This window comes from Anas acuta, chromosome 3, assembly GCF_963932015.1.
Source record: "Anas acuta chromosome 3, bAnaAcu1.1, whole genome shotgun sequence".
NCBI lineage: Eukaryota > Metazoa > Chordata > Aves > Anseriformes > Anatidae > Anas > Anas acuta.
In genome coordinates this window covers 7,375,860-7,485,733 of record NC_088981.1, presented here as the reverse complement: position 1 = coordinate 7,485,733, position 109,874 = coordinate 7,375,860, and the positions used below count along the sequence as shown (strand labels likewise).

General features: G+C 45.4%; 5 protein-coding genes across 25 annotated transcripts; 3 read left to right on the top strand and 2 right to left on the bottom strand.

Moving 5' to 3' along the window:
- The first annotated feature begins 2,757 nt into the window (after window positions 1-2,757).
- HNRNPLL (heterogeneous nuclear ribonucleoprotein L like) lies at window positions 2,758-29,354 on the top strand. Its single transcript, XM_068675517.1, has 13 exons — window positions 2,758-3,100; window positions 10,434-10,552; window positions 11,758-11,995; window positions 16,727-16,812; window positions 19,007-19,103; window positions 19,192-19,264; window positions 23,218-23,289; window positions 24,687-24,904; window positions 25,070-25,191; window positions 25,611-25,812; window positions 26,706-26,763; window positions 26,881-26,979; window positions 28,638-29,354. The coding sequence occupies exons 1-13, from the start codon at window positions 2,894-2,896 to the stop codon at window positions 28,691-28,693; spliced, it is 1,647 nt and encodes a 548-aa protein (XP_068531618.1). The 5' UTR covers window positions 2,758-2,893; the 3' UTR covers window positions 28,694-29,354.
- Window positions 29,355-41,894: 12,540 nt separating this feature from the next.
- Window positions 41,895-85,541, top strand: ATL2 (atlastin GTPase 2). Of its 14 annotated transcripts, none has more exons than XM_068675497.1 (15): window positions 41,895-41,954; window positions 44,334-44,430; window positions 62,393-62,673; window positions 67,378-67,512; window positions 68,930-69,034; window positions 70,148-70,198; window positions 72,351-72,407; window positions 73,409-73,501; window positions 73,767-73,905; window positions 74,709-74,836; window positions 77,159-77,215; window positions 78,471-78,542; window positions 81,148-81,579; window positions 82,930-82,944; window positions 83,043-85,541. In XM_068675497.1, exons 1-15 carry the CDS (start codon window positions 41,910-41,912, stop codon window positions 83,148-83,150), a joined length of 1,815 nt encoding a protein of 604 aa, XP_068531598.1. In that variant the 5' UTR covers window positions 41,895-41,909; the 3' UTR covers window positions 83,151-85,541. The 14 variants fall into 14 exon arrangements, with proteins under 14 accessions (XP_068531598.1, XP_068531594.1, XP_068531597.1 ...); XM_068675493.1 differs by having other exon boundaries at window positions 44,334-44,544; XM_068675496.1 differs by lacking the exon at window positions 41,895-41,954 and adding an exon at window positions 43,396-43,629 and having other exon boundaries at window positions 44,405-44,544.
- A 1,682-nt stretch (window positions 85,542-87,223) lies between these two features.
- Window positions 87,224-94,609, bottom strand: EIF4A3 (eukaryotic translation initiation factor 4A3). The gene is made up of 12 exons (XM_068675518.1): window positions 94,373-94,609; window positions 94,067-94,139; window positions 93,187-93,253; window positions 92,108-92,170; window positions 91,550-91,682; window positions 90,444-90,524; window positions 89,923-90,064; window positions 89,082-89,220; window positions 88,429-88,544; window positions 87,868-87,975; window positions 87,657-87,784; window positions 87,224-87,433 (listed from the first exon to the last, which is right to left on the bottom strand). The coding sequence occupies exons 1-12, from the start codon at window positions 94,542-94,544 to the stop codon at window positions 87,417-87,419; spliced, it is 1,239 nt and encodes a 412-aa protein (XP_068531619.1). The 5' UTR covers window positions 94,545-94,609; the 3' UTR covers window positions 87,224-87,416.
- A 49-nt stretch (window positions 94,610-94,658) lies between these two features.
- Window positions 94,659-107,868, top strand: NINL (ninein like). Of its 8 annotated transcripts, none has more exons than XM_068675510.1 (19): window positions 94,659-94,784; window positions 94,957-95,103; window positions 95,795-95,954; window positions 96,201-96,337; window positions 96,415-96,552; window positions 96,835-96,973; window positions 97,197-97,307; window positions 97,944-98,033; window positions 99,626-99,725; window positions 100,218-100,285; window positions 100,769-100,905; window positions 101,721-101,825; window positions 102,197-102,266; window positions 102,771-103,022; window positions 103,363-103,575; window positions 104,421-104,537; window positions 104,633-104,873; window positions 105,204-105,415; window positions 107,266-107,868. In XM_068675510.1, exons 4-17 carry the CDS (start codon window positions 96,270-96,272, stop codon window positions 104,819-104,821), a joined length of 1,797 nt encoding a protein of 598 aa, XP_068531611.1. In that variant the 5' UTR covers window positions 94,659-94,784; window positions 94,957-95,103; window positions 95,795-95,954; window positions 96,201-96,269; the 3' UTR covers window positions 104,822-104,873; window positions 105,204-105,415; window positions 107,266-107,868. The 8 variants fall into 8 exon arrangements, with proteins under 8 accessions (XP_068531611.1, XP_068531610.1, XP_068531612.1 ...); XM_068675509.1 differs by having other exon boundaries at window positions 95,795-96,021; XM_068675511.1 differs by having other exon boundaries at window positions 94,957-95,127; window positions 95,795-96,021.
- Window positions 105,520-109,646, bottom strand: GINS1 (GINS complex subunit 1). Its single transcript, XM_068675524.1, has 7 exons — window positions 109,507-109,646; window positions 109,351-109,415; window positions 109,177-109,272; window positions 108,781-108,871; window positions 108,145-108,261; window positions 107,245-107,319; window positions 105,520-107,083 (listed from the first exon to the last, which is right to left on the bottom strand). The coding sequence occupies exons 1-7, from the start codon at window positions 109,579-109,581 to the stop codon at window positions 107,015-107,017; spliced, it is 588 nt and encodes a 195-aa protein (XP_068531625.1). The 5' UTR covers window positions 109,582-109,646; the 3' UTR covers window positions 105,520-107,014.
- Between the last annotated feature and the right edge of the window lie 228 nt (window positions 109,647-109,874).

Below are 109,874 nucleotides of genomic sequence, written 5' to 3'. Positions count from 1 at the left end.
CAGAGAAAGTTGTACTGGTAATGACATATGTTTCCAAATTATGTTCATAATTAGGTGGTTTAAATTTCTACAAGGTTTGAGGATTTTTCTTCATGTCATTGTTTTGGCCTATATGTAATTATTCGGTTGTACTTGACTGCATGGCGGCAAGTAAATAATGCTAATTGCTTTTCTTATTGGAGGGTGGTGGACTGAAACCGGGACTTCTGTTGATCAGCTCTGGGTAATAAAAATTGTATGGAAAGAACTATTTCAGGCAATTTTGGCAGCTTTCATCTCCTCTCTCTTCCATAGAAAAGCAGCAGGTCTGACAAGCAACATAACAGCAAAATCTGACTGCTGAGTCAGATGCTCGGTTTCAAACTTACATAACGGGGATGTATTTCCATATTCCCTCCTGCTTTTTGTGTGCATGAAGCACAAACAGAGGGAAGGACTGGTCCAAGTCTGCTCACAGTAGCTTAGTGCAGAAGCCACAGCGTTGCAACTGAAATAGGAAAAATATCTTGACATCTCCACTGTGGAATGATTAAATACCACATTATGTCAGTGAAGCAGTCTGCTACCGACCATGTGCTGCACAGAAGCATGCTGAAACTTTTCTCTGAACGCTCAGTAAATACAAATTTGTTCAAACAGTAAGTCACTTCTTGATTTTCAGAAAGTAATTACGAATACACGGGGGGAAAGAAAATTTAATTAGTAGAGAAAATTATCGCAGCCTTTCAATGCCATTTTCTGACCGTACCTCTGGTACATTCTGTGATTTCTCAGGCTGTTATTTTTTGCAATGATACGGTGCAAATGTCTGCTAAAATCCCACAGTTCTAGCACATAAAGCTAATTTACCAGAAACTTCATATGGCAAGTAGGCACTTATGTCCAAAGCAGAAATATCGGTAGGGTAACATATGTTGTGTATTTAGAAATAAGTCAAGTGCCAAGAAAAGTAAGTTTCATGTCTTCACAGACACTGTGTTCCTCGTTGACTGCTTGAACCTGGAACAGACATACATACAGCTTCATATGTGGCCTGGATGCTCTCAAACTTGTAACAGGTATTTGATAAAAATTAAAAATAAGCACGAGAAATACCGAAAGAAAAGCAGGAGTTAAGAAACAAAGACCGAAGAGAAAAACCAAGAAGATGAGAGGCGCTGCGAGGGAGGCTAAATCAAATGTATGTGTCTGCAGATGGCATGGTGAAATGAGCTACCTGAGAGATGCAGATTCAAGTCAGGTCAGGCAGAAAGAGAAACCGAGCCTGGGCCTCCCACTTCTTGGAGGAATGCCTTCACCAGGGGGTTTCAGACGAACAGAAAATGTGTAAACAGCAAACCGTTTGCTTTCTTTTGTAGCCTGCAAGCACCGTTTCAGACTGAACAACGTTTTGATACAAGCGTTTTTATTTTTTATATCATTTTTTTCCCCTTACTTAAACAAGAAGAAAAGAATAACGTTTATTTTGGCCGCCTTCTGAATCACTTCCTTTGCTCTCACTTGGCTGCTGAGCTGCAAAACCCATTCCTTGCACAGCCCTGCGCCCGCTCTCCATTGACCTACTTTCAGCCACATCCACCTGGGCCTGGCAGCGTGATCTGCTTCAGCCAGAAAGCACCGCGAGGCCCTTCTGCCATCGAGAGCCTTCCTCCAGGAGGAGGATGGGGACCATGACAGAGATGGGGACCGCGACAGACAGCCATGGGCTGCGAGGCACCGTCAGCAGCACCTCCCTGAAGAAGGGAGCCATCTCCTGCTGGCATCGCCTGGCTGAGGTGTGCTGTGCCACCAGCACACGTCGGCTCTGTCACAAGGCGTAGCGCCAGTGATGGAGCCCTGGGGGTCACAGCAAGGGTGCAGGCAGCTCTCCATGCCCACAGCCCACATCGGTGAGGCGTTGTTCTTCACCTGGAGGGAAGGCGTGGGGAGCTGGCGGTCGGCCTCTTCTCACAGTGATAGGACCAGAGGGGATGGCCTCAAGATGCACCAGTGGTTTAGGTTGGAAATGAGGAGACATTTCTGCTCAGAAATAGCCAGGCACTGGGACGGGTTGAAACAGGGAGGTGGTGGGGTCACCGTCCCTGGGGGTGTTGAAGGCGAGGTTGGATGTGGTGCTTGGGGACATGGTTTGTGGGTGGTGGTGGTGCTTGGACCGGGTGATCTTGAAGGTTTTTTGTGACTGATTGTGTGAACACGGGGCCACGCCACCCCACCGGGGCAGCCCCACGAGCTCCCTTTCCTCAGGAGGAGGCTGGGTGCCGGGCACGGAGCCCCCTGCAGCAGCCCCAGCTCCCCTCAATGTCTCCTCATGACCTTGCCGCTCGCCTCCGTGCCGTGGCTGGGGCCAGAGCCACGCGGGCTCTCCTGCCCTTCAGCCAGGGCAGCGGACGGCTCTCGCAGCGTGCCCTTCACCGCTGGGAGCCGCCGGGAAGGAGACAAAGGCGGCTCCGGCTCCGCGCGAGGGGCCGGGCGCTGAGGAGCCGTTGGGGCCGCCCGTTGGGGCCGCCTCGCGCTCCCCCCGCCCACCCCCGCTGCCGAGCCCTCAGACATCAAAGCGCGCAGCGGGCGGGAGGGGGGGAGGGCGGGACCTCGGACCTCGCGGCGGGCTGACGGGCGTGACCATCCACCAATCGCAGCGGCGGTGAGTGGAGACGGGCGTGTCTCTTAGCCAATAACAGCATCGCCCTCTCTCCCGCCCCGGCTCTCAGCCAATCGCCGCGCAGGTAGCCGGCGGGGGGGCGTGACCCGCTGGCGGGGCGGGGAGGGGGTGTGCGGGGGGACGGAGCGCGGAGCATCTCTCGCGGGCGCCGCCGCCGCCGCCGTGAGGCGCCGCTCCCGGCCCCGCTCCTCACGCTCGCCGCCGCCCGGCCCTCGTCGTTCCGTGCCCCCCGCCATGTCGTCCCCGTCGTCCGGGGAGCGGTACGAGGAGGAGGAGGAGGAGGACGGCGCCTACGAGAGCCAGGCCAAGCGGCTGAAGCCCAGCGCCGCCTCCGCCGCCGCCGCCGCTGAGGAAGGGGAGATCGAGTACAGCGGAGCCGAGGAGGGAGAGAGCCGGCGGGACAAGGCCCCCCCGCCGCGGGGAGGCGGCTTCTCGGGCGGGGTGAGGAGATTGGTGGGGGGCGAGGGTCCCTCTGAGGGGAGAGGGGTCCCTCTGAGGTGAGGGGGGCTCCCTGTGAGGTGGGGGGCTCCTTGTGAGGGGCTGAGGGGCTTATTTTTGGGGCTGGGAGGCTGCTGACCCCCCCTCCCCAAAATATACACCCTCCTTTCCATAATAACCCCCCTCCCCTTCCAAGCAACCCCTCCCCAAATCCCTCTCCCCCCTCGTTTCCCCTCAGGGGGCTCCCTGCTGGATGCCCGCCGCCTTTTCCCCCCTATTAAATCTGTGGGGTTATAACGGGGAGACGCTCCGCTTCCCCCCCCCCCCCCCTCCATGAGGCGCAGCCCGAGGGAAAGGAAGGGCCCTGAGCTCGCTGGGAGTCCGCCAGCCCGGCGCGATTTGGGCTCTTTTTTTTTTTTTTTTTTTTTCTCCTTTTTTTTTTTTTTTTTTTTTTTGTAACAGTCCGAGGCTTGCCTCCGTGCCGTGGGCAGCTTGTTGTTGTTGTTGCCTTTTGGGATATTGCCATCGCAAGTTTTGTGCTCGCCCTGTTGCTGGGTGTAACTATAGAAACGGACGGCGGGGGAAGAAAGCGAGGCAGAGGGTTTGCTTCCAGCCTTCTGTTTTACCTTATTGTCTGGCAGCACACGGCAGCGAGCCTGATCGTAAGTGGCTGTCGCCTTTCTAAATCTGCTCGTTCCTCTGCTTTCTCCCCACCCCCAGCCACGAACACGGTAGATCACGGTACTTTTTTTGCTGCATTCTTCGTGAATTTTTACCTAAGTATCAGGATGGTCCCTGATCCACCCGTTTGAGCTAACAGCACTTTTGTGTCTACCCTGTGGTTTCTTACTTCGCTAATTGTCCAGATGCTGCTAAGCATTTCTTCTTCTTGATGGCACTTTCTAAAGCAAAATCAAGGAAGCATTGGCTTAGTGGCAGACCTGGCAATTTAGAGTACTTCTGCCTCCTGATTTGATAAAATGAACTTGCTCAACACCAGGGTAAATCAATGAAAGCCTCTTTGCTGTTGATCATCTCTCTGCAGGGTTAGTAGAAGAGTTCCCTGGTACGCTGCAGCAAAGTTGCACCATTTGAGAGAATAATCTAAAGTCTATGATTTCTTGTCACAGAGAATCAGCCCTGTTGCAGTGAAGCAATGTGCCCTGTCACAGAGGCTGCTAGGCTGCTTCGAAGTTAAATCTTAGTATGAAAAAAACTATGCTTGCTTAAATTATCTTGAAGTTTTGTCGTTTAGGAGAGCTGGACATCACAGGATGTTTCAAGTAGGATCAAGGTACTGCTGTTGCGTTTCTTCTTTTCTTCAGTATTTTACAAAACCAGCTAGTTCTTTCAGCTCTTCTTTCCATCAGCTCTTCTTTCCTTCATTTTGGGGTCTTGCTTTGATTGTCTTCATCTTGATCTTAGTGTCTCGGTTTATCCCAGTTAACGCACAGGACACACAGCCATGCCCCTTTAGGTTACATGAGTACAGGTTAAGTCTAACGTTACATTTTGGATTTAAAGAACAGCAAGTGCTGAGTTTCATGAGCAAAGAAACAGAAGCAAGCATGTAGGAAGTCTAGAACATGAGGACTTCCAGGCAGCGTGTTGAGTCAGTTGTAGTGTGCCTGAAGGAAGTGTGTATTGCTGATTCTTGTTCTCCTAATGCTCTGTAATGGTTTGCTGGCAAAGCCGTATTGACAGCAGCAGTATTGGAGAGGCACCGGTTGTCTTGATGACAGAGATCGAACTAGGTTCTTAGGAGCAAGCTGTAACATCAAGAGGGTACGTGAAAAATGAACATCTGAGTGCTTTTATTAGTAGTTTTGTCTCGGGCTCATGAGAGGAAAAACGTCAGTATCTACTCATACTTAATTTGTGTGAATTTTAGCTTTTTCACTGATTAAAAAAAAATGCAGGAAATTGATATATCTTTTTCCTAAGGCATATCATCTTCCTTTCTGACCCAGAGAAACATCCTTAGCACGTGAAAATTATTTCTGGTTCAGGGCGAAGACGTAAGATGGCGGTACGTTGAGAAGGGGAAGAAGTGCAGGTATGCTGAGTTGCTCAGAAGAGCAGAAAAAGAGTAAGCGAAGGTGAGGCAGGAAGAACTGTAGGGAGTGGGGAACTAGGAGGGAGGAAGGGGAAAATGGATGACTGGTAGAAAGAACGGTTAGAAGTCTGCCTCAGTGTGTATCTCCTAGAATACAGGCTGTTTCGTGGTAGAACCTTTCTCACGTTCCCTTTGTCAGGTTACGTTTATTGTCATGGCATTTCCTTGTTCCTCTGTGATTGTTTCATCAGGTTGAGTAAGCCCTTCATGCCTCTAAGTTCTGTATTTTTGCAAATGGGTGCCCTGGAGAGCTGCTTTTGAAAGTGCTTAGAGAGCCTTTCAGCTCCATCCGCTCTCCGTCCCTGCAATGTCTTTTCTTGATTAACGTTGCATTTATATAACCTCATTTTTCTCTAGTATCCACGTGCCTCACTGTCTCCGACAGAACTATTCTTAAACACTACTGCGAAGTAAAGAGGATTTAGTATCCTTGTTCTTGCATTTGGGGAAGTGTGGTATCTGAACATGCAAGAACAGGTTACTGCAAGGTTAGATAGGGATGTGAACTTGCAACGTTTCAGCTGCTCTGCTGAAACTTCCGATGTGCAATGCTCTCTCTCGCCTTGCAGTAATGGAAACCAACTCACCTCAAAAGTAGATTGCTTCATGCATGTCACAGGCAGTTGCAATAACGGTAGCTAGATGGCAACAAGTTCAGATCCTGGCCTGTTTTGTGGTAATTCGCTCGTGCATCTGTATATCTTAAATGAAATACATCCTAGAAATCTGTTATGGATCTATTTAAGTATAAATCATCCTCTTTCCTTTGTCCTCTATCAAAAAAGTGACTATTGCCTTCAGGCTAGTTGCTCTTCGTCTTCCAGCACTTCAGGTATTTATGACTGGTAATCATTGCCTGCTGATGCTCGACTTTTATTTTATTTTTGGGAAAGACGTATTTGGATTGTGCTGAACAGAGAGGAAAATAATGATTCAGAATTTGCAAAAAGGGGTCAGAGTGCAGGTATTGTGCTCTGTTGTGGTTGCAATCACTGAAAGGATGCCATGGTAGGGAGTGCTAGGAAGAGCTATGTTTTAAACAAGAGAAATTAAATATCCCCAAACTCCACATGTAAAACAAATCTGGGATTGCCAGGTAGCCTTCTAGTATATGGATTGTGACTAGACTTAACTGCTTTGTCTCCCCTGCTTTTCCCCCTCTCCCCACCAACCAACGAATAATCTAAAAGCAACCATCCAAACAAGCAAACAAAACCACCAGGATATACAAAACTTTTATGTTCTTCTCCTTCAACGAACCTAAACTTTGGTTTGCTTGGTTCTTCTGAGACACTGCCTTACTTCACCCTGTACTGGGAATACCCTTGTCACTGCAAAGCTACAGGAATTCCAGGTGGCGTGGGGAGAGGTTTCTCATGTACCTCTGCAGGGAAGAGACAGAAGTGCTGAAGTCGGGGAGGTGTGCTCAGCAGGGATGCTACGACGATGCGAACGGCTTTAAGTAATGCCATCCTCAGGTAGTACAGCTGGTGGTGGAAGAGTGTGCAGGAAATAGTGCCTGTCTGCTCATGGCAGCCTTTTCTTCCTCTGTCAGGCAAGCAAGACCCCATACAACAGAAACCCTGTATGATTTTCTTCTTTTTTTTTTTCCTTTTCCGAACAGCAAATAGTTTGTTAGCAAGAAACCACTGATATATTTTTAAAATGTTGCCTAAAAATATGTAGGTGAGTAAAGAAAGGAAGTTAAAATGCTACTGTTCTTCTTCGGAGCTGTTTCCGTTGCGGTCATATGCATGTGAAGTAACCAAGCACATGAGTGTGATGAAGTTATGGCAGCACTTTCCTTCGTGCCTCATCTCTGGAAGCTCGGTTTCAGTGTTACGCATTTTTAAGCTGATGGCCTCTTTCTTGAGGTACCTTTTCTGGTCGTCTTACTGGTCTTGAGCACTTAGAAAGGGAGTCTGTTGCCATTCTCTGTTTAATAACTGCGTTGTCTGCCCAGCTAATGATTCTTCAAGAATTGTTATTGAGCTTTCAAAAGATCCCTTAGGCAACGTATATTTGGTGAGTGCAGCAGTAACGTTAGCTAATCTGTTCTCCTGGCTTTGGTGCAGGGCAGGCGTCACGTTGGAGTTCAGCACGGGGTTTCTGTGCCATCGTGGGAGATGGAGTTGCTGAAAGCCCCCTTTGTAAGCAGACAGATACCAGTGTTGGTTAATCTGTAGGTGAGCAGATGCTTTGATGTAACCTTTGTGTGCTACAGTTGGCACAGAGATACAGTTTTCAAGATACGGTGGCTGTGAGATCATGGTCAAAATCCTGTGTTTTTCATCTATGGGAAGAAAGGTGGCCATCAGCTGGGTGATTTGTATACGTTCTGACCTTGGCTGTGAAGACACTTCACGCTGACAAACATATTTGCTTTTTCATGTGGTCTCGTGGTTTGATTTCTCCTTTTAGAGGAAATCAGGGAGTGTTCTAGATTTGCTCGATACTGCAGCTTGGTAGCTACAAAACTCGTTTGACAATAACACGTATGTCTGCCCTTCGTGAATACTTTTTTGTGCTCAAACATATGCCCGTGGCACGTGTTGGTGTCGTTCAGCAATGTGCTCTGTGAGCACTAGTTTGTGGCTTCCTGGCTTAGGAATGACTTGTGCTCAGTTCTCGTGCTGCTGCTTATTGCTTCTGGTTAGAAGCTATCTTGAGTAAAGCTGAGGCCTTCTGCTTTGGCCAATTGCACCTTTACTGGTTTTATCTGTGTTTCTGAAACGAGACAGTGATATTTATAGAGAAATGGTATGTAGACAAGCTCTTAATTTCATGGCAAATTACTGAGATTTCACTGTTGTTTTTTTACTTCATGCTTCTCATGCTTCTCTGTGTTACTACAATAGCAGCAGTGTTATGACTTATTCTTGCTAAATATCCTACTAAAGCATGCACTGTGTATGACGTTAGGGGAGAAAACACTTGGATTTCAAAGCCAGATTTCTGTCTTAACTATAAAAGGAAGCAGAATTTGTATTTGCTGATGGTTCTGAGATCGGTTCCAGCTGAAGCAGGGTGGGTACCTGTACACGTGCGTGTAACTCAGGTGGAATGGATTCAGAGATACAGGTATGAAAGTATTTCTACTAATATTAGGAAGCTTTTTATCTTGAGTAGGCAAATCTAAATGGCTACTAATAAATACAAATACAGAAGAAAATGCGTGACAAAGAAACATGAACTAGAGCAGAAGATGAGCTGGGAAGGATGGAGACAACTTTCCATCATTTGAAAAGCATGATTTTATGGGGGTGCTAATTAAGTAAGGTAGCTGCTTTAGTCAGTCTTTGTTTTGGTGCGAAAACCAGTGCTTATAGTTACCAACTGATAGATGGAGAAATATTTTCAGGTGAGGTTTCTTGAAGACATTAAAAGAAGAAGCAAAGGGGGGCAAAAAGTGCAGTGTCAACCAGGATCTTGATACGGTAATAACTATGCAGGGCAATGAATAATTAATTTAATAACTTCTAAATAAAGCAAAGCTGCCTGCTAGCTTAACATCTTAGAGTACTAGACTTTGCAGGAAAAACGAGTAATTAGTGTTTTCTCTTGAAGGTTTCCGTAGGTGCTTCTTTCAGCTTAGAAAAGCGTGTGTGGGTAAAGAAGAGAGAAGCTGAAAATAAAAATAACTGTTTTTTCTGCAAGAATCTCAGTACCTGCAGTTCAAAGTGTTACGTTTTTATGACTAACTTGAACGCTGTCGCTGGTAATAGACCTCAGCTGGTTAATTTGGGATATGTGGTATCTTAGGTAAATATCAGCAGTCGTGTTTTCCCACAGTTGTCACAGCTCTTATTTAAAGATATGTGTTGCTACTTGAAATGCTTTCGTAGCGCAGATGACTAGAATGTGAATTAAGCTTAAAAATCGTGCACCGGGTTGTTCTGACAAAGTCCCAAATCCTGGCTTACAGCTCACAAATTCTTGATTGAAAGAAAAGAATACATGATTGCTTTGGGAGAGCTGTGTGTGGAACACAGGAGTTAAGTGCACGGGACTCAGTTTGTAGTTACCTGGGGCGTGTTGTTGCCTTGACTCTCAAGTACAAAAAGATAGGGAAGAGAGGAATGTCTGTAGCAGTAGTGGCAATCATTGTGGTTACCTAATTACCGGAGCTGAAAACTCCTTTGGGCTGCAGATGGGAATCTCTCTAGTTCCCGAAGATGCTATAATTCCTCCTGAAAATAGTGAAAAATCAGCAAGACTTGCTTCTTAGGTCAAACGCATCGATGCTGTTGCTAAATTTCGGTACAAGAACTTGACACTGCCTTCACCTGTGTTAAATCCGAGTGTTGCTAAGTACTGTGTAATTCATGCAGTCTTTATTATGTCTAATCCTTTTTTTATTGGCTAACATGATTTCGTTCTTTTTCCCCCCCTTGGCTTAGAACAAATAAGGTGCGTTTCAGCCCTCGTTCAGGCTTCCCGTGGAAAGATGAGCTGATGGCAGGCCAAATTTGGTCACACAGAACTGAATGTGAAGCCGTTTCAGCACTAGCTCTGAGAAACGTTTGTAGCAGGGGTTCTGTGTGCTGATGTGCAACGGCTGCAAGTATTGATGATAATCAGACTTGCAGTGAAAAGAAGGAAAGTGCCCGTATGTGTCAAAGTTGAGAGCCTTTTAAAAGCACGTATGAAGAGCATTCAGAATTGGAAAGGAGTTCTGGTTCAAATCCTATTTCAGGTATAGGACTGAGCTGTCATTTTCTTGCGTTGTGGGGTACAGCTCTGCATATAGTAGGAAAATAATCAATTTTGATTCAGTTTCCTGCTGGCCCTTATTTGTTCTTGCTTTATTGTTTTTCCCTCTCAGGAAGCAAGACTCGTCTCAAACAAACATTGGCATAAACAAACAGGAAGTGTGTCAGAAATATTTTCTGTTGTGCGTTCCCAAATATCTTTTTCTGTTTTGAAGAAACGGAGTGAAAGACCTTCAATTCAATCGAGTTTTAGTATATTTGTTTCCTATTAGAAAAATCTTGCCTGTTAATTAAATCTGCAAAGAACTTTAGTTGCTGAAGCCCACTCAAAATAAACTTCGCAGTCCGTTTGGAAAGAGGAGTAGAATTGTTTAAAGTATGCTTGGAGTGCACATTTAGATGCCTACTTCTGGACCCGGCGTTATGTCTGCCAAACAGTTTTAGTTAATGATAGCAGCATTCCTCATTCTGTATTGAATTTTAAATGTCGCTGTTCTGTTGTTGCTAGGATGCAGGGGGAAGTCATCACAAAGTCTCTGTTTCTCCTGTCGTCCATGTCCGAGGGCTGTGTGAATCCGTTGTGGAAGCAGATCTTGTGGAAGCTCTCGAAAAGTTTGGAACCATATGGTAGGTCGAACAGTGTCAAGTCATGTCCCTGGACGGGTTGAAAGAATGACTTAAAAATCACTTAGACCTCTTTAAATACCTTCCGATGGCCTCCTTGAATCCAGAACTTAGTTGGTAGGAAAACGTAACAATTTTTTAGCTGCGTAAAGATTCTCTTTTTCCACACAAAAGTCTGGTTAGGCATACAATGCATGTTCTAACATCTGCTGTCAGACCTCAGGAGCACAGCTAATCCTAGCCTGACGTATGAGCTGTAACAGAACTGCAGAATAGCAGGAGAGTGGCTGTCTTGACATAAATGGATATACCAGGGATAAGGATGTGCCACAAAGCAGATGAGGTGTTTTTTTTCCACTGGCTTTGTATGGGAGGTGTGCTTATGATAGTCCCTTCAGTGTTCAAAGGTTACGTACCCTAAACATTCTTCATCCGTGTACAAAACAGTAAAGGTGAATTGGTAGAGACAGCTTATCCTGAGTGCTTCATTTTGGAAGCATGCATTTCTTTTCGATTCAATGCTTGTAATGAAGTTATATAACGTTTTGTAAATAGTACAGTGGTATTTTTGCTGCCTAAATATTTAAATGACTGAATTACACTTCTATCAATATCTTAAAATAAATTAATAAAATGAGCACGAGCTTTTTAAGGAATACAGATAGGTGTGCTTTAGGCTGAGAAGTTTACTTTTCAAAAAACTAAACCTGTGGAGGTCTGTTGGGTTTGTCAGTATATTAATTTGGTTAACTGTTTGGTTCTGTTTATTTCTTCTAAGGTAGTTTTGTGTCAGAAAAAGTGTATTTTTAATTTCATAGTAACAAAATGTTTAGTTTCATGTACCAGGTTTGAATGCTTTTTGTAATTTGCATTTGCTTTGATCCTTTATGTTATAAATGTCTTTAACAAAATTTTAAGAAGACAATGTAGTTCTAGTAAATGATTACTTAATCATCGTATCGGTTGAACATTCATTTGTATTTAATGTTTTCAGGAAAACCACTGCTCGTTACTTATTTTTCTAACAGATGCATTTCTTAGTTTTATGTGAGTGCTATAGAACTGTGTGACCTGGTTCACGAAAGGGAGACCTCGCTTCCTTTTATGTCCTAGTTTAGACTTCTTCAGAAAAACAAAATTACCTATGACACTTACTGGATTTCAGAGTAAGCGTATGAGAGAATTTACCATAATGTTTCTCTTACCAGCTACGTCATGATGATGCCATTCAAGCGCCAGGCTCTGGTGGAGTTTGAAAACATAGAAAGTGCCAAGAAGTGCGTAACGTTTGCAGCAGATGAACCCGTATACATTGCTGGACAGCAGGCCTTTTTCAACTATTCGACAAGTAAGAGGATTACTCGGCCAGGGAACACGGATGACCCATCTGGTGGAAATAAAGTTCTCCTGTTGTCCATTCAGAATCCTCTCTACCCAATTACAGTGGTACGTTGTTATTAGTATTATTTTAATAGTAAAAGGCTGTTGAGGAACAACCTGTTACATTATTTCCACTATGTCCTATTTGTTAAAATTCTACACTGTCAAGCAGCTGAGTCAGGAATTACAGTCACCTACCAAATGTTTACATCATCTTCATATAAGTAACATGCAGATTCTGGGGGAAAAAAGTGTTGTGTTTTTTTTTGTTTTTTTTTTTGAGATGGTTCAGTCCTGTTGTACAGATATTTTGCAATACATTTAAAGACTCCAGTGGTCAAGATTTTGAAATGTTTAAGTTGCTTCATACTTCAGAAGTATTTCCAAATGTGTTGCCATAACATCAGGAACGTTGTTTAGCTTTTAGGCCCTGAGGCGGGTATGTTTAAACAGCGAGTTGTTTTTCCAGTAAGGAAGGTTATTCTACTGCAGCTATTCATTCTTAGGTATTTTTTTGTGGAAAATTGAAACCTTCATCTGTTGATGATCAACTACAGTTTGGTGGAATCTTCCTCACTTTTTTGGAGGGTTGATACGTTTTACTTCTCAGTTACTGTAGTCGTGGTATATATATATACAGTTGCATCCTAATTTATTGTCATCTGTTTATGGCAGAATTAGTTGAGTTTTAGTGATACCGAAACTTTTTGCTAGTATTTAATGACACGTATTTTCTTATGCACTGAATATTTGCTTATATTTTTCATAGCAATTTACAACCTCTGTTGAATTGCATGGGAATACTTCAGGGGAAAAAAAAAGTCTGCTTAAAGCAGACTTGTTACGCGGTGATATATGTCTGATACAGGCATAAGTTACTTGTTCTTACAGAAATGTATAGATATAGGATAGTAGAGATCAATCCAAGTGTTGTGTGGAGCCATGTAACTTAACGTAAATGTTAAATTCTTCTTTATGTGCCATTAGCAGATTGAAACTTAACATTCCTGGAATTAATATAATTACAAACAAAATCAGTTCCATATCATGCTTTTTGCTTTGTTTTGTTGTGAACGTAGATAAGTTTTTGGCCTTTGATTCATTAGCACGTGGTGAATTTTCTTTTTTGCATCAGTTTTATTTGTAGAAGAGCGTGACAAGGTATGAGTTGCATTTTCATGAGGGTCTAAAAATACACCTGCTTTGAGCTGTGTGAACAAATCCATTGAGTAAACTGAATTACTCTTTGCACATGACTGTAAAACAGATCTTGGAAACTGTTTCATTCATGTATTTTAAACTTGGTTTGTAAAAGCAGCTGAACTCAAAGTAGATGCTTGACTAAACTGTGGAAGCAGAAACATCAGACTTGGCTAGGGGAGTTTCATGGAAATTCTGAGCATGAAGCCTCTAGCCCAGCAGCTCCTTACAAAGAAAAACAAACAAAAAAAAGGCCACTTTATTTTTCTTCCTGACTGTCCAGAGTATACCAATGAGCACTAAAAGCAGACAGATTTCCAAAATTAATTGCAAGCACCAGAGCTCATCAAAGACAGTGCAGACTAGTTGAATCATAGCCACTGGGAAGAGCAATTTTGGAGAATCGCAGAGTGGTTTGCGTTGGAAGGCACCTTAAAGACTGTCCAGTTCCACCCTGCCATGGGCAAGGACACCTCCCACCAGCCCAGGTTGTCCAAAGACCCGTCCGACCTGGCCTTGAACACCTCCAGGGATGGGGCATCCACAGCTTCTCTGGGCAACCTGTGCCTGTGCCTCACCACCCTCAGAGTAAAGAATTTCTTCCTAATGTCTAATCTACGCTTACCCTTTTTTAGTTCAAAATGATTCGCCCTTGTCCTATCACTGCACTCCCTGGCAGGGTCCCTCCCCAGCTTCCTTGTAGACCCCGTTAAGGTACTGGAAGGCTGTTATAAGGTCTCCCTGGAGCGTTCTCTTCTGCAGGCTGAGCAACCCCAGCTCCCTCAGCCTGTCTGCACAGGAGGGGTGCTCCAGCCCAGTTGGAGGTAGGTGCTCCAGTTACTTCAGGATGCCACAGGCCAAGTGGCAAAGTCTGCATTATTGGAGAGGAAAGGGGAAATAAAAAGCCAAACACCCCCCTTTTTCTTCTAAATTATTCTCTCCTAAGTTTGAACTCTTCTACAGATTACTGTATATGATTCTATGATACAGTTAGAAGATACAGATGAAATATTGTGGCCAGTTTTAAGTGGCAAGTCTAAATAATGACAACAAACTGCTCAATAGTTCCTAAGAGCTTCTCTTTCAAAACAACATACGTTGTTTGCAGAGAAATTAGTCTGCTCAAGGGCATCTTGTGGAAGAAGCTAAATTGTTCTCCAATTTTGCTGCTGTTTATTCCAGCCACTATAATTATGACTTGCTTCTTTTCTAGCAGATTTATTTTATTACTTTTATTTTTAGAGGCGTGTGGCAGGGAAGGAAAGAAAGGCAGGTTAACTGTATTTAACCCCTAATTGCTTCTCACCCCTTGTTGGGTGGAGGGGAGGGTGTGTTTTGAGAATGTTTGTGCCCAAGAGGTGCCATATAGAGGCCTTTGAAGTTCTGTTTCCTAATTTACTTCCACGTGGGCAGACCTTTGTCAAGGATTTGTGTTTAAGAACAGGCAAACTTGTCTGTTCAAACAGACCTCAAAGTGACCTATGCCTCTGCACTCTTCACGAGTGTGTTCAGCTCTACCTCTGTTCTTGCCTCAGGTTTAGAGGGTGAGTAAGAACTTCTGTACCTGCATGAGGAAAATGTGGTATGCCTTCGTAGTTGGAACATTTTAAATTTAACTATCGACTTCTTTTTGAGATTAAGTTGCTCTAAGATTAAGATACTGTAGTGCGTAGGTAATGTGGGCGTTAAATCTTTATTTGAAACATGATACCACACTTCTCTATTTTGTGAATTACTTGGTTGATTTGATAATCTGAAGTATCTGAATTAACAGATTAAAAAAAAAACCACGTGTCTATGTGCCTGTTGGTTAACCACACAAATGGTGTTTTGAGTAGAGCTTAAATTTTGAAAGAACTTCTTTTTTTAATTAACTTTGAAGGAATCTTTTGAAAGGTGAATTGTGAAAGAAAGGCATATGCCCTAAAATTAGTATCTTTTAGAGCTGGAAAGTCTTTGGGACTCTTTTCTTCCAAACAAGAAGAGATGGAGTGCAGCTGTTTGTGCTATTGAGTGTGCCTACAAAATAAAAAATAGTTTTACTTTTATGGGTTAGAGCTTTTAGAATCCCTTCTAAAAATGTCTGTCAATTGTCTTAAAAACCTAAGGTTGACAAACTCCTTTACTTGCTTCATTGAGCTGTGTAAAACAGTCAGTATAGTGTTTGGTGTAAGGCCGCTGAGGATGGGCAATTTTTTTTTTTTTTCATGTGGCAGTACACCCACATATTAAGGCTTATGGTACTTTATATGAGCCAGGAGTTACGCCACTGCAACTGTAGCCAGTAATATGACATCCTTTTTTCTGTTGATTTTTCTGTGTCTTATTTTAAGAAGTTCAGCACACTCCCCTGCCCTTTGCTTCCCAAGTGCTATCTTATTCTGCAGAAGCTAATAAATGTTACACCTACTCCCTTCTCTCTCTTGTTCCCCAAATAAACCTGGGGATGTACACTACATTCTTGGAATGAATGTGATTTGGATATATAGGAAGGAAGGGAAAAAATGGATCCTAGTAGAGTGTTTCACTGAGATGTCAGTGCCTTCACCTGCTAGGGTTAACTACAAAACTGGCTATCTAGTCAACCTTCAGTGCCCTCAAGTCTTTAAACGTGATCTAACAGGTCTGTTGTTTCAAGAAACCGTGGTTCCAAGGTTCTTAGCTTCTCAAGGCCTGTTCTTCAGACTTCTGAGTGTGGGTGTATAATCACGATTAAAAAGATGCATTTTTCTTGGCCAAATTCATGCCTGAGTCTAGTTTCTGGTACCATTATGTCTGAATTGTGTGTAATGGACAGTTTCAGGTACCGTGCATCAGATCAAGTCAGGCTTATGAGGTGTTAGGAATAAGGTAAGTTTCTGTCCTTAGTGTTTGGTTCCCCTGCTGCACTGACAATGGACTCGAATTTTATTGGTTCCTTTTAATATAGAGAAGCACTTGTGAACGCATTGCTCTAACAGTGAGCTTGTATGAATCCGGTGCTCTCTCCCAGAACTTTTCTCTGCCTGAAGTGGAGAAGCACAGCAACTACTTAATGTCTTTTAATTTAGGTGAATAGGGTTGAAATTCTCATTTTGATAAGCTTCCTAAGGTTGTACTGTGAACTTCCCTAGGTTACTTTTCTGAAGATGAACAAGAACAATTAAAACCAACAGTAACAAAACCAAAATCTCAGCTGTGAGGGTTTTGAGAAATGAACTGTGCTGTAACTACAATGCCACCGTATCTCTGTTTGCTTTGGTGAAACTACTACAGTGAGGCTACAGCGCGTGATTCAAAGGCAGCACCAGCTTGGAACGTGGATGCAGTTATTGCATTTTAGCACTCTTAATTTAAGATACTTGTTGTTAAACTAATATTTGTATGAGTACTTCTTGTGTAAGTTTTTTCCTGTTTTTGAGTTTTTGCTGCCTGTGTAACACCATCCTATAAAAATGCTAATTGTAGAACTATAAATTGTGTAGGGAAAATTGTAAATGAAAAGTTAAAAGCCTTTTCTTTGCTTTTTGTCACTTACATGCTAAAACAAGAAAATGTTCTGTAAACATAAATTGTTTGAAATTTAGCTCTAACTGAAAGTTTTTTCTTCTTTCTTAGGATGTCTTGTATACTGTGTGCAACCCTGTTGGGAAAGTTCAGCGCATTGTGATATTCAAGAGGAATGGAATACAAGCTATGGTTGAATATCCTTTTTGGAGTGTGACTTTTTTTTTTTTCTTGTAGGTTCTCTACTGCATATGGGGCTTTAACATGAGAATCACAGAAAAATACAATGTAATTTTGAGACAAATACTTAATTTGTACCCAAGACATTTTAATTTCTGATGTGTATAAGACAAAGCGTCACTTACACATGTAATCATCATAGGAAAATGATGTGTCAACAGTGGTCTTGCTAACCATGTTTATAGGTGACCTTAAGGTAATAACTGTTCACATGAAATATGCCATGGATGTAACAACTTTAGGCAGAAAAGTTTCATGTCTTCTAGCTGTATGGATTCTCAACAAATGGGTTCTTCAAACTTCTGAAATAGTTCTAATACAGACTGCTGGTCTTACTGTTTTGACTTCAATGAAGCACGAGACCAGCTTAGGCCTTCTTAACCAGTTTATCGTGTGTTGAGAAAATTCCCTGCTCTGTTTTCTTACTGTTTACTGTATTTGTGGAATTAAGTTGTACATCGGATGAATGCTCAGACTTGTTAATGTGTTATTGTGGTTTGCAGAGTACAAAGTCTGATATGATTAAGCCTTAGTTTATAAAACTCTAAGACTTATTCCTAGAGATTGATCGCCGTCCATTTCTGTAGCTGCTATTTGGAGAAAATTGTACAGGAATCTCAGGTATTGTTCTGTGATTTCAGGTGCTACCCGTGTGGCAGGCTTCATTGGTGCTCATTTTAGTGCTTCAGTAGTGATCATTTCTGTAACATGTCACTGATTTAACTAGTGGCTGCGCTGATGATTTGTCAGGCAAAAAGAATTGCCCTGAATTTCAAAGAAGCAAATGAATTGCTGTTTATCTGTGTAGAAGGCTTAAACCGTGCATCTTAACAGAATCTTTGACTTCCTATGGTAGTGTGGTAAGTTTGTGGCAAGCAGCGTTGTTTGGGTTAGGTGGCTTCTTGTATTGTTGGGGGATTATTCTGTGAAAGATTAGGGAAGTTGTGGGGAGGATAGTGCACATGTTCTGAAAGTACCATATTTCTGCTCTTTAAATAAAATTCTGCAACATACCTTTTAAAACAAAACAAAAACCAAATAAATAAAACAGCAATTAAAAAAAAAAAAAAGAAAACCAACCTTGCAAATATAAGCAAAGTATAGGTATCCGTATAGATAAACAATTGAGGGGACAAGGCTTCAAGACAAGACTTGCCTGAAAGGTTCCAAAATTTACTCAAATTTCAATGATAATTGCAGTACTCTTCACTTCTGCAGATGTGGTCCTACAGTTCTAGTCAGCACACAACAACTTCGTAGAGGCTTGAGAAGCTTAACTTTTCTCACTCAAACCTTTGGCAAACTTGAGCTAGTTAAAATAAATAAATTCCAATGCGAGCTTAGGTCAGAGTGGAAGAAGTTGGGCTGTATGAATTTGGTAAAACAAAAGAGATGTGGCATTGAAACAGAATACTTGTGAGATTTTAAGTAACTACATCAAGTGATGGCACAAAATGGTCTGCTGCAGGGTTCAGGACTTCTGGTGCAGTGTGTTGCTGAATATGTATGAGATCATGGATTTCCACGAGGCAAGGCTCACGTGCAAATTTCTGATAGTAACAGAACTAATCTTGGGGTATGCAGAGGATATGAAATAACCTGCTTGTTGGAGCCTTGAGCAGTGGATTTAAAGCAATCTGCTTATTGTGTTGTTGATTGCAAGATGTCTGCTGGTTCATTCAGAGCATCCCTTTTGGTTCTGTGATTGTTTTCTTTGGCGAACAAGCTAAAAAGGGTGTACTCAATTCTTTTCACTGTAAAGGAACTGCTGACTTCATTAGACTCCCTACCCACATGTCTCTAGCTGCTGCTAGCTGTGAGAAGGGATGCATTGTCTTAAGTCACGCCTTCTCACCCACAAATTCCCATCTCTTTCCCAGTGATGCAATTTGATTTTTCCCTTTTGGTTGTGGTTCAAATAGTCTCTTGCTGGTAGCGTCTATCTCCTCTGACTAAACTTACTAAATCCACCAGAGTATCCTTTTCAAAATAACATAAACTCAGAGCATCAACAAAATGTACATTTGTAAAGAGTTTAGAGTTCTTGTATGGTCATAGTGAACTACCTGCAGGCAACAGAAGTAAATCTATTTCAGAAGAAAGGGATGTGGATGAGACACCTTGGGAAAAAATCCTTAACATGATGTGCATGTTTGAATCAGTGTTTTGTGCCCAGAAGGCAAAGGCAGCACTCAATGGAGCAGATATCTATGCAGGATGCTGTACACTAAAAATTGAATATGCAAGGGTAATGCTTGGACCTTCTCTCTTACTTTTGGTAGCGAAATATTTATACTCCAGACTTAACCTTTTTCACTTTTACTTTATTTGAACAGCCAACTCGACTTAATGTCATTAGAAACGACAACGATAGTTGGGACTACACTAAACCGTATCTGGGCCGACGAGGTAGGTTTCCATACGTTATCGCGGTAGATGTATGGCTATACTAATGACAACCCTTTATACGTGGTCAGGCTGTATCGCAATAGTCATTTCAAAGCGAGCCAGTGCTGCTGAAGGCTGTGTTCACAAGCCAACCTGTAACCCAGGAAATTAACCCTGAGCCCTAGTGCCCCCTACTGCCGTGTGCTTGAGCCACTTAGTTCAACAAGGAGCCCACACCTGCAAGCACCTTCGCAGTTCTCAAGGACTTGCATTTCTCCAAGCAGCTCTCTCTCTTTGGAGGAGAGGAAACCTGGTACAGACTATTCCTTACAAACTACAAACTTGCACACTGCTTCTCCTGCGAAAGGACTCTTTTTTTTTTTCCCCTATGTTGGACGAGGCATTAAGAAGGATAGAGGACTTCAGCAGGCTGACTCTACACTTCATCATGCACCACATCGGCATCAGCAAAACCAAACCAAAACAAAAAATCAAACCCTCTGAAAAACCTCAGACTTGCAATTCACCTTGTCTGCATACTGCATGCACCACCACCACAAGTTTTAAAAGGAGGACACTTTTCAGTACTTCAGATTTGCATGGGATGAATAACATGATAGACTGTACCCACTTTGTTCAAGCTTGTATGTATGATGGTCTTATTGCCCTTAAAATTAAAACTGAAAAATTGAGAACCTCCAAAATTAAGAACCTCTCTTGTTGATATCATTGACATTGTAATCTTTTTATTACTTGCTGTATATGAGAGTTGCATTCAGTCTTAAGAGTGTAAATATTGTCTAGTAGCAGGGAAATTCAGTCCTGACCCGTAGATAGTTGGAACTGAGCAGTGCAATATCAGATAGGTCCCCTCAGTTATATTTAAGTATTAAAACAGGGAGATTCATAATTGATACAGGCATACTGTCTCTTGAGTACTCAGCTGTAAAAACTACCAAAGCTTGACTCATGTCAGTGGGAATTATGACTATATATGTAAAGACAAACTGCTGTGTAGCCTGACTCCTGTAAAGCATTTATTTAAAAATAATCTGTAAATATTGAGTGCAGTGTTGAGTAACTTATGTACAATAATGTGTGCAATGTGAAGTTAGAAAAGTGAAGACAATGTGTCCAAGATAGAGTATCTACTTATCAAAGGCTATATGAGAGCCTGGGCTTTAGCTGTCTCAAGTGACATGCGCTTTCAAAGTAATTCTGCTGAGACGCTGGGCTTGTAAAACTGTTGTACAACTCAAAACATAGGGCTTGAATTTTCAGAATGAAGTTCTTGTAAAAAGTTAACAAGGGAGCTACAGTATTGGTTGCAGCTTGTATATTAGGACTATTTGTACGAGGGTGCAATTTTTTTCTCAAATTCCTAAGTTCAAAAAGCAACTTTGAAGAAACTCGAGGGCAAGAAAAAATCATGAGGGATTGGATATGAAAATCTGAAGGATTAATATGACCCTCGTATCTTCTGATCATGGCGGTGTTTGGAGGGTGACCTGTAATATGGTGCATGTAATTGCGTTATGTAATTGGCCTGCAGATATGGCTGTATGAACTAAGTGTTCCCCAAGGAAAAAACAAAGAAAGAAACAAAACAAAAAAAAACAACACAACTGTGGAAGATGAAAAACTTGAGAGGTATAGCTTGCTCTTTCTCAAGAACTCCTACTCTACTCTTTTGTTTTCCTTTTTTTGTTACTCTGAATGCCATTCTCTGTTTGGTGTATATCACTACTGCACATATGTGAAAAATGATTATATTTGTATTACGTAGCATGATTTTTCATTTAGTGCGGCCCACATCCATTTGTCTGGAAAATGAGAATGTAAACTGTTGAATGAACACACTGAAAAGAGAGCAGGTGTCTAGAGCAATTACGTCCGTGAAGTAATCCAGGACTTGTTTTGAGAGAGTTCTGGTATGTGTGCTTCAACTTGCTCTTGCAGCAGCGTTGTTTAGGTTTTGAACTTAATCTGACCCAAGCTGTAGTGGTCTGACTTCACCAAACAAGATTTTAGTCCAGAGGAATTCCATTCTGAGGACAGGCATGCTAATACATCCTTTCAGAATTTCATTTTGTTCCCCCTGTGCCTTTCCCCTGTCCCTCATGCCCCCCATATTGTGTTCCCCTCCACCCCCCCAAAAAAAAAAACACCAAAAAAAGAAAAAGACACAGAGGAAATGTGTTTTCTTAATGATTTTTTTTTTTCTCTTTTCTCTATGGTAACAAATTACTTACTTCCCCTGAGTATTGCTGTGCTTAAAAAAGCTTCTTAACAAGTGCCTGGGGCTCTGAGCCCATATTGCATTAGACTGAACCAAAAAAAATCCACCTGTCCTTTAGTATTTTGTTGGCTTTTAGCCAGGGAGTTCGAACTGTAATTTGGAACATTTCTTTTGGTGGTAATAACAGGGTACTCAGCAACTCAGGGACCTGATTTAAAAAACAAAATAAAAATAAAAATTGTAAATCCTGAATGAAAAGAATCTTTATTTTTAACACAGATCAGTTCTTATGTTCTGTTGCCTGTTTGCACAAATATTTCTACTGGCGCAATTAAGTTAGTTCAAGGAAGGAACAAGCCTGGGGAAAGGAGAGGGTAGTGGACTGCTCCACCACCAGGAGGAAATATTTGTCAAACTATGAACTCCTGGAATTCTTCCTTTAGAAACTACGGTCCTTCACTTATTACTGTGTACACTTTCAAAGGATTTAGCTTCCACAGACTGGAATGATAAATTTGATCTTCTGAAAGATGTTTACTACATACAGTTTAAATGCTAAAAATATTTAATATGACTGCCCAATTCTTTTCCAGAGCTGAGAGCGACAGAGCTATGACTAGAAAAAGGAATGGAAAAACATAACTTGACCAAAATAATCTTTGCTCTGTATGGGCAAAGGCACTCAGCACTGTTCTCTATTCAATCTTTATTGCCAAAGTAAATGTCTGATTTGGAACCTGTTCTCAAAATCCTGAGCAGAAAGGGCACATTTTCATCTCCCACTGTTGTGTTGTCTATCATGAATATTTTTTGTTCTTCAGGGGAAGTAGCTCCAGCTGCATTGGGCTGGGATTGTCATTTTCAGCAGTGACCCTTAAATTTCCTGGGAACTATCCTAAGCTGAAAAATATCTTGCCCCATGCTTTCCACAAAGAAGTCTGGAAATATATTTTTCTGTGCCATGGAGCATGTATCTGGTTAGAAAATACAGCTTTGACTGCAATGCACTGCTTTCCTCCAGTAATGTAGACCCCTTGCTTAACTTTATGACATAGAGAACTGGGTTTTCTTAAAGGATTGACCGTTGGTTAAGCGCATTATTCAGTAATGTTTCTCTTCAGTTGACCTGTGATGTGCTGCTGATAATGCAATAATGTACAATCCTTTCAGCACGCCCATAAGTCAGTAGGTGTTCTGTAAATATAAATGTACACGTATGTAATGCTCTCTGTTTACTGATTATGAAACCATGTAATACAGGTTGTTGTTGGCTTATGCTGAAACTTCTTGAAAGAAGCCCACTTTGAAAATGTGTTGCTGTTGAAGCTAATATTATGATTCAGGTACTGTCTTTCAAAAGTACTGCATTTCAAATTTGTTTTAAGAGACACATAGGTAAATCCTGCTGTATGGTGTTATCTATACTAATGTGTGATGTCTGTTTAGGAAAACTATTGGGTATTTCCTTAGTCTTTAAATGTCTGCATCTCCTCATTGGCTACTGCCCCCAATCAGCTTAAGTGGAATTTGTTATGCAAATGACAGTCTTTTAATTTTGGTGTCCCAGGGCTATACCTTGTGGTTTTAGATGTATAATGAATGAGAAATTGCTTAAAATTAACAAGGACTCAAATTACATTTTTGCTTCTTAACTAGAAGCTTTGTGTCTTAACTGGAGACATCATGTGCATACTTGTCCATAGTAAACTGTTTCCTTTCCCTTCCCGTATGTTAGACAGAGGGAAGGGCCGCCAGAGGCAAGCTATTTTGGGAGAGCACCCATCGTCATTTAGACATGATGGTTATGGTAAGTAACACAGCATGACAGGTGGTTTTGATTTCTGTACATGTTATGTGGAATTCCAAATATTCAATCAGTGCATAACTGTGGACCTCTACAGCGTGAGTAGTTCCCTATTGTTCTGTGCATGTGGTGCTGTCAGTCCATGGTCTAAAAATGCTAGTGATGGACTCAAATCTGTAGAGTCTTCATTGCCATAACTCTTCCTTCTATGGAGAGCGTCCGGCTCTACAAATACGTTCATTTGAAGAATGTTTTCTCTCAGTTGCCATCACTCTAGCAATGATTTGAAAATAACATCATCACTGGGAAAGCTGTTTTTTTTCTAGAAAATGGCAGCATAGCTCCATCAATGGTTTCATGCAACCAAAAGCTCTCTGATATCTTTGTGTGCAAAGAAGTGACTTGTTCTGAAAAGGTATAGCCATGTGACTACTTCGGAATGATATTTTGGAGTTAGTTCTTTAAAGTGATGCAGTTATTACCAGTGCTATCTGAAGTGAAGATCTGCCATTATTTTCATGGTTTGGATCAAGACCTAAGGGCTGAGAAACTAATGTCTGGGTTTAGATATGATTATTCCAATTAATTACTGTCTTAACTGTCAGGTACAACGTAATTTGTCTTGCATCTTTCTTTTCAAATGTATTATTTCACCACATACATTGACCTTCTATCTACTGTTTCCAAAGGCTCCTCAAATCACCAGCATTTGAGTTGGGCCTTGTGTTCAGTGGTCTTATTTTTTCATTCTTCTGATGCGCACTTCCACCTTAAGTAACGTGGCTTTCTACTCCTGTACTGCTTTCTCCTTATTACTGCTTTTTGCTAATGGGGAAAAAAAGGCAAAAGTCCCTTCTATACTCAGCTTATGTGAATTTCATAATATTTATTGTCTCAGAAGAACAGGGATCCCCTACTCTGTCTAATACTGATGTTTCCTGTAAACAAGAAAAATATTGCATGCTAGCAACATCTCTTCATTTAAAAAGAAGAAAAGTGGTACCTGTCACTTTACCAGTAGTGGAAAATAAATCGTCTTTGTTTTGTATTAGTACTAATAATGAAAACTGATAATCTTGAAGGAATATATCCCGTAATTCAAGTTATCATTAAAATAATTACTGAAATAGCATTTTTTTTCCATTTGTGTATAAAAACAATACCATGAAATGGCTCCTCCCTTGTTATCTGGTGATATAAGAATAGACATAGAATATTAAGGGAGATAGAAGAGGTCTCTTTTTTATTTTAGATTGGAAAAAACATAAATGGAAACCATGATAAACCTTTTTTTCACCCTGCTCATTTTAATTATGCATAATGTATGTGGGATTTAATGCATGATTAAGTAGTGAGACTTGTTTCAAACCATCTGATAACGTGATGTTTCATCTTCTTAGGGTCACATGGTCCCTTGCTGCCATTGCCAAGCCGCTACCGAATGGGATCTCGAGACACTCCAGAACTCGTTGCTTATCCATTGCCCCAGGCATCCTCCTCATACATGCATGGTGGAAATCCTTCTGGGTCAGTTGTCATGGTTAGTGGATTGCATCAGCTAAAGATGAACTGTTCAAGGGTCTTCAACCTCTTCTGCTTGTACGGAAACATTGAGAAGGTAAGGCATAATTTGGTAGAAGCTTTGAAGCTACTGCAGTGGATTTAGTTATTTTGGAGAAAGCCTGGCTGGGACAGTTTAAAAATATTCCCTGACAGTGTGTGAAATTCTTAATTGGGGCTGTTCATTGCAATGTCACTTTTTTTTTCTCCTTATTTATTTTAGGTGAAATTTATGAAGACTATTCCAGGCACAGCACTGGTTGAAATGGGTGATGAGTATGCTGTAGAAAGAGCTGTCACACATCTCAACAACGTCAAGTTATTTGGAAAGAGACTTAATGTCTGGTAAATATGTTTTATAAGATTAATGGTCTGAGAGTGGGCAGACGTATTGAGGTTGCAAAGACAGGGTATCCTGTTGTTCTTTTATCATTGTTAGAGTTATGATTTCCAATTTACAACTATTATTTTACTCCAGTATATTGTTGTGAATTTGACAGCTGTCAATTTCAGTGCAAACTCATACCTAATGACATGTATAGGTGCTAATGGAGTGATTGTTAATAAGCTGTATTGGCTAATGTGTCTTATCCACCCTTTCTACAGTTATTAAGGAAGGTATCAAATCCAACTTGTCTTGTTCTTCTATTTCAAATTGTTGTAAAGAAATGTCAGGTCTGTTCTGGCTAGATCAATAATTTGTGTGCAAAGTATGCAAGTCTTGATTGTTTAAAAATCTTTTACTCTATATCCTTAAATCCCAGTGTTTCCAAGCAGCATTCAGTAGTTCCAAGCCAGATATTTGAACTGGAGGATGGCACGAGTAGTTACAAAGATTTTGCAATGAGTAAGAATAATCGTTTCACCAGTGCTGGCCAAGCATCTAAAAACATCATCCAACCACCCTCTTGTGTGCTGCATTATTATAATGTTCCCCTGTGCGTAACTGAAGAAACATTTGTGAAGGTAGGCAGTTGCAATGACTGTGACAAATAGTGCTTGGGGGCCTTATCCTAGCTTTATGGTGTGCTACTTTTAAAATGAAATAACTGGGATAGTTTGGAGATGGCAACTGGGAGATAATTAGTTCTTAAAATAGCTTTGTAGCCTCTCTCTATAGAAGCCACTACATTTTTACTATTCTGGCCTTATTCTCTTTTTAAAGTGAAAAACGAGATCTTGGAAATAATTTTTTTGTGGAGGTTGAGAAAAAGACTTGTTAAAGAAAGCCAAACATAGTGAAAATTAAGACTGCAGTCCATAAAGGTTTACTGACTCCCTGAGATGATTATTCTGATGACTACTAGGATGTTTTAGAATGGAGAAGAGCTTGCATAAGGAACAGTTTGCACAGTTGCATCCTAAACAAACACTAGATGCTTTAAATATATTATACTGGGCCTCTGAAATGGAGTCAGTGGTAATTCTTTTTCAGTTTAGTGATTATTTTTTTTTTTGGTGCCTCAGGCTTCATCTTGAAATTTAAATCTGGTTCACAAGTGATATGCTTGTATGTACAACTTCTGAGCTACCGTATTGAAGTGGAAATGCCAAAAACAACTTGTTTTTTAAATGTGTATTTGAGGTGATAGTGACACCTATATTCTAAAAACTCTGCCTATAAAATGTTTGGGAAAACATGGATACAGAAGCCTTGCTTTGCAGGCTATAGAATGGTATTCTAAAGAGTTATTAATCTAAACAAGATTCTTATGGAAGATGAATATTTAAGGTCTTGGAAGCTCTCAAAAAGAGACAGTATTTTCCTTTCTGTGTATCTTCCAGGAACTTAGATTTTTGCTAATGTATTTATGTGCATTTTTGCTGGGGTTTTACATCTTACTTTGTTTTTGTGACAGCTATGTGAGGATCATGAAGTTCTCAGCTTTATTAAATACAAAGTGTTTGATCCAAAACGTAAGTAAACTTGGACCCATTCGAGGGGTTATTTAAGTTCCAGTTCTGATGAGATCATGCACTGTAAGGAAAAGGTTATTGATCCCCCCTCCTCTCTTTTGTTTCTTATTTTGACAGCCTCTGCCAAAACACTCTCTGGTCTGTTGGAATGGGAATGTAAGACAGATGCAGTTGAAGCTCTCACTGTACTTAATCACTACCAGATAAGAGTCCCAAGTAAGTCAGTTTTACTGATCTTACTGCTATCACTTTTTTTCTTTCATGTTGTTATTGTCTTTGTACAAAGTAAAGCTTTAGCAGCTCAGTCTGCAGCTAGAAATGGCATTATGTTCATTACATGCTTAGTGTGTGTGTGAACGTATGTGTGTGTATATTTATATCACAATATACAAATATACAAATGTATCTGGTACAGTGTATCTAGTCCTTTGTAGTTTAGGTTCTGTCTAAATGACACTATTTTTCCTAGCTTTTGAGTCAACCTATAGAACTCCAAACATGTTCTGCAACTTTGAAGTTCCAGAAAGTTGTAGGGGGGTGGGAAAAAAAAAAGCAATTTGTGACACAAAAAGGAAGGCAGAAAAACTATTGCTTAAAACCCCCTGTTGTCAAAATCAAACCCAACATACACTGTCTTACCAAAGCTCTTTTGTATCCTTCTCAACAAGTGCAGAGAAAGTTGCAATACCTTTGGGTAGAAAATTATTGGAAGTTGCACAGCTTGCTGCTGTGAGTTCAGTGCTCCTGTAGTGGGTTCTCTTTCAAATCGGAGACTTGGAGGCCAAACTAAATAAGAAGGAGGCCAAACTAGTAAGAATGGAGAGGGAGTTGATCTGCTAATTAAATGCACAGTGGGACAGATCTGCATTGGACAATTAAGACAGTTTATAGAAGTAAATGGAATTATTCCAGGTGTTCACCAACATAACTTTGAATCCAGCTTGGTGCCTAACATTATTTTAAGCTACCTTCTCCAAACTGTTAAGAATTTGTCTCTGCCTGGCAAGTTTCACTAGCTTAAATCTTTCCTATCTCCCACACCTTTGTGCACCTTCTCAATAATGGACTGAAATTATTTCAGGGGCAGGAGTTTTCGTTAAGATACTCTTGATAACATACTGTTCACAACTCCACATTTATCTCTCAGTTTGGGGTCAAGTTAGACAACAGAAGAATTTACTCTTTCAACATTTAAAAAAAAAAAAAGCAAACCCTGATGTGTAATCACATACAGCTATTGCTGGAAAAAGCAGTATTTTAAAATTAGGACAGTTTGTTAAGGCTTGCTGTAATAAGGTTGGCTGATGCATCTTCCTTGACCTGAGAGTACCAACAGTGTGCTGGCTGTGGGACTTGGCAGCCTTTCCAAGTAAAGGGAGATTATCTTATGCTTGGCTTTCTGGGAAGTCCTGGGTGTCCTAATGTTCTTTTTTTTCCCATCAGACATGCATAAATACTGTCCAGTGTCACTCTATCTCTGATAGAAATTCTAAATCCTGACTTTGTGAAACATTTATTCAATTTGCCTTTGAAACTGTCTGTTGAACACTACGCTTGTAAACAGCTCAGATGGGAAGGCAGACAGCAATAATGGTGAAGTCTTTCTTGTGTATAGTACAATATTTGGAATTCTGTCTGCATTCCCTGTGATCAGACCCATCACTTTGCTTTTATGTCTAAAAAATGCTGGTAAACTATAAAGAACACCTGCTTAGAGGTCATCTGGTGTCTGCTGGCTGTTGAGGGTTTGGGGGGGAGCATTACATCCACAGAAGTGGTAAACTTGTCAGATTATGCAAGGTGATTTCCTTGATCAGCAGGAGAGCCATGCACAGGGCACTTTACTGAGCATGTTCCATGTTGTTTCCTGACAGATGGCTCTAACCCTTATACCTTGAAGCTTTGCTTCTCTACTTCATCGCATTTATAGAGAAGAGGACTGCATGTTAAGAGCTACATTCACCTTGATTTGCAAGTTTGAAACTACACTTCGTTCACAAAGCTCTAAAGTGGTTGCTCTAATGTTGCCTTGTTTCAACTTAATTCTAATATCTTTTATCTTGTTTTATAATAAATGGATGTTCCTTCATAAAATACTAAACAGATTTTTTTTTCTTTTTGCCTCTAAGAAATACATGTTGTAAGCTTACTACAAAGTCTGTCTTTCGTTAGTGTAGTATCTTCAGATCTCTAAGGAAGCACCAGTAGCGTAAACAAGGCAGCGTACCATTCAGACCTTAAAATGTCCATTGTTTTTTTCCAAAATTGAAATATATTTGCGTTTCCGAGGATGTTAAAGATTAGCAAGTATTTTTCCATTTGTAGTCTTAATTGGCAAATAGAACTGTTACATTGGAATTTTAAATGTAGAACTTGTTTTTCGGTATGTTAAGTGGTGAAGTATGTTGCAATTCTAAAAAGCTTGTATTTATAAAGCGCTTTAATCAGGTTAATGTTGCACATACTGAATTTTTAGTAGTGTAGACTTACTTGATTTATAGTTCAGACAAAGCTAACATAGGAAATTATTAATTGTACATGTGTATGGTGTGAATTCATACTTATTTATAGTGGTTCTGTTTTTTTTTTTTTTTTTTTAAAAAGAACTATTTTCAGTTTGCATTAGCATGATGGCATCTATAGCTAGTCCCACCATAGGGGCCTTTTTAAAATTAAAATTGCAAGCTTGTATCAGTGTGTTCATCCTCATTTTCCATAACTTAAATTTAAACCTTGGTGTTTAACATATCCTTTTTGAATTCTTTTAAGTAGTTATTATGACTTATTAAATGGTAAAAGTTGGATATATGAGAACAGAAGATTATTCACAATAGAGATCAAGGTGGTGGAAAAAGTTAAAACAAAAAGCAAGCCCCACCATACCTGGATTGTTGACTTCATTTACACTGGATTCCTCTATCAATGTTTACTTTTGTCTGATTTACCTTACACTTTTGTTATGCTGATGGAAGGATTCATAGGGTGAATAGACTTGACTAGCCTCTCATTTAAACCGAGGTTGTCTCTGTGGGGTTCAGAGAATATAACCCTAATCATGAGATGTGAAACTAGTGAGATGAGAAATCTTCCACTTTGGGGAAAATGAGTTATTTGTGTCCCAGGAATTCGGCGCCTCAGTTCTCTCTTCTAGAACTGAAGTTGCACCTTGTTTGGGCCCAACCCCCAGAAACAGGAATCCAAGCAGGAAGTCTGGGAGCTCTTGTCCCAGGCCTGGTGCTTGTTCCCCTTTCTGATTTTGCAGCAAAGTGTTTAGTGCCTCTTTTAGTTCCGCTCTTAGTGATCCAAATAATTTCATCAGGTGTTTTCTTTTATCACACAAGTCCTTCATTTTGTCTTTATGGATTTTATCCGTATCCATCCTTTATGCAAAATTATATTAACGCAGTATGCTTGTCCTTGAGAAAGTATGTTGCAGTATGTTTACAGACTGTGGGCATTGCACATGTTTTTAAATACAGAGTAGATTTTCCCTGTTTTTAATTTCAAGGCAAATACATGTAATGACACCAGGGGAAATGTCAGCTGTTCTTCAGGTTTTCCCATCAACTATGATTCATTTTCATCCTGTCTGCCTCCATTTTATTCATGTTCCAGGTAATGAGTATTTCAGGAGTTCAAAGCAGGCTTCTAGTACATCTGAACTGGGAACTGAAGGACTGCTGCTCTTTGGCAACTCTTTCTGCATAAGGTTTGGAATAATACCAGCCGCTAGTCTGGAAGATGACAAACAGACTTGCAGTGTAGTGGCACTGCTAGTGCTCTTTCAGCCTTCGTGCTTTTCTCCCAGAAACTGCTTCCAGAGAACTCTAGCCTGGAAGGCAATGTGCCATAGCCAGCTACTTGCCAGTAGTGCTGGGTACTAGTGTTCTGTGCTGCCAAGTGATTTAATTGTGAAACGTCTCTCCCAGTCATTCGTTTCTCTTCCATCACCTTGAATGTTCTGTGGAAACCAGTTCCTCCTGTCATAACTTGCATTGCTATTTGTATCAATGTTGTTTGAGAAGTCAAGTGGTTTGCAGTTAAGCATTAAAACTAGTGTGTTATCTGTTGGTCCGGTTTGGGATGTAGGATGTGACCCTAAGAGCATTCAGGTTTAAAAAAGAAAAAGAAAAAAAAAAAAAGCACTTTAATGTTTCTGTATCCTCGGCGGATCACAGCATTCAGTGCCTAAGATGCTCAGGTGAACAGCATCTTTCCTGTGGCTGCTCAGATCAGTCTGAAAACACTGAAAACAGAATAGCTTTTGGTGTATCTGAGAGGACGTGACCCCAACTGGAAGTCCCTGTTTTGCAAAATGAGTAGCCTGCGCCATGTGGGGAAGAAAAGAGTAGAGACTGAGAAGTTGTTTAACCTTCTTCCTACATAAAATAATCATCTTCTTCATGTAAAAGTTGAGAACGTGAAAATTCCTTGTTGGTCTCTGGCTGTAAAAAGAAAATAATGTCATTTCCTGGGCCCACAAGGATAGATAGCTGTCCTCAGGGAGGAATGAGGTTGGTCTCCTCCTTCCAAAATCGAGGTCTGTGTTCACCTGTAATCTTGCTCTTTAGAATAGAGCCAAAGCAGTGGGGCAGGTAAAGAGTTGCTCCGAGGGGAGTGACGTTTGTGTGTAATTTGGCAGCCTACCACTTACTGTATTTGTCAGATTAAAATTAAACTCCTGAGGTCTCTCAATGCAGTTTTTTCTGTCCCTTTTGCATAAGCCATATATGCAAAATAGTGAGCACTGCTATGCATATTTCTTGCTTGCAAGCAGCTTGCGTTCACACTGTAATATATTCACGTCTGTTCCACTGTTTAAAAAAAAAAAAAAGGTTATTTTTTCTAATTGCTCACCTTTCATTGGAAGTAAATGACACGTTGAGGTGGAGATCTGTTCATCTTCTCTCCTGGTACTCTAATCTTTCTTTGTACTCATTTCCCCTTACATGCAAGAATTGGGAAGAGTTGCTTTTTGACTTTCTATACCACCACAGCAAGATGGAGTGTATCACTAGGGTGATATAAGAAAAGATTTAAAAGGAACCATTCAGGAAATGTTCGGGTGTTTTACTTCATGAAAGGAATGATACGACTTAATGTGATGTTGCTAATTCTGTCTTTTAGTAGGGGATGTTTGGGGTAAGCTGGCTTGTAACTGGCTGAAACCCTCTATTGTAATTAAATGCAACTTGCTCCTTTTCCTGCTGTGTGTTTCCTTGTGAACAGAGCTTGAATTTGTTTGAATATTATGATGTCTTAGCAGGAGACATTCAGTCTCTTCCTTTAAATAATACATTGGAGTCTGAGAACACAAACACACTTGCTCATTTCTTTTTCCACTTCTGGGTTGTGTTTAAATATCTTTTGGATTTTCTTAAGTCTTCTTTGAAAATACCTTGTATTCTTACATCGGTAGCTACTCGGGTATTTTTGGACACTTCAGCTTTTTATGTCTACCCAATCTGTTGGTTTATTCCCTTTTGGCAATTACAGAGGTGGTATTAAAAATAATCTTGTTTGCATTGGCATGGCCTTGTCTAGAAATAGTGTGCAAGAAGGCATGAGAAAATAAAACCTGGTTATGGGCTCCACTTTCTGTGAAGAGTTCTTGATGCAGAAAATGTAATTCTTCTGATTATTGACCTTAAACTAGATGCAGCTATGCTGAAGCTGAGAGCCTTCCACCTTCACAGATCTGGAATCTCAAAGGTAACTTAGGAGTGTCCTGCTGTAAGATTTGCCTTGCAGTAATTACATGTTGCAGCTGTCGTGTTTGATGCTCTGACCAAACCCTGGCGTGTTATCACAGAGGAGCTGATACTGCCCTCTGTATATCTGGCTAAATATAATAATCTGTCAGCCCTAAAAACAACACAAATCCTGATTTAGATCCCCTGTGAGTAACATCCCCAAAGAAAGGAAAAATTAAAGTCACCACTGCAGCCTGGTGCTCCCCAGAGTGCTTCAGGTGTGTTGGTTCGCTGCCACTGCTGTTCTATATTGTAGGTTGCATTGCTCCAAGACTGAGAAAGGCCTCAGTGAATAAAAGCATGCTAGAAGTAAATCGTCTCACCAGGTTGGTTGTGAAATTCAAGAGTGTGTGGACGAATCCAGTCTAAGCAAGAGACAAGAGCTGCTGTGAGACCCCTGGAAAAGAGGCACAAAAGAATAAGGGGTGAGCACAGTTCACTGGACCTGCGTTTGTCTCCTGGTTCGGGTGCTGGCAAGGATGAGAGGTGGATGTTAAACTGCAGCCAGATGAAGCAGCTGCACGTGTTTAAAGGCCGTTCTGTCTTAGAAGTGAGGTTATTTGCACTTCTTTCATTTATTCTAGCTTATGCCATTTTTTCCTCTCAATTGTTAAGACCACATGTTTTAAACTAATCTACCCTCATCCCAGCCCACCTCTGATTCCATAAGTTGTCTGGGAGTCAACTGGACTGTGAAAAATGCTAATATTCACAAAGGAAGACTGAGCTGAGAAATTCTTGGTGTCATTCTTCACCTGTAAACCAGGGGATTTGCTTTTTTTTTTCTTTTTGTCTCACCTGTTTCACCCTAGACGCACCAGGTAGCCAGTAAAACAATACTGTGCTCTCAGTTGCACCGTGAAAACTGGCACTTGTGGAGAGGGGTGATCAGATGTGTTCACGTGGCAAGGCGTTATTTCTGGCGTGCCGTGCAGGTTCTTTGCTAAAGCTGGCAGGGGACAAAGTCTGCGATGAAGGTAAGCTGAAGCAAATAGCTGTTCAGGAGTGGGGGTGATGAGGGCCCCAAGTCCGGCAGCTGATTTGTAAAAGGTAAAGAGCTCCCGTTCCTAGACAGTTGTATAAGCAAGTGAATGGAACAGAAATATTCTGTGCTTTTAAGTCTCCTAATGCATAATGCTCTTTCCCCGTTAAAAATAAAAGGGTTCTTTCTCCACGGACTGTGATTCCCACAGGATGTGGAGGAACCTAGCACAGCCGGATTAGTAGTGCTTTGGCTGTGTTCCTCTAAGGGAAATAACTTCAGTCCCTTTTCTTGTGTTCAGAAAGCCTGGGTGTCTGTCCTATGCCAAGCCTTCCTGGGCTGGCCTTTCACTGCCAGCTCCCTGGGCTAGAGCCACGCATTAATTTAGATAGGTTCTCTGCTCTTCCTTTTGAACGTTGCAGCTGCTGATGTGAGGTCTTAATTTCTGGCATGATTTATTTAACTTTTTCCTTCTCTGGTGTTTGTAGAGCAGCTGCAGCCTGAATGGGCCTTCACGCATGGGAATGAGTACTGCAGAAACGCGACAGGGAGCCAGCAGCTACGTGGTACATTAAAAAGCAAGATAATTAACCCTCTTTTCCAAAGCATCCAGGAATATCAATTGGTCCTGGCAGGGGCCATATAGCAGAATTCATCAGACCATAGCACTACAGTGGGTTTGTAGCGTGGGGGATGGCTGAGGTTAGCAGTTGCTGCAGAGTACAAGATGTAATTATTTAATTTCATGTAAGCCATTACCTGTTTATTTTCTCCTGCCACCGTTTCCTCTCTCCATTAGTGAGCTCATCCTTCTTTACCCTAGTAAGAAAAGTAGGTTGCAAATATTTGTGCTCCATACAAATTGAAGTCCATAGCAATCAATTAAGCCCCTAAAAGCTATTAGTTTGGGTGCTTGCCTACTAAAACTCCTCTCTGTGGGACTCATTTTCTCTCCCGTAGGCTTTTAAAACAGCAGGCTTTGGATGTTTTAGGAAGCCCAATTCGTGTTAGTTGATGATTTCCCTGTAATCTAAGTGTAGACTTCTGGCCTTTTTAAATTTACAGTGCTGATGCAGGGATTTGAATGTAATATAGATTATGCTTCTATTTTCTCTTCTGTTAACCACAGCACTGAAACTGCTAAATCAGATTAAATCAGTGAGCTCCAGATAAGCACCCTCACCAGAGGCTTCAGGAGGCTGAGAAACAGCCCTGTCAGACACTGGCCTGGGTAATCTGTCTTGAAGTTACTGTGTAGCTGCTGGCTGAACCACAGGCACCTGAAACTCTTCACTAGTTTAAGGGAGGAATCCCACTCACTGAGCTTTCACTTCTTACTTACCTATTCTTTTGGGAGGGGCTTTTAAAATTAGAAATAAATTATTGAGCTCTGAAGATATAGCTCAAACCAGAATATTTTAGTTATACTTAAGTATGTTCATCTTGCCCAATAATTCTCTGCAGGTTTCTCATCTTCTTTTTGCTAAAGTTGTCTGCCTTTTTAAAGATCTTTGTTGTGCCTCTAAAGCTTCCTTTTGTGTGTGTGTGTTTTATTTTTTTTTTTTCCTTAATATGAAGCAGTACGAACTAATGACAGGATTTAGGTTAGGACTGTGCTATTGATTTATTTCAAAGCATTTCAGAATAACATCCTCTCTAGTCTTGCTTTCAACAGCTACAGCTTTTATCTAACAATAATGAAAACCTACCCTAACACCCAAAAGGATGAGCTTCCCTCCATGAAGACAAATGAGGTGATACTTCCCCGTGTCTTTTGGGATATGGACCCCAAGTTCACAGTTAGGTGCGACCCCATGGCTTTTCTAGCATAGGCCATGACAAACTATTTATGCTCGAGCCTTGCATTCACCTGCCCCAGCTGTCTGTATCCTTGATGACCATGCCATTAAAAATAAAGAGAGCTCTTCCTTTTTATCTCCCAAAGCTTTCAAGCAGAGACTGTTCATCTGTCTTTGCTTTCTGCATATTCTGAAGCTTCTTAGGAAATAGAGCAGGCACGTTGGGGGATGCAGGGACAGTAAAAGCTAACCTTACTCTTTTAGACTGGCAGAGAGCGAGCAGTGGCACTGGTCCCGGGACCGCCAGCACAACCTCCATTTCTCACTGCTGAAAACAGCCTGAGCTTTCCAGGAACTCTCCCTTGCGGACCTTTCTAGTGAGCATCCCGGTAAGGATAAACCTTTCACACTGAGCGTTTTGCAAGCACTTAGGCTGCTCCTCTTATTCTCCTTGTCAGGTGTTAACGTTTCCCACCTCCCCAGTGGTAGTGTGGCTGCCTGTAGCCCTGCATCAGCTGGATTCCTATTAAACACCATGAAAATCGGTGTTTCCAACAGCGTCAGCCTCTTCCATGCCTGCCTTGAGTCATGTGCAAGGGCTGGGCTGAGGCCTGCCAGCTGCATGGTTAGCTCATGAGCCAAAAAGGGCGCAGCAGAGCCATAACAACAAACGGCCCAGAGCTCCCAGTTTCACCAGTAGCGCAGGAACTTGTCCACGCCTGTCCTCGCAGCTCTGCGAGGAGTTTTTTAGCCAAACGCCCCCACTAACCCTGAGCCAGCCTCATAGCTAGGGCTGTGCAATGCCGACACCGGGTTTGCTAGTGAAGGAGCAGCTCGCCCCTTCAGCTTGCAGGACCTTCACGTGCTGGTCCTCACCGGCACAGCCGAGCTGCTTGCCCTCCTGGCACTACAATTATCTCGGGTCAGGGAGGCCCAGGGCACCTCAGGGAATGCTACTGGACTGGTCGTTCTGGTGTGGGGAGCAGGTGCAGCCTGAACCTGTCCCTGCATGGGCTGTGTGGGTGAGGACTTGCTGATTTCTGCCAGGAACCTGGTAAAAGTGAGTACGGGAGGGCAGTGAAGGACAGGGGGCTGTTGCCACAGTGACATTTTGTGGCTACTTCTCTACGGGCCTCCCATTATGGATTTGTGCCTCTTATCCCTCTCCTGGCTGCTTTCAGGACCTCTAGTTCTACCTACAAATAAATTATACCAAATTTATTAAAGAAGATGCAAAAATGGCTTTCAATGTATAGCCCTGGATTCCCTGTGTGCTAGGCACAGCCCACCTCATACCATCTACATGACTGGAAGTTGCTTCTTAATTACACGTGTGTATGGCATCTTCTCAGCCTCCTTTGCCTGAGGAATTGCAAATAAATTGCCTCTTTCGGGTCTGGCAACCTTTGTGCCAATCTTGACACAAGATTCAAACTTAACAACTCGATCGGATGCCGTTCTGCAGCGTGTGACCAGGAGGAGTAGGAAGGAAAGCTCCTGGTTTTGTGTCTCTGGGTCTCCAGGCCAGGCTTTGGGGTCCCTGGTGCCCTGCAGAGGGCCCTGCCCTGCTGGCTGGGGACAGCAGGTGGCAGCAAGGAATTCGGGTCCCTTTGCCCACAGCTGAAGTGCTGGGAGAGGTGGGCACAGGGTCTGCAGCCAAAGGCTGGTGGCTGGGCTGGGGATGGTAACACCTCACATGAGCCCTGTCTTGGGTAGCTTTTACGCTGCCTTTGCTTTGTGCTCGTAGGCTGCTGGAGGTCGCAGGATGCTCTCCTGCAGTCCCTGTGCTGTATCACTGCAGGGATGTACGAAGCCAGGCGTGTGCAGGAGCTCCCAGCTGCCCGAACACTCTGTTATTTGCCAGGACAGCCCCTCCGGCTCGTGCGGGGCAGTTTGCCGAGACATCTGTGAGCGAAGAGAGACTGCAGGAGTGTGCCAAGGGCAGCAAGCCCACGCCTTGCCCATCACGGCTACGCTTTGGAGAGGGTGGTGTGTGTACGGTTGTTCCTGCAGAAACCCATCCTCGCCCTGGGAATCCTCTCTGGGTTATCCAGAAACCCCCGCATTGGAGAACTCGACGTCTGAATCTCTGCTGCAGCCTTGCCAGCTCCGGGGCGTGAGGGAAGGCGTCTCTGCAACCCCTCTCCTAAAAAGCAGCGTTGCAAAAGAGCTCCCCTAGATAACCCAGAAACCTGGATTTGATTCCACTTGTGTAAGCAACTTAATCTACCAGGCGAGGGAGGAGGTTTCGTCCCTTTTCCTTGGGGGAGCTGCTACGCTTCCAGACGTGTGCAAATGCCCTTGATGCTTCAGGGAAAGTGGCCAAACGTCAGCCTGCCTTAGGAAGAATAAATGGGTTCACTTCCATGGGGGGGACAGAATGGAAAAAGACCCAGTGACCAGCTGCAGTGGCGTGGGGCCTCAGAAAAGAATTTGTTAAATAAACGCAAAGAGGTTTAGCGAGGGGACATCAGGCTGCACCCTCACGACGGGCTGTAGCCGGAGAGGCTGGCGAGGGAGGAATGTGAATGCTGCTGGAGGCTGCCTTGGGTCACAGCAGGAGCCCGGCCAAGGCTCGGTCTCAGCAGCTGTTTGCTGCCGAGCTCTGGCCCCTTCCCTGGCTTCCTTTGTGCTGCCTTCGCTCCTGGCACGGCCCAGGGCCAGCTGCAACGTTGGAACCAGGTAGCGCGTGGCCAAATGAAAACAACTGGGCGTGACACAACCCCCGTTGGTTATTTGGGGAAGGTGTCTGCCTTCTTTTTGCTTTCTGTCCTCGTTAAAGGTAACAGAAACTGGCCTCAGAGAGGGTTTCAGGAGGTGAGTGGTGTTGGTCACGCAGCAACTCGGTAACGCGGTGAAAACCTCAGCGCCTTGGTCTGGCTGAGCCATCGCCCTCCCTGCCTTCAGCCTGGGCTCTCCCCTGCTCTCCTTTCCTTCTGCATTTGCGTTATTTGCTGCTGTATTTTGTTCTCCTTTCGCCTGTGCAGAACAGGGCACGTGTTCCCGAAGAGGCAGCCCCGGTCCAGAGGTCTTTCACGGCGCTTAACCTTGGCCATGGATTTTGTAACTCCTGGGGGAGGGCAGCTCAGTTTGGCATCTCTAGCACCATCCTCCAAGCTCTGCGTTAAGTCTTGCACAAGCTGCCCTGGTGCTTTGGAGCTGCCTGGCCAGGGATAGGAGCGAGCAGAAAGGGGAAAGGGAAGCTGCCAGCAGTTCCCCGTGGCCTGTAAATGAAACAAACCAGCTCTGCACGATCAAACCCCTCCGAGCAAGGCGCTGCTGCTTCCTCCAACCGAGATTGAACCCAAGGGGCCAGGGCAGTTCGGCTTTGAAACAGCCAGAAAGTTTTCTGGGTTAAAGAACCACCACAATTCTCTGAAAGCACGCATGGTTTGTGCTGCCTACCTCTGAGGCATCTCCTGGAGCTGACAGGCACAGCCCTGGGGCTCGGATCCCTGCTCCTCAGCCAGCATCGTGCCTTTTAGGCCCCTCGATTAATGCTTGGGCTTAATTACATTGCAGCAGCTGGCTCCCTTGCCCAGCTGTGGAAAGAGTCAGGGATTTTAAGTAACAGATTTTGCCTTCTGAACCTTTTTTTTTTCTTTTCTGGGGCTGCATTTTTTTTTAGCAGTGCTGGTGGGAAGGGGCCCGTTGACATCTCTCATCCAGCCCACCCTTAGAGCAGGGCTGGGGCAGAGCAGTGGGGGCTTTGGGCAGCTGGGGCTTAAAATGTCAAGGATGGAGACCCCTCCTCTCCGGGCACATGTCCCAGGGCTGTGCCATCCTTCTGGGGAAGTTTTCCTCATGCCATACCTGAACCAGCCAGGCTGTAATTTATGTTATACTGCCTTGACCTCTCGGGAAGACTGGCCCCATCCTGTACCTGCCTCCCAAAGAACCACGGGCTCTTGCTAAATCCTCCCGAGCCCCTCTCCTTCCACTAACAGCCAGGCATCTTCACTGCTCCTGGCTGAGATGGGTCTAAAGCAGCAATCTCCACCCCTAGGCCTGTGGTGGGGTGTTAAGTTCCCTCCTCTCCTCCTTTCCTTGCATCTGGGGTGTGCCAGGCAGCCCGGAGCCAGCTGGTCCCCCCCGATCATCTGCGGGATGGTGTCAGATGCCCGAGGCTGCTCCCCCCCAAAGGCCTGAAAGATTAGCCTGGAAGTTTTCCGGGTGGGAGATGTCCCAGGGCTGAGGTCAGGGACAGAAATGTAACGTGTGTTATACAATCCCCTGTTAAATAATCAGCCGGGGCCGCTGTGCCTGCCGGGTGGCTGCAGCTGGCGGTGGAGCTGCCTGGAAAACAGGCTGTGCTTTGCAGGGCTGCCGTACCCCGGGCAAGAAGCAGGAAAAGCAATTCCATGCTTTGGGACATCCCATGCTTTGTCCCGTCCTCGCTGCTGCCCTGGGGTTCCCCGTTGCCAGCTGCTTTTGGCACAGCAGGCTCACAAGGGCACGAGCTATCTGCAAACCCAGCGTTGTGCCATTTGCAGCAGGGAGCTGCTCTCTGCATCTCTCAAAGCTCTGGTGAAGCAAAAACCGGGGCTGGGCCACCCTCACACTCTCAAGTCGCCGATTTTGGGCACTGCTGCCCACCTGGGGCCGGATAACAGCCCCGTGCAAATGATTTCAAAGATGCTGCAGAACAAAGCAGCTGAAAAAAAAGCACGTGGAGGACAGCAGGAGCGCTGTAGGAAGGGCGAGGGGTGATCCGTGTTGCAAACAAAGCTGGGGAGAGGCCACACCGTGCTGTGAGCCTTGCTGCCTTGGGGTTGCCTTCCTGGAGCACACATTTACAGCTGGTTAGCCTATTTTTGCTGGGTATTTTCTTCCTAATAAGGAGGTTTGGCAGGTGGCCGTGCTCCCCTGAGGGTGAGGGAGAGCAGCTCAACAAACTGGCACAGGGCAGGGGGAGCTCTTCTTGTTTCCAGCTCAGAGGGTAGAGGGGAAATGGAGAGAGCAGCGGGTGATGGGATGGCACGAAGGGAGCTCGAGTTATCCCTCAGTTGCGTTGTGCCCCCAAATCCTGCTCTGACAGGCACAGAGCAGTGTCGGGGTGGTGTAGGAGCGATGCTCACAAAGCAGAGGGGAGTCAGGGGATGGGTGGGGAGAACCAGGTAAGAGTAAAAAGCTTCATTTCTGTATTTCTCTTTCTCCCAAGCTAACGTTACTTATCTGCTCAAAATAGATTAAAATCCCCTGACTGTTACTTCCAAATCTTCCTATGTTTTTTTCCTGTGATAAGCCATCGGAGCCTTCTTTTGTCAAACTACCTCGATGTGCCAAAAGCCGCTGTCACACTGGCCTTTTGTGGCTGACCTGGTGCACAGGGTGAGAACAGCTCCTGAGTGCATTTTACTTCTGGAAAAGTTGTCTTTCTGGAGGACCCAGACACACTCTCAATGAGCAGTTCTTGGCAAAAAACTTGCACTCTGCTCTTCTGCGAGGACACACACACTTTGGTGGCGTTGGAGCAAGCTGGGGAGCAGGACTGGGGCCGGCAGGTACCAGCCCCTGTGACCGTGCCTTGCCCATGCACTGCCCTCCCCACTCTTTCCCGTGTTGTGGAGGAGTTTTGGGGCAGGACAACCTCTGCGTCAGACTGGCATAAAGCCAAAGGCAACAGGACCTTGCTCTCACCCCATCCTCTGGGTACTGCTAAAGCTCGACCGCCTGTTTCACTGCAATTACCCATGGCCATGGTGCAGGCCCCCTGCTCAGGTGCATTGAAAGGGGCTTGGAGAAAGACCAAACACCATTTTCTAGAGCGTAATCTAGTTTTTACTGAGAATAGATTCAATCTAATTAAATTCACACCTTAATCCAGGCGGATTTAAGCAGCACATTCTGCTTTGTGTCCTAGGCTTGGCCTAGGTTGGCCTGAATCTGGAAATGCAGGTGGCAGAGCTGGGCTGGTGCTTCATGTCTAGGCTCAGCCCCGGGCTTGGATTTGATGCCAGAGGTTGAATCCAGGCAGCTTCAGTGCTGTGTTAAGTATTGTGCCCCCAAACCAAGCCTGGCTCAGAGCAGAACATATGAGCCCGCCCTTTCTCTCCCAACCCCATGGTGCTGGTGGAAGAAGCTCTGATCCCCAGAGACCCAGGAGCCACTACAGGGTCTCACACCAGCTCCTGCTGATGACTCTTTGAGCTTGGGTTTTGCTACCTGTGTCCTTGGTGAGGCAGCCCACGATAGCCCAAATCTTCTCCCATTCAGGGGAGAAGCAAAGTGGGGCAGGTTGGCAGTGGCTGAGCTGCACCTCAGCTTTTTTTTGGGCCGTGGGAACTCACAGCAGAACCCCTCTTTTAAGCAAACCTCATCTCTCCCGCAGCTAGTCTGGACCTGCACTGGAAGAAACCATCTGAAACCCTGGGAATGAACCACCAGCCTCCTTGTGGGACCTGTAAATCTCGCCCAGCAGAGCCCCAGTCACGTAGCTGTGAAGGATGCAAATAAACTCCGCTGGGTAATGAGCACCCTTTGTACACCAGGGCAATCACATTCAGCCCTGCAAACAACCGGGAGCCAGGTCTGCCTGCGCAGGGCTCAATGCAAAACACCCTCCCCGGGTGTAGAGCTGCACCGCTTTACTCAAATCAGTACAAGCCAGTGATGCCTGGCCCTGGGGAGGAGTTAGCTTGCGATGCTAAAGCTCAGGTAGGCTCCAAGGGCAGCACGCCAAGCAGTCAGTCTCACTCCACTACATTAAATAATAAAATGTCTACTCAGCATTTTTCCCAAACGAGACCCTAAATTGATGCTGATGCTCCTGTGATGGAGCTTTCATCCCAAATCGGCGCTGGTAACGTGACCTTTTTATGCTGAAAAATCACCAGCAATGTGGACTGAAGCAGGGTATCACCCATCGTGTGGGCACCACTGAGCTCTCCTCTTCGTGAGCCAAGAGCCTCGCTGTTTGTAGCAGCAGAGCACAACAGTTCCGTGCCCTGGGGGGAGGCCCTACTGGTTCAGTGATTATTTCTGTGTGACGGGCATTGCAGTGACAGCTGGAGCCATCCCTCTTTTTCTAGGACAAGAGGTTTGGGAGCTAGAGTCCAGGCACACGGATAAGTCTTTTCTCTCTGGTGGCTTTGCTGGGCTGAGGAGCCATTCGGAAAGGCCACCAAAGGGACCTGAACCCCTAGGTACATAGAAAGGTCCAGGATAAGTGAAAAAAAAATTAAACTTTTGTGGAAAAACATTTCATCATGCTGCCATTTGCCACGTGTGTACACACTCCCCACCCCCAGGCTGGTGTCGCTGACCTGCACAGAGGCAGGTCACGAAGCTGCAGGCAGACGCAGCCTCTGGGCAAGGCCAGGGGCAGCGTGCTGCCTGTAGACTGAGACATCTCCTTTGGCCGTGGGCAGCCTGGGGGGTTGCAGGTTTGTTAGTGCTCTGTTAGCAGTGCTGCACCTTCTGTAAGAGTCAGCACGGAGCCCAGGCTTTGGAGGTGGCCACATCTCATTACGCTGTTGCATAACAGCAAGATGGAGGTTGCCCCGTGTTTATACAGAGCCAAATGATAGGCGTTAGTTTGAGTAAATGTTTGCACATGAAAGCTTCAGCTGGTTAGAGCTCCTCGTTTCCAGCAGCAGAAGTAAACCACTTAGTTATTCAATCCTCTGAAAACTTCAATCACCCTGATAAGGGAAGACAATCACCCTGATAAGGCAGGGCAGAGGAGAAGACTTCCTCCCCATTTGCACCTGCAGGATTGCCACCACCCCAGAGAAGGGAGCAGAGCCTCCCGAAGCACCACCACGGTGCAGAGCATTGCTCTGGAGCCTGCCCACTGCCCTGCCCCTGGCTGCGCCACAGCCCCTTGATTTAAACCCCTTAATCCTGGGGAGATTGTGCAACGACTCTTTTGGGCTGAGAACGGATTACGCCCCGCTTCAAAGGTGTTTGGCGCTGGGGCTGCAATCCCAGTTTTGTGTTGTGGGGGGGCAGTTACTGGCCCAGCCCCTCGTGCGAAAGCACCTGCAGGCAATTCCTGCAGCTGGTGCCTAGCAACACGCTCTGAGCTGCTCCGACAACAGCTAAAATTCAACGGTATTTCATCCTTCCTCCCCAGAGGAGCAGCTCTTGAGTCATCACCGGGGGAGATGGGACGTGTCTCCCACTCAGCTTGCTATAAATGAGTGGTATGCGAGGGGCTGCTCTGTGGCTCTTGAGCACATGTGCTGCTGCTGCCAGCTGAAACGGCCTCTCCTTTAGGCATGCAGGACAGCTGCAGGTCCAGGAGGTTTGGTAAATTGTTTTTTTCCTCCTCTTCCCAACTCTCGTTTGGCTCCCAACAGCCTCTCTGCTCCCTCAGAGCTCTCTGCAGGTAAGCTGCTTTGCCCAGGTAGGGTGGTGCCCCATATTTCTGTGCTCATGCTGGGCTGAAGGTATCCAACCTGGCATGGATATGAGCTCAGCTCCACGTTAGCTTTGCCTGGGCAAACCTTAAGTCATGTGCTTGCTCCACACCACAGCAAACACGCACGTAGCTGCAAGCTCAGGGCTGTGCTGAGCGCTCTGTGGTGATGTGACGAGTTTGGCATCACCTGTGTGATGTACACATCTGAGAGAGGCACTTGTGGGGAGCAGAGAGCATCAGTGAGGGAAAAAAGCGAGGAAACCAAGCTTGTTTGTGGGGCTGGGGTCCTCACAGAGGTGGTGAGGCAAATGCCAGCCAGCCCGGGCAGGACCCAGCATATGGGCAGGGAACAAGGTTTGCTATAGAGTCTTCTGTAGCCTGGGTGACTCTCAGTGGGAAAAGCAAGATGAGAGGCCTTGTGGGGTTTGTCCTAGCTCTAAGGGGCATGCGTTTGGCTCTGTGAGCAAGCCTGAGAGCCGGGTGGATTTCTCAATGGGAGGCTGTTAGGAAATCTCAGGCTTGGCTGAGTGACGTGGCTGCCTCGGCGGTGTCTGGTCGGGTAGCAGCTCCCCCCTGGCTGCTCCCAGAGCCAGCAGCAGGGATGTCTTCTTGCTGAGGATAGGGGGGCTTGCCAGAAGAACCACCTTTATCTCACTGCTGCCTGTTCTCAGCTTTGCCTGCAGCCCTGCACAGCACGGAGGGAAGAGCGAGACCGGCCCTGTTGTTTGTTTGGACTCCACAGCCCTGAACAGATGAGGAGAGACGCTGGTAAGTGCAGTACCTCTGCTAGAAGCCTCTCCAGCTCATCCCAGGACCCGCTGCCCTTTAGGATGGGAGACTGCTCCATTCCCCAGCCCCAGCGTGGCATTCAGGGTGACTCAGGTGGGTGTTGGGCTCGCTGATTTGTTGTCCTGAAGGTCACCTTAAGCAAACCCAGTGGCATCACAAAGGTTAGAGACAGGGATAGAGAAGTGGTTTATGCAGAAAAGTGTGAAAAATCTGAGTCTGATCCAGTATTTATTTTTTTTAGTGTCAAGTCAATGCTTGGCTTAAGCAGTCCTAACACCAATTCTTTGCTAGCCTGCCTCTGAAGAAAGTGGCAAGCAGCTGGGAGGGTAGTGGAGATGGGGACCTTCACAGCCAGGAGTTAACGTTTTGGGGACAAAATCCTTAGCTCACGGAACATCTTTCTTCATGGGAACAGGACAGGATGAAGTTGGAGCCTTCTGACCTCTAAGTTCTTGACTTCTGTTCTCACGTTACAGCAGCAGCAAATCCTACTGCATGGGGTAGAAATCTATCCATCTGTACACGCAGTATTTCAAACACTTCTCTGCGTAAACTGTTCCAGACTTGATCAGAAATAAGGTTGTTTACTAACAACTGAACTGGGAAATGTCTTTAGATTTATTTATTTATTTTCACCAGCTCTTTAGTTTTCATACCGAGCTGCTGAATCTTTACTCCATCATAGCTACCAGGGTTTCTGGCTTTCAGTGTGTTTTACTTCAAGGTATTTCCGTTGCCTGATCTTCTATACATGCCTGAAATATTCCTGAAACCTTCCTTTCCTAAATGTCACAAATAAAGTAGAGTGTGTTCTTGGTCCTTTCTGATGTCAAGGAAAGTTTTGCTGTTGACTTGGGATGAGGCTAGAAGGACGGGCAGTGACGCACTCACTTTCCATAGCACGCTGCCACAAATAAGCAGGGATATTAAACTACAGGAGGCCTATGGCAAGGTTTTTCTCTGCCCTTCTCTACGAAGGGGTGGCATTCTGCTGCTGTTTATGCTGACTTAAGTCTAGCTTAGTGAAATTCTTCTTGATGGTATTGTAGATTTTAACTATTAAAAGTGGAATAACTGAATGTGTGATGTTAGTTCGGCCGCTGTATTGTCCTGCAGTTATCTGCTCTGGTTGTGCTGGCTCTTTTGGATGTTAAGGTCCCTCAGGCAGGGACTGTCACCGAGCGGGATGGATCCCAATGTGATGAAGGCCCAAGGTGCTACCAAAAGAAGGATTTGGAGGTGGCTTAGAAATAACTGTGAGGCCACAACAGAGAGCGTGTTGGCTTTTGATCTGACTTCTCCTTCCACCTCCAGTTAGGCCAGACTAATTAAAACTTGTGGTTGCTGTCACTCAGGAGCTGTGTCTTGGGGATAAGGCAGCGTAACTCAGGACCTCCACAGAGAGGGAGCGGGTATGTGGCTGTGGAGAGCCAGCTTTCTGCAAAGCTGCTCCCACCTCACGTTGACCAGGTGAAGAAGCCATGGTGTGGTGGTCGCTCAGACTGAGCAGGAATAATGTTTAGGTCTTTAATAACAGGCCTAACACACTTCTGTAGGGTTTCATTAATCTATAGGTACCCTAAGGGAGGCTGTAGGGAGGTGGGGTTGGTCTGTCCTCCCGCATGCCTGGTGACCAAGAGGATGAGGGGAAGTGTGCTGAAGTTGTGCCAGGGGAGGTTTAGGTTGGAGATTAGGAAGAAATCCTTTACTGAAAGGGTTGTGAGGCATTGGGGTGGGTGGAAGTGGTGGAGTCACCATTTTTGGAGGTCTTTAAAAGACGTTTAGATGTAGAGCTCAGTGATATGGGTTAGTGGAGGACTGGTTAGCGTTAGGTCAGAGGTTGGACTGGGTGATCGTGGAGGTCTCTTCCAACCTAGGTGACAACTGTGCCTCTGTGAGGGCTGCTGGGGCACAGCCTGTGGGGGGGGGGCACACACTTAATGGCCGCCCCTTGCCAGCAGCGGGCGGCGCTAGGACCCGGCGCGCGCCGCTCCTTGAAGCGCTCGCGCGCGCGCCGCCGGCGGCCGCGCGAGGCCTGGGCGGCGGAGCTCTGACGTCACGGCGAGTTAATTTTAAACCCGCACAAGATGGCGGCCAGGGACGCGGCGCGGCGCAGGGGTCCGGCCCGCCAACGGCCCGAGCCCGCAGGTAACGGCCCCGCTAACGGCCCCGCCGCGGCCCTGAGGCGCCCGGTAACGGCTGCGGGGCCGCCCGCACGGCTCCCGGCGGCGAGGCGAGGCGCGGGGCCGCGTCCCGGTGGGGTGTGTGTGTGTGTGTGTGGGGGGGGGGAGGCCCCGGGTTTTCTCCTTTTTCCCCCCGTTTCTCCTCAAAATGGCGGGAGGGGGGCTACGGGGGCTTTGGGGGGTTCTGTGGCGCTGGGGGAGCCGCTTTGCCCCTCGGTGCGGGGAAGGAGGAGGCTGGCACGGGGCCTCCTGGGCCGGGGGGGGCGGCTCTGCGGTTGGAGTTTGCACAGGGCCTCTGCGCGAGTTCGTTTGCCTCAGGGTGTCTTAACCAGCGCTGCTCAAACGCCTCATCTCTACAGCTATATATGTGCCTTTGTACGGGTTCGTTTCTCCAGGATATCCCACCAGGATAGCTCAAAAGCTTCGTCTGTACAGCTATACCCACCGTAATTCCGTTTTATGGAGGACCCAGGGCTTGCGGAGGGACTGCCAGGCTAAACCAGGCTACCAGACTAAATCCGAATTGCAGCAGGTTTTAGCACCGAACTGTTCTCACATCTCTATACAACTCTCGCTTAATTTATTGGAGTGGCTGAACTGAGCATGGTTAAAACAAAAGCCAGCAGGTGCCATGTGGTGTTGTTGGTTTGAGTGGCTTCATCTGCCAGCCAGCGAGGAACGGGGAAGTCTTAACAGTGCTGTGAACTGGCAGGTGCAGGGCAGCCACTCTGCTGACTTTCTTATAGGGAGGAAAAGGCAAAAACTACTGAGCGTGTGGAAATGGCTGGGTATGTTTGGCAGTGATGCAATTTTAATGACTTAAAACAGTCCAGGGACTGAAATCGAGGATATAATTGGTTGAGTATTGGTTTCTTTTTACTCCCTCCCCTGCTAGCGCTGCTGAATTTTCTTTGGTGGTTCTCTGCTCTCAGCAGTATGTGGCTTAATAATCTTAGATAAAGTGTTTAGACCATTGCTTAACTTTCTTGGGGTCAGAGTAAGCACCAGCACACCTGTAATAAATGGCCTTTAGGGTAGCTATGTCATCACTAGTGATGGAAACAAGAGTATGTCACTATTGAGTTGCTTAGGTATTTTAGGCATGGAGCAGCTTAATTGACAGGGTCTGCCTGTACAGCTGTGGGTGATCTGTGCTTGCCTGCAGAAGAGCTTTCTGTATAATGGAATAAAGGAGTGTGGTAGACTGGAATAGTTGGAAGAAAAGGAATGTAACAGGAGAGGCTTAGAACTTCTCTTGTACCATTACCAAGTGTTGCTTAACAGCTGTTCTGTTCCAGCTTACAGTAAAGTCACTAATGATGTTATAATCCCTCCTTAAATAATAGCCACAGCTCTCTGGTGTTTCAACTAGAAATCTTTTGAAAGCAGGGAGAGGGGTTGCAGAAGGCTGGATTCTTCCCTTCTCATGTTGTTCCCTTGCTAGCAACTTAAAGACACTTCTGAAATAGTTCATGTAAAACTGTTCTGTGCTGGAACTACCCTGAAAGCATTCCTTTAAATATGGTGCCCTCTCCTTGTTCAGGAGGCCAGGCTGCTCCTGTTTGGGTCAGGTGGGCTGGAGTGCGTGAGCCAGATCTCATAGGGGGGCTGATACATCTCAGGTACCATGTGGTGACTGTGGTCCCTGTGTTCCAGTTCAATATCCATGATTAATGTTTCGTTACTGACTAGACTAATGAAGTGCTACTGACTGGAGCAAGATACGGTGCTACCTGAGTGTCTGTGCTCTCCCCGTGTCCTAGTAAGAACAGGAGCACTGCCTCCAGCTGCCTAGACCATGGATAAATGCAGGTGTGTTGGAGAGAAGGAGGGATGGGGATTTTTCTCCGCAGTAGCAAAGCGCTTAGCTCCTGATGGCGGTGTCACAACCTCTCCAGCTCTGAGGGTTGCCCAACTGTGAGAACAGATGTAACAAGCAGACTGAAGTGCAGGTAAATGACTCTGTGCTTTTGCTTTGGTAGTGAACCATGTCTTGGTGTGCTAATCTCTTAGCACAAGTTGGATCACAGATTTTATTCTGTACTGTAACTTGTTTCAACTTTGTGCCTGTCATTAGTAGAATGTTGTACATCTCAGCACAGCCTGTAAAAAGTTTTAACAGCTCCAAGGACATTCATGAGGAAAGCTGCCAAGTTTCACTAAAATCTGTCTTTCAGTAAAGTTTGAAGTTGTTTTTTGTAACTGCACTGTAGTTACAAAACAAACCCTGTCTGGGGGATGTATTTTGAGGTTCTGATATGGCCGTCTTCTAATGGGAAGCTTTAATCTTTAAAGTTTGACTTGTTTCCTTGGTCTTGCTGTGTGCTGCGCCCACAATGGGATCTTCAACTTGCCAGTTTGAGTGCTGTTTTCCACCTTTTCGTTCACATCTCAAACTTTCTACACTAACTGTTAGTGTTTCAAGGTTTTGTCTTTAATCTCAACTATGGAAAGTGAACATGACACAAATATTTTATAGGTATCTGCGTAGGTTTGCTATGTTTGTCATTCATGAGCCACTAGAAACTTTCAGAAGTAATTACAGGCATTGGTTCTGAAGACTTTATTCTTACTGGAAAATGTGTGGGACTATTTCTCAAAACACTTCTAGCAACCTGAACTTTAATGTTGAGCTGTCCAGGAGGAAAGATGAAAGCAGCTTTGCTTATTTGCTGAAGGCTGTTCTTGACATTAAGAATATTAATTTATCCTAGAGCTGACTTTGACGTTGTAGTGCTGTAAAGTTGATTTACATCTGAGTATATTTGCAGGGTGGGGGTTTGTTAAGAACACCAGAACAAACATATGTTTCGTGAGCAAGTTTGAAATACATGCGAAAACTTGGCTAAGATTGATGTCTGCTACTTTGATTAGCTGCAAAGATGATCGATATGAAATGAGTACTGTCTATTTGAGTAAGGGCAGTAATCAAGTCATTACTAGCAACAAATTAATATGTAATAGGAACTGATTTTCTCAGGGTACTGATGGCTAACTTGCTTGGCTTCTAACTTCTGTTTATATCAGAAAGATATTAATATATTTTGTGTAGTGTTCATTTCCAGGAAAGCAAGATTTTTTTAGTATAGTAAAGACATGTTTTGAAACACATTCACTATAAAAAATCTGAGGAACTCAGAAGGTGTTTAAACTTTGGAAGTCTTTTCTCTGTCCACTTAGCAAACTCGAAATGAAATCTAGGGAATTTGAAGATCTGTCTGTCTTCTTCCCACTGGTAGTTCTTGGTTGACTGAATTTTATCTCCCAAGACTGGAAAGTTACGCCCATTATCACGCCCATTATCTCCTGTAGCTGTACAAACAAGTTGCTGTGAGGTGACCTAAAGCAGAAAGTAATGCTGAGCAAGTAACTACCTGCCGGTGTCGGACCGGAGTTCTCGCTCTGCAGCAAAGCAAGGAGCTCACCCTCTCTTTTCCTTTTGGGAGGGAGCATACGCATGCCATTAGAGCACCATGGACGGTAAGTTCACTTAATGAATTGCCTCCATGGCAGGTTATTCGTGTGCTTGCATATCCTGAAGCTATCCAATTGCTTTGCCCGGAGTCAGCTACTGCAAACCCTTGCTACTACGTGGGGTTGTTACTCCTTTAGGTAACAAGGCTGGTTTGTTCCACGTTCTGGTGTGCGAATAGTAGGTCTTAGTGCTTAGTATGATCTCTGAAGCTAAATAGGTCTTTTCTCCCTTTCCCATTAAGTAAACAGAGGAAAAAATAGCTATGCTAATTTTATAGTGGTTACTAGCTGGCTCCTCTTAATGGCTGGAAGAACTTAAAGTGGAATGGTTGACACCAAAGATGGCATTACTGAGCCGTGCAGCATCCAGGGTGGTCTGACAAAAACTTCCCGAGTGGATGCAGGTAACTGAGTTACAGGATGGCTTGGTGGATGCATGAGCAGGGCTAAGAGGCTGAAATAATGACGCGTTATTTTCTTAGCAAATTTAATGCAAAAGAGAAGTTCATTTGAAAACAAAATGCAGAAATGATTCTCGAAAGGCTGCTCTTGAAAAGTCTTTTGCCCTGCTTTTCTCTGTCCTACAGGAATGGGTAAGAAGTGTCAAGGCTGTAAGAGTGCACAGGGTGCCTTTTGAGAAAGGACTCAGCTTACAGCTTGGTCACTGGGCCTCTGATTTACAGCTTGGGTGCTGTAGGAAGAATTTTCTGAGATGTCTTGTTCATGTTGTTCACATCTAATTTTTTCTTCTAGCTTTACTTTCAGTATAGAGAATGAACTAATTGGTTGTATTTTTGGGCTCACATGACAGTGACTTTTGCATGGCAAGGTGTTTTTTTTTGTGCTACTTAAGCCTTGGCAGGTTTCTCTTAGAAGACTGAAATAGAAGCTAAAACCTGGAAGGTGGCAGAGTTGGAGACTTGAACTAATAAAATGTTGTACAGATTACAGGCACAGGGTTTAGAATATAATTATCAGTAAATTGATACTGGAAAGCAGAATGTGGTTTGGTCTTATGCAAGTTGTTGCTTGATTGAGATGAGAATCAGGTTCCAGTCTGTAGGTAGTGTCAGAGCACAATACAGGCATGTTGGCTTTGTAAGCTTTTGTGGCTATCAGTAAAATATTTGAAGTGTCTCTTGTGCAATAAATTGTGTAATGATTCTAGGACAAGGCTTTTTTCTCCTTGGTTTGAAAATTGTATAGAAGCCTGTTGGAGAGTATATTAACTGCTTGTACTGACGTGTTAGGACTAATCCTCGTACATTGTGTGTGCTTGGAAAAGTTGTTCTCACCTCTTATCTTCTCGAACAGGATGGTACTGCTGAGTGGAAGAGTAAGTGTGGTTATTTTAACTATCTCTGTAAGCCCGATCCTGCGATAGCACTCTTGCAAACTTGTATGCTTTGTCCTATTTCCCTCCCTTTCTGCATTTTCAGCCACTGAGGTAGGTGTAAGGGTCTTCTGGTTTTGGCTTGTGGCTGTTTGTTTATCTTGATCTCTGTGCTGTGATCTATGTGGAGAACCTTAAATAATGGGGAGAAATGAAAGCATGTGTAAATCCTCTGCCTAATATGGCAGTCATTACTGTAGTGATTTCAGGAGAGGAGCATTCACTTGAACTGCTGGGCATGGAGGCAGCAGCTCGGCTTCCTTTACTTCTGTTGCACAAACATAGAATAGCAGGGAAAATACCGGTGTAGAAAGCAATGTTAAAGGTTCTCGATACAAGAAAAATAATTTCAGAAGTCATGTTGCTCTTAATCAGAGGGTTTTCTTGAATGCTTTGCAGTTCTAAACTAATACTAAGGGGTTGTTCTTGGTAATGACAGCAGTGTGACTCCAAACAAGGGCTGAAAGCTGCCCTTGAGGCGTTATCACATATCTTCCAAGCAACAAAGTCTTAAGCTTGTCATGGGGATAAGGGCGGGAATGCAGCACAAAATACTTAAAAGGAAATGTTTCTAAATGCTACCGTGTCAGGCTTCTTAGTACGGAAATTGTTTAGAAAAGTGCAGTAAGCAGTGCTTTCGGGTGTTGGGGCACGGAACTGGGGTATTTTCTACATCTAATAGTACTGTAGAAATAAGTGGCTATTGGAAATCTATCATACGTCCTGCTCTGAGATTTAGAAAGGGAAAGAATCTTCCCAAATAAAATAATGGTGATAGGAGCATTAAAAGAAGCAACTTCTGGGGAAAAAAAAAGCTAAATAGCAATAGAAGAATAAATATTGTTCATTGTGAACACTTGGATAGCAGATGTAAATAACTCCTGGTGGAACCTTCAGGTGCTACTGAGAGTCCCGCTTATTTGGAAGACCCTTAAAATGCAGTCTACTACATTTAAAGAGGTTGGAAGTTGGCTTGTGCTACACTGAGACTAAGAATAACATTGGGTGTAAGTACTTTGAGTTGCAGACATATCACCATTGCATTAATCAAATATCAAACCGAGCCGTTTGGTCTAAACCCTTGTTGACTTCTCATTTCTGTAGTGCCCTAAAACTGACCAGATTAAGCTTTGGGGAGCTTTACAAAGCAGCACACCGCTATCTTTGTTTGGGTTCATCTTGTAAACTTGGCCTTATCCCCAGGGTTTATCCTCAATACACTGGGAAGAAAGACTTCTGGCACCCACAGACTGAGATCGCTGCATGGGGTCTACAAAGACAAATCCGTTGGCTGCAGGAGGATTAAACATAGTCTTCAGACAGTTGCCTATTTTCTTCCTGTACCCAAGTGTGAGGTGGCAATTAAAGCACTTGTAGATCAAGCATATGATGTGCTGTCCTGCAGAAAAGTAGTTAGATTGGCACTGAGAGCTTGAAGTAAATACCGGTAGTAACCTGTTTCCCTTCCCTCTGCTCCTTAAATCTGGGATTATTCCCTCTTTTCCTCAGTGCTATGCTTTCCACAAGGCTTGGCTGTTAGCATACAGGTACTAATGGCATTTGCTGTTCCAGGAAAGTGCTTGTTTAAAAAAAAAAAAAAAAAAGGTGAAGACTCTTATTAATGCTGTTTGAGGCTGCTGTATTAACAAGGGCCATGAATGATGTTAAAGAAGATTAGGTAAGTGTTGAGCCCTTTGGACTGATGCAAAGGTGCTTGTAGCGTGGAACCGAGCTACTGAAGTGGGAGAGTTTTACAGCGCCCATGTGACAAATTAACTGCTGTGATTTTTGAAACCAAGACTCAGCAGAGATCTCTGAATAGGTACAGTATTTTCAGTAGGAGTGTCCAAGGGAACTCTCCTCTAGCACAGGAGGGCCTGCGCTAAGCTCAAGGTCTTCCCACCAGTTACACACTCCTGACAAAACTAAAGCTGGTGTTAACCCGCGTTTGCAGAGGAAGGAGACCTTGTTAAGTGAAGGTTAACAAGTGTGCTGGCTAACCCTACCTAAATCTGAGCTCTTTCACATCTAGACAAATCCTTGGCAACGCACCGTCCGATCCAGTTACAGCCCAGTTGTCTCCCCATCTTCGCAGAGTTATCACATATCGCTCGGTCAGTCCCCACATGAACGCACTTCTTAGCTGTACTTGTGTGTTCGGGGGCTCTGGAGAAGTTTTCCAGCTTGCCTGGCTGGTAGTTAACAAAGCCAAACGTTTCTTTTGGCACCGGTGCTGAGTCAAGCATCTTGTGCCTCCCCCTCGTTTGTGCTGGTGCAGCTGTTTCAGAGGCTGCGGGGTGCACACCACATCACCTCGTGTGTGTGTTTGTTCAAGATAAGTTTGTGCCTGGACCAAGGACGGTGGTGCCAACGCAGAGGGCAGCAGTCCTGTGCCGTTCAGCAGTACAGATGAATTTACCCTATGCCCTGGGGTCAGATAATGCAGTTGCGTGGCTCCACTTTGGCTGTCTTCACCTCTGGTGCTTGTTGGACTCTTACAGAGCTGATAGGGCTCGTAGAAAATGATTTGTATTGGATTGCTTTTTCTGCTGGGGTGTTGTGGTTTTTTTTTTTTTTTTAATTGGCTTGCCTCTCAGCAGCGCTGGATGCGTTGCAAAATTAGCAGGGAAGGCAGCGTGGTACTGCGTGGGGATGGAAATGGGAAGGAGTGGGAGAGCCCTTGTGTGAGGGGGAGCTTAAACCTCGGCTGTGCTGCTGGAGCAGCCTTGGAGAGGCAGCAGGGGAGGGAGGAGGCAGCTCCTGGCACTGTCCCGTTGGCAGAAAAGATGCACTTTGAGCTGGTGTCTTTGCAAGGGACTTCTTCTGCCTGGCAGAGATGTGGAAATGGTAGAGAGCGGGTGCGGGGTTGTGAACGGTGTGGGCTCGGTTAGGTGTTGTGTGGGTCAGTTGCAGGTTAGTGGTTAGCAGCAGGGACTGCGGGGAAAACTGCTCGTGGTGTAACCCTGTGAAAACAATTTCTTCCTTCAGCCCCCATGAAAGCACCGCACGCAAGGTGTGACTTTGTTTTTGTTTCAATTATCCCCGAGATGTGATTTGTGTGGTCGGCTTCGCCTCTTCCTGTTTTGCTTCTCGGTGTTCTGGGCGCTGTTTTTGTTTGTATGTGCTGTGTGTCCCTCTGCTGTGCATGTGAAAGGGAAGCATGACCGAGGAAAACCCCGTGTGTGTTAGTGCCACTGCCAGGCTAACCATTTTCCTCAGGAGAGAGAGGAGGGAGGGATCAAAATCATCCATGAAGATGTCTGCAGGTAGTTACTGTGTCAGCTCTGCTGGTTACACGATCTAGAGAAGGCAGTTCCTTAATGGAAACACAATCTCTCCCTGCACTGCTCTTACCTCTGAAATTAAATCTGGAAAACTAATAAAATCATGGAGTACAGCGCTGGAAAAGCTGGATGGAGGCTGTCTAAGCTGCAGGTATTTCAGGGGAGGCAGGAAACTGGATGCAGGCTGAAGGCTAGGCTAGAAGATCACTTTGCTTGGAGGCTTCAGATGAGAGCATGGCCTGATCCAAAAAAAGCCTCCTGACTTGCTCTTTTCCTTAAACCTGTTGATGTTCCTGACTGACAGCTTGTTTATCCTGGAAGTGAATACGGAAACTTGCCCTCCAGCATGTCTCCCTGTGTAGCAAAACTCAGCACTTGCTTGAGCCTGTGGCCACAGAACAGATGCAGCAGGGTGTCTAAAGCTATTCTGGCTACTAATCTAGAGATCAAACGTGGGATAATTGCAGTTGGCATCTCCCACCTTGTTCCTGTCTCCCTGTTCTCCTCACCCAGCCGTGGTTTGGGATAGCTGGTCATTCTCTTGGTTGCTGACGTGTGGGAAGTGCATACAAAGTATGTAAGCTGCAGTTATGCACTAAAACAATTAGAAAATACCAGCTGGATTTTCTTGGGTGAGCAACGACCTTAAGGGTGAGGAGAAGGCCTTGTAGTACTTCCATCTACCTTCGTCTTCATATTTTAAAGCAGCGTTCTTTGAGGGGGCTGGAAAAGTACTGGTAAACCTTATTGTGGGTAGAGATCCTGGGAGGCTCTTCAGTGAGTATGCTAATAATAGCTGTGGTTTTTCAGCAGGGTGGAAGGATGAGGAGCGTGCTTTGTCACTATCCCTACCCTCCAAGTTCTCCCTTGTAGCTATGGAGAAACATCCTTCTAAGTTCATGATGTGCTTTCGGGAAAGCAGTCCTTTTATATAAAAAATTCTTTTTGCTGCTGGCTTTCCGGGACTGGGTCACAGTTTGTGCTGCTCCTCCTGCCTTAGCATCTGCTCCTCGGTGTGCTCTTGCTTGTGTGCATTCACTGCAAATAGCCGAATTTGAAGGTTAACTTTCTTGCAGCACCTCTTCGTTGAAGGGGAGAGAAAAGCTGGAGGGAGGCTTCATTTTAATGGAGAATGCAAAATGCCAGCGTAGTGTTTTGCATGGCTGTGGGAGAGCTCTCTGCTCCTGCATGCAGACCCTTCAACAGAGAAAGCAATTTCAAGCACTTCGGGAGTAGACAGACCTATTGTCTGATCAGTTATGATGCTTCGTAGGTATCTAGGTCATCAGAATATCTTTTTTTTTTTTTTCCTTTTTCCTGGCAGAACTGTAGCTTCAGGTTTTTTGCTTCTGCTAGTAGTTTATGTAACAGTTCCAGATCTGTCCCTTAACATCCCGTTGCCCTGAAGGAGCAGAGAGAGTTAAATGTGCCTTTCTCCCCCCTTCTCCTTTGCCACTCTTGTTTGGATATCCAATAAGTCTTTGGAACTTAGCTCATCAGTCCTATTTATAGCTGAAGTATTCAAAACATTTAATTATTTCTGGCCTTAAAATGAGCTACTTGGCAGTATTTGCTAGGCAGCAATGGGGAAGCAGCGATGCATTAAGATCTGCAGCAGCCCCGTAACTTTCATATGGGTCTTGCTGGGAGTTAATTGCATGGAGTTGGACTGCTGGAGAAAGGAGAGGACAATTTTGTGGCTTAAACCTATTTTTTTTTTTTTTTTTTACATCGGATGTGCCAGATTTTTTACCTTGTCCAAATAAGGCTTGAAGGTTAACCTATTTTTTTTTTCTCTGCTCTGGAATTGAATTCACACATGCCTACACTCCCCTTGGTTCACTACATCGAAATGAGAAACATTTAAATAATTTGTCTTTCTGCCTAATGAAGATTTCCTAGGTGAGGCTCCGAGAGAAAGCATCACATTTAGATGCGGTGCAGTGACTTCTTCATGATAACTTATTTTAAGCTTTTACTTGAAGCTGTGAACTCCCTCGGGGTGTGGAGGTACAGCAGGATTTCAAGCCAGATAGGTGAGAGTTGGTGCAGTCTGCCTCAGCTTGCTTCCCCATTCAAGTGTGGGGGGACCTGGACTGAGCTGTGGGTGGAGTGGGGTGTGTTTGGGGGGATTTGGGTCACTTTGTAAGGATGTAGATGTGTTATTTCTGTAGAGCATTGAGAAAAAGAGTTGAGGGATGCCGAGTGCTGATGTAGCAAGTTGTGACAACTTCTGATTTCAAATGGACATCTAGCAAAGTGCAGCTTTCCGTATAAGCAGGGTTATTAAGACTACGAGCTTGAAGACTTGGACTTTCCCATGTCTCTTTTAACTCCTGGTGACAGAGCAAATGGAAGGAACACTGGTGAGCCATCTACCCTAAATGAAAGTGACTTCTTTAGCTGCCTGTTTATAATGCGAGTCTTCAATCCCATTTGCTTTTTAGTGGCTTCAATTTACTTTGGTGTTGTGCTGCATCTGTGTGCAGTTATCTGGGTCAACCCCAGTGTCCAGAGAAGCAATTACTAGCTGGCATTTGGGGCTTGTTGATTGGAAACACACACTGTATCTTAAAACAGAGTTTAGCAATTAGTATGTGGCTTTCCTCTTATGAAGGAACATGAACGAGGTGTTTAACCAGCTCAGGCTGCATTTGGGTTGAAACTTGAAGGTAGCTCTGTTGGTATTTGGTTTCAATGAATGTGGTTAGGGGGAGAAACTTGCATTTAAAGCAGGTTCTGTCTCTTTTATCTCGTAGCACGCAAGTTGAGCTGACTGCTCTCACTCCCGTGTTCTTACACTGCAGGGCAAATAGGTCATCAGCTGCTTCTGTGCCCTTTGGGGAAAGCAGGCATTAGCTTCTGTTCATTTTACCTCTTACTTTAAGAAGCGGGTTATTCAGTTGGGTTTGTTCAGATAAAATATTCCCTGTACCTCCACAGGCAGTTACTGTTCCCAAAACCTGGCTTCGTGTTTGAACAAATGCCGCTTGTTCTGGACACTTAGCCGGGGAGTGTCGGCAGCACGCCTTCTGTAGCAGTTGCTGATGGAGTGCAGAGCTCTCGGGGAAGCTGGCCAGTGGTTTCTTCCTGAGGCTGGATTTGTTTCCGCTCACGTCTGTCTGCTTCTGTGCCTTGCTGTATGGTTTTGCTTCTCCTGTGTCTCCTAGCCTGCTTCCCTGGCTCAGGAAGCGATTACACACCGTTGAAATTGTGCAGCAGCTCTACTGCTACTACTGAAGGATTCAGGCTGGAAGAGGCTGAAAAGGAGAAAGGAGTGATGAGCAAACAGCTACAGGGTGAGGACTGAACGGGTGGCAGAGTTTGGGGTGAGTCCAGCCAACAGTCCTCCTGCATTAGCTTTGGCCGGAGCAGGGTAAGTGAGTGCAGTCCAAAGTGCATTCGTTCAATAGTGCACGAGTCTCAAAGGGCAGCTGTGCAGCTTGTGAAAACAAAGCCATGGCTTTCTGGGTCTGCCACGCTGCTCTCCAAGCTCCAACGCCGTGTGTTGTGACAGATGAGAGCTGTTCTGTGCGTACAGAAAGCCTGAGGGCTGGTCTTCAGTGCACATGGGCATTCCCACCAGCATCAGGACCAGCTCTGTGCTGTACCCCTGGAACAACCAAGTCCTCGTGAGTGGATGTGCTGGGGCTGTAACCCCAGTCCTGGAATAGAACTGGGAGACTTCCCACTTTGGGAAAGTCCAAAACAAAAAAGGCCAACAGCGAAGCAAACCAAAATCCCACCCAAGGCAACAGAATCGTGCTGCTCTGGTTGCCTCTTGAGCTTTCCTGGATGTGTTGTCATGGAGACCTGTGGAGGGAGGCTGCCACGAGCTGTGCAAATCCAGATTACCGTCCAGTTGGCTGGAAACACTCTGGTGTAGGGTGATCCTGCTGGAAAGCCACTTCTGTCCTCATTTTTCTTACACTTAATTTACTGGGACTGGGTTGTTAGAATGACCTAGAGTGGCATGTGGCCCTTAGGTGGGGCTTTAGGAAAAATCCACCTGAATTCTGTATTTGTAGTAGTGTACTATGACTGCTGGGGCAGGTGAGGAAGGAGGAGAAACAACAACAAAAAAAATCCACCCCTACTAACAGTCAGGTATAGGTCAATAAGAATGTTCTGAATTTCATCAGCTCCTTGACAGTGCTGTGAGCTTTTTTTTTTTTTTTATATGATCTACATCCAGGCTTGCTGTAATGCTTCTGCAGCTTCTGGAAAAAAAAAAAAAAGGTGAAGTAGGACTGCTTGTCCTGATCATTGTTTGAGACTGCTCTGGAAGTAGTTCTTGGAAATGGAATGTGATCCCTCTGCCCAGGACACTGAAGCCTTCTAGAAAGCCTTCCAGCATATTCCAGTGCTCTGACACAGCAACTAGCCAGAGTAACAGGGTAAGCTGCCAGAAGGTGTATGAAGAGCCAAAAAGGCTATGATGCCTGCCTTGGAGCCAGTGACAGGTTAGCATACAATGACAGCATTGCTGGGACAAGCATTAGTGCTCATTCCACAGTTAACATGCTTAACCTCGTGTGATATCTGTCCAGGTAATACCTAACCTATCCAAAATCTCTTGAAGGGAAGGCTGTTCTGTGCCACTCGAGGACGAAGTTAGGAAACCAGCTCTTCTGGATGGATCGAGTTTCCTTTACAGCTGTCAACGCTGTGGTTCTCCAACCTCAAAGTGCTTGATTCATGTCTACGATAGCGTTTTCTGCAGGCAGGTTGGGAGCTGTCAGATAATTTTATTTTGGACTAGCCAGCCTAGTACAACACAAATCCACCAACCAAAGACAACAAAAAAGACCCCAAACCAACCTTCTCTCCCCACAACTAGATGTATTGGATTTTACTTTCAAACTTTTCCTGGTGAGTGAAATATAAAGGGAATTGAACGGGACTGGAGATGAATCTTATATCCCCTCTGAGTTATATAAGCTGCAGGGGTGCAGAAGACTATTAACAAGATGTGGACTTTCGATGGATGTATCGTGTGCAGGCTCCGGATAGTACTATCAGCTTGTGATAGGGAGAATCTGCTTGTTTGGAAATAGCTAATGATAAATGATCACACTGCTTGTTTGTCTGGGAAGTATCTTGACGTGAGGAGGCTTCTGTGTTGGCAAAAGGACGTTGCTAAAGTTCCTGCTTTGAGGTCTGCTGAGGATCTGATGATTTCCAGGTAGGAAAAGGTGGTTAATGTCTGGCTGCAATTCGGAGAAGTTGCAGATGTTGCTTTGGATTATTTTGCAGTCTACCTTAGCTTACAAACTTGATGCCTTAGCGCTATCAGTGCAATACAGGTTTAAATAAAAGAATATAAGGCTGTTTTAAGTAACCAAGTTGAACTTGTCTGGGGAATACTTAGAAGCGGAGGTGTGTGTACCCTGCTACAATTCAAAAGTCTTATCTTGGAGCTATTTAATGTTTTTATTAATAGAATTATTCCCTTTGTTTCCAAGCTGTGATGCCAAAGGCTTTCTTTACTGTCAAAATCTTTGTGCCTCGCTGGGGCCTCCTATGTTTTCTGGCTTACAAAGAATGCTTTCTATGTGGGGCAAATCCTGCTTTGTAAACTTTTTTTCAAAAGAGGGCTTATTTAATTTCTGAGAATAGAAAAGTGTTAGCTGAAGGTGAGATCTTTTTTTTTCTTCTGAAATGGCAACCCGTACTATATCAATGTAGTTTGTGTAGCTTGATGTCCTGCTGACAGCTGCTCTTAAAGTTATTCCTTCCGTTTGTCAGACATGCTGGTGTAATTTTTTTTTTGGCCTGCTTTGTCAACCAGACTGAGTGAGGGTGATGCTAGGAGCCGTTTTACACACCCACTTGGATAATGCTAGAGTGTGGTTCTAGCTCCTTAGGGCTTACACCCCAGTTTACATGCTGTTCAAACCACTAGCTTTATTTATTCAAACCAATACATACAGATCTTTAAAAAAGATTCAGTGCTTCTGGCCTTTGAAGCAGCACCAACACGATGATTGGAAGTGTCCCGTCTGATTTGCAAGAAAGTGAAATGCTGTCAGAATTGTCTAAAGAGACAGCTTCTGGAAAAACTCCAGGGTCACCGTGTTACTAATCTTTCAAGTCCCTGATAATGACTCAAATGTCTCATTACATCCACAAAACAGGGTGTGTTTGAGTACTGTTCCTAAGTCTTGCTGGGGATGGGATCTGGGATGCAAGATCTGGCAGGAATGGCTTGGTGCAGGTCTTGTGGGTGCTGGCAGGGTCTCTACCATGGATGAATCCAACCGTGGTGGGCTCCGTGGTGCCTTGTGGCACGCTACTCCTGAGCTGCTCTTGCAGAAAGCATGGGGCTGTGTAACACACCTGTGTACATCGTGTGACTGGAAATGGCTTTTTCATTCTCTTGGCAGAAGTGATGCTTGGAAATGTAGGCATGGCGAGCAGTCCAACGGACTGAAACTCAGCGATGTTCCCAGATGAGTAACTGTTAGGATGATGCCTCAGTCAGGTTTGTGCACGTGGACTTCTCACAGAGCATGGCAAGCTGTAAATCTGAGTTTTGAGGCAATTCTGTACACACAAAAACCCTTCCAGAAGCTCAAAAGGAAAACTGGAATCAGGCCAGTAGGGGAGTTCCTTTTTTTCTCTGGGACAAACTTTGTTATTGTGGTACTTGGACAGGAGCGGAGTTCAGGTTACACTTGTGTGGTTGTGCTTTTTAAAGGCCTCTCACCCGGTAACTCCTGACTTCTGGAAGTCAGAAAGATTAAAGTACTGTTACTACTGTGATATATGTTTGTAGGGCCCTGTTGGTTTTAGTTTATCATTCATCAATAATGAAATCTGACCTGAGTTGTTCTTGCAGCTACTGAAAGAATGGATCCTGAAGGGTTGACCTGAAAGACTGAAAACTAAAAAACGAGCTCCTAATATTCTCAACTCTTTGTTGGAACAGTTGGTACTTACTCTTACTGAATCATGCTTAATAATGTGTCATAGGAAAAGTATGAAGCCAGAAACTGCTTCAGTGCTTGTTTTTTAATCCCCAAGATGTTAGGCCTTACATGTGCAAACAAGCTTTTTTCCTCTTGCAAGCAGTAAACAGGCATTCCAAAGTCTGTGTTGATTTGAGAATTGAAACAGGTGTAATGAGTTGGAATTAGGAATTTAGTCTTCTGCTGATGTGGTGCTGGGGTAACCTACTGGATCAGTGGTCTTGTTTATATGTGTTGGCTACCAAAACTGACAGAAAACATTTTTTTTCACAATTATAGATGACCACCTTCCTCTACAGTGTTCCAAAGAGGACAAAAAGCTTGCTTCAATTTTTTTTTTCCAGATGAGAGAAAAGGCCTGTAGGTTTTTAACGCAAGTTTACTTAAGAAGCCTTAAGTGGGTTTTGATGCTGTAAAACCAGTTTCCTTTCATGATTTGTTAAAACTTGGGGAATACTGAAATCTGAAATGTAGGTAACATGTGAGGTGTGAAAATGGACAGGGAATGTCTGTTGATCTTGTCTGCACACATGTTCCCAACAACATCATCAAGCCCAGCTTGAGTTTTGACTTCACAAAAACGTCTGGTGTCCTAATCTCTGACTTACTAATGTGCTGTAACCCGTCAATTTGCAGGTAAGCATTATGAGGAGGAGGAAGAGGAGGATGCCCTACCCGACTCAGATGCCCTGCCAGACTCGGATGACGAGGTGGATTTGGAGAAGCCGCGCCCCATCCAGATTGTTCTTGCTCATGAAGATGACCATAACTTTGAATTAGATGAAGAAGCGTTGGAAAAAATCTTGCTTCAGGAGCACATCAAAGATCTTAACATAGTAGTTGTGTCTGTAGCAGGAGCTTTCCGCAAAGGAAAATCTTTTCTGCTGGACTTCATGCTTAGATACATGTATAACAGGGTGAGTAATTTGGACTTCTCCTGGCAGGAAAAAAATAGTTTGTTTTAGTTGTTCACCTTTTGTATTTGTTTACCTGAGCACAAATAGCAGGTCATTTTTTTTCCCTTACAGCAGCTGCCTTCCTCTCCCTCTCTCTAAGTATACTGCTACTATGTGAAGAAGCGTACTTACGTGACAATTGTACAACAGACATTTACTGCAGCCATTAAGTGAATTATTGGTGTCCTGATACAAGTGGATTTGAGAAGAACTTGAATAAGGAGAGCATTCAAGGAAGGCCTTCTAGTTGTGTAAGGCCTTATCCAGGTGGTGGCTTGGAAGGATCTTGCTTTGACTTGGCCTCCTGCAGTCAAGCTGTAGTGTTAGCTGATCGATTGCTGCAAAAAGAATTTTGTCAGGTATCTCCTGGAGGACTAATTCTGTTTTCTGAGATACTGAAATACGGCAAAAGGGAGGAGAAAGTCTCCTGTTGCCTGCTTGGAATGTGTCTCTGAACATAGTCCAAGAATTTCTTAGATCCTTTTAAGTCATGGGTTAATGAATGCCTAATCTGAAGCTTAATTCCTTCTTACTTTGTAGTTTTTTGGTTGCTGTTGTTTAGTCTCTACTATACTTTGAATTATTGGCTGTTATGGAGAAGGTGGCATAGGGCTTCCTGTGAACATACACATCTTCCTGTCGTGGGTTGTGCTGTGTTTCTTTTAATCTGCACAGTGACTATTAACAGTTCAGTGTTTTACTGCTTTTTGAAGCTTTTAAGGAACAGAATGGATTCCTTTTTGGTCATGGGTGTTTGGAGTTGGAATTCATGGTAGCAGAAACTAACCATGATTGCATCTGTTTTGCTTTTGTGCTGGCTGGCTTGAGGAGAAATGAAGATGAACCCTGCAGTTACAGGAAATACGGGAATATTGTAAAGAAGCCGCTGGTAGTTGGCAGATGAAGACTTCCTTTCTTTCACTCCAAGTAATGCTTGCTCTTCAGTTCTCACTGATCTGCCAAGAACTCTGTAAGAAAGCCACTGAGGATGTTGGTAGGAGGAATACAGAGTAGCAAGCTGGTGCTCCCAACTTCTTGAGACTAGGGAGAAATAAACATTGATATGGCTGTTCAGTGGGTCACCTTTTGTGTGTATGTAAATCCGCTCCAGTGTCCTGTTTATATTAGAGCAAAACCAACAAAACCAAACGAAACTTCCAAGAAGTATAGCAATTTGAGCTAAACGGGTGCTAGGTAGAGCAGTGCTAGTTCTTGCCAAAAATAGGCTTGGTCTTTAAGCAAACACTGGAACTTACGGATTGCAAAACAAGTTCAGAGAGCAAAACAGATCGGGACACTTTCAGCCTTGTTTAATAACGTGCCTCTGTTCACTGCACTGTACAGTCACATTTCTCAGTTTTCTCTAGGTGTCCTTCGAAATACCATTTGTTTCACTGTCTGAAGAAGACAAGCTCCACTATCTAGTGCAACAACATCACTTGCCTAAAAGGCTCTGCTTCTTACTCTCCGTTTGCTGCTTCTGGCCAGGCGTTTGTGTTCTCAAGCTGCAATGCTTGCAGGCCCTTAGTTGAGCTGGTCCTACTCGCTGATGCCTTAGAGACACTGTACTTAGGATTGTTTTCCTGCCAGCTCAGTGACGTAAATTGGCTTAGGGAAAGTGTGACAAGCATCAGAGCCACTGCAAACTGAGTGATAGGAGTTGAGGATGAGAGAAGACGAGTGCAACGCCTCTTCTCTGGAGCCCTGCTGAATTTTATCAAGTCAAACGGTGTCCTCTATGTTTATGCAAGTGGTTTGAGTACAGGAGGGGAGGCCTTGGAATAGTTTTATATATTTTTAAGTCTGATCTTTTGTCTTCAGGTTTAATTCAAGTATGTATTTACCGTGCACTAAATGTTGGCTCTTGGACAAAATACCAGTGCATTTATGTGCATTTCATACACTGATCAAGCAATTCCAGGCTGTCCTGTCCTCTTGATATTAGTCTGTGATGAAGAACTTGCCCAGATATGTCAATCCTATTTCCTCGTTTTACCCAAAAAGCTAGGGGTCATGTGAAAAGTTACTGTTTGTGTGCCAGTTGAAGTCAAAGGTAGGATTTTGAAATGGCTGAAGCTGGTCAGTATCCTCAGGGAGAAGGGTGGCATCTCATTTCAACCACTGATACTTAGTGTTAAGGTTCATTATTTGAAACCAGACAGAATAATTTGCCACAAAATAGCAGCAGTTGTGTGTTCAGCAAAGCTGCTGCAAGGATCCTGTGATCTCTGTTGCACTGTGAACCTTATTAAGAGCTAGGTGCAGAGACACTAGTAAATTTAGATTTGAAAGCTTTTTCTTACAGGGGTGCGACCTTTCTAGATGTACTGCATATTAATGGCACTATGCAAATAAAGCTGCATTGGTCACTTCCTTAGTATGGAATATTTAAAAGGGCTATGATATAGAATTGTAGTGCAACTTAAAACTTGATTTCTTTTAGGAACAAAGCCTTCTGTTTCACTTCTCCCATCTCTTGAATGTCTTTCAAGTCAACTTAATGGATGGAGTTTAAAACACTGAGTTGCCTGGAAAAAAGGATGTAACAAGCTAGGAATACTTCAGTAACAAGCTAGGAATACTTCAGTGTGATGCAAAGCTCAGTCAGAGACAGGCTTAACTGCATAATCCACAGAATGAAGCAGCTTGAGCTGAACTTGTGCTTATTAAGACACCCAAGATTCCTGTGACATGCATCACATGTGGAAATAAATGTGATAATTTGCAGTGATTATTGAGGTACCTCATTTAATTAGTTTTGTTCTTAGCTTCTTCAAGTAAGGGTAATACATTTCTGGACCAAATTTGGGAAACTGTATTCTTCCTCTTGTATAAATTAAGAGTGGATCATATTGTTGAGTAACTTAACAGTTTCTTCTGAAGAAGTGAGAAACAAGAGTCTGCTACCATATACCTGCGAGATCTGATTCAGCATTGCAGAACTGGATCTTGGAGTGTTCTGAAGCCCAAAGCAGTCTTGGAGCTTCAATTTCTGCAGTGGTCAGTGGATGAGTAAACATCTCTTTGGGTAATTTAAAAACCAAAACCAACAACAAACACAGCCCAAAAAAAAAAGCTTCAAGGGAACGCTTTTCAGGTTGTGTTTATTTTCACTGGTGAAGGTGTTATGTGCATGGAACAGAAAAACTACTTGTAAGGAGCTGTGCCTCTCTTCACTTGGATGCCTGTACCCGTATTTTGTATCTGCTCATCTTATTTTTCACCTTTGCCATGTTCCATCCAAGTAGCAAAGCTGAATGGTGTGCTCTTCGTTTGGGAGAATGCTGATGCAGAACTGCTTAATTGACTTCTATCAGCATAGGCTTGCTCTGCAGCAAATAATGCTGCTGGGTGTGAAGGGTGTACGCAGTTACCACTCCTTCCCTCCCTCCATTTTTGAAATAAGCAGTTTCACTTATTCACAGTAAGTATTTCTATTCTGTGCAGCCTCTGTGTGCCACATGCTGCTCTCCGAGATGTGAAGAGGTCTGTCCTGAGCTCTTCTGAAAACTTCCAGTGTTGAGTTAGCAAGTTATATATTACAGCGTAGTGCATGGAGAAGTCTCTCCTTTGACCTTTAAAAGCACACTTTCCTGGCTGGTAATCTTCCCTGGGTGGTCAGGGGCAAATTCTTTAAGAGTGCTTCTGTTCTGTCAGCGTGCTGTGCTCTAGCCTGTAAAATAAAGGCTTTTCCCTAACCCCCCTCTTTACTTCAACTTTTGTCTGTCTACTGCTTTTCCAGGATTTCAGTGTTTGTGTGTATACAGACGCATCACAGTGAAAGTGCCCCGGAGTGCCCGCTCATGCTTCTTACTTCCACAGCACATAAACTGCATTTCTGGGTTATATCTGTTCATATAATGTCTGGGATCTTCTTTGTGAGCCACTGCTCCATGTATTGCCTGTCCTTGAGGACTGTTAGCTGCAGACTGTACTTGGCTCTGACAGCTTTTTCCAAAGTGGGTGACTTGCCCATAAACTTGTAATGTGTAGGGTGTGTTGACTGATATGTACCAAACTCTCAACTTGATCTTCTTCCTTGAATCCTAATCACTGAGAAAAAGTATTTTGTTTGTGACTGAAGTAGAGATTATGGATTGTCTGGTCCTTGCCTATTCTTTTCGGCTTCTGCAGGCTGGCAGTGTGAGTCTTGTGCTCGTCTCTGCTAGTGTGGGGGTTTAGATGCTAGGTTCAGCGGTTGACCTAGTTGTGAGAGGGAAGGGATTAAGTCAAGATTAGTTTTTTGTTCCTTTTGGAGTTTTAACTACTAAACCATCCAAGTTATTAATAAATAAACTTTGTGTAAATAAATGAACTTAATAATAGACTTCTTCACAGTGAGGGTGATGGAGCACTGGAACAGGCTGCCCAGGGAGGTTGTGGAGTCTCCTTCTCTGGAGATATTCTTGAGACCTGAATGCTGTTCACGTGTGCTCTTCAGAGGCTGAAGAGTTGTGTAACTGCTGAAATAGGGTAGACTCCGACGCAAAACTTCCCTGTGGAGCATCCACAACATACAGCAGAGTAGCACTGGGCTTTTAATACTTTATGTAGTGTTGTCAGTCAGCTTGGAGGAAAATGAGGGTGCGCCATGGAAGTCTGCAAAAACACAGCACAGCAAATCTCCTCCTTGGTATTTAATAAGTTTTTCTTCTTGTTTTGTAGACTTCTCCTTGCTGGATAGGTGGAAACACTGAGCCTTTAACTGGGTTTACATGGAGAGGTGGATGTGAACGGGAAACCACTGGCATTCAGATCTGGAGCGAAGTGTTTGTAATTGATAAGCCCAACGGAACAAAGGTAAGCGCTTGATTTAAATAGGCGTATGTGGTGATTTTTTGCCTCTGGGTGGATAGCTTTAATGCCATGGTTTTAATGCAATCAGTTCAAAGATGCTTTCCTGTGTGTGTTCAGTAGCTGTGTAATCTGTTTGGAAACCTTCTATCAGCTATCAGTGCAGGTGTGAGTCTTCCTGCTGGTTTAAAAGATTCAGTCTCCAACAATAGTCCTGTTCTGAGATTACTTTATTTTGGCAAAGTCTACTTTGTCAAGGCTTATGGGTGGGTTTTCCTGTGGATGTTTTAGAACTGCGTTGGCTATAAATACCATGTATAGACAAATGTTGTGATAAGAACAGTTCTAACAAACACTGTTGGTTTTGGGATTGAGTATGTGCTCTAGCTTGTAATTTTGTTCTAGTGAAATGCAGCACATGGCTGTGAGTATTATAAACAGTTTTGGTGTCTTTAGGCTGGTCCTTCTGTGTAGTTTAACAGGTAGCCCACAAAAAGAAAAGCATGTCTAACAGCAGGGTAAATGGTACAAACTCTATGCTTATCAAAACTGTTGAGCATTTTAACTCTAAATCAACCTAACTGCGTAGTTTTGATTTTGGGTGTCTATTTTCATGCTGTAACAACTTCTAATGTTGTCAGTAAACACTTGCTCTGTAATACCAGTGCTGTATTCTCAGCTATTTGTGTTCTCCTGAACTGTAAGCTCTTGCTTATTTAACTTTCATAGCCTCTGCATTGCTGAGACGAAAAGGAAGTATCTGGTGGTTAATATGGGACGCTGATCTTAACCAGCTAGTGGTTTAGAGGCCTGTAGAAGGTTTTGTCAAACTTTATACCTAACCAAACAGTTCTCTGGCTAAAAAACAGCAGTTGTGAGGATCTGTTTATGCTTTTGAGAAAATAAAATCACTCATTTGTTCTTGCTTATCAGTCAGCCCTAACTGAAAGAGAAGGGGATTGTAGTAGATTCCAAAGATGGCAATTGGACAGATAAAGTCTTACCATTAAGACCACTTCATTTCTGTGTCATTCTAGCAGATGGTCAGTGTCGTTACTTTTTTGGAAATAATTAAGACACATTTTAAAACAATCCAGTATAGCTTATTAGAGCTGAGACTGAAGTTCCTCCAGTGAGGAAGAGCTACCTTCTACTCTGCTCTGTGCCTTGTTGGATGCTATTTCTGTGGGAGAGGGTAACTAATGTAGCAAGGCCAAGGACATAAGGCTGATGATACGGCTTTGTATTGCTGCTTACTAATCTGTAGGTGTGTATAAATGTGTGTGCAGGGAGCTGGCTAAGGTTTAATAAATAGGTATGGAAGCAGAGAGATGCTCTACTTGAAACAGAATTTAACCCAATGACCTGGAGTTTGAAAGTGTAACAACTTGGTTAACTGTTGCTGCTCTTCAAAACTCTCTAGGTTGCTGTACTACTCATGGATACCCAAGGTGCCTTTGATAGCCAATCCACTATCAAAGACTGTGCAACGGTTTTTGCTCTGAGCACCATGACGAGTTCTGTCCAGGTGAGAATACCTGTGCTGGCCAATAATGACAGCTGTAGGAACCCTCTTGCTCAAGTATGCAAAGAGTCTCTCTCTAGCCATGCTTAGAAAGTTCGCCTGCGTATTTTCCTCCAGCTACTGCTGAAGATTTCATATTTAATGTCCCAGTTTTCAGTGTTATGTAGGTAAGTTTCTCTGGAATCAAGGTCATTCAAGGCCAAGCTGGGTTAAATTGCTGATTGAACTGGGGAATTACAAACAAAAGTGGCAAAGTAGCAACTGCTTCTATGCAAATGTAGTACAGAACCTTTAAGATGTTAGATGACAAAACTCAGGGTGAAACTACACTGATCTGTTAAATGTACCTCTGCTGCTACTGTTAAAACTCCTGACAATTCTCTTGTGCTACACCCAGTACTCCTTTTAGGCTTGTGTCTTAATGTGCAAGAAGTAAGCAGGTTTTTAAGGGATGTCAAGTGACCTTGTTCAGACATACTCCTATTAACTTTGTTTTAGTATGTAGAACACTGCCTATGCCTTGTCCCTGTCCCTCTGCGCCTGTTGTTCCTGTGATTAGGACAGGTTATGGATTATTGATACATCTTTGAGTTTACTGCTGTTCAGTATTGGTTGAACTTACTGAAGCAGTTGTGAGCACCCTGGAGAAAGCCCAACTTCTCCAGGAAGATTTGGAAGCAAAAAACTGGTGAACTACCTGCTCAGCTGTTCCCATGTCAGAGGTGATGCTGCTAGATCACTGAGTCCTGGAGCACTTAGATTTGAGGATGACAGATGGGTATGCCCTTCTCAGTCCTCCTCTCACACCCATATGATGATTTGAAGCACTCGGCATTACCACTAGATCTCTTTACAGCTTGATTCCTTGGAATGATGATCTGGGAAAGATTAGGGTGGCCAGCAGTGATTTTTGTCCCTACCACTTGGTATAGGGAGTGACTTTCTTGAGATGCCTTCTTTGATACTGTTCTAGAGGCTGGCTTTCAGGTAGTTTAATATTTTTGGAGGTGGTAAAAAAAAAAAAAAAAAAAAAAAAAATACTCAAGATGCCTAACAGAGGCTGCATGAAGATAATGGTTTCAAATTGCATTTTAATTCCTTTACTGTCTCTTACAGGTATACAACTTGTCCCAGAATATTCAGGAAGATGACCTTCAACACTTGCAGGTAAGAATATGCTGAATTTATATTAAGCTGTTTCTGAATTAACAGTCTGGAAATTGTTCTTGATTTTACTACTAATGTAACTGTGATTTGAGAGCAGCTTCCTACTTAATATAAAACATGAAAGCTGACCTGATACTAAAACTAGTTCGGCCTATTAAAACGTTATTTGCATCAACACCTGTGATGCTGTGATGCTTCCTCTTTGCCAGTGTAGATGTAAAATAGCATAAGCTCCTAATTTGGTGAAATCTTAACTTCCTAAAGTCTGGCCTGTACATTAGAAAGTCTGGTCTCTATGTAAGAAATCCCAAAATTCCTGAAAGGATTAGAATGGGAAATGATTTATGAAAGCGCATAAGATGCTTCCCATGTTTCTTCTTTTTCCCTAACATAAGAAAATAGTGTTTCATAACCAGCTTCCGTAGAAATTTGGGAGCTTGTGTCATAGCAGGAAGATTATCTTCCACTCAGAAACCTTCTCTAGTTTTTCACCTGAAAAACTTCTACAGTCTCATTTTTGCCTAGAAACAAGAGCAGGTAAGAGTTCTCCTCTCACTACTATGGAGTTTTCATCCTCTAATTGAACATTGTGAGCAAAGGCCACTGAATTCTGGCTTCATATGAATGGTGTAAGAGCCTTATCTCCTTAAGTTAAAATCTGTAGCTTCAAAGGCTAGCTTGTGTGTTAACAAATATCTGCCTGTGCTCAGGCCATGACCTCGTCACAGCTTAAAACTGTTTTACATGTCCTCTGATTGAAAGGACTTCTGTCTTGTTCAGAGCTGCTGAAGACTGGCTGCCAATACTGGAAGTAGAAATACACTAACTCGACATAATCTTGTGATGCTGTTCTCAGTTAACAGCATTGTATCGCTGGACCAAAACCAAACAAAGCCTACAGGGAAAACAAACACCATTTAAAAAAAAAAGGTTTAGTAAATTATTTGAAAGCTAGACTTTCCTGATGACCCTGATCCTTTGGCAATCTCAGTGCAGTCTGAATGTAGTGTTCCCTTTCTTCTATAGTAGATGGGATTTGAGGGAAGAAAGGGAGGAGAAGGGCAATAAATAAAAGTAAATGCTTGTGTTCCCTGCCCACTGAAGGTGGAGACAAGGAATCATGGTCTGAGGGAAGGAGATATTATTCTGAAATACTCTTACTCTTTGGCTGCATATTTTATTTTTTTATGTAGCAGGGAATGGAGTGGGGGTGGTAAGTTAAGATCTCAGGAACAAGCCACTCATGTGGATGCTTGACCTCTTCAGAGCTTCTTTATGCTCAGGGTGACAAGGGCTTGGAAGTTCACTTGTGTCAAATTAGTCCTGTAAATTTTCAGATGCTCTTGTAACTGACACAGGGGAAACTGTCCTTTCAGCCACAGACTTCTTTTTCTGAGGTGTCCAAGGGATTAGCTTTAATGCAAAGGAACAGTTGCCTTGTTCTAGAGGGCTTTCTTCATCTCACTCTCCAAAGTTTATAAAGGGGCTTGTGAGGTGCCCTCACCTGACAGCGTTAAACCTGGCTGAAACAGCCAGCATGTGATTTTTTGTTCTCATGGGTTTGCTGGCCCACTTAGTCCAGTGAGGAAGAATGCTGCTTTTAGCATTAAAGATGCAGAAAGCAACCAGGCAAAGACAGCTAGCGCTTTTTTCTGCTGAAGAGAAAGAACAATTATGAGTTAAGGTCACAGGCTGAAGCAGAGATCTGGGAAGCTGCTGAACTTGGCTAGAGCTGAGGTACTAGGCATTGAAACACAAGCCAAGTTCCTTGAGATTTCCGGGAATAAATTTTTCGTGGGAAGTAAGGGGGCAAGTGTTAGACAGGCGTACCTCCTTAGCCGAGGTGGTGAGTGTTGGAAACTGCCTGTCTGAGAGACGCAGTCAGCTTTCCTCTGAGAATAGCCCGCTGGCCACCCACTTAGAGCCCCGGTGTAGTGCCAGTTCTGGAGTGGCAATGTGAAACCAGCGGAAATTGTCTCCTCCCTGAATTTCACTGACCATTGGCGTACTTGTTCTTGAGCTGCACTGACCACTCTAGGTCCGTAATACAACTTAAGATTGAATGCATTGTTATCTAGTGACATAAAGGATTCTTACAGTAGAAGACTGTTTTCTGTATGTCACCCTTACACTCTTCTTTTTTTTTTTTCAGTTGTTTACAGAATATGGAAGACTAGCTATGGAAGAAATATACCAAAAGCCGTTTCAGGTAACTGTGTGTTGAGTCTAAGCAATTGAATGTGTAGAAAATTATCTCAGGATAATTACGAAGAGAACTTAGTTGGGCTGAAGCCAGTCAGTTAGTCTGTTTTTTACAAGACTGGTTTTCCTTCTCTGTCAGTATGTTTCTTGGCAAAAAACAGTAGAAGAATGCTGAAGATGATCATATTTTAGGCAACTATAGCTTTGTGCCTGGGTTTTAAGCACAAAGGAAGCGTCAAGTGATGCACTGAATTCAAGGAGAAAGTTTCATGTTTCCTTCCTAACTCATTTCTTCTTGAGGTGTGGTTGGTCTTTGGTGCATGGTTCTGAATATAGGTCATATGGCCTTGAAGAAATTGAGGGACGTTGCATTTTCATTATTTGAAGCATTAATGGCTGCAGTATTTGAATTTTCCAGAACTGCTAGCGTCTCCTGACTATCTCCTAGGCTAGAGGAGAGTTTGAGGCTTCTTCCACTTAGCGGAGACAAGGACTGAGATTTCTCCAAACCCGAATTATCAGATGATTCTTCTTAACCTGTAATGCTACCAGCAGTGAGTTTTTGAGACTCTCGTGTCTCTAGAATATTCACCCTGCAACTGTGAGCCCTTTATGTTCCTGTGATTGGCCCAGGCAAGATGGTGTCTTCATCAAGCACCTCATCTCATATAAGATTAATGTCAAGGTTTGTTCTCTGTCTTCAGCAGACAGAAGGAAACAACCATGTTTAATCCTTCTGGGGTAGTAAAAGGCAAACCCATGGAACAGGGAAGCTCTCTTTTTGAGACGCTGAAGTACTTCCTTTCAGATAAAGAGCAAGTTGCACTTCTGTGTATATTTGTGTATTTTTCTTAAAACTAGCAACTACTTGCACCACAAAACTACAAAGCTACTTAATTTAGAATAGCCAAGTTTAGAATCTTTAAAAATTTCAAACAGCTGCGTGTCATAGTTCTTGACCTTAGGAATGATGCAAACCATTCACCCCTGTTGTTCTTCCTTTTACAGACACTAATGTTCTTAATTAGAGACTGGAGTTACCCCTATGAACATGCATATGGTTTGGAAGGAGGAAAAAAGTTTCTAGAGAAAAGATTGCAGGTACGTTATGTCTAGTAGTCCTACTCTGATGTAACTTAAGTGACACCTCATTGTCAAGATAGTGATGCACAATGATCTAGCTCTTAAAATGCTTGTGATGTTTCACTTATGCAGGGTTCTTGGGTTTAGAACTCTACATCTTTAACATCTTTAGGTTCAGAAATAAGTCTAAACACACTTGTGCTCTTACTGCTTTCAAGCTGGTATTTAATCTTGAGGTACTGCAAATCTATATTAGCAGCTCTTACACCTCTTTTTTCTTCAGGTAAAGCAAAACCAGCATGAAGAGTTACAGAACGTAAGGAAGCATATTCACTCCTGTTTCAGTAACCTTGGCTGTTTCCTGTTGCCCCACCCTGGTCTTAAAGTTGCAACAAATCCAAATTTCGATGGGAGGTTGAATGGTAGGAAGCTTTCCATTGTGTTTCTTGATTCAGATCACTGAATTCATTTTCTTTTTATCATAGAAGTTAAGCCCTGAAATAGTTGGCCATTGAAATGCTTGATTAGAAAAGTGTAGGGCTAAAAGGTGAAACGATAGAATCTAGAAATACGTATTGTGTGTTCTTGGTTTAAAGGTAAGATGGAATGGATATCTTTATCTGGATGTTGATTGTAATCTTGATTAACTTGAGACATCCCTAAAGGTCATATAATAAGGATTCTAAAGAAAAATAAAGGTTTCAGAGGTGAGCGTTCACGAAATGTAGACTTTCCTTTGTTGTTATTGAAAGGCTTTTCTGTAAGAACTCTCAAAAGCAAAGGTCAAGCACTAGAATAACTATAAAATAGCTGTAGGCTTCTGTCACCGCAAATTGGGAAGCGGTTAGGATTCTTCCAGTTACTGCCTTTCCCCCAACAGAGGGAATATATCAGAATGGCAAAGGCTGAAAACAAGATTTTTGCAGTAGGGGTTTTCCCACTGACAAGTTCTGTGGGACAGATCTGTGGGTTTGTGCAAGATGTTGGTGTAATAGGGAGAATGCACTTTGAGTACTACACGGACTACAGAGTTCTGTTCTCTGTTTGAATTTAATGTTTCAAGAGTAAATAGAACTTACTGAAGCTATAGTATGTATTTAAGCCTTTAAATATTTAAAAAATGCAGGTAAGGCTTTTGATGGTATTTTGAGGGGTTATGGGTTATCCGTGTTCCTTTGGGAAACATAAGATTAAATACTTACCACTGTTTTCTGACTTTTACTAGATATAGACGAGGATTTTAAGAAAGAACTGCGGAATTTGGTACCGTTACTGCTTGCCCCTGAAAACTTGGTAGAAAAAGAGATTAGTGGATCCAAGGTGACCTGTAGAGATCTTGTAGAATATTTCAAGGTAAGCAAACTTATGCTAATTATTTTTGTTAATGGCTTTAAAGAAAGTATTCTAATTTTAGGGCATGTTCTTCCCAGAGAAGATGAAGGTATCTAGGCTGACATTCACTGATCAGCTCAATTTTATGTTCATTTCATTACTGTTTCCAGAACTGGCACACAGCTTCCTAACAGCGTAGCTTTGAACAGACTACTATTGGCAAAAGAGTGCTTTTTTTTTTTTAGTTTGTAAATAAGCTAAAAATACTTCAAGCTCTTTGATTTTTTTTACTGTTTTGAAATTCTGTTTTTTTAGAGGGTTTTTGTATAGAGATAGTAAACCAGCTCTTAAACTTTTAGGTATGCAGTAAAAACATCAGATATTTTTTTTTCCCCTCCAGGTTTTTTACTTGTAAGGAAGATGCTTTTTAAACACTTGCATGTGTAACAACATTTCATGCTATAAAATATTTGTGGATACCTGCAGCTGTTAAACTCCTGAGCTGTTTTGGTATTGTGGTGACACCAGCAGTAATGTGATAACATAATCCCTACATCACCAGGATTTGGTCTGATGTGTAGCCTTTTTTTTTTTTTTTTGAATTGGAATGGCTTAAACAGTTGGCTCTGTACAAGAAAGTAGCATTCCTCAAGGCATTAATTTTGCATTGCTTCTTCTGAGTGTGTGTGTTGGAGGCAGGACAGAGCTGATGTTATGAAAGTAGTTATGCAAGGGGTGAATCTGAGACCAGAACTCTTAACACTTGTAAAAGGATTTCTTTATTTTGCAAGCGAAAGGCATGATGTGGGATGCAGAAGTTGTGGCTACTCTGACAAGGATAAAATCCTCTCTGGAGCTCTGTGCTCAGTCTCTGTATTTACATGGCTGCATGTCACTTCTTGTTCCATTTTCTTAAGTAGTAAGACTCGATGCCATATGGTGCAGGGAGTGCATGTTCAACAGCAGTTTAGGAAGGAGTGCACCCTAAAACTGAGTGTGACATTGAGGCTATTGAATAGCTGCCTGATTCACGTTGCAGTAGCCAGTCTGGGATCTGCTAAGCAGGGTGCTGTGGGAACTCAGTAGTTGCATAACTGAAGAGAGCTGCTCCCTTGTGACTGTGGATCTAAAGCTGAGATGGTGAAGCCTGAGTTGGAAACCGGAGGGTTTTTACTCAGAGGAAATAGCTACAGAATCAAGGAGGGTGTCCTGGGAGCAGAGTCCTGTATAACGGTTTTTGTAGGTTGTCCTACCACCTAGAGCACAAGGTATGTAGGGACCCAGATGACCTTGTTCTCATCTCCTCTAGGGAGAAAATCTTCAGGACAGAGGCTTGTAGACAAGCTGGGGGGAGAGCAGTAGTAGTGTGGAGAAGAATAACTGCCCAGCCTCTGTGGGGCTGTTCATGGCATGGCTTTGTTGGTTTAACCTGTCCCAAGAGCTGTGCTGTAGGACATGGGCCATCTTGTGGGCTGGAGGAGATAAGGAAGGATGTTCTCTTCCAGCCTTGTGAAACCATGGTGAAAGAAAGCACCCGAGGATTGGCAGGGTGGGGAACAGAGGGACAGCCTGCCTACTTGGCTTCCAGTGGTGTTTTGGCAGTTCAACACTGTACATGTTCCAAGGGAATTCCAAGGGAACAAGGCATGGGGAAATAAATTACGCTTTTTGGCTGTTTGGACAGACCTCTTGCCAGAAACTCTGCAAGCTGGTTGTCTTCGTGGTTTTGGAAGAGGGCTCCCTGCCTAGCAAAGACCTTCTAATGCATTTGAGGGAGCAGAAGACTGTTGCCAAACCTGTCACTTTTTGAGATAGCGGGTGTGTCTCCTCAAGGTACTCCCCAACTTTGCCAGGCCCCAGCCTCAAGTGCACAGCCCATATTTATGGAAGACATGGAAACTTGTATTTTGAAGTGGAAGAAAGTCTAAAAGTAACCACATGCACAGACCAAGCTCAGGGGCTTATTGGTGCTTGCACAGAAAGAAAGCCTGTCAGCAGCTATTGAAAGAGAATTCACTTTGATAGAGGGATGAACGACTTATTTTAATACTGATGGAAGCACGTTAATTGAAATGCTTTAAGTGTTGCTTCTGTTTACTAGAACTGGAGATTAATAAGGATTTCATGTTAGGCTTTGGGAAAGTAAAGGAATTAAAACACTGGGGGTAAATGGGTGAATGCCAGACCTGTATGTGTGGAGAAACTTGATTCAATGAATACTTACCATTATTACAAAGTAATGACTTACGAGCTCTATCTTTATATTATCCCTTTTCTCTCCCTCTCCTCAATCATAAATGCTTAGGAAAAATAAACTTCTTTTTTTTTATTTATTCCATTTAGGCTTACATTAAAATCTATCAAGGAGAGGAGCTACCTCACCCGAAGTCTATGCTGCAGGTATTTTCTTTTCTTTCAAATAACCTGATTGAAAATGTGTATTTCATAAGCCCTGTGCAGTTGAAGGTCATGAATGCTGGGAGTCTGTAGCTCTTGCACAGAGCTGTAGCTCTTGAAGGAGCTGTGTGCTGTGAAAGCAGACTGAACTGTGTAGCCTGGGCACACATTTCATTCCTCAGTCCCATCCCCCAAATGGAGCAGGGGGTATAACTGATTGCTTTCTTTTTAACTGCTTCAACTTCAAGCATGTTTCCTGTAACTTGCTCTTCTGTCAGTATCTTTCAGACTTAATTCACAGGGCTTTTGGTGCAGCAAACAGGAAGGAAAAAGCTTAAAGTCATGCAGCTAATATCCCTGTCTCAGTGTTGGGCTCCTTTATTGCATGTGTGGGTTGTTAGGTTGGAGAAGTGTGCTGAGTTAAGGCCTGTATCTTTTTTACATCTTCTCTGGATCAACCCAAAAATCAGCTTTAAAATGATCTGAACACAAACTGATTGTGCAAAGCTCTGTGTTGAATCCTTAAATTGCTTGGGTTGAAGAGTTTTCATCCAACTGTGGAATCCAGGACTGGTTTTAACCATTTCATATTTATAAGACTCTTTAAACTAAGATTCCTGTGTCACTTCATTAAGATAAGAAGGATGAATAAACAGCCAGAGTGGAGTCAATGAACCAATTCTTTAGACTTTGGCAGGAGGAATGGTTCAGAAAACTTGTCACAGTGAAACAAAGGCTGCTATCATTTCTTCCAAGTAACATGCAATAGATGTGGCTGTGAGATACAGAAGATGCATCTTGCAGGATGAGCTGGAATAACTGTCCTGCACACAACACAGGTTGAAAGGTGCCTTAAGTCCTTACAAACTCTGACACCAAAACTCCACATAATGCAGGAATATTGGCTTGCTTCTTCCTTCACAGGTAGTGACGTATCAGGATTAACATGTAGTAATTTAGAGATCCGTACTTGCTTTTTAACAGTAGAACATTCAGAAGAGATTGCTCATGATGACAAGCCTGTACAAGCATGTGGGATTTTGTCTGCAGCTGTACTAGAAAGCTGAAAAACCCTTTTCTTCTAGTCATTCTGTTTTAGTATCTATCATTAACCTTCTCTTGTTCATGTGGGGCATTTTCTTGGCAATCTCAGTCCTTGGTAGTCCTTGGTGGTTGTGGGGTGTGTTGGGCAGTGTAACTACACATGTGTAACTTGCTGGTGATGCTGTAGTGATACGTGGTGCTCAATATTTTCTAGGCAACAGCTGAGGCGAACAATCTTGCTGCTGTGGCAGGAGCAAAAGACTTGTACAGCAAAGGCATGGAGCAGGTATGATAACACCACTTTCTGTCTGCATGCGGATAGGGGCTTTCAGTTTTAGTGTTAAATTTGGTGTTGGCTGTGAGCATGTTGATGGGGGAAAAAGTAGCTTAGGCTCCAGGACGTGTTTTCTGTCCTCTGCACTGAGGTTAGGTGTCTGCAGCAAATCCAGGATTCTTTGAGATGTAAACTGGTGAGGAGGGGTGGGAATGGGAGTTCAATATACCACCTGCTAATTCCTACCACTGCTCTTAAGATCCTGTACTGTGAAATGTGCAGACAAGTGAGATGTGTGGTGGGTCAGAGTAGACCCAAAGGTAAAGTTCTAGGATGGCTTCACGCTTCTGAATAGTGGTTATTCGTTAGCTGTCAAATGTGTGGATTAAAATCACCCCTTTTTAAAAACAAACAAACAAAAACTTTAATCCAAAAGCTATTTTGTCTGGAAAAAAATATGCAAATTCTTACTCGCTGCTTCTCTTGAAGGTAGTGACTTACACCACTCCAAGCTGAATGCCTGGATGGACTTCACCCTTTGACTTCCTGGTGTTAGCAATCTTTTATCACGGCAAATGCTGGAAACAGTTGCATGTCTTGCAGAGCTTAACAAGACTATGCTTATTTAGAAACTCTACAACAGGACCAGTGGGTTTAAATGTGAAATCACATGGGTGATAACATGCCACAAACAGAGCTCTCTGTTAACTGGGCTAATTCTGGTCTTAATCACTGAAGTAGCTTTCAGTTTTGAAGTTAGATTAAGACCTAACGCTAGCGGCAGGCTAGCCAGCTTCAGTTGTTAGCAGGCTGACTTGAGAATGCTGGTGTAGAGGGATTCCTTCATTTGTTTCCATGTTTGGAAAACCTCTTTAAAATAACTAATGGGTTGCTTCTATTAAAAAAAAAAAAAAGGCCAAATTGTTTCCCACCTTGACTCTTTACGGGCTGTTGAGATACTGTACTCACAAGGCTTCTTACTTGGGGTGAGGAATAAACAGAAACAGATGTGCTCTCAAACAGACTTTGTTTCCATAGTAATTTTCCCCAGTATTGTGTATATTTTTGTGTCACTGTAGAGTGTAGTGTAGATAAAAACACAAATGTCTTAAATCAACTTCTATCCAGATGTCTCAGTGTTCTTAATGTGACACGACTTTGAAAGTTCTGTTTTAGGAACAGCACTTAAGACTGGATTATGTATGGGTATTTCTTACTGTACTGTCTGAGTTCTGCTGGTGAACAAAAGCCCTCTTCTGCTGAGTGTGCATAAACAAAATACTCTTCCCCTGATGACCTTAAATGTGAGGAACAACAGGTGCAGGCGCACAGAGCATGAGAACAGTGGTAGTATTTGTATGGCAAGCGGTGGTCTTGATACATCAGAAGCTCCTAGTGTTTCAATACTCTGAGCAATGTGCAAAAACAGTTTTGGAGGTTGAGAGACCTGTTTTTCAGGGAGTTTTGCCAGGTACAGAGAACTGTAATAAGGAAAAATCAGACAGGTGCTTGTTAAACTTGATCAGGGGGCAGCAGGTGGGGTGACGGTGTCAGGATCCCGTTGCTTTGAAGCAGCTAGTCAGTGAAGCCATGCAACTTGTGAGGCAGAAAGGGTATGTTGTGCTCTGAGAAAGCGATCTTTTCAGTGCCCTGCTGAAGGGGAAGCAGCAGGAGGAGGTTAAAGGTGGTGTGCTCAAGACACAGGATGACAAGCACTGCCTTGTGGCAGGAGAGAAAAGGCTGCGGTGTGACATCATATGGAAAGAATCTTCAGTCTTTAGACATGGACCTTTACAGTCAGACTCAGAGTTGGAGCTGATCTGAGCAGTTGGGACCTTTTGGCCTAGGTAATCACTAATCATAGTCCGTAAGAGGTCAGACATCAGTGTTACAGAGAAGTCATCATTGGAGTCTAACCATTTTCATACCCATGCTGATTTAGGGAGAGGAAGACGGTGGGTGTCCACGTCACAGGTATCTGAGTCCATGGTCTCTTCCCTTCAGCAGAAACATTCTCTCACAAGTTGAGCTGAATCAAGCCTAGAGGACAGTCTAGGGAAGAACAGGCTAAAGATGTCAGCAGCTAGTTCTTGTTTATTCATATCACCTGGTAAGTTCCCTGGGACCTGCAAGTGACAGCAATACTCAGGAAGTTGCTGAGTGTGCAAAATCTACCTCACTGGTGTCCAAGTTCAGCAGTGAACCTCCCGCTGAGGTGGGTGACGTGGTGTGAAAAGCTGAGGGGAGGGCTTCAGAGTGCTATCTAACCTTCCTCAAACCAAGCTTTGTCTGCCTTCTGGCGTTCCTTATTTCACCTTCTCATAACAGGAAAATATGTTGTGGCTGCTGTCCTCTCCTGGGCTTGCCCAAAGGGAAGGACTGAAAGTTTTAGTTCTGACATACGCTACGGCTTTGTATCTGAGCAGACAGATAAGGCTCTTGCTGGGCTGTGATACACAGAGCCTTTGGCTGCTTCCCTTGGGATGGGATTCTAGACCTTAGAGAGCCGAGGAAGTTGCAGGAGGTAGTCTGCTGGCTTGAGAGGTGGGCAGGTTTGTTTTCAGTACAGCCCAAGATATTTGGGATGCGCTGACACCACCTCTGATTATTCCTACAGATTTGTGGAGGAGATAAGCCTTACATTGCCCCGGCGGACCTCGAGCGGAAGCACCAGGATTACAGAGAGTCGGCTGTCAGGCAGTTCTGCTCGGTGAAGAAGATGGGAGGGGAGGAGTTCTGTCGGCGCTACCAGGAACAACTCGAGACGGAAATCGACGAGATCTATGCAAACTTTGTGAAGCACAACGATGGCAAAAACATCTTTTACGCTGCTCGTACCCCTGCCACTCTATTTGCAGTCATGTTTGCCATGTATATAACCTCAGGACTGACTGGGTTCCTTGGTATGAACTCCATAGCTACCCTGTGTAATCTCGTGCTGGGGATAGCTCTTATATCCTTTTGTACTTGGGCATACGTTAAGTACTCTGGGGAATTCAGAGAAGTTGGAACAGCCATTGATCAGATCGCTGAAGCTATATGGGAACAGGTTGGTATTCGTTTTCATGACAAATCTTTCCTTGAGCAAACATATCAAATAGTTTCTGCTCAGTGTTGTGAGTAAAAGCTGGTCTAGACTTAAGGGAGAACACTAGTTCTGCTGCAGGGAAAATCAGGTCAGGAGTACAACCACTCTGCAGTGTTGTTCCACACAAGGAATGTTAAAGCAGGAATGTTACTTAAATACATGTGTATTTGTGTTACATAAAGGCTTTGCTAGGTGCTTGGATGGTAAGAGCGGAGGGATTTGTTAGAAGTCATACTACTTTTTGGGGCAGAGAATTCTGCTTTCAAAGGTAAGTTTAAAGCGGCAAACTTACAGTATGGATGTGGTGTGTAAAGTATGTAAAGAAATGTGGAAACACTGCCCCCCCCTCACCTCACCTGATAGCGTGACACTGGAGGACTAATTAGACCTCAAAGAAAACTGGCTGATGAGTAACCAGACTAACATGCAGTAGCTGCTACGAGAGGATGTGCAGCAAGTTTCTTCCTCTGGGAAGACTTGTGTAGTCTGTGACCCTTCAAGTAGCACAGTTGGTGCTACTGCTGTTACAAGAAATACATGCCAGTCAGATTAACCCCTGAAAGAAGACGACTTCAGTGTGAGAGAACCGAAGGCCTCTTGTACAAAGATTTTGCCTGAATCCAGGTGATGTAGCTGTCCTAGTACAGCCGGTGTGGAGAGCTCCTGACCAACTCTTCTGAGTAGCTTTTCATTTTTCTCACTAAAATAGGTTCTACAAGGTGTTAAGCAAATAACTAACTGGAGACTTCTATACTGCTACAGTCTTCCACATCTGAAAAGTGACTTTGTTCCAGATGAATTCTAGGCAGTGGTACACTAAACTTGTCTATGAACGACTGTGTAATGTTATGAACTGCCATGTAAAGTAACTGGAGAGATGAAGTGGATTTCATAATAAGAAATTGAGCATCAGGTACTAAAATTTGAGTTGCAGCCCTTGACTAGTGGTTAAAATTGAGGCTCTTCTTTACCACCGTAGCTTCTTGCTTTGCATCTCGGGGTTGAAGAGCACTGCAAGAAAAATGGAAGGTGTCAGCTGGATGTGTAGTGCTCACTGTGATAGCACTACTGCTGTAGGATATCTGGAGCACGTAGGGTTTAATTTGATTTTTGGCCTTTCCTGAGATGAGGGAGAACTTGATTATGCCTTCTTATGGGCCAGAGGAAGGTGTTCTCCAAAAGAGCTTGCTGGTGGTATTGTTACAGTTACACCACACTGACAATGGGCAAAGCAGCTACAGATTCTGGTCCGAGTCTCTTGCATTGTCGTTCTTGCTATTGATTTTTCTTTCTTTTCCTTCCATGCTTCAGAGGAATCCCAGGAAGGTAAGAAGCTACTGGCGATCTTTATTTTCTGACCTTGACTGCCTTTTTCTGCTGCTTTCTAAGAGCCAGTTTCCCTAACAGCTCAATTCATGTTTTAGGTGTTTTCCAAACTCTTTGAAGTCCTTAGATGCCGAACGATTCGCCGTGCTCTTACATCAGTGCCGCGACAGCGACTCTCATCCAACAATAACAAGAAGAAAAACTAGCCAGTATTTTTAACTTTCTTTCTGTATCTGAAGTGTTCACACTTACACATATAGGACAATAAGCTGGACCGTCTGGGCCGGTCTGCATAAATGCTGTAACCATACCAGACTGATGCTGCATATAGGGTATGGAATTGCACATCCATCTTCTAGGAACTATAAAGTGGTTTGAATTCAGAGAAATACTGCTGTATAGGAGGGATATCACTTGTGTTTATAGCATGTGGCTGATTTAACCTCATTACCGTAGCAGCAAAACTCATTTCTCTTTCAGTTCATGTCAGTTTGTTTCAGACTTCAGCATTCCAAGTTTTTTCATTATTTTGAGTCTCATCTTTTCGTATGCGTTTATATTTTCTTTTCCTTGGTTACCTCATTTTTTTGTTTCTTTGCACGTTTCTCATTCCACAGGTGTTGAAGCCCATGAGTGATAATTTGGTGGAGGATCATATGAGACAGTCTGTTAAAAACTCTATCAAAGCAGGCCTGACCGAGCAGGTGTCTCACCATGCCAGACTAAAGACAGACTGACAGTTCATCTCCTCTTCAACTCTGCCCTCTCATCTTAGACATGCTTGCTGTACCATGAGAACTCAATAAAAAAAAATAAAAAATAAACCAAAGTTTACAATCAACTGTAGAAGTAGTTTAGTGTGACTGGCTTCACAGATTGCTGCCATCACCTGGGGAGAGTAAGTTTGTCAGTGCTCTGCTCCTGAGACAAACTGGTGCCATGGAGACCGCTGGGGTGGGAGGGAGGGGTGCGTGTTTTTAAGTATAGTCCTGGTGAACTGTGCATGTGTGCGTTTTGGGGAGTGTGTGGGGGAGGCATTTTTTCCCCTGGTGTTTGAGTTGATGCAGTTTCTGGCTTACAGTGGGGAGCCTGTCCTCTGCAGGAGGTAGTTTCAGGGAAGTAGCAATCAGACCCACCTGAAGGGTGCTGTCACCAGATGTACCTAGCTCTGCCACGTCCCCTTGCCACCTCTAAGGCAGGAGTTGTCCTGTGTGTCGAGTTGGTGAAGCCATTAGAGCCACTCCGTTGCAGTATGTATCTTGCTTTACTGCCTTTTGTACCAGTGTTACACAAATGCATGTATCGGTTCCTCACGCCGCGGATGGCAGGAGTAGCTGGTGAGGGAGGCGGTGGGTCAGAGCATACGGTGTCTTGCCTTGAACTTGCAGACCTGGTCCCGAGGGAGGTGCATATCAGAACTGAGCTGTCTTTTTCTGCAGTTTAGCCTTCATGTATATAATATTGCCATTAATTCTACTGGGGGAGAAATTCCATCCAAAAACGTTGCCTACAGCTACCAAGCAATGAGTTAGGATTGTCTGTACAGTGTGTTTAGTTTTTATTTTTTAAGAAATCACAGATAGGGCATGTATATGAAATATAAATATATAAATACGATTTTGTATCAAAGTTTTGTAGTTTATGGCAAAACCTGGTTCTGTGGTAGCTAAGTGCAGTCCCTGTAAAGGAATGTTTGTGGCTCATGTAAATGTGTGAATGCATCAACAATTTGAAGTTTTTTGATATATTTGTGATATTTACCTGCCTTGAGCACTGCAATCTCTCACCCCCTTGGGAAAATCAGTGGGAATGTTTGTTGTGAAACTCTTGTCCTCTGTTGCATTTTAAAGTTATTTCCTGTAATTTATTTTCAGTACATGATTAAAATCAGTTGTGTATATATGAAATTAAATTCGTGCTTATTTTTAAAAGATGTTTAAGTATGTATTCTACTACATAAACTATGTCAAATACTTATCCTGACAATTATGTAAACAAATTGTCTATTGTACTTCATAGCTTTCTATTGAAGCTGATGTTTCTCTCATGCTTGTCTCTGAAAGATGACATTTGTCTAGCTCATATCCCCTCCCTGTTTAGGAAAACTTTCTGCTCTTCTAAAGCACGCTTCTTGACTTGTGGAGTTGTGTCAGCTTCTGCCCTCCGACAATTGTATCGTTCTGAAATCTTGTTACAGGATCTGTTTTCACTCTTGACTAAGCATCAACTAAGGCGTTTTCAGATGTGTGGAGTACAAGGGCAGCTAAAGAGTTAACTGCTGTAGTTTCAGCTGGAAATGACTGTGTGCAATAGCTTGTATTTCATTTTTTTCTTCATTCCGCAGTAGTAAAAATTTCCATCAATGTTTGAGCTTCTTCAGGCTCCCCTCTCATCAGGGAGGGAAATCATCTGTTTAGAACTAAAGCAATTGCACTGTGACTTTTGTACCCTAAGGAGCTTCTAGGGAGCGGTGGTTGTTACCTGATTTCCAGAGATTAGGGCTCAGCTCCAGGTGAATGATGCTGAAGATGAGGTAGGAATGTTGCATTTTATGGTATCTTTAAAACTGTACAGATTAAATACTGTTATTTAAACAATCTAACGCTTTGGTGCTGAATCTCTTTTCCTTATTAGTCAAAAGACTGAGGAGGCGTGTAGGATGCTTGCCCTGTACCTTCCTGGAGAATGCACGAAGTTTGTCAGCTGTGAGGCTGCGCTGTGCCCTGCAGCAACGGTGAGAGCAGACCCTGCCCAGGGGGTGACCCTAGTGAGGCTGCAAGACTTGACCCAGACTCTCCCCTGTCAGCATCAGAGGACTGATGGTGGAAGGGAGTGGGGAAGGGGAGAGTTCTGAACACTATGTCAGGAAGCTATGAAATGAATGCTTAAGGGCACAGAGAACGGTAGGGACAATTGTCATCCTTCCACCACGGCCCCAGGTTCCCATTCTGAAGGTTTAGGTTAGTCATTTAGTGTTAGGGGGCTTGTCTGCACTCATACACAGAGCACAGGATTCTCCTGCTGCTGTGGCCAAAGGGATGTGAAGCCATCATGGTGGTAACAGTAGGGGCTCACTGCAGTGTGAGGGAGGTAAGTGGTGCGGGGAAGGGAACTTGGGGACTGTGCAGAACCTGCCCTGGGATGCACGTGGGAGGAACCAAAGGCAGGAAGAAAGAGATCAAGATGATTTTGGAGAGGAACAGGTGTGGGAAATGGAAGGTCAAGGGCATAAAAGGTGCTGGTTGTGTGTCAGCAGGCTGCTGGTGAGTGTGCTTGTCTGTCCTGGGTCTGTGTGTGATCGCTGTGTTCTGACCTGTTCTCTCCTTTAACTCCATTTCTATCCTGCTCCCTGGGTGGGGGGACTCAGGAGACACCTGAGTGCCACCTGGGGTGGGACCTCGGGCCATGGGGACTTTGTGGGGAAGATGGGAGTAAATGGCAAGAGTGTCAGCAGCTGTGGAGCCTGGGTATGTGTTAGTGTAGAACAGGGGTCTGGGTTAGCCAGGTAAGTGGGAGCCAGCTGGTGAAGCAGCCCCGAAGCCAGGCTGGATGCACTTAGAGATCTGTTAGGCAACAAGGGCACAGAGCTCCTGTTAGAGGGACTGGAAGGTCCTTGGGGTGCATGGGGGACCCAGAGACACGTCTGTAGTGTGAGTGCTGCCCTCTGCGGGAGGCGGCCGGAGACTGACGAGGCCCTGAATGCTGGTTACTGGAGATACTGGTGCCTTAAAGGCCAGTGCTGGTGAGCGCACGGGTGTTGTGGGAAAGGTGGCAAGATAAAAGATACTTTTGGTTACTTCAGGAAACACATGAAGGTTAGTGATTATTCTACTGTGGTTAGGATGTGTTCTTCCAGCTGGCAGCAAGTTAAACAGGAACTCAACTTCACAAATGTCTACTGAAGTCCCTAGGATCCTTGTGAAGGGAAAACACTCATCTGGAATAATGTATTTAAAAAACAAAAAAAACACAACCCTGGAACGTCATAAATGACAGGACCCTTCTATCTTGTAACTCAGTTTTCTTAAAGCAGCTTATGACACGGTTGCCATAAGCTTTTCCTATGTAAGGCTGCTCCCTTGAGAGGCAAGAATGAGTTAAAATCTAAAAAGTCTATCAGCTAGCACAGCAAGTATAAGAGATTGAACAGGAAGCCCGGTGTTTTATGAATCTAGATATCCTTGGTGTCCAGTGCTTTTCTGATTGTGCTACCCTATTGTGGCAGTATCTCAAAGCTTCCTGCCTGTGACTGTCTTAGTTTAGAGTAATTAAGCACAGATTATGGTAAAACTTCCTTTTTTTTATTGAAAAACATGGGCAGGAGTAAAGACATTATTTACACAAGTTCCTGACTGCAGCCCAACTCAGGAACATATGACCAGCAGTATGAGTAAAAGGAGGTGGGTCCAAGACATAATTACGGAGGCTAACAAATGGTTAGATGAGTACCACTCCCTGATGAACGTGGACCTTCAGATAAGATCAGCAACTGAAACGAGAGAATAAGAAAAAGAAAATATAAGTATGCACTGAGTGGGCTGAAAGCAACAGCCCAGCAGCAACGTGCACCCAGATTTTCCCAAATTTTTCCCCCGATTCTCTAGGGGGAAAAAAGAGGGTGTAGTTGGGAATGAGGCACGTGGCAAAACGAAGCCTCCGTCCCTTCCAGCTGCAGCACACCAGCAGCCTCCCTGGGGCAGGCCCATGCTCACCGTTCATGGGCATCTCGTCAATCTGGGTGGAGTAGTACTGCTCAATGTCCCGCAGGATGCGGATGTCGTCGTTCTTCACGAAGTTGATCGCTACACCTTTTCGCCCATATCTGCCTGAGCGGCCAATTCTGTGGAGGTGGAAAGAAAGAGAGACTGGAGCCACCTCAGGGAAGAGTAAGCCAGCTGCATTCCCTCATGGGAAGAAGCTTACCTGTGTATGTAGAGTTCTCTGTTGTTGGGCAAGTCGTAATTAATGATCAGGGACACCTGAGGCACATCCAGGCCTCTAGCCCAAACATCTGTTGAGATGAGGACTCGGCTGCAAAGAGAAGGGGACAATTACTGCTGTTCCACCCCTCTGAAGGTGTGTGTGAGGTAAGGAGTTGTCTTTCCAACACTGGGCCTCCCCTGCCCTCCCCACAGCACGCTGGCAGCATCCACAAGCCTGCTGTCCCATGCAGAATTGCCAGCCTTCAGGGGAGAGACAGATAGTGCAGAGCCAGCTTTCATCTATCTTCCTTGATTTATTTTAAATGCAGCAACTCCCAGCCTGTTCTAGCTTGCTGAAGAGGTCGGTTAGATGCCTACAAATAGGAGTGTTCCTCCTTGGAGGGTGATTATCTTCCACCCCGTAAGAAGATGGATGGGAATCAGAGTTCTGATTTTAAGCTAGAGCAGGAACAAGGCCTTGGGAGAACGGTTTAAAGGAACCAGTCTTAGAAGCCTATGAGACACTTGAAGAAATGATGTAAATACTGTTCAAGGGATTTACCTTGCACCAGATCTGAACTCTTTCATGATGGATTCTCTCTCCTTCTGTGGCATGTCCCCATGCATGGATGACACTGTGAAGTTGGCTTCTCTCATCTTCTCTGTCAGCCAGTCTACCTGTGGGTACAGCCAAGCAGCCTGGCTTAGCTATTTGCTCATGGCAGCCAACTACACAAGCTGGGCTTGGAGAATGTTTGAACACACATGCTGGTAAGGAGTGAGAGACACTTTAACAAGCATTACGGAGCTAATGGAAGCTCCATTAAGCATTATGGAAGTAAACAGTCCTTACAGAGCATCAGCTCTATGACAGGCTTCCATGAACCCCCAAAGGAAAGGAATTAAGGACATTTATTCAAAAAGGGTGATTTTGGTTTTGGGCTTACAAACAACTACAATAAGCACATTCTTATCCAATGAGCTCTACTAGTCCAAAAAGGCAGCTCCTACCAACTACATCAGCTCTGCCTGTAACCTGTTGTTTACGTTAAGCACATCCTAAAGACACGTTTAAGCTCTCTTCTTACTGAACAATTCCCAACAGGGGAAACAACTAGGCCTTTTAGCTGGGTTTGTCCTCGTCACTCTCTCAGAGGAGACCCTCTTTGTGAGAGGAATACCATATAGAACATACCCATCTGGTGGCCACCGTACCTTTCTCTTGGTGTTACAGAAGATGACAGCCTGGGTGATGGTGAGCGTGTCGTAGAGATCGCACAAAGTGTCGAACTTCCATTCCTCCCTCTCCACAGCCACGAAAAACTGCTTGATTCCTTCAAGGGTCAACTCATCACTGTAGGGGAGAAGAAGAGCTGTAACGTGCCACGAGGAAGTGAATACAGACAACAATACAGGTAAAAGGGGTGGCTGTGGTTCAGCAGAGCTCACATCTCTGCCCTGGGTGTCGTGGGTTGCACTGAAGCAGACGCTATTCTATGAAGTCCCTGGAGAAGTCTGCTCTAAGAGAGGCCTCAAACATTACCTGTGCAACAGCGACATGAACTTGGGCACCCTCTCTGCTTTAGACAGCTTCCAAGGGAAATGCTTCTGTTCTCATTATTTTTACATTCAACCATCTTAGCAAAAGAGACTGATCCGACAAGAGGGAGGCCCTCCTAGCCAGGCTGCCTACTTACTCCTCTTGATTCTTGGCAAGTTCAGTAACATCTGTGGCAATGCCAGATGTAAGCTCTACCTCCACAATCAGTCAGCTTTAAGCTTTCTAGCCATACTATATAATAGCAAATTAACGGAGGATGCCTCTGGAGGAGCACAGGAATCAGGGAGGCCTGAGAGGTGGATTTCCAGAAGAGACTGCACTGTGTGGAGGGATGGGGGACTCAGGTTGAGCAGCAGCAAACAGAATTGGATGGGGATTAAGTCAGACAAGTCTGCTGCTGCTTGAAAGTGGGACACAAGGACATCTGCAAATACTGAGTCAAACTGCACTGGTGAGAAGGGAGAGCTGTCTCTCTCACATTCCAAGAAAACTCACCGTTTGACCAAGATGCGAATGGGGTCGGTCATGAATTTGTTGGTCATCTCCAGAATTTCATGAGGCAAAGTGGCACTGATCAGAACCACCTGCGTAGCTGGAGGCAAGTATCTGTACACATCATAAATCTGTTCCTTAAAACCTGCAAAAGCAAATCAGGTAGCACAGGACACTTAGCATGTCTTTCTCCTGAATATCCTCTTCTTTCACGGTCTGAGCTATGAGAACAGTGACTGAATCAATAACTCAGCCAGCATAACCCATTGGTCACCTCTCCCCAGTTCTCCCCCACACCTGGACATGGCTGCATTGCGCAGTACAGTACAAAAGGCAGCACTCAAGAATTTTTAACTACTGAAAATGACACAGCACCTGAATTGGACAATTTAGGCATGTTATGTAGCTTAGTACAGCCTGTAATGTAATTGCCTGGCTTTGGCAAAACCAGTTCTTTTTAAGAAGCAGGTCTAACACCTGGGACACAGTGGAATCTCAGAGTTGAGTAGAAAGAATTGCTTTACCTTTATTCAGCATTTCGTCTGCTTCGTCTAAAACCAGCATTTTGATGGCTCGAGTCCTTAAACTTCGACGCCGAATCATATCTGTAAGATTTCATTTTGTAAGATGAAAAGGCTCTGACAGCAAGCGAGCCTACACTGCTCTCAGCCCGTCAGTGCATTTTGCTGGAAGGAGGACAGGCACTTCCCCTGCTGCCAACAGGGACTGGTGTTTGGTGAGGGAAAAAAGCACACCCAAGAGCCGCTGCATGCCCTACAACCATGGGCACATCTCTGCCATTCAGCTAAGGGAGCATGAATTGCAGGGAAGCTCTCAGAACCTCACCTGTGGGAGGCTGTTTGGTAACTGCACACAGGTGAACCAGTCTCCCACAGCAACTGCAGCTGGATGTGAGAAATGCAAAGTGCTACCTGACCTTTGTGGCAACAGAGTGGGCAAATCTGCCTCCTGTTCGAAGGAGCACATAGCTTTGTGTAACTCCTTCATACTGTCATAAAAAAGTACCTGCTCTAAAGTGTGCTGTTCAAAGCCAACAGTTTGACAGCCACCAAATTGTTTTTTGCATTTTTATGTCCTTGCACTTATGGAGACTAACTCTGTGTTCTCCCAGAAAAGAAAGTGTTGCCTGTTCCTCAGAGATGCAGAAGATGTGAGCTTGAAGGCTAACACTACCACTGGGCAATCGCCATTACCAGTAAATATAAAAATCTTCATGTTGTGAAACTAAGAAGTACAGTTGTGTGTACACCTGATTTAAGAAAGAGCTAGGGAGGGCTAGTACACAGAAAATATGGGCCTAATTCTGACATTCAAACAGACCCAGCTCCTATCTCCTCAAAACTTTAACCTCTTTCCTAGGATTGCAGTATCTTCCTTGTTAAAAATTACCTGCTAGCATGAAAAAGAAGAGTAAAGAACCATTTCAACAATGAAATGCAAAATATAAACAGAAAATCCCAATATTCTCCCCACTGATTTCTCTGATTTCATATATTACTCCAGTAAATTCAGACTTATCTCTTTTGAATCTAAGTGCACAAAATCTGCAGTGTTCCCCTGGCTCAACTCATCTAAACCCAGACGGCTGCAGCCTCGCAGAGCTCCTTACCGAACACCCGGCCTGGAGTGCCAGCTACAACGTGCTGCCCGTAATCCAGCTTTCGAATGTCTTCCCCCACGTTGGTGCCTCCAATGCAGGCGTGACACTGGACGTTCATGTAGTCTCCCAGAGCAAGAAGACCCTGTTTTGACACAAAGGACGGATTAACCAACTGAGCTCTCATGAAATTTGTTATATGTGAAGAGCTTTGAAGCTGCATGGCCGTTCAGTATTTTTTTCAGAAGATATAAGATCAATAAAAATACTTTTTATTTTTTAGTTGTTACCCAAACCTCCTCAAGGGCAGGCTTTCAAATACTGGGGACTCAGTCTCTGGGGATAACAACTGCTTTAAAGAAGTACTGTCCTTAAAAATTCAGGGAGGAAGGTGTAAAACCTTAAACACCACAGCCATGGAACCAAGAATGGATATAATGCAGATGGGACAGACAGCCCTATGGCATAATTTCTTATTCCTTTCAGGAAAATAATGTAAACACTTCTAGCTCTGGGAATTGGCAGCAGGCCTTGTAAGTGCTTTATGGATGGCAACTGAGATGCTCCTACCTTCTGGATCTGTACCGCCAGCTCCCGAGTTGGTGCTAAGATCAGGGCCTGGGTCTCACGAACCTGACAAGAACAGGCAATGGTGGCAGTCGGTCACGTGGCAGATAGCATCCAAGCGTAACAGGCAACAGATGTCATGGTACTCTAAAACGTCACACTTCAAGGATTCATCACAAAATTTTGTGCTAAAATCTAGTGTTTGCATGGGTCAGTGCACCTTGAGAGCTACTCCCACACAGAACACTTACACAGTAACAGCTTCTTACATTACGTTGCTTTTGACAAGTCCAGTCTTCATTTGACAGCTTGCTTTTCTACCTAATTTCTGAAATTACTTATAGAAGTGTGTACTCATCTTACAGAAGACTAGAAAGAAACTTAAGCGACCAAAATTTTGTATTTCCAGTTCAGATAAAAACATTGCTCTGCACAAAAGTAATGTTTTGAAGTGTTAGATTTGAAAATTACTGTGAGCACTTCATAGAAACAAAGCAAAAAGCTGCCCTTTTAATTCAGAACACGCAATGTTTATTTTTACAACCCCAGGCAGTGACAGGTAAATGGCAATCTAGGCTTTACTTAAAGGAGTAACAGCCCACAGAAAATCATTTTACCCATCATCTACACACTCAAGTGGGTATTTCAAAAACAATTAGATCAACATGGTACCACTGAGTAGAACACAAGCAAACGTGTCAGTCACAAGTCTGCATTTGATTTTGTGCAATGTATGCAGCTGTTCAGATGGGTCGACAATGCTGTTAGGACTGCTGAGGGGAAATCTGCCTGCTGAGAGATTAACTTAGCCCTCTAACAACAAAAATAAAACTGTATGAATGAGGTCAGCTATTAAAACTAACTTTGCAAGATTTTTTTTCTGAATGTATTTCGTCAAGGTGGGTTTAACAGCTAAACTGATGAAATTTTCAGTCAGAATTTTTCCTCAATTTCACTGCCCATAACTAAGAGTTCAATAGAAAGCTTCATTCGTTCACTCTTAACAATCAGAGGCTTTTACGATGATGAATCTATTAATTAAAAAACAACAAACAAGATTTCAGCACACACTGTGAAGTTACCTGTATATCCAAGCACTGCAGAACGGAGATGGAGAACGTTGCTGTTTTTCCTGTTCCGGACTGTGACCTGAGGAACAGATGTTTGGTGAACGCTCTCCATTTCTGGATACAACACAGGCAATTTCAACACATTCCACCTCTCTGCCCAAAGGAACTGCCATTCATTTGTTGAAAACAAGTGAACATTGCCACGAAGTTTTGTTATGATCACAGTGTGGTTTGCAGACACACATCAGGGACAAAGCACTGTCTATTCCAGGCCCCCTGGCTCTGGCATGGTTACTCTTTATCAGATCAGCTTCAGCTTTCTGCCATCTGCCTCGGAAGATCTTTAATTTTTTTAAAGGAAATGTTAGATCACAGAATCCAGCAGTGGCTTAAGTTGGATGGGACCTTAGAGATCACCTGGTTCCATCCCCTGCCATGGGCAGGGACAGCTCCCACCAGGCCAGGCTGCCCACAGCCCCATCCAGCCTGGCACTGAGCACCTCCAGGGATGGGGCATCCACAGCTTCTCTGGCAAGGCGTTGCTGTGCCTCATCACCCTCACGGTGAAAAATTTCTTCCTAACATCCAATCTAAGCTTATCTTCTCTTAGTTTAAAGCCATTACCCCTTGTCCTATCACTCCACTCCCTGCCAAAGCATCCCTCCCAATTTTCCCATAGACCCCTGTAGGTACTGGAAGGCCGCTATAAGGCCTCCCTGGGATCAGCTAAGCCAACACAACCCAGAAGGCCACCAGTTCCCACTAGCGACCCAGAAACACCTTTCCCAACAGCAACCACATCCTTTTTGATGCCACCAGAGACAACACACCAGCCTTCCCCCTGCCTATTCACCCCCTGGGCAGGCCTGGCAGACAACGAGCGGCCACCTACTGTGCGATCACGTCCCGGCCCTTGATGATCTGCTTGATGGCTCTCTGCTGGATGGCCGACGGCTTCTCAAACCCTGTGGGAACAGCCGTTAGGGGCCCCAAAACACACACCAATTGCCCACAGCTCCCTCCCCTTCCCCTCCTCCCCTTCCCTTCGCTTCCCTTCCCCTCCCCTCCCCATTTTCCCTTCCCCTTCCCCTCCCCTTTTTCCTTTTCCTTCCCCTTTTTCCCTTTCCTTCCCTTTTTTCCCTTTCCTTCCCCTTCTCCCCCTCCCTTTCCCTCCTTTTCTCCCCCTCCCCCCCCTCACCGTAGGCGTAGATGCCCCGCAGCAGGTCCTCCCGCAGCCCCATGGTGTCGAAGGTGGGCGTCACGTCCACCTCCTCGCTGGTCTCGAACTCCACCTTGGTCATGTCCTCCTCCTTCATCAGCCGCTTCCTGGCCGAGCCGCTGCCGCCGCCGGAGCCCGCCGAGCCCGACATGGCGGCGGCCTCCCCCGCTGCCTCCTCACACGAGAGACCAGGCCGCGGCGCGCACTGCGCATGCGCACGGGCGGCGTTGAGGCAGCCAGAGGGGGGAACGCGCATGCGCAGTGAGGGAAAGGAGGGCGGGCGGTGGTGCGCCTGAGGGGTGGGTGTTGCTCCCCGGTCTCCGCTCCCGTCGGACATTTTCTGTCCTTCCCCGCACCTCTTTTTTGGTCCTTTTTGGCACCGATCCGTCTGGTGAGCGGCGGGAGGGTGAGAGGGAGCGGGGTGAAGCTGTGTCAGGGGAGGTTTGGAGATCGCGGTGTGTTTGTGGTGTAAAAAATGATAATAAGGGGGGTGCTGGTGCTCAAAGGGGCTGCTCGCCTCCTGCGCCTGCTGAGTTTCTCTTCTCCCACCCTCTTTTTTTTAGGAATTTGGAGGCTTCAGGGCAGCACAGGTGGCCCAGCCCCACGGCATGCCAGCATCGAGGCTGTTGGTGCTCCGTGGGATGCAGGAAGCAGGGAGGTGTCCTCCATCAGGGATCCCCCCGGTCACCCTCACCTGCAGCCCCCCCGAGGTGCTTCCCCCTAACCCTGCATCTGTCAGGCGTGGCCAGCTCCTTACACAGGGCTTCGTTCCTACATCACATCCATACAACGTTTTGCAGACGCAAATCCAGCCATCGCACCTAGAAGGGTTCCTCTGATTCCCCCCAAAATACACTCCTAAAGAAATGCTTTTGAAGTAGCTGCTTTAATGCACTAAGGTGGAAGAGGAAAGGCCGTCTCCAAACCTGGAATGGAATTGGTGCTCTTGGAGATGGCACCAGCTCTGTTTTGGCTTTCTGGCAATTGGATTCTGCTCTTTAAGTCAACGTGGCTGAATCTCACCTTTGAGTCAGGGAGGGCCAAGCTGACCTCAGCCCGATTTTAACTTCTAGGCCAAACAAAGTGTTGTCTGGCTGTCCCTGTCTGACAGTTTTCAAAAGACCATTGCATGCTGTATATCTTTTGTTGGTCTTTCTGTGGATGCTGCATTTTCACGGGTGTGTAGGGAGACCAAAATATGTGGTCTGTGGCTTCCAACTTGCTCCTTGTTATTGCCTGAGAGGTGGCTCATGACATCTCCCTCCTGACAGTTTGGTGTTTTTAGAACTTTCCCCAACATTGATGGGATCCCTGGAGCTTCAGTATTAAAAGCTGTCGGTGTTTCTCTGCCTGTTCTGTCCCGCTGACTTCCCTCTGTTGCTTTTTTACCTGACATCACAGGAGAGTGAGCATCCTTCCTGCCAAGCTGTGTGAGCCCACATCTCTCCAGCGTCAGCAACAGCACTAGATTCACCAAACCTGAATTTGTCATTGCTGTCTGAGCCCTGGAAGAACTTCAAGGAGATCCTCAAGGTCCCTGGCGCGGGCTTTTCTGGTGGTGGTGAGTGAAGTGAGCAACCAGGCCTTCCAGCAAACAGATCTGGGGTGGAAGAAGCACTTGCAGGCAGGTTTGTGATCAGGGGCTGGCTTTGGCCACCCCAGGGCTAGGGAAAATCTGGGACGGATATGATCAAAGCCCGTTTGTGATACGGGGAGTGTCTCTAAGACTGGAGGGCGATCAGCTGGTGTAACAGTAGAAGTGTTGGAAGAGAGAGGAGAACAACTCCAGTCTGTGTTTTTCTTCCAGAGGCCAAGCAGCAGCCCAGAGGAGCAGGGGAGCCTGGCAGAGGTACCCGCAGCCTTGGGCAGGGCGCTCATGGTCCCCAGGAGTGGGCTTCAGCATGCGGCTGTCACCTCCTACGCGAACAAACTCCAGTGCCTCAGGTAAGGCAGGCTGCTGTGAGGGCCCCTGTGTGAGGTGCGTGGGGTGTCTCTGAATGCCTCGCTCACTGTGCCTGCAGGATCCAGGTGAAGCAGATCTGCAGGGAGAGGGACAAGGCAAGGCTGGACCTGGAGAAAGCGGAGAGGCGCTGCCTGCAGCTTGGCAGGGAGTTGGATGAGCAGTACATCGCCCTCGAGCACAGCCAGGGCAAGCTCAAGTAGGAGGGGCTCTTTTGTTTGGGCAGGGAAAATGGCTTTCCTGTGGGTGCCCACAGCCTCTTCCCCCTGTCCCTGTTTTCCTTTCTGATAACCTCACTTGCTTGGTTGTTGTATCAATGGCAGAGAAGTCCCTGAAGACCCCTTATGTGCACGTCACTTATGGTTCCAACATCCCTCCCCAAACAAGTTCTTGTCTTCTGCTTTTTGTGGGCTGAGCGGGGATGTCTGGACCTCGTGGTAATCTGTGAATGTGCTTCAGTCACGTTGCTTGTCTGTTCCAGGGATGTTCAAGCTGAGATGCAGGCAAAGGAGCTGCTTTTGCAGCAAGCACTCAACCATCAAGCAAAGCTGGAGGCAGATACACAGCTCCTCCAGGGCAAAGAGGCCAGCCTGCATGGAAGACTGAACCTCATGATGAGGGTGAGTAAAACTGCCCTGGATGAAGTGTCCTCGCTCTAGAGGAGGAGGCAAAGTGGAGATGGTGATTAAGACAGATAGTTTGTCGTGCTTTTGGTGGGAACGGCAGGAGTTTTATGGAGAAAATATAATTAGCAGCTCCCTGTTGCAGGCCCATGACCGATGAACCCATCCTGCGATGTGAGCACCCACAACATCAAGAGAATCTTCTCCCTTCTGTCTGCAGGAGAACACACAGCTGCAAAACAAGGTCAGGGAGATGACTGAGAAACTGATGGCCTCTGAGAAGCTGGTGCTGGAGCTGCAGAAAGAGCTCAACCTCGTTGTGCAGGACAAGGTGGCCTTTCTTTCTCTACTGTGGTTAAGTAGGATCTTTTTAGGAACTCGTCAAAAGATTGACCCTTTTCTGTGAAATTTTGTATATTACAGCTCAGTTGTGGGTTCGCCTCCCCCCAAATTCATTTTGTAAATTAATGACAGCCTGGAAAGACAAATGACTTTTGATTTAGGCCTTATAAAGTCTGAAAGAAAAAGAAGGAAGAAAGTTTGCCAGTATATTAAATTAGACAAATTCAAAAATTTTCAAGTGAGAACTTCAGAGTTTGGTTTCAAGAAAATAAAAGCTTTCTTTTTCATGAGTACTGAAGTAAAGGGTTAATTGTTAGTTAGAATTGGCAGTAAAGGGTTCCACTGCAGCGAGGAACCTGGTGAAGTGGATCTGGGGAAAAAAATGAGTCTGTGTTCTCAGGAGCCAGTTTGGGAAGGTCAGCCTGCCTGCAGTTTGGTGTCTCTGACAGGAATAAAGATGCTTTTCCCCCTCCTTCTGCATTTGACCCATCCTACAGGTGTCAGGAGGAACCCTTCTCCTGAATCTAAGGGATTAGCACCAAAACAGCAATGATTTTTGTAGAGCTTTTGGCTCTCCATTTGTAGAGATGCTGATTTCCTTGATGAGAAGTGTTTCCTTGTGCAGCTGGAGCAGGTGGAGCCCCACAGCCCGGAGCTCCTGACCCCGAGCGAGCGCTTTGCGGAGATCGTGCTGGAATACGAGCGACAGTGCCAGGTACGGGTGGGCAGCTCTCCAGCAGAGCTGCTGTGGCAGCACAGCTGTCATCTGCACGTCTGTGGGGCTCTTTAGCTTAGGACAGAGGAGTGGGGGGCAGCTGTGATCAGAGCGTGGAGGCAGGGGGTCCCTCTCGCCTTGCTCAGCACCTTTTGGCAGGAGGCACGACACAGCCGTGCCCCTGGTAAAGCAGGCTGATGCCTTGTCCCACAGCTTGTGAGCCTCTGTGGATTGGTTCCTCTGCTGGGGTACTGGGAAAGGGGAGGGGATGGGCTGTAAATTCCCACTTTTCTGTAGCCACGGGCTGTGTTGTCTGGGGACTGTGTCGCTCCAAACCACTCCGTTGCAAGGTATTTCCCCTTGAATACAAACAAGAGGCTGTGTTCCTCTGGAAGGGATGCTGTCAGCTAAATCCTTTCTTGTTTTTCCCTTTCCTCTTTCTGGTCCCCATTTCACAACCCCTCCAAAACTCCTTGCTACTGGACTCTGCTAGAGAGTCAAGGTGAGCCTGTCCAGGTACCTGGTGTGTGTGTGTGCTTCTGGCATTGGTGCTGTGCTCGCTGCACCTCCTGCATGGCGCTGTGCCCAAAGCTTTGGGCTCTCTGGGATGTGAGCACAGCTTCCGTTGCCCTTCTGTAATTGTTAATGGTTTGCGTATTCTGCATGTTGTGAGTTGCTGGGTGCTCTCTGCGTTGGCTCCTGAGCGTGCGGAGTCCAGCACCTACTGCATCGTCCTTGCTTCCAACTTCTGTGTGTGGCTGGGGACCGCCACCGAGCAGAGATGGTGGCTTATTGAGTCACTGCAGCGGGGGCTGAGATCTCTGCGTTTGCAGTAAAGCCCTTTGGATTGAGCAGACAGCCCCTCCTGAAGCTGTGGTTAAAGGCAGACGTGCAGCAGTGCTCCAGGTGGCACCAGAGGGTAGGAGATGTTGGAGATGCTTGGTGCTGGAAGTGTTCCTGCAGCTGAGCTGCCCCAGGGTGATTCATGCAGGTGCTGCTGGATGGAGATGAAGCCTTTGGGTTTCATCTGCCCACGTGAAAGCACCCGTTTGGGTTTCTCCTTTCCCTTTGCTGAATGCTGGCAGCCTTCCTCCTCCTCCTCTGTCTGCTCTTTTGTTTAGAATGGAGGTTAAGCTGCTTCTGCTTTTACGTAGATCTGTTTGGGTATATATTTTTAAATTGGGATCTGTGGAAGCCCTTTAGTCTCTTGCAGCCCATCACTTTTCTGGATGGGGCAGCACGTGGGACATTATTTGACACCCACTCGAAGTGGGTGGTGTGGAGGGAGGCAGGATCCCTTGCATGCTGTTACTTCAAGCAGGTGCCCAGCTCTCAGCTGCTGCCACCAGGAAACATTCCCTTGTGGGCCCTGCGTTGACTTTCGTTTCTTCTCTGGCTCTTCCAAATTTGTCATCTCTCTGTTTGGAGAGGAAGAAAATCCCTCTCCCTCATTCTCTGCCCATGGTGACGAGGGAGGGGCTCTGCCCTTCATGCTTTGAGAGATCCCTAGTGCTCCCAGCTGCTGGGAGCTCTGGCCTCTTGGCCACTCGCAGCTCTGGAAAGCTTCACAGCAGCATTATAACCTGCCTCAGGTGCTGTGGGACCAGAACGGCGTGCTGCGGAGGGAGCTGGAAGCGCTGCGTCTTCAGCTGCAGCAGGAGAGCAGGGCCGAGCGAGGGCTGCTGGCTGCAGGTGAGACACAGGAGGGTTTGCTGCAGCTCTGTCTTGACAAGAGCGAGGTTTCCCGGTGGTGGGGCTTTCACGGGAGCGTGGTGTATGGTAGATATGTGGTGTATGTGATATAGTGAAGGAGAAATGGACTGGGGGTTGGCAGGTTCAGGGTGAGCATTAGGAAACAAGATTTTGTGCAGAGGGGTGATGTAGCCATCGCGGGACTGGGACTGCTTGCTATGTAGAAGGGAGATAGAAGGGAGATCTTTTGGGATTTGACTGGATGAAGCTGTAGCCATCCTGCCCTAGCTTTGGTGATAGTCCTTGTCTGAGCAGGAGGTTGGACTAGAGAGCCAGAGGTCCAGACTCCAGCACGTCCCGGGGGCTGTGCCCATCCCAAGCATCAAGCACACGGGCAGTGGATCCAGTCCTGTCTGCAAAACTGTCCTCATTGAGCTTCTCTCTCTATGTGCCTCTCTCCCAACCCTCTGGCTCCCAATTCTGCGTGGACAGAGACATCACTCACAACGGAGCAGCTCCGAGAACAGCTTCAGGACCTGAAGGTGCAGCTGGAAACCAAGGTGAGAGCTGTGGGAGCGGATGTCTGACTTCTCAACACGACTGCTTGGTGAATGGAGGGGGGGCACCTGTCTTCCCCTGCCCATTTCAGCTGGTAGGAAGATGTCGAGCCCTCGCTGGCTGGCAAAGGCTCTGTGGATGTCTCCCATCACCTTGCATCAAGCTGGGAGCTGTGGGAGCAGCAGCTCCTCACTGCCACCTCTTGGGCAAGGAATTGCTCTGCAGGGTGGAGGAAGGATGGAGGAGCTGCAAATAATGATGCCCCCGCCTCTCCCCTCTCTCCAGGGTCCCAGTACTGCAAACAAGGAGAAAGGGGAGCGGTGCTGGCTGCTGGGGAAGCTGGGACCCGCTGATAGCTGCTTGTTAGGGGCTGCTAAGTTCAGCAGGGACCAGGAACCACTAAATCTGAGTTAGAGCTATTGGAGGAGAGGAGGGGCTCTCAGGAGGACAATGCTGTTACCCCAAATTTTGTCTCTCTCCAACAGGTAAACTATTATGAGAAGGAAGTCGAGTTAATGAAGAAAAACTTTGAAAGAGAGAAGAAGAACAGCAAAAAAAGTGTCGACGCTGAGATGAGCAAGGTGGAAGGCCAGAAAAGAGACCTGGAAGAAACAGTTGCAAGGTATGAGGCAACTCAAAAATGTGTGCAGAGCCTGGAGCTGGAGGAGGAGCTTGAGATTGGGCAGGCCAGGGTAGGAACACAGCTCCCTAAAGATGTAGGATGTCCAAGGCAGCAGCTGCACCAGGAAGGAGAAGAGCTGAGGACGCAGTGCAGGGACAGAGAGGGCCTGAGGTCTGGTATTGTTCTCTTTTTTTCATCAGTGTTTTCTTATGATCTTTCTCTTGCTTTGTTCTTCAGCAAACTTGCCTATACTTCCTAGATCATTGCCATCTGCGGTCTTAAAAGCAGCAAAAAATGGCTTAATTTTCTTTATTTGGACAAAACGGATTGGTTTGCACAAGAGTGGGGTAGTCACTGAATGGATGTTCATCCTTTGCTTCTGGTTCTGATTCTGCAACCTCCCCAGGGGACAGAATGGGTTTGTGGAGGAGACTGCAGAGGAATTGGGCAGGAAACTGTTCGTGCCTGTCCCCTCGTGCTTCTCAGCACACCCCATGACTGCCCCCAACCGTTCCTCTTGCCCTTTTTCCTCTTGACACAGCTGTTCCAGCTGTTTTCTGATGCTGTGTGTCCTTACTCCCTTTTATTTCCCTTCCCTTGAAGACCTGCTCCTTCTCTACCTCTGGCATCTCCTGATTGTCCCTACACATTTTGCCTGAGCTATTGGGTGGATGTTTCTCAGATTTCTTTAGTTCTTGATGTCCTTGCAAGGCAAATGGGAATAGGGCAGGGAGCCTGCATAGGATGCCAAGAGCAAACTGGGCCTTTGCACGATTTTTCCACGATTTTTCTCATTCTGCTGTCTCTCCCTGCAGGGGAGACCTGTGCTGGCTGCTGGAGGAGAACAGCTTGCTGAAAAGTCAGCTGGGGAGACTCCAGCAAGAGCTGAGGGAGGCAAGGAAGGGCAGCAGACATGATGAGTAAGGGAGGAACCAGCTATGGGAGGCTGGTGGATGGGTGGACAGCTAATGCTTGTAAGAAGGAGTGCCACTCCGGTGCATTTACTAGATTTCTGCTGTCTCAGCCTGCCTTTTGATTGCTCATTTCCAAAAGCCAGCACTCTCACCCACTTCATTCCATGTGAAAGCTGCCTGTGCTGGGCCAGGCCTGGCTTGGGCAGTTTTCTCTGAAGTAGGCTGAGGCACCTGACCCACTCCAGAGTCAGTTCAGGACCATTTTGGCCAGGTTTTAGTTGGTTTTGCAGGCCAAGACTGGATGTGTGGCTCCCTGAAGTGGGGGCCATGTTTGTGGCTGTCTGGCTTGAAGCTGATCATATCCCTCTCCCTGACAGGAGACACGTGAGTGAGCTGGGCAGAGAGGAGGTGCAAGAGCTGGCTGAAACACCGGAGCTGATGGAGTCGGTAAGAAGCCATTAACATGGACAGACTCTTGGCTGGAGGGTTTAGGAGGGCAAAATCTGCATCTGCCTGTGGAGGAGAACGGTCTGTCAGACCACGGGCCAGCGTGGCTGTTGGGAATGGTGTCCTTTGGTATTGGAGGCTGTTCTTGTAGCCCTTGCTCCATTCTCGTTGCCTACCTTTCCATTCGTGCTGCGTTCACGCCAGCCTTAATATTTCTGTTACGCATCTCTGCGGTCAGACCCGAGTCCCCCTCGCTGCTTTTCCTGGCAGCCTCCTCCAGGGTTATCAGCTGCGTGGGTTTTCTTAACCACCAATGCTGCTCCTGAACACGGCTGCTGGGATTTGGTCGGGTTGGGAAATGAGGGCACAAGTCCTAGGTGTACGCACGGTCCTGCAGTGACAGCAGAGTTCGTGGTTAAGGGCCCAGCAGGGACAGGTAAAGACTCTGTTATTGCTCATCCCTCTCTAAACCTCTGCATTTTTTTTTTCCTGAATGTTTTCCAGAGTGAGAAGAGCAAAAGGGAGGTCTCCCAGCTGAACACCAAGCTGTGTCAGCTGAGCCGTGAGCTCCCCGAGCATGAGGCCAGCCGCAGCATCAGCCCTGCCACTGCCCAGCTGCAGAGCCAGAGGCTGGTGGAAGCTGAGGAGCTGCAAGGAGCGGAGATGGCAGCAAGGACAGAGCACCACGGGCAGCATGCAACGTGCTGGACGGAGCTGGAACTGCTTTGGCAGCAGCTCAGGGCCTCGCAGGAGAAGGTGGGTGCTGTGTGGTATCAAAACAGGGTGGCAGGCTGCTGAACAGCCCCTGTGGGGTTGGTGTTGCCCTGCTCAGGCACCTTCCCCAGGCAGAAAGGACTGTCCTCTACCTTTTTGGGGTAGACAAAGGACATTCCCTCCTGCAGCTCCCAGCAGTCTCCATCCCTGGCTTTGCAGGCTGCCTGGCGAGCACCTCTGCCATGGTCCTGCTGTGCTGTGGGCGTGCTGACATGAGAGCTGGGGGTGCTGCCTGAGCTCTCCTCTCACCTGCAGCACACCCTGGGGCTGCCCTCTCGCTGCCCCAAAGCTGTAACCAGCTCTCTGCCTTTCTGTGTTGCAGCTTTTAGAAGCCAAAGCGAGCCTGAGCCTGGCCCAGACTCGGCATGCGCTGCAGCTGCAGCAGGCCAAGGCGCAGATGAACAACATGGTGCCAAAGAAACAGTTTGAGCAGCTGCAAGCCAGCTTGAGGGAGGAACAGAGCAGGGCTCAGTGGCTCCAGGAAAACCTCCATCGGCAGGCTGAGCAGGCACACAGGCAGCTGCTCAGGACGCAGGTAAGCGAGGATTTGCAGCTCAGTCACAGGTGCCAGAGGGAGCGCTGCCAGCCTGGGAGGTGGCTGAGGTCACCAGAGGTTTGGGTGGAAGATGCTGCACATCAAGAACCCCCATAGAAAATGCACTTGATCTTCATATTCTAGCTGCAATTTTTCTTCCTCATAAACCCATCACCAGCTTGAGGAAGAGCCCTCCCCACTCCAATCCACCTACCCCCAGGCCAGATACCTTCCCCCTTAGTGGGGCAGGAGCCATCCAGGGAGATGCTGTGCTGGCTCAGGCCTGGGAAAGAAAACTTGAGCCCTCTACATGGAGATGTAGCCTGCACGGAGTGGGGTGGCTTTATCTGTAGGGCATTGGGTCAACAAGGTGTCGGGATTTTGTGTGTTCATCCTCTGCTTCAGGACACTGTGGTTCAGTCAAACTGACCTGGGCACAGATGGAACAAATCATAATTAAACACGTGGACACAGAAACTGCATCCAGGGAAATTTAATTTTCTCTCTCCCTGGGTTTTTCTGGGCACAGCTGTGAGAAGGAAGACCATTGGCTTATTTTTTTTTTCTTTTTAACAGAAAACATTGCTAGGAGAGCTGTGTCTTGTCTTAAAATAGGTTGGTGCTGACCTAGGGAAGGTTGTTTGCTCTAAGCACTCCCCCACTGCTCTTGCATCCTGCTGATCCCCCGTTCGCCCTTCATAGAATGGCTCGGGTTGGAAGGGATCTTAAAGACCATCCAGTTCCAACCTGGAAGAGAAGAGTGTGAAGATCTGTGTGGTGTGGGGGTGCTGGGGGCTGGGTGGGTGCTGGCACAGCCCCACGTTCGGCTTCGTTGCCCGCTGCAGGAGGAACACGAGCGTCTGCTGCAGGTGGCCATGGAGCAGGCGGAGGGGCTGGAGAGCGAGCTGAGGAGCGCTGAGGCCGTGCTGGCAGACAGGGCAGCTCACCTCAAGGACACACAGGTGGGTGCAGGAGGGGCTGGAGCTGCGTTTCCCTGCCGGGCTGGGAGCCCTCTGAGGGCACGCTGAGCCTTAAAGCTTTCCCGTCCTCGCCGCAGGCCCAGCTCTCCAGGAACAAGCTGCTGATCGCAGAGCTCCGTGAGGAGAACAGGGGGTTTGCCATGGCCCTGCAGGCGGCGGAGCTGAAGCAGAAGAGCACCGAGGAGAAGAACCAGGTGTTGGAGGAGCAGGCCTTGGCCCTGAAGCAGCTCATTGGAAAAATCACACCGGCGTCTCTGAGCGTGTAGTGGGGCGCCGGCTGTGGCAGCCGTGCTGCTGGACCTGGCCGGGACTTGTCAGGTGTGGAAGGAGAGGTCTGGCTGGGTTGGGAAATGAGCTTTGTCCTCCAATATTGCCAGAATTTTCCTGGGTAGAAAATTGAGACCAGAGTCCTTCAAGGAAATTGGTCCTGAATTGCTCCTCCGCAGAGGGTTGCTGTTGGGGCCACCCTGTTACAGGTGGAAAGCCAGGGCAGGAGAGCTGCAGGTTCCTGCATCTGGCTCTCTCTGAGCAGGAAAGCTGCATCGTGGCACTAAAATGCGTGCAATGCTGGCAGCAGCTCCTGCCATCCTGCCTGCTCTGAATTTCAGGAACCTCTTAAAATTGATGCTGATCTCTTATTCCCTACAGTTCCTCTCAGGCTCTAGGAGACGGAGCCTGAAGCTTCCTAAAGCCTGAGCCTAGGATCCAAACCAACATCTCGTCTGTGGTGAGCAGGCCAGGGGGGCTCCTCTTCCAATTTGAGCCTCCGGGGCTGGGGGCAGAGCTGGTGGCCTCTGTGCAGCACTGTACTTCAGCAAGCCGTCCTCACTGCGCTTCCTCAGAGGAGACCAGGAGGCAGGGTAAGTGAAGGGCAGCACCTTGCCTTCCTTGTTACTCTTCACACACTGACACTGAGTACTGCTTTTGCCAAAATAAGCTGTTGAAAAGGCCACAAACACTCACATGAGCAAATACCAGCTTTATTGATCGCCATGGGGTGTTACCCTCTGTGTGGAGAATGCATTATTGCTACTACATCACTGCCTTGCTTTGTGCAGGGCCAAGGGTGTTTAGGTGGGGGCTGAAAGGACTCTTGGGGTTCTGGGCTGTGGTGACTACTGCAGGAGAGAGACAAGCCTGACTGCATCGGGGTAGTAAAGCAGAGGCTAAGTCACTACAAGCAAGAAGGCTTAAATATCACGCTGTTGTTGGCATAAGAACAAAAGGGGATAAATTGGCCACAAGCTAAAATTCAGCTACTGCCTCTAATTCCCAGCTTGGCAGGGCAGGACAGGACAGGACAGGGACAATGCGAGGAGAGGGCTGGAGGCTGACTGAGGCCTCTGGTCTAGAGCTGCTCTTCCTGCCATGGTAGAGGACAGCTGAGATTCCCCTTGCTTTGCCTTGGGGGCAGTCCTGATTCTAGGGGCTCCCAGGGAAACTGTGATGGCAAGGAGGGAAGTTCATGCAGGGTGGCAGAACAAGCCAGGGTTAGCTCAGGGATGTTCTTAAGCTGAGGCTGGGAGAGCAGTGCAAAAAATGGCCTGAACACTTGATCCTCTACCTGGGTTCTTCCCTAAGGTATTGGGTTGTGGCTAGGGAAACTTGTGATTTTACACAGAACTTAGGTTTTTAGAAGTGTTTCCTCAGCCACTACCCAAAACTGAGCAGTTCCATTATGAAAACTATAGGGAGAGCAGCTCTGCCATCTTACTGTTTTGGTGCTTAAAATCCTTAAAACCTTCTGCTCCCTCTCCCACCCCTACTCCAAATAGCCCCTAGGCCCTACCAAACCAGAGTGTTGGGGAAGGTGACCCCATAGAGAAGGGGGCACAGTCCGCAGTGCTCATTCACTCAGCACCTTAAGAAAGCACATTTATAGGCCTCTGGGAGACAAAGCTGTGTCTAGTCCTGGAAAGCTCTTTCAGCCTGACCTGACACGTGGAAGAGTTCAGAGCCACCTAAATAACCAGTGAAGCATCACCCTGCAGGGACAAGATGGGTTGGCCCAGAGATCCAGGTCAGGGAGTGTTTAATGAACAGAACATTGACTCTTGAACTATAAAAACTGAAGGCTGAAGCAGCTCTTCATTTTGCAGCTGTGATGTTCTCCCAGCTTCCCCAGCCCAGCTGGTCAGCCTCTTTCTCCCGAAGGCACGGTGTGAACAAAGAGCTGCTCCAAGCCCGACAGAACCTGCATGTAGCTGTGGGGCTTGGATACAAGGGCAGGATTCCCAGGCTTGCTACATTACCAGTATGCACCCTTTGGTCACGCAGCGCTGGCCAATATGGTCTGCACACTTTATAAACTTGGAGCTGGTCTTCACATCAGGCTGTTAATGGAGCTGCAGGTGCTCCACGCAGAGATGCCGAGGTGGCTGAAGTCCTGCACGCGCCAGGGTTCGCTCCCCATTATGTACAGGGCATCAGGCAAAGGCTGTCCTTCCTGTCCTGCACACTCAGGACAGGATGTGCTCCAGGACTCCTTGTCTGATTAACTGCTCGCATTTCCAGCGGGGCAAGAAGTGCTGCACAGAAACACAGACAAGTTTTTCCCCGAAATCCAGGGGTGCCAGATCAGGCAGGGCTGAACTGCAGGCCTGGGGCACGTCACGGGAGTGAAAGAGGAAAAGGAAAAGAACAGGAAAGGGGTTAGGGCCACAGGACCACATGCTTTTGTCACAAATACCTGGCTGTTCTTCTTCAACAGGACGGTGGTTCCATCTTCAATCTCAAATTCTCCGTAGTCCTTTAAGCACCGCACCTGCAGAGCAGAGGGGCAGCAGTCCCTGGATCAGCAGACCTCACACAGCAAATACCCCACAGCACTGCTGACTTAAAACACATGCTCCAGAAGTCCAGGTACCCTCTACCTGATGTTCTCTTCCTGCCTTTGCCTGGAGCAAGAAGCACCAGTGAGCAGACCCAGCTCTCCAGAAACTAAAGAGCAGCCCTGCAGAATAGCAGCAGCATTTCCAGGAGGACCTCCCCACACACAGAGCAGGAACTGCCCGTCTGTTAACACTGAAACAGTCTTAAAGAGCAGGCTGACAGCCACCATGTGTTCTTTGTAAGAGAGTAAAGGAACAGAGCACTTCAGCTGCTGACTGGTACAATTTTTCACGTGCTCTTGGATGGTTGCATCAACTGTGTAAAATTATTTATAGTCTCACCTATCAAAGTCCATTTAAAATAACAATAAACATCGCCTCATTCACAACCCGTAACGTGGGAACAAGGTTTCTAATCGATCCAAAGAGTTCTTTGAAAGAAAGAGTTAAGTTTCTGTAAAATAAATACTTAAAAAACTTTTTACTGTGGTTCAGACTCTTCACCCCTACCACACCAGTTCCTTGCAGGCAGGTAATTCATGTTTCAACATAATTTGAGCCCTCCATAGGAGAAGAAATAAAATACTGGCAGGAAAAGTTTAGACAGGAAAGCATCAGAGCTTGTGGAAGCTTTGGTGCTCTGGAAGGCTTTACTCAAAGAACTTCCTAATGGGGAGGGAGGTAAAAATACCCGAAAAAGGAGAGACAGCTGGGCAAAAACTGTTTGTTCAGACAGAAATCGCCACTCTTCCACTTACTTCGATGTACAGGCTCTTGGGAGGCTTTATGTCCTGTGTAAGGTCCAGCCCCTCCTCTCCGCCTACTGACCTCATGTAGGTAGCCAGGGACTTTTTGTACCGATTGAACCACTCCACCTGCAGACATCAACAGCAGTGCCTCAGGCAAAGCCACGCAGCTCGTGCTGACAGGTGCCTGAGGAGCGAGATGCAGTTTGTTTGTGCTGTCAGACCTCTGTTCCTGGCAGCCAACAGCGACTGCAAGTTCGTCTGAAGGGAATAACTGTCCAGGACACAGAGCAATCTGGACTCAGGCTCGCACACATGCAGAGAACACCATGAGCAGCTCTGTACTTCAGTCCTGAGAGAGAATTTGAGAGCAGCACCTAGAGGCCAGAGTTCTGCTGGCTGTGAGTGGGATCTAATGAAGGCCACCCAATCCTTTGAATTGCCAGGCATTACCTGTACTCGTTGTACATTCAGGATCACACCCTTAGAACATTTCGAAACAGACTGACATTTACAGAAAAGCACATGAAGTGTCTTATTTTTTTTAGTAGGGACGGGGGAGGGTCATCCATTTCTGACTGTACTAAATAATCCACTGGGGGAGATTAAGTGGAAGGAGGGGAACGGTGCAAGACGAGGCAGACTCACTTCCTCAGCCGACATGTGGAACTGGATGGCGTTGGGCAGGATGCTGCCGTACTCCCACCTGAGCGCTCGGATCCGCAGCAACCGGTCGTACCTGGGGCAAGAACCAAGGGGCACAAGCAGCACCTTCACCATACCCAGCTCTGCCCTCAGAGCAGGGGGCTGTGGCTACCCCACCCTCCTCCCTCTAAAGGAGGGGATTTTTGTTAACAGGATGGGATTTTTGGCCTCGTTGTTGATTAAAACTTTCAAAGCGCAGGAGCAAGCGGTCTTCCTCCTGGTTTTTGGTGATGCCAGCAGGGAACAGGGGCAGCCCCGTTGGCTGGGCAGAGGAACCGAGGGCAGGTCGCTCTTTTTGGGGTCCCCAGCAGCCCACCCCATCCCCCCCAAGGCACTCACAGATAGGCCACGATGCAGCGCTGGTTCCTCAGCAGGCAGCAGTGGCGAAAGCGGATGAGGAAAATCAGATCCGTCCGGCCCGCCTTCGCTTCGGACCTGCGAGAAGAGCCGCGTTACACCGGGATGGGACAGGATGGGACGGGATGAGACCCCCTGGACCCCCCCAGCACTCACACATCCGCCTGGTTCCGCTCGTACAGCGCCCGCATCTCCTCCAGCGCCTGCCGCAGCTCCTCCGCCTGCAGCACCGGAGACAACTCGGTGAGGACGAGCCCCGGGGGGTCCCCACCCCGGCCCTGGCCCCGGTCCCCTCCCGGTGTCCCCGCTCACCCGGAAGGGCGGGAGGTGCCCGCCCGCGGCGCGCTGCAGCTCCCGCACCAGCCCCACCGCCCGCTCTCCCGCCATGCCGCCGCGGCGCGCGCGCGGGAAAACCGCGCCGCCCCGCAGCCAATGGGAGGCGGCCGAGGGGGCGGGGGGAGGCGAGGACACGCCCCCTCGGGGACCGCCCGGGCGCGCGCGCGCGCCGGGGGTGCGCTGAGAGCGAGCCGGGGGTTCCCGCCTTGCCCCCGAGCTGGGGGGGGGGGGACACACTTGGCATTGGTGGTGGGTGCTGTTTTTTTTTTTAATTGCACTTTAAAAATCCTTTTTTAATTGCATTTTTTAAAATCGATTTTTAAAATCGCGTTTTAAAAATTGCG

Excerpts from the sequence above, each read along its gene's own strand:
- EIF4A3 (XM_068675518.1), bottom strand. The coding sequence starts at position 94,544 with ATGTCGGGCTCGGCGGGCTCCGGCGGCGGCAGCGGCTCGGCCAGGAAG. Across the intron at positions 90,065-90,443 it reads AGACGAAATGCTGAATAAAG|GTTTTAAGGAACAGATTTAT; the intron begins GTAAAGCAATTC and ends TTGCTTTTGCAG. Across the intron at positions 87,785-87,867 it reads AGAGAACTCTACATACACAG|AATTGGCCGCTCAGGCAGAT; the intron begins GTAAGCTTCTTC and ends CCACCTCCACAG.
- HNRNPLL (XM_068675517.1), top strand. The coding sequence starts at position 2,894 with ATGTCGTCCCCGTCGTCCGGGGAGCGGTACGAGGAGGAGGAGGAGGAG. Across the intron at positions 25,813-26,705 it reads CTGAAGAAACATTTGTGAAG|CTATGTGAGGATCATGAAGT; the intron begins GTAGGCAGTTGC and ends TTTTTGTGACAG. Across the intron at positions 26,980-28,637 it reads CTACCAGATAAGAGTCCCAA|ATGGCTCTAACCCTTATACC; the intron begins GTAAGTCAGTTT and ends GTTTCCTGACAG.
- ATL2 (XM_068675493.1), top strand. The coding sequence starts at position 41,910 with ATGCCTGGCCCTGGGGAGGAGTTAGCTTGCGATGCTAAAGCTCAG. Across the intron at positions 70,199-72,350 it reads ATGACCTTCAACACTTGCAG|TTGTTTACAGAATATGGAAG; the intron begins GTAAGAATATGC and ends TTTTTTTTTCAG. Across the intron at positions 74,837-77,158 it reads ATCTTGTAGAATATTTCAAG|GCTTACATTAAAATCTATCA; the intron begins GTAAGCAAACTT and ends TATTCCATTTAG.
- GINS1 (XM_068675524.1), bottom strand. The coding sequence starts at position 109,581 with ATGGCGGGAGAGCGGGCGGTGGGGCTGGTGCGGGAGCTGCAGCGCGCC. Across the intron at positions 107,320-108,144 it reads CCAAGAGCCTGTACATCGAA|GTGCGGTGCTTAAAGGACTA; the intron begins GTAAGTGGAAGA and ends TCTGCTCTGCAG. Across the intron at positions 107,084-107,244 it reads TGTTGAAGAAGAACAGCCAG|CACTTCTTGCCCCGCTGGAA; the intron begins GTATTTGTGACA and ends GTTTCTGTGCAG.
- NINL (XM_068675510.1), top strand. The coding sequence starts at position 96,270 with ATGGTCCCCAGGAGTGGGCTTCAGCATGCGGCTGTCACCTCCTACGCG. Across the intron at positions 102,267-102,770 it reads CACCGGAGCTGATGGAGTCG|AGTGAGAAGAGCAAAAGGGA; the intron begins GTAAGAAGCCAT and ends AATGTTTTCCAG. Across the intron at positions 103,576-104,420 it reads GGCAGCTGCTCAGGACGCAG|GAGGAACACGAGCGTCTGCT; the intron begins GTAAGCGAGGAT and ends TGCCCGCTGCAG.